This window comes from Perissodus microlepis, chromosome 17 (genome assembly GCF_051167445.1).
Source record: "Perissodus microlepis isolate ML-2025 ecotype Zambia chromosome 17, ASM5116744v1, whole genome shotgun sequence".
NCBI lineage: Eukaryota > Metazoa > Chordata > Actinopteri > Cichliformes > Cichlidae > Perissodus > Perissodus microlepis.
The window spans coordinates 26364451-26508629 of NC_140477.1; the positions used below are offsets into that span (position 1 = coordinate 26364451).

At 40.2% G+C, this 144179-nt stretch overlaps 6 protein-coding genes across 7 annotated transcripts; 3 read left to right on the top strand and 3 right to left on the bottom strand.

Annotated features, from left to right (window-relative positions):
• Positions 1-6805: 6805 nt before the first annotated feature.
• Positions 6806-32238, top strand: slc22a23b (solute carrier family 22 member 23b). The gene is made up of 10 exons (XM_084909576.1): positions 6806-8191; positions 9802-9905; positions 11608-11762; positions 24142-24328; positions 24549-24676; positions 25977-26079; positions 26289-26515; positions 27428-27460; positions 27632-27755; positions 28970-32238. The coding sequence occupies exons 1-10, from the start codon at positions 7763-7765 to the stop codon at positions 29388-29390; spliced, it is 1911 nt and encodes a 636-aa protein (XP_084765702.1). The 5' UTR covers positions 6806-7762; the 3' UTR covers positions 29391-32238.
• psmg4 (proteasome (prosome, macropain) assembly chaperone 4) lies at positions 32110-35309 on the bottom strand. Its single transcript, XM_084909578.1, has 3 exons — positions 34503-35309; positions 33905-33980; positions 32110-32440 (listed from the first exon to the last, which is right to left on the bottom strand). The coding sequence occupies exons 1-3, from the start codon at positions 34668-34670 to the stop codon at positions 32319-32321; spliced, it is 366 nt and encodes a 121-aa protein (XP_084765704.1). The 5' UTR covers positions 34671-35309; the 3' UTR covers positions 32110-32318.
• Positions 35310-35410: 101 nt separating this feature from the next.
• On the bottom strand, positions 35411-39987 carry bphl (biphenyl hydrolase like). Its single transcript, XM_084909577.1, has 7 exons — positions 39598-39987; positions 38080-38183; positions 37736-37902; positions 36162-36315; positions 35909-36040; positions 35665-35788; positions 35411-35578 (listed from the first exon to the last, which is right to left on the bottom strand). Exons 1-7 carry the CDS (start codon positions 39660-39662, stop codon positions 35488-35490), a joined length of 837 nt encoding a protein of 278 aa, XP_084765703.1. The 5' UTR covers positions 39663-39987; the 3' UTR covers positions 35411-35487.
• A 3876-nt stretch (positions 39988-43863) lies between these two features.
• LOC146369761 (dual specificity protein phosphatase 22-B-like) lies at positions 43864-53125 on the top strand. 2 transcript variants are annotated; one of them, XM_084910956.1, is made up of 7 exons: positions 43864-44096; positions 44246-44279; positions 46012-46094; positions 48436-48485; positions 48782-48856; positions 49317-49488; positions 52210-53125. In XM_084910956.1, the coding sequence occupies exons 1-7, from the start codon at positions 44076-44078 to the stop codon at positions 52351-52353; spliced, it is 579 nt and encodes a 192-aa protein (XP_084767082.1). In that variant the 5' UTR covers positions 43864-44075; the 3' UTR covers positions 52354-53125. The 2 variants fall into 2 exon arrangements, with proteins under 2 accessions (XP_084767082.1, XP_084767081.1); XM_084910955.1 differs by having other exon boundaries at positions 43864-46094.
• A 1611-nt stretch (positions 53126-54736) lies between these two features.
• On the top strand, positions 54737-63279 carry LOC146369762 (interferon regulatory factor 4-like). The gene is made up of 9 exons (XM_084909448.1): positions 54737-55352; positions 55526-55765; positions 56315-56501; positions 56852-56928; positions 57841-57979; positions 58063-58164; positions 59151-59525; positions 60216-60322; positions 61396-63279. The coding sequence occupies exons 2-9, from the start codon at positions 55568-55570 to the stop codon at positions 61555-61557; spliced, it is 1347 nt and encodes a 448-aa protein (XP_084765574.1). The 5' UTR covers positions 54737-55352; positions 55526-55567; the 3' UTR covers positions 61558-63279.
• Positions 63280-68461: 5182 nt separating this feature from the next.
• Positions 68462-115555, bottom strand: exoc2 (exocyst complex component 2). Its single transcript, XM_084909447.1, has 28 exons — positions 115476-115555; positions 104516-104673; positions 102533-102709; positions 101472-101589; positions 99252-99365; positions 97677-97801; positions 91800-91880; positions 90676-90821; positions 88748-88829; positions 88547-88649; positions 86792-86910; positions 82588-82701; positions 82154-82278; positions 80966-81034; positions 80707-80864; positions 80464-80585; positions 78892-78953; positions 78583-78663; positions 76736-76795; positions 75378-75439; positions 75222-75291; positions 73545-73661; positions 71857-71998; positions 70312-70367; positions 70076-70198; positions 69798-69859; positions 69372-69431; positions 68462-69267 (listed from the first exon to the last, which is right to left on the bottom strand). Exons 2-28 carry the CDS (start codon positions 104631-104633, stop codon positions 69174-69176), a joined length of 2760 nt encoding a protein of 919 aa, XP_084765573.1. The 5' UTR covers positions 104634-104673; positions 115476-115555; the 3' UTR covers positions 68462-69173.
• Between the last annotated feature and the right edge of the window lie 28624 nt (positions 115556-144179).

Consider the following 144179-nt stretch of genomic DNA (forward strand, 5'->3'; position numbering starts at 1 on the left):
GCCTCCAGACACATATGTGAGCATTTATTCTGAGGACACTGTTTTAATTGACTTTATTTCCTGTGATCATCAGAACATAACAATCGTAAAGCTACATCCATTTTTGTATGCAGTCTGTATATCTGTTTAGTTTACACTTGATTGGTGACAGAAGGATAACAGCTAGAGTGAAAGGGAAGGTTTACAAGGTGTTAGTGAGACCTGCTATGATGGTCTCTACTGACAAAAAGACAGGAGGCTGAGCTCAATGGTTTGGACTTGTACAGAGAAGACCACAGAGACTATTCATGGATGCAATGAAGGAGGACATGCAGAGGGTTGGTGTGAAAGAAGAGGATGCTAGGGGTAGGGTGAAATGGAGGGAGATGGTCCAGTGAGCCAACCCGTAAGGACAGCAGCCAAGAGAAGGTGACGATTTTAGTTTTACTCTTATTGCATTATTTCAAATGCAACTACTTGGTTTTAAATGCAGTGCAGAGCTTATATAAACTGGCTTTATCAGATCAGTGATTGCTTTTTTTTTTTTTTTAGATAACTCAAAAGAAGAGGGTATTTCAAGTAACAAAAATTAACTGAGTAAAGCTTGACTCATCCTTGAGCCGTTGCAGCTTTTCAGATTAATATTAATATATTCAACGCCCTGTAACACCTTCGGGAAAGCTCTGGGAAGCACCCAGTGGAGGACATACTCCACACCCAGGACCACACCCATGTATGGTTGGTTTCAAGGGTTTTACAGACACAACCATCTCTGCTTGGTGTGCCAACACAGCATGTACAAACAGCTCATACCTTCTGACTGACACCCTCTAACAGGAGAATGTTAATTGTTTTTGTTTTGCTTTTTTTTTTTACTGTCTGAGGGGCTGTCTCATCTTGTCCCATCTTCAGTGTTCCATGTCCTCATCTGTGTATGTGAGTGAGTGTGCATCCCTGTGTGTGCCAAGGGAAAGTTTTCAGTCAACACGATAAAGGATTAAAAGTGGCGATGAGCAATGTTGATAATTGTCAGAGTTCAGGGTGTGTCTGCTGGCTGACTATTGTTCTCAGCTCTCCGAGTTATTACTAGAAATGATGAACATGAAGAAAATTGTCTTTGTGACTAGATTTCATTTTCTAGTTAGAACCTGCATCACACTGAAATAGTGTTATAAAAGTACACAAGTACAATGTTTGGAGCAACGATTAGGATATGCAATTAGGAAATCAGTGTTAATCTGATCTGAATTTCGTTTGATCTGCATTTCATAAATCAGTGCTTTCCATGGTAGTTTAAAGTGCAGATTAAAAGTAAGACGTATGAAGTTTGATTACGTTTAAATTAACTGACACCAAATGTTGTTGCAGTTCACACGCTTGATGTCAAGTATGTGTCAAGCTGCGCTGTCGATATAAGACTTCACAGAATAAACAAAGACCAAAGTGCAGAGCTGATCATGGACTCAAAAACGGGCGTGGCCCTGCAACACCCCCTCTGCTTTGCACCCTGCAGGCTAGAGGCATGTCATGTGACATGTTAAAGCCTGCACTTGTGCAAGTTGGTGCAAAGTGGACTTATACAAAAGTGAAAGCAATAATTTCCATAAATAAAAAATACATTTAAAAAATGAGAAAAGAAACTACCAAATGTTGACCCCCCCCAAAAAAAATCATCCTAATGAATAACTCAGTATTTGTGTGGTCAAACGTGCTGTGAGGAGAAACTAAGTTCAACTAAATGAGCTGAAAATGGAAGTAATGGTTTGGCATTTTGAATAAACTCTCCCATGAGAAAGAAAGTTTTCTTAGGATTCTATGCATTCATGTGAGACGGTAAGTGCATGCTATGACGGAGTAGCTTGTAGAACCACTTTTCTCAACAATAACTTGAAACAACTTGAAATAAGTGGTTCCTGTCTCTCATTTCACTGTGGATGATATTTTCCTGCTTTTTTTTCTGTTGCTACAGTTCATTTAAGTTTGGCATTCGTTTGTGCTCAACTCTCTTAAAGTCTTGCCACAGCAACAATTAGGCTGAGGTCTGGAATGTGCCTGGATCAATGTGCCACCTTTATTCTTTTCTATTTCAGCCATTCTGTTGAAGATTTGTTGATGTGCTTGGGATCATTGTCCCGTCACCGACCTTTTGGCAAAGCTTTAGCTGTCAGATATATGTCTCACATTTATCTTTAGAGTACTTTGGTATACAGAAGAGTTCATGGTCAACTCAGTGACTGCAAGGTGCCCAGGTCCTGTGCCTGCAAAACAAGTACAAATCATTATAGAGGTGACTACAAATGGAATCTATATACCGAATCACATGTTTCAAACACAGTGTTTGATACTTGCTGGGAAACTTTGTTGCATGTCAGGTCACCTTGTTCTTACCGAAGCTTTCTGCAAAAATACTTCTAAAAATAGTTTTGCTGGAACCAAGTCCAAAAGTGAAAATCTGCTTTTGTAATAGGAAAGTAGTGACAGATGGGTTTGAGACCTAAGCAGACTTGTTTTTGCAGCTCTCAGAAACTCACTTCATTTTGAGAACATTTTCACACCCAGGCTGTAAAAATCCTAAATGCCTAGTCTAGTTCATGCCAAGTAAAGCCAAAAGAAGAGCCACGCAAGCCTCACAGCAACAAACACATACAATAGAGAGACATTAGTGAGCAGCTGAATTGAAATGTCTTTAGCGCATGGCTAATTTATGTGTTTTTGCTCGTTTGGATTTGCTTTGTGTGCAGACTCTGTTTGCACACACTTTGAATTTTCTGATACCAGTGCTGGTGCAGAGTTATGGGTGGAGCTGGATATGTGGCAACCACACACACAGACACACACATGGGCGTGCACACACACCACATACACACACAAACTGACACTCAAAGAGAAGAATTAGGTTTTATTCTTAAGGCTTTGGCAGCCATAAATTTTTAATGAAGGGCATTGAATCGATGTTAAAAAGAGACTTGGAAGCAAGGAAGTGAAAGAAAGCTCTCATGTTCTTCTGTTTGCACCTCTGCAGATGTGTGTGAATAAAATGGAGAATATATAAGGAAGGAAAAGATAAAAACACAACTGACTGAGGCAGTTTGCATCAACCTGTTGTTCAGGTTGATGCAAGGTTGCAGGTTGATGTATAAACATTCAGATTGCACATAAACAGTCAAATCTAAGCTGGTATAAACCTGCAGCTTTGAATATTATTATGTAGTACATTGTGTAGCTTGCTGTCTACCTTAAGGAAGGACAGAGCAGGAGAACAGTCTGCTGCAGCTCAGTCATCCTGTGACAGTGGTGTACCTGTGCAGCAGGCTGACATGGATATGCCTCCTGGGGGTGGTGCATGGAGACAGGGCTGGGGAAGAGAGAGATGAATGAGAGGGAGGAGCCAGTGATGAATGCCACCTGACACCTGAGCCAGTCTGGGTCACTGGTTTCTAGGGACTTATGAAAGGCAGCACAGACCTGACTGGAACTTGTGAGTTGAGTCATTAGCTCCAGACTTTACCTCATAAACATGCGGCTGTGATAGACTGTTGGACTTTTTAACAACAAACATAAGCAGTCACGCCAGTTGCCAAGCTTCATTAATTAATGAAGAATGGGTTCAAGAAATACTTAAACATCAGTGTAAACATCATTTTGCTTTCTTCACTTCTCTCACAAGCAGAACGGGATGAGACACTGCAGCCACCCTTATTTAAAATGACCAATTAGCCTTAATTTAAAGTATTTTTCTGCAACTTGGTCTATTAAAATTACCTCTAGGTGGCACTAAGCATCACACAACTCAGCAATTACATAACATATAACCTACTGAACAGCCTGCATTCATGTGTGACGTGAGGGAGCATGAAAAGTACTCTCTGAAGTTTCCTGAGTCTCACGGTCAATGTGTGAGAACCGCCAGCTCAAATACGCTCCGATTCAGCTCCTCCGCAAAATCCAAACAGTTAACCTTTTCTCCCACCTCAGCAAGCTGATGTTAGGTGGGAAGCCTCACAAAGCAAGCTGTGGTTGATTCACAATAAGTTTTATATCTTTTTGCATTTCTATTTTGAGGCAACCTACAGTTTTGCTGGAGTCAGTGGGCCATTAGCGTTTCCCTGTGTTTTACTTTAAGTGATCACGATTGTGCTGATTGCATCTTTCTTACCTGTGCAAAGAGTCAGCCTAATGAGATGACTGACAGATTATGACTAACTGTCTGTTAATGCTGGTTTTGATGGGAAAATCACAAACAGGTTTTCTGTTAACTAGCTATGAAAGTGTTGCTGGTATTGTTTTCGCCTTGTGAGTCTTTCTGTATCTCTCCTTGTGTTTGGGAAATGTCCTTTGGCAGGACTACAACAGAGGGAGTTTTGAGCACTTTGGCAGGCATTTAAATGTCGCCTTGGATTGTTATGAAAATGTGCAGGTGTGGTCCAATCCCCGGGTTGGCACCTGAAGAAGAGGGCACACCAGTGCCACATCCTTTTAACCTTTTCGAATCTAAATCATCATTAGTGACCCTAACCCTGACTTTACTTGATGTCTGTCACTTAAAATGATGACTGACTACCATGAACTTAGGGTCAGGGTCATCATGACATTGGCTTAGATCTCACAGTTTTACATTTATTAATGGATTTGTAGCTTTTCATTGGAAGTATTGTCATCTAGGGTGAGAAGATGTAATATTTACCTAACACAGTGTAGCTAGAAATGTTTTCACTCTGTGGTTGTGTCTGTCCACGTGTCCGTTTCATTATGGCAAAAAGTGGCGCTGGAGAATGAAAACCACTGCAGCAGGAACAATCACAAAGGTGACTCTGACTGCTTTGGCAGGTGTGTCTGTCTGTAGTGGAGAGATTTTATAACAATCCAAGTTCCATGCAATAAAACTGTGCAAGCCTGCTATTAACATAAAATGAAGATTAGATTTGAAGAAGTCTGTGGTCCTAGAACTAAAAGCTGGTAATCCCACCACATTGTGCTTTATCAGCTGCTAAAAATACCAAAATGATCTTGGTTACAGTCTGCTTAATCACCCGACTGCTGAGACTGTTTTGATACTTGATAAATTTAAGAATTACTTTAGAAATCACCAGATTTACTGCACTTGTACCATTCCTATGCCTCTGTTAGATCAATATCTCTTATCATTTAACTCTGAAATTGTTTATGGTGAATGATTCCTATGGAGTAGATGTGCCCACAGGCTGAACAATAGGAAATCATTAAATGCTTATTTTGGATATATTAATAATAATGTGTAAAATCTCTCTATTTTCATCTCTCTGTCTCAACAGTTTTTTGTCTGCACCACTTCAGAGTTGGAGAGTGTTTTGCTGGGGACCATCTCGATGAGCGGGTCTCATTTAATGGAGTGAAGTGACTGCTGCCTGCGCCACTCTGTGTGTATTTGGCGAGAGGGATACAGACAAACTTTCTCTCTGTTCATGAGAACACTCTCTAACAGTTATGTTCTCATGACTTACTCTAAGTTTAAATGTCTCAATAAAGCACCGTCTATCCATTGATTTTCTTCTGCTTATCCAGTTCAGGGCTGCAGGGTTGATGGAGCCTATCTCAGCTGCCACAGGGCAAGAGGCGGTGTACATCCTGGGCAGACAACCATTTACACTCACATTTACACCTTTGAGTAAAGCTGGAGTACCTGGAGAGAACCCACACAGATGTGAGGAGAACATGCAGACTCCTTTAGTTTTTACTGACTTTTTAAAAAAATCTCTTTTTTCTTTATTCTCTTCTTTAATGTAACAAATGTGTCACAATGTGACTTCAGTCACTCACTCGGGTGGTTTGGATCAGCACTCCTTGAGAAAACTGCAAGCCGCACGTTTTACACAGGCACAGTTACATACCAGCGAGTCTATCACAGAAACCTGGCAATTCCCTGTGCACCGCACATCTGCCAGCTGTAGCTGTGACAAAATAACAAAGGTTATCCTCTATAGATGGGGTTCTGCATTACTTTAAATGAAATGACCATAAGTTCAACTCACTAAGCCACACGGTGTAGTTTTGCAAAATCAAACTCAATAATTATTGTTGTTGTTGTTTTTGGATGTACTGATGGGGTTGCATTCTAATAAGGGCAGAGCACAAGTCAGCTCTGGTATGTGCTACAACATGGGTGTGGTTGGAACACACACACACACACACACACGACAAAACAGCCTCCTGGGTTCTTTTTAAGCCTCTTCCTTCTCCTCAGCGTGGAGCCGTAACAAAGTGCTCTGGGGATAAAGAAGGAGGTGAGAAATGAGTTGGGGCTGAGCACAAGTTGTCACCTCTTTGTCACCTCAGTGAGCCGCAGCCTGAACACCAGCTTCATGTCACTCAAAATCATTCAGGAGTACACTGCTCACAGCTTCACGCAAGTCACACTAGTTTTCACACATTACACTTTTTTCCCAGTCCTGAGACAAAATCTGTCACTTGCTGGAATCTCAAGGTCACTCACAACATGTGCGACAGACGCTGGCACATCACCATATCAGCAGCCACATCTGAAGACCAAAGAGCCTTGGCCCTCATTTATGTCCCAACGTGCACCATTCTGAAGAAATACGGGCTATTTTTTTATTTCCCTTTCTTGGATTTTTGCCGATTGCCTGATCTAGAGCTGATATAACCGACCTGCGATCGTCTAACGCCCCCTCGCGTCTGAGGTGCAGCACATCACTCCTCCAATCCCCTGCCATCTTCTTCTATTGTCTCCCCAAACCAGTAAGTAACGTTGCCTATTTATATGACGGTTATGAAAAAGATTGTATGACGCAAAACTGCCTGAGTGGGCTGTTCGGTGGACACTTCGGCACAAATCGACTAAAAAAACACAAGACACAAACTTGAGCCCTCTACTTGATCCCTTCACCGTGAATCATGTGGAATCAGCGGAAAACATGATGAGTGCGTAATCCTGACACGCTTTCTCCTCAGTGCAGAGGGCACAGGCAGCACAAAGGGGATCATTGTTGCCTGCAGATGCCCGTCAGTGGTGCAGTCGCTCTTTGAAGGCTCTCCAATCGCAGCGCATAGCGCGACGAAGGAGGGCGGGGTTTGTCTTCCGTCCCCCGTTACTGCTCCAAGCCCCTCTCTGGCACAGCGTCCCATTGACTAGACTGTGACAAACCGAGCAGTGCTTCACTGCGTCTCTGAACTCAGCGCTCTCAAAAGTGGACTCGTGATGTCTGCGAGGACGCGCATTCTGGGCTCGAGGAGATAAATGACGCGCACCTGCAGAGGGTCGCGTTTTGGACAGGTATGAGACCTGTGGCACTCGCGGATGAGGAACCGGCAGATCTTGCGAAGATCTGAATGCACCTCAGTATCACACTTCCATTCAACCACCGGGCCTGGCGCATGGATGGATCCGGCTGCACTCATGGAATACAAAGCCCGTGAGCATGCCCGTCCGAGCCCACCGCTCTCCGGGAGCCTCTCCACAGCGTCATCCTCCTCCTGACACAACCGCTCCACTCGGACACCCACCGGTCACTTCAAGTCCCGTCGCCATGAGGACGACTGCTCGGTGATTCGGTGCATCTGCGCGCCCGCACGGACCGGAGACCTCCCCCCCCCCCCTCTCTCTCTCTCTTTCTCTGTCTGTGTGTGTTTTGGGGTTTGTGCTTTTGTTGGCCGTACACCGGATTTATCTGTGCGGCGAGCTTCCTTTGTGTCAAAGGGCTTAACGCAGAGTGCGCGGAGGGCGACAGAGCGGGGGCTTCGCTTCGCCTGCTGTTGCGCACAGCTGCTCTCTTTGTGCCGGGTCGTAATGGCAGCGGGACGGCCGGAGGCGCAGGACCACACGCCTGAGAACGGCTTCACCCCGGTGGAGCGCCCGGCGCCCCGGCTGCTGCCGCACATCGACGGCTCCGTTCTGCCGTCTCTCGGGGGCTTCGGGAAACACCAGAAGCAGCTCGTGGTCCTGACCTGGATACCGGCGTTGTTCATCGGCTTTAGCCAGTTTTCGGATTACTTCCTCCTGGCGCAGCCCAATGGCACTTGCGTGCAGCCACTGGCAAACGAAAGCGACTGGACCGCGGCGACCCCGCCGGTCACCGTCACCAGCATCGCGCCCTCGTTGAAGCCCACAGGCAACGGCACCGGGCACGGATACGGCGACGGCGTCGGAATGCTGTGCGCTTGTAAGGAGTGGAGGCTGGAGCTGCAGACGGGACTTAGTCAGAATGTGGTTACCAAGGTAACGAGTGAGCGCCATAGACCCATAGTGTTATTCAGGGGTGGGTAGGTGGGGGGGATTGCCGTCATCATCACTACTGCCAGCCTCAGACAGTTGATTGACACGTTACCCACTGACCCGCGTACTGTTTATTTATTTATTTATTTATTGTGCTTTGGAGTGAGCTGGTGCTGCCTGGTACATCAGTTCAAAGAGAATAATGAGACTCTTTTTACATCTTACACTTAAGCGCCTGAATTCCAGAGTGTATGAGTGGAGTGTGCAGAGAGAGAAAGAGAAGAGAGAAAATAGGAGCCGGGAGAGCCTAACACATACACAAACTACAGGACAGAGCCGAAAAAGAGTTAATGACATGAAGTTGTGTATAAACAGATGGCGAGTCAAAAGAGGCCAATGAAGGAGAAGCGCTCAGTGCATCATGGGAGGTTTTCGCACATACATTAAGACTAGTATTCCTACCCAGAGCTCTGCTGGTGCTAGTGTCAACTGGTTTATGGCAATAAACTAATACTGAAGCCATATCTTGTGTCACAATAGCTGAAAACTTTGGTTGACTCATTTATATCGCACAGCGCACAGATAATACATTAATGATCACATTAGCATACTATTCTACAGGTAGTGGGAGGAGGCAGTATTCAAGCACAATAAACACAGAAGCATAATGAGACTCTGTTTGACATATTTGCCCCGGGGTCCTCAAGCAGGATAATTCTGACATGTGCTTATGTTCAAACCTTAGTTTATTTATTTTTTCTTGGAATCCAATTACAGAGACAGAATTCAGAAAAACACCCCCACCAAACTGAATCCTTGTGACAAGAAGAGGCTGAACATTAATAAGCAACAATGCTGATCGTTGCTTCTGCATTTGTGCATTAATGACACCTGCTTTCTCAGATAAAAGCGGTGCTAAAAGCCCAGACTTAATAAACTCACAGTGGCTGTGTTGTCCAGCCATCATAGAGCATAACCTCTAACTGTCTCTTTCTACTCACTCTTCGTGGTGCAGTTGGATGCTCAGCAGGGAGATGTGTACATTTTTTGTTAAACACCAACACTGGATTCACACACAGCTCAGTCACTCCACTGGGCTCTCTTGCAGATGCTGTCGAGGCTATGCACAAGTATGGTGCACACGTAGTGCTTCTGCATGTGTCCTTGGCTAAACTTCAGATGCTGAGTGCTGCAGTGGTGTGTGCACTGACCCACTGGCTTAGAGGAAAGAGTGGGAAACTATTGATTGTTGTTATAACAGACATACAGCTGCTTTCCCACATGCACTGTGTCTGCTCTCTCTCTGTCTCTCAGAAACACACATAAATATAGATGTGGGATGAACGCTTGAATATTTCAGAAGTGTTCGTAGCATGTCTGCAGATGCGTCCGACTTCATGAATTATCAACACAGTGAGTCAGAGAGTGAGAAGAGTTTGACAGGATTCTGATGAGAGAAGCCCACGTTTCTTTTTTGGCTTCTGTGCAGCGTTCATATTAGAAGTGTCTCAGCTCCTCCTGATGTCTTATTCCCTTTTAACATGTTGGGAGTGCCTTACTCTGAAAACAATATCTGACTGATGTTTCTCTCATTCTTTTTGTTTCTGTTCCAGTGGAACCTAGTGTGTGACTCGGCCTGGAAGGTTCACATTGCCAAGTTCTCTTTGCTTGTGGGCTCCATATTTGGATACCTAGTGATGGGTGTCATGGCTGACTGGTACGCTGCCTCCTTCTTTGTCTGTTTTGTTAGACTGTAAGGATAATTCCAGGTGTCACAACTAAGATCTGCATTTGGTGGTAACAGTATGGTAACAGTGTCCTCAGCACTGCTTGGAATCAGAAAAACATGGTCAGGCAGGCTGAAAAAAATTCCCAAAGAAAAGCCAAACATATCTAGAAGAAGGAAAAAAAAGTGTAAGCAACGATTAACCAAATTTGCCCATTCTTTTAAAACCTTGTTTCTTTCCCTTTAACACGCTGCAGTATGTCTTTGTGCTGCATTATTGTTTCAATAAACTCAAAGAATATACACTCATCGGTCACTCATTAGGCACACTGTTTAACCGTTAGCTGAAATATCTAATCAAACAATCACATGGCAGGAACTTTAGACATGGACTAGATGACCTGCTGAAGTTCAAATTGAGAAAGAAAAGTGATTTAAGTGACTTTGAATGTTGGCTATTGGTAGCAGATGGGTTTATCTTGTCAGAACTGCTCATCTGCTGGGCTTTTCCCACACAGCTTGTAGAGTTTAAAGAAAATGGTCAGTTACCTGGGTGCAAATATCTTCCTAATGTCAGAGGTCAGAAGTGAATGCCCAGAGTGCTTAGAGCTATTATTAGGCAACTGTAACTCAAATCACCACTCGTTCCAACCAAGGCATGCAGAGGAGCATCTCTGAACAACACGTTGAACCTTGAGGCAGATGGACTGTACGGGCAGAAGACCATGCTGAATACTGCTGCTGTCAGCAAATGACAGGAAAATGAGGCTACAGTTTGCATGGATTTCCCAAAATTAAACAATAGAACATGGAAACATGAGCCTCTGTTTCTGCTGCTACATTCAAATCTTGTCAGAATTTCCCATAAGCAACATGAAAGCAAAGATCCATCCTGCATGTAATGGCTCAGGTTGGTGGTGGTGTAAGGGTCCAACCTGGAACTAGCGAGGTGACAAAAAAAAGGCCAGTGAATGTATTATCGAAGGACGGACCAGTTGATTGGGTGAAGATCAGCATCAGCTGTTGACTGTCGTGTGACATCAATCTTTAGCTGGCTAGATATTTAAAAATGTCTAAAATTGTGTGAGGAGGATTTTAAAGCCATTCAAAAATCAATAACAGCAAAATCAAACTAAAGAGACAAACAGTGGAATTGGCATTAACCAGATTGTAAAAGTGGTTTATCCAGAGTTATCGAGAATAAGAAAAAAGAAATGTCTGACAGCTTCTCTAGGAGTGGTAGGAAGCTTAAAGAACAGTATCGCAGAGCCTTAATGGTTAAACATCGAACTATCTGCAAAGCTAAATGATACAATATCTTTTGTAACTGAGCAAAATGCCACTGTCACCAAGTTAATTACGGTCACTTTTGCCGTCTGCAAGCCGCCCGAGTGGCATCGTGGGAAAATAAGCACCTGCATTGTGTTAGGGATCAGCAACTATGCACAACAATGTAAAGAAAACAATGTAAAGAAACACGCGGGCCATGAGGCCTCAGTTGGGACCTGACCCAGTGACCTCCTAACCCTCCCCCGCCCCTCCAGACCAGGACGTGCTTAGAGTCTGAAGGAAACGATGAATGCAATGTTCTCTTTCTCCGGACTTTACATGAAAAGTTTCTTTCTCAGTTTGACTGGGTTTTTAAGCTCTTTGCTACGTCTTTATCTCCCTGTCTTTCTCTCTTGTTTCTAAGGTTTGGTCGACACCCAGTGTTGATCCTTTCGGTGCTTTTCATGCTGGTGTTTGGTCTGAGTGTTGCCTTCTCTGTAAATGTCACCATGTTCAGCACCTTGCGCTTCTTTGAGGGTTTCTGCTTGGCGGGCCTTGCTCTCTCCCTCTACGTGCTCAGTAAGTACAAGCGTTCACCTTCTCATGCCTGTTTGCTTGGTCTTTTTCTTCTCTCCTTTTTCTGTTCTGTTCTCTTTCCTGGTGTATCCTTTGCTGTGTTTGGCAATGGCAGTAATGCTATTATGAAAGCCTAGAATAATCTGCTAAAGCCGAAATGAATTTGATCATAACTCAGCAACAGTTAAATGTATCGACTGATATCTTGGGTGGAAGTTTAAATACTCCAGCATAATTGATCATTTCTAAACACTCCACCTTGACCTCTTTGGAAAACATCACACAGTCAAGGGAATCATATAACTCAACTTTGATGCTTAGAAAAACTAACTGCACTTAAACTCGGCTACTTAGCTCTCTGAGGTGTAAGTCATCATAGGTAGTAACACTAACCCTGGCCCTGAATCTCTATTAGGAGCTTCCATTAGTGGATCTGGTGGCTGAATCTGAAGTATGATATGCTTTTATTGTTAAAGTTAGCTGCTACAGCACACCATGATACTCTGTTGCTCAATGTTAAAGTGGAATATGTTTTACAGTAAGGTTGTTTTTTCACTCCAAACATATTCTCCTTGTGTCACGTTCTGCAGAAGAGTCAGAGGTTTTTAAAACCGACACCAGATACTTTCAATTTGACCCCTTTGCATTCTTCACCGCTTCGCTCACTCTTTCTCATTGCTCTGTTGGCCCCCTCTTTCTCAGGCCACAGTGAGATTAGTCATACATTATGAAGATAAGGCTTTGGGGTGGGTTTTGTCCCTCTCTGCAGGGGTCCTGGATAAATCTCATCTGAACTGCTTTTGAAAACAAACAAGCAAAATAGATTCCCCTGAGCTGTCTGCCAAGAGCCTTGTGAGGAATCAGATTTAATCTGTGATGGATATGAGAATATTTGTTTTTATGGCTTTTAAATCCAAGACACTGGGAGTCGTGAGGGAGACATGGAAATGGGAAAACTGCACTCATTGGGATTCCCTATTGTGCTTCTTCTTATTTGCATGAATATACTGTTCCAATGGAAGATGATCATATTGTAAACATGACCAAAGTTTTAAATAGCGAGATCAGTCCCTATGCTATTAATCCCTGTAAAACAACAGCTCGGGCTTCAGGCTGCTCTAAAAATGCTGTTTTCGGGTAGTTTTTTGTAGTCTTGTCTCTGCTGTGAGCACAGAAGCCCCTCACGATCAGGAAACAAAGTCTTAAAGGGAGGTGAAGGGAGCTAAAAGATGAACTGTGTGGCTGCATGAAGGCCCAGTATAAGATGAATTAGGGTTGTTTTGAACTATGAATTATGAGTGAATCAACAAGTCCAAGAATAAAAATGTGTAAATGGAAATGAACATAATAGGTTTCGCTTTAATATTACTGATAACCACTTGGAGTTTGGGTCGTTACAAAGAATATGATATAATAGAAAATGTATGAAAGGCCACAGAATATGATCTCCTCACTCCTTCAGTACTGTACTCGACTGTTAGTTTGAGGTGTTTGTGGTGATGTGCTGTGCACTGTGGCCAAATCTCCAATGTGGTCTTGTTTGTCCAAAGGACGTTGTTTCACAAGTTTTGTGGTTTGTTCATCTGCAGCTTTACAAACCTAAGCTATGCTGCCAAGTTCTTGTTACAGAGAAGAGGAAACATCTGTGTGGTCACAGAAAATAGGCAGGTGTACAGACCTTCACACAAACCCTTGCACTAACAGTCTGATGACTAAATGTACGTCACTGGGACCCAAGCAGACCCTAGTGGACTCGCAGCCGTGGAAAGTATGATCCCCGCTTTAATACTTGTATTTCCTATGGAAGCAGTAAGGATGTGCTTAGCTTTTTCTCGGGGCGTCATGTTCGTGGGCTGTCAAATTTTTAAAAATGTCATTAAAAAAAAAGACGTTGTTTCCCACCTTGTTCCTAAAAAGTCAGAAGCCTGTTTTTGTTTCATTATCATTTTTGCACTTTTTTCTCACATACTTGCCATTGTGAATGTCACACAGCATACATTTGATCCTCTGTTTCTATACTTGGCTAATGAATTGCTTCACCCCTTTTGCTGCTGTTTTCACAGTCTGCTTACTAAAGAAAAATGTCTGTAGCGTGGGGCAGTTTCTCTGTGTTTCACTTGTTTGTGTGTTCCAAGCTAACAATGATGGGATAAGTAACTGTGTGTGTGGGATTATTTTTGTGTGTGTGTGTGTGAGACAACAGATTGTCTATATGCACTTTGAAGTGCAACAAAAAAGGTGTTTGTGTGAGGTGTGGATGCATGCAGTAGGAGGAACAGTCGGCTCCCCGCCACAGATTGGTGCTCTTTGAAGTGAACTCAGACTATGACAGTGAAAATAGATGCTGGCATCCCATTAACAGTAAAGACTACATACTGTACTTACACCTGACAACAGAACAGTGGAACACAGTTTGCAGTTGTTTTCATTGCAAGCTAAAAACACACACATACAGGTGGAACTGTTAATAGAAAATTTCTTCATACTCTACTGGTATCACCTTCTGTTGTTTGCCAAGAGAGGTAGAGTAGGACAGAAATAGTGAAGTCAGTCAACGAGATATTGTTTTGTTCGTTTGCCTGTAATCGCTACCTTGGATTTAATTTTAAGTGGTCGTTTCCTTTTGTTTCATCATCGAAGCACCCGGTATTCCCCAGGCAGCTTAATGATGCCGTGACTGTGCTATCTTCTCTGAGATCTAGGAAAGACGTCCTGCAGGGCAAGAGAAACACAGCAAGCCAGGCGATCGGACAAGCTGGGAATCTTTCTAAGTTTGCATCTTATCTTATGTGGAAAGCAGTCAAAGCAAACCGATTATCCAAACTGTCTCCACACAGCTTTCAGGCTGAGCTCCTGCTTTTTTAACAACTTTTATTGCATAGGATGCTTTAGAAAATGGTTTACTCTCAGTCAACTGCTGACAATTAGAGGCTCAATAAACACGTCCATTTTCCAAGTTTGCAAATCATTTCATTTCGTTTCGTTTGAACTTTTCAAAAGGCTAGTTTAACTCGCTCACTTAAACAGTCATCAGTTATCACTGCAGACGGAAACTATAACAGCCATTTCTGTGGAGTACCCTGATACTCCCACAGTCCAAAGATATGCATGTTATTCTAACTGGTGATTCTACACTGCCCTTAGCTGTGAATGTGAGTAATTGTGTCTATGTTCACTGCTCACTGATAGGCTGGGGGCAGGTGAAACTAAATTAAGGTCATGTGATTGAACTAACCAGTCAAGAACGCTCCTTTTCTATCATAACCCCCCCTATGGCTGGCTATTCTGTAATGTTCAGTATTATTATCCAGCTGCACTGCGCCATAACAGGGGAACCGTGTGCATAAAGGGGCCAGATGTTTACAGCCGTCATTGATGTAAACATTCTCAAATTAAAGCTCAGAGGCAATATTTTAATCCCAAAGTCATGTTACATTTCAAACCCAATGAGCTGTAGTAGGGAAGCAAAATAATAGAGTGTCTCAGTGTTCTGAACGTGCTGTTAAAAACAGATGCTGAGGAACAACAGAGGCACATAATTGCAGTGTCTGTTGGACTGCTGAGTTGGAAATAGCATGCAGCAGGAAGGAGAAATGCAAAAATAAGCATGTAGCACGTGTGCTCTGTATTATAGATGATTTTGTCCATGCTGTGGATGCACTGCTCTGTCTGCATTATCGTGTCTAAAAACACTCTTCTCTGCCTGCCTCATCCTCCACCTCCTTTCACCCTCTGCTACTGTGAATGCAGCGCTGACTTCCAGTTTCTAAATCCAGCAGCTCTCCAGCCCTTTCCCTTTCCCCCCTCTTTGCTTACCTCAACTTCCCCCATTCACACCATCCTCTTCCTCCTCCCTCTCTCCCTCACCCTTTCACCCCATCATCCTTATTACTACCAGCGCTCACACAATCGCGCGCTCATTTTCTGGAGGCTCATTTAAAATCTCTCATCTTTTAGTTATCTCTCTGTAGCACACAGCACATAATAAAATCCACTGAGCTGCCGTGAAGCTTGCCTAATATAAATGTGTTCACGTGCACGTTGTAATGTGTTGTAGTGCGTTTTTGGTTGTTTTACAATTTCTGCACGGGCTTATTAGTTTGTAATATGGCACCTTCCTCTGAGTTGTCCTCTGGGAACTGCAGGGGATAGCGTTTCCTTTTCCTCGTGCTTTTTTCCTTCTTATTCTGTCTGTTTCAGAAGAGAACGCTGAGCCAGGTCATGAAAACATGGCTGACGATTATGCACGCTTTGGACAAAGTATTTAAAATAGACCTCTGTTCCACATTTTTTTAAACTTTTGAGTTGTGGGCCATGGATTTTATTTAGGAGATGGTTATATTTACATTAGCTGCTATACTTCCAATGAGAAACAGTCTTTTTAAAACCAACAAAATCTAATGAAGCATGTCAACTCACTGCCAGAGAGGCATTCAGTCAGACGCCAGGCACTTTGTTACCTTTGCGTTTTGCACTTTGCTTTTCCTTTTTTCTTACAACTTTTTTTTACTCGCTGCTTTACACGCTGAGAACAACACTGACGCCATAACTTGATGTGTCTGCTTTTGTGTAACGAGCCACACCAACACCCTGGCATTAACTGACCTGCTGGGAATGAGAGCCTGCAAACCATTTATGCAGTTACTGATTTGTAAGCCACCCAAAACTGAGAAACTGGGTGTTTGAATCCAAGACCTGGTGGACTTGGTTCCAACTCATGCTTACATACAATAAGTCTCTAATAGTTATAATAACCAGCCTACTGGAGTGGGATCCTTCCTCCAGTTTTGCGTAACATCATGATGTATTTCTATTTGAAATTTGGATTTTCTGGTTAGCAGGTTAACCCACCAAGCATCCAACATCCACAGATGTTAAATTTTGGACTTACAATTCAGGCATTATTATCTTTTTGCTCAAACACTGAAAACAATCCTGGAGACATAGTCTTCTTGAAAAAGTGTACAAAAATATGCTTTTTTCCAGCAGTAATTATTGACAAAATTCACTGGTTCATAGACCCCATGTGAACATGCCATGTAGTTTATAGTTCTCATATAGCCCTGAATATATCCAAATATAGAGCACCTTCAGTGCACGTAGGGAGATTTTATATTTTTGTCAAATACAAAACGCACGGTGCCTCATGGTGTGTTGTATTTATATGTACTTTTTTGATATCTCGTATAGCCCAATGGTACTTCAGTACAGTACTAAAAAAAGTATTTTCACCTTGTTTTCAGACTACATTTCCTTGTGTGGGTTTTAGCTCAGTATCAAAGTGCAAATTTTAGCCACAGCTGGCAGGTTTTTTTCAACAAAAGCTTGGCACACTCTGTGTGAACACACTGCACCATTTAACAGCTAAAGAGCCACATAGTTCCCCAAGGACTCTTTGGACACAGACACAGTTTTAAAATGTATCTACTGGATGTGTAAATAAGCAAATGTTCACTAACAAGCTTACGAGAGTTTTATTTAGTTTAGTTTTATTTCTCATCATTGATTAGCTCTTCGTGTTCTTCCTTTTAACACCTGCTTTATTTCCTGATTAAGTTTGCCCGATGACTCCATTTCACCTTTAATAGATGTAAGTTCTGATTAAACAGCCGTTGTATATCTTGTTTCACATACTGTTCCTTCCTGCATTGCAATTAAGCTTGGAGAAATACATTTTTGTTCAGTAGTACCAATGATGACTGATAGTCAGCTCTATTTATAACTTGTTTACCCTCCCCAAAGTGTCCAAATGTCTATGGCACATTCAAGTAAAAATAAGGACTCCAGACTTGATTCAGACTCGACACGAAAGAGTTTCTCTTGTACTGACGAACCTCCGACTTGACTTGAATGTTCTGGTTTGCAGCATACTGCGGCAGAAAAGTGGATTTTATGCTGCAGGAGTCATTTGAAAAGTTTATACAGACACATTTGGTAAGTTTCTTTTTCTCCATAAACTGGGTCAACATGTGAATCAAACATATGAATCCCAGCAGATTCGCTGGAGCAACTGTAGAAAGCTGCAGAATTTTTAGTACCATTACTGAATCCTAGAGGGGGATTGGTATTCGCTTCTCAAAAGATTTTCAGTGAATGTAATTTGCATGGGCCCAGAAGAATTAGGCTGCAGTTGCATTAGAGTAGTGGAACAAGGTTAATGCCTTTGCCTTTTCCTCTCTGTCTCTGCCCCTTGATTTCCTTGTAGGAAATGACAAAGACAAGCACTATACGGTGTATGCAGGTGTGTGCAGTTTTGAGCTCATGGTGAGGACTTCTGCTGACTCAGATGCTGTGCCCTTGTCAAGCTGTCTATGAAGTCACCCCCTTAGGCTGAAACAGATTTGTGTCATGACTGATTAATATTGTGTAGTCTATAAAATGCCACAAAAATGCCTAGCGGGGTTTCAGGAGCCCCATATGGTGTCTACATAGTGCTTGTTTGGTCTGTCCAAATTCCAATTGGTATTTTATTTTAAGTTAAATCCTCACATGCTAACAGCATGACTGTTTTCTGTTTTCTTTTTATTGTTGTAGGGTCTTTACCTTACAGTATAAAGGGCCTTGAGGCAACTGCTATGATTTGGTGCCATATAAACAAAACTGAATTGAAATTCAGGTGGAGGATTGATGGTATGAGCCTCAGCTCCACCAGTCTCGTGTTGAAGTGTCCTTGCACAAGATACTGAACCCTACATTTCCCCCAAAACATTCATTATTGTGAGAGAGACTGTATGTATTAGTTAAAAAGAAATAGAAAGTGCTGAATGAATGTGTGTGTGAATAGGTGAACAGTGTTATAAAAGTACCAGTCCATTAAAAAAAAAAACAGCATATAAAGCAGAGTCACAAATCCTCACACTGGAGAGTAAAAGCTACTTTCAGCTACTTCTATTCACAAAGGGTTAAAACAGTGGGTAGCTCTGCATGTTTGACTCGGCGAATTCCTTACTGCAGATGTCCTTCCTGACGCAACCCAAAGGGATTTGTGCTTCCTCCCAGGATCGAACTAGGGCTCGTGACGACAGAGACACCAGCAACCATAGTCAGTTGTCTTGTAGGGGCCAGAGCAGGCGACGTTAAGGGAAATTTAAAACTGCTGGCTAAGGGTAAACATAAATTCAATAAATTCTAACATTATATTTCACATCGGTAGTAATGACACCGGGTTACGTCAGTTGGAGGTCACTAAAACCAATATTGAATTGTGTGTTACTTTGCCAAAACAATGTTGGACTCTGTAGTTTACTGTAGTCGGTCCCCTCCCCAATTGGACAGGAGTGACATGTTTAGCTGTATGTTCTCCTTTAATTGCTGGCTGTCTGAGTGGTGTCCATAAAATGATGTGGGCTTTATAAATAATTGGGATGCTTTCTGGAGGAAACCTGGTCAGTTTAGGAGAGACGGCATCCATCCCACTTTGGATGGAGCAGTTCTCATTTCTAGAAATTTGGCCAAATTTATTAAAACACCCAAAACGTGACTATCCAGAGTTGGCACCAGGAAGCAGAATTGCAGTCTTACACGCCTTTCCTCTTGCTTCTCGCCTCCTGTTACCCCCCCCCAAAACCCCATCCCCACAGAGTCCCCACTGTGTCAGCTCCCAAACAGACAAAAAATAAACTAAAAACTAAGTGTGAATTAATAATTGATCAACAAATCAATTTACTCAGCCTGTTAGAAACCTGGTTGCAACAGGATGATTATGTTAGTTTAAATTAATCAACAGGCCGAGCAGGTTGGGGGGTTTGTCCAACCTTCTTTTTATCTAACAAATTCTTGAAGTAGTTCTAAAACAGCTAATTAATCATCTGCAGAGGAATAGACTATTTGAAGAGTTTCAGTCAGGTTTCAGAGCTCATCACAGCACAGAAACAGCTTTAGTGAAAGTTACAAATGATCTCCTTATGGCCTCTGACAGTGGACTCATCTCTGTGGTTGTTCTGCTAGACCTCAGTGCAGCGTTCGCTACTGTTGACCATAATATTCTATTAGAGTGATTAGAGCATGCTGTAGACATTAAAGGTACTGCATCACAGTGGGTTAAATCATATCTATCTAATAGACTCCAATTTGTTAATGTAAACTGAGAGTCCTCTTCACACACCAAGGTTAATTATGGAGTTCCACAGGGTTCAGTGCTAAGACCAATTCTGTTTACATTATATATGCTTCCCTTAGGCAGTATCATCAGAAGGCATAGCATGCATTTTCACTGCATGGTCGTCTCATGTCAATTTGTAATGTTTGTTGCGATTCTTAGTGTTCAATTACAACCTAACAAATCCCATCTCTCTTGGTTCTATTTCATGCTTAGCACTAATTAGCATCTTAGCTTGCGAGCTTGTGAGCTTAGAGCTTAGCTTGAGCTTAGCTTGTGAGCGAGCTAGCATACTAACAGTGGCATTTAACTTATAGCAACTCTGTAAGTTAAACAATTAAGAACAGTTAATGAAAGCTTGTTATAATAGTTTTGGGTGTTTGTTTGTTTTTTGGCTCCAGTATAGCTTTTTGTTTCAGGAACACGACACTCCCTTTTTCCAAAATTTCAACAATATCTTTTCCCATCACCAGCTGAGCTATAAATCTTCGTCATAATCGCAAACACAGACTGTGGTTCTCACTCTGAGCTCATGCTGTTAGGAAGCTAATTGTCTCTCCATGCTGTTCTCATGCCGGAGGCAAGGTTAGCCAGGGAGCAGCAGACAACATAAAAGTGTGTGTATGTGTGTGTGTGTGGTAGTACTATAGCTTCTCCCAAAGTCAAAAACCAACAGACTTAAAAACTCCTTTGTCCCACACGCCATCAGACTGTTTAACTCCTCACTGGAGGGGAGAGGGAGGAGAAACAGGGGGACAAGGGAGGGCGGGAACAACTGAGTTGTAGGGGCTTTTCTACACTGTGCAATATTTGCAATATTTGTTTTTTGTTTTGTCTTTTTTCTTATATTTGACTGTGCAATAATCACTGTGCAATATACTCACTCAAATGAGCAATCCTATTTATCCATATTGTATATTCTGTATATATATATATGTGTATATGTGTATATATGGTGTATTTATGCTTATATCCTTACTCTCATTCCCCTTAATGTATCTGTAACATGCAACTTCTTACGGTGCTTTGCTACTGGAAACTGAATTTCCCGGAGGAACCCACCCGAGGGATTAATAAAGTTTCATCTAATCTAATCTAATCTAACCATTCATCATTGAAAATTAGTTTGACCATTCCATCAGCTTCTTTTCATTCAGACCCTTTTTCTTTCTGTATGACTGTTCACTTTTAGATGCAAAGTATGAGAAGCTGTGGGGGGATTAAAAAAAACTGTGGTGGTGCTGGGGGTGGAGGTGCTTTTATGGAGGGTGTGAGAGCTACTTCAACCACACTGATGAGCTAGAGGGAATTGGGGGGGGTTGCACACAGGAGGGAGGGTGGCAGTGGGCAGTGAGATAATCAGCACAAGGAGAGCCATTCTCCCACTCAGCTGGAACAAAAGGTCCTTGCCAGCATGCCTGTTTGTGTGTGCGTATTGATATCCCAGTAGAGTCAGCAGGATCAGGCTCCTCCCCAGAGAGTTGGGTAGCTTTTTTTTTTTTTTTTGTGAGGTTACTTTAGGGATACATTGCCTTTGCCAAAGTACAGTTGATTTTCTCTTTTCGATTGTGATTCAGTCTTATTGACTGTGAACAGAGGTAATATTGAGTGACTGCAGCTCAAACTGACTACATGTGCATACTAGCTGAGTAAAAATGCAATGATAATTTTATGTTTCCAGATGATAAAGTTTGGTGTTTAGTGTTGTCTGTAAGTAAAGCAAATTAAGGTTTAACAAACAAAACTTTTTAACCTTACAAAAGCAAATTTTTGTATTTCGACAGACCTGTAGAATACAAAATGCAAAGGGTTTGATTTGACAGAAGAAGATGCAAAGAATAAGATAAGATGGAGTCAGATGAGCTGTTTGTTTGTGCTTAGCTAAAGACAAAATTAATATTATAGTAGGTAGCATGTCTAGAACAGTGGCATACCCCTAGAATCATGTCTAGGGGTATGCTTCTCGCTTCAGGTGCAAAAGGTCCTGGGTTCGAATCTTGGACGGGCCTCCATTTGTGTTGCGTCCCCCCTGACCAATTAACTTTGAATTGGCCAATAGGTGGAGGTTTGACACCTGAAAGACAGGAGCAACAGAAAAACAGAGCAATGTACTTTGGCATGTAACAACTCTTTACCATGTTCTCAGATCACTCCAATGTAAATTAATGAAGGAATCAGTCCAGTTTTTACTGCCAAATAATTTCACATGGATGGTCCTTTTATAGCCAAGCATTTTGCATGATTGCTTAAAGCCAGTTTTTTAAACATGATTTTTTTAAAAGAAATCTAGTAATTAGGTGTATCATGGAAAATGTATATTGTAAATAAAAATCACAATGAAATTAAAGTGAAAATGTGGTAAAAACACACTGGACCTGAACTGTAATACCATCACTGCCGTTCCAATTGTGAATGATCGCACTGCGTCTCACGTCCTCGGGAAGTCTGGACTCCCGGATGAACTTTCCAGGTACAAACTAGCATGTAAACAAGTAAAAACTTGCATACTTGGATATTAAAAAACAGTCAAGGAGAAGAAGAAGCTAATACATATTAGACACATTTAGCACTGATGGCTTGACATGGGTTAAGGCAAATGCTTAAAGCTGAAGTTGCATTCACTGTTGTTTTGGGTAATGAGTTATCGTACAGTATACATATCCTGCTGAAACAAAGCTTGTTTATTTAAAGTCAGCGACTTGTATTTTTAGCTGCATCATCCTTGTCATTTGGTCTTGTTTCCTATGAAGTGCACAGAGCTTAACTGAAGCTTAATAATGGCCACCTGTTGCTGCCTTATACAGGGTTGAGTTTTCTAGGATAAACAATGCTATATTGCTCAGCAGGGTGGATATAAAAAGCAGAGTTGGGTGATTTTCTCAGTCTGTTTGTCACCATTAGCGACCTCTTTCACATTAGACTCAGTCGTTCGATCTGCTGTTGAGTAAATTATTGATTTGTGCAGTTTTAATTGTACAGACTGACCGAGATCTGGGAACAGCGTGTGGTTACTAAACACACAGGACAAGAAACCGATATGAAAATAAAGCCGATCAGCAGAAGTGTAACTAAGCATCCATCATATTCACATCCTGGGTCAACTCTGGCTTGTGGTTTGACTTCTCAGTTTCCTTTTTGTGATTTGAGATAAAGTTATTATTTATTTATTTTTACATTGGAAACATTTGGATTTGATAATTTACATTTAATGCTATATTTTTAGACCGCTATGTTAAAAAATAGTGAAAAGCTTTATACTGCTCCCATCACTGGGCCAGAGACAGACTCACACTGTCTTTTTGGCTAGAAAAAGTAGAAGCAGACGGCCAGGTTAAGGATTATGGGTCAGTGCAGTTTCCTTCATCTGTTTTGGTCCTTGTGTGGGAAGATTTTTGACTCAGGTCTAGGGAAGAAAAACAGTTCAAGGGAATTTCAGTAATACCTTTAACCTCTAGCTGAATCATTTTCCTTTCATTCTTTTATCTGAAAATCTTAGTCATCTTTCCATCCCGCCTCCTTCTTCCTCATTGTGTTTTTCTCTGTATTTCCTCCTCTCGCTCACTCTCTCTCTCTCTCTCTCTCTCTCTCACTCTCTCTCTCTCACACACCAGTCTTTATTATCATTCCTCTGGTGATTCCACTGATGAATGGAGGGACTTTTGGAGGGTTAGGTAATTTGTATTCAGTCCCTACTCTACTTTCTTTACTCTGTCAACCCCCCAGCCCAGCTTTCTCTCTCTGCCTCACAATAACAAGTGACAGTACAGGTTAGTGAGTATAGTGAGTATCCCCCCCTTCCTCCCTTCTCATCCACCAACAATGGTCACCTTCAAAAGGCCCTTGCCATATGGGCCAGGCCATCTGGACTGTGACATGTTACAGGCAGTAAGGGAAAGGATAGGAGCCCAGTCACGTGGGAAGGACTTAAAGGACGGTTCCAGCGAAAAGCTCACCGAGCAGCTGAACTCACTCACATGCTTCCACATGCAGTCCATCCTAACTTAATGAAGAGGCCTGGTGTTAAACTAGTGCGCTCTCAGGGGAAGGATCAGCAATAAGTGTTCAATAATTCATGACAGGAAATTCAGTGCCTACCTCACCATTAAACAAACACATGCTCTTTCAGGCCATTAAGACAGCTGCAAGTTTATAATGGTAATCACATCCAAACACACAGAGCGCATACATAATTTACTCGCCTCTCGTGGTGCACTGACACCACAGGAAGCCATGTTTTCTGTAAGATGAAGTCTTTTTGTTCTCGTGCTTGTCTTTTTATTTTAGGGATCGAGCTGTGTTTGCCAGGTTGGCGTTTCTCCATGACTATGGTGGCCAGTTTTCTTATGGTGGGCGGGCAGCTATTGATGCCAGGGGTGGCCGCTCTGTGTCGCCATTGGCCAAACCGGGATGACTGGCAGGTCCTGCAGATCGTTATAATCAGTCCTTTCGTTCTGATGCTGCCGTACGTCTGGTGAGTTCCGCCCTCTGAAGAAAATCCACAGCTCTGAGCCAGGCGATGGCTTGTACAGTACACACGGCACCACACAAGCTCGCTCTGATTTTACAAACAATAGTCTCTTTCTCCTCTTGTTTTCTTCTGCCCTCACTTGTTTCTTTCTTGCGTTTACAAATCTTCTGCTCATCCTTTGTCTGCTTCTCCTCGCCATCCCCCTCTTTCACTCCCTCTACAGGATTTTTCCCGAATCCCTGCGCTGGTTGCTGGCCACCCAGCATTACCGGCGGTCCAAAGCCATGATGCTGCGGATCGCCAGGAAGAACCAAGTTGACATGACAACTGAGCCAAGCGGAGTTCTTACAGGTGAGGATGAATTCAAGAGGGAGCGAGAAGATGAAAGATCCCACAACCACTGGGCCACGAATTCTATTCTTTCTGTTGGTTTCCTTCGATTCTCTTCACTTTGCAATATATTTAAATTGTCTGCAGTATGTTACATTACAGCTGCTGCTCGGTGTGATGTAATGAGCAAGCAACGAATACAAAGACACTGACATGCATATAAAACTGCTCAGACCATTGATATGATGAAATGCAAACGCAATAAGGTAAAGATCCACAGTCCTTTAGGTTGTTAATGGTTTTTTATTATAATATACACAAAGTCTGACTTCCAAATAGTGCTGAGAGCATGTGCACTGTCAGTTAACAACAACATTGTTATCCTGTAAATCTCAGTTGAGTACGAAGCACCTGGGGTCTCATTTAAAAAGAATGTGTAGGATCCATACTATACCTGAGCAGAGAAGCTGAGATGGTGTGGACAAAAAATAACAATAATAATTATAGAGCATTCCTATGCTCACCAGCTCAGAAGCTTCCCTTTATAAATCACGGTCAGTATAGAAATGTGTGCACTTCAATCAGTCTTCTACCCTGCCCTCAAAAAGCTGTTTTGCTGTGGTGAACTTAGCCCACTTTATAATAACTTGTGATGATATTTAGTGTAATGGATGATGAAAAATATGATGTTGAGTTGGAGAAATATTTGATTCTGCTCATCTCAGTGCTGCCGTGGCTTACTGGCATTTCAATATTTATGATAAAGTAGATCCATAAGTACTACATTATAGGAAATCATACTTAATGTATGAGGTGAAGTATAATGTATTGGTTTTTACATCATGCCTTTAATTTAGCACCTCACAATGTGCATTGCTAATTTCTGTCTGTCTCCAAAATGTTCATAAGCGTGAGTCGGACTCTCTGTACCAGTGTGCACGTCAAGATTGCCTTTGAAAACTCCCAACTTGTGCGTGGGAAGTTGCACAGGCCTTTTTCAGACTTCATTTTCGGCGTGCGCCATGTTTATAAATGAGATCCCTGGCTATTAATTGTCTTGCGACAGATTTAACGTGTCTCACCTTTCTCTGCTACGATACTTCTTGTTCCCCCGAGTTGGTGTTTGATTCATTGTCGCTGCTTCTCCCAGTAGCCAAGCAGTCAGAGGGATGATGAGAGTGGGCACAGTGATGTCCTACATCTATCTAAAGCCCCCCCAAAGCTCTTTAGCTTCTCCGTGCGAGAGATCCCTTATGGCCGGGTGCTCATTACCACCTGAAAAGGAAAGGTCTCAAGGTGTGCGTTTCATGTTTCCTACCAGAGCTGGAGCAGGAGCTGCACAAGAAACCCCAGAGGAGCTGCATTGTCAAGATGATGAGCACCAGGAACCTGTGGAAAAACATTGTGGTGCTGTGTGTCAACTCGTAAGTGTGTTGCGTTTGTGTTCCCGGCTTGTACAGTTCCTTTGCTAATAACAGCCAACATCCGTTGTGTTGAGAGCATGAATTACACATGAGCTGGTCTCCAGAGAATGAAGACATACTCAAACCTCACGTGCCCTGTGGCGGACGCATGTTTTAGGTGGCACCTCATTGGCCACTCTCTTATTCTGTGGTTTTGTCTTGATGTACAGTCTGACAGGTTATGGAATTCACCACTGCTTCGCTCGCAGTATGATGGACCCCGAGGCTCAGCCCACGGCTTTGTGCCATGCTGACTATTACACCATGGCGGGCATCGCCGTGGCAACCTGTCTAGCACTATGCCCTGCGGTCGGGCTGATGGGTCGGCGTGGAGGGCTGCTCACATTCATGATCATAACAGCCCTGGCATCACTGCTGCAGCTGGGTTTGCTTAACTGTAAGTAATAAAAAAATGCACAAGTAGACCATTTAAATCAACTTTATTTATATAGCTCCAAACCACAATCACCTTTGTTACACAATCACATTTTGTTACATAGATGCACTGTAATGCATCTACGGCCATGTTTTTTGGTGGGAGACCACTACCATCATGACAGAAGGGTTTTATCACAGGATAAAAGTGATTACTCAGAATTTTTCTATAGCTACTAAAGTTACTGTAAAGTTTGACTCAAACAAAACTTTGGTGTAAAGGCCTAAAATACTAACAACTTTGTACAGACACCATGACTGTAATGTTATACTATCCTGTTGCCTTCAAAGTAAAACTATATTTCAAATAAGTAGCAAGCTATTAGCTAGGCATGCTAACTTTAGCCTCTCTTCTCAAAACTAATAGAAACATTGTTAATCCAGTCTTTACACTTTTCACCTCTTGTTTTTACTGGTGAAAATACCATGAATATATCCTTGAAACTCTTTGGATGGCCTCTTTGGATCGGCTTTAATCTTGAAATTAGTTGTGCCCTCCTCCTGTTGTTTATCTGACAGTTTGACGACTTTGAAGCTTGTCAGACATGCTGTGCGTGCAGTTAGCTTGAGAACTGTAACTGAAAAGGTTTAGCCATGCTAGCCAGACTTTTGCTGAAATTCTCAAACACATCGGTTTCCTTCCCTTAGTCATTAAAACAGTACCAACTGCAGCTCAACCTTGATTCTAATAGGAGCTTCCCCTCATTCTTCCTCTTTGACCTACATCTGCAGCATATAGTCATTATTTCAGGCTTCAGTGGTAAACTGTTCTCCTGAAGGCTTTTATTCTGCTTGTTTTGAGTCAGTGCTGTGCTGCTCTTCGTGCTTACTAATGACATCTCTCTTTCCTCCAATGCTCACTAATGGAATCCAGTGATTGGGAAGTACAGCCTTCGCCATGACACAGGTACATTTGCAGTTACGAGATTTATCATCTAAAACAATTAAAATGATAAACCTTTCCCCTGGTTTGAGGATAACTTAGCGATACACAGTAAACAATGTCATTTATGTCCCTGGAATCATGTTACATTTGTTGTTGCTGATTTTTATTGCTTGTTTCCTCTCTTTTGAACAGTTTTGCGAGACACTCTTAACAGGAAATTCTCTGTGGCCTTCTCCATAATTGGGATGTTCTCTTCTCATGCTGTCAGCACACTCAGCATTTTCTTTTGTGCTGAAATCACTCCTACTGTCATCAGGTGAGCCTGCATAGTCATAAACACAACACACATCTTATGAAAGAAAACAGTCTTATTACTTAAAAAAAAATATTGTCTATTATGACAGTGTCTGCACACAGCTTTTGTTCTCAAATTGCATATTTGCTCCCTCTTGTGGTGTGTTTATGACTGACAAGTGTTTGGAAAGAAAAATGTGTGCCACATTATTGATTACAATGGCTCCACAGAAAACTGGTGAAAACGTGGCTTTATGGAAAAAGGGCTGTAAGAGGTTATGAAGGAGGTTCAGATCAACAGATCTGACCAGATGCTGAGTGAAGACCGTTGTCAGCTTAAGAAAGTGATAAAAGTGGCTGGATAAAGCATGCCATTTTTAATACTCTTAAGTGGGATGTATCCTGCCCACTTTCAGCTCTGTACTCCTAATACATTAGCACCGTATGATTCACCAGTCAGAAAATCCACAAATATCCTACATTAGGCTTTGGTGCAACCTCTTCATCTGAAAAAAAAAAAAGCCATTTGAGCTCATTTCCCTTTCACTCCAGCCTCCAATTGTTCTGATTGGCTTTCCCTTACAAACAGAAGGTCCAAACAGCAGGTGGGTGGGGCTTCTATGCTCACAACTAGAGCTGTTTTTATGACATGAACAGGTGATGTGTTCTACTTTCACAAATATAATACAGAGACAAAAATAGGAAAAAAAGGGGTATGTATGTAGGCTGATCTCCTTATTTGCATTGTGGTGACTGTGGCTCGAGTAGTAGACTGGGTCATCTACCAATTAGAAAGTCGTGGATCAATCTGTGACTCCTTACATCAGGGTTGGGGGACTCCAGGCCTGAAGGGCTGGTGTCCTGCAGGTTTTAGATATCACACTGGGTCAGCACACTTGAATCAAATGATTAGTTCATTACCAGGCCTTTGGAGACCTTCAAGACATGTCAAGGAAGTAATTTAGGTAATTTAGGAGGTTAGAAAGCCTTTAGGTATAGTTTAAAAAAGTGCTGCACGAGACAAGCTAAGTGAGGCCTGTAGTAGAAAGCTACTTTATAAGAAGCAGTCCATTTAACATTATTTCACCATGTTTATATCTCAAAAAATAAGAAGTCAACTTTTAATGATGTCCCAATCCTGTTGTATGAAGAATGCTTATAGAATGCTGCTGTTTTTAGTGTAAGGTGCGTCAGAACACCTTGGAAATAAATCAGCTCTGACCTCTCTTTCTGCAGGGGTGGAGGACTGGGCTTGGTCCTGGCTAGCGCTGGCTTTGGCATGCTCACTGCACCCATCATGGAGCTCCACAACCAGAAGGGCTACTTCCTGCATCATGTGATCTTTGCCTGCTGCACCCTGCTGTGCATCATCTGCCTCCTGCTGCTGCCTGAGCCACGGGGACAGCCACTGCCGGAGAGCCTGGCTGATGGAGAGACCTTTACCCGTCAGATCCTGCTCCATCCGGGAGAGCAGCACCTCCTTCTCGCCAAGAGTGATAGGGACTACTCCCGTGTTCACGACACACCATTACATCTCTCAGCCACTGGGGGCGCTACAGTGGCAGCAGCCACCGCTCTGGCAGCGGTACCTGCCTCATATGCCCTTGCAACTGGTGGGGAGGTGATCGGGAATCATGCCATAGCCAATGGAGTGTGAGCAGCTTTGCAAGTTGTCTTCTGTGCTAATAACTGCTCCAAGCACTAACCTGAGCAAGTGATGACTGAACTTCCTGTACTTTAAGGGAAACTAATTGTTCATATGAACTCTTTTTATGTTGAGGATTCAGATGATGATGATAGTAAATTTGTGTCATTTGTAGTGACTATGATTCCTTCAGGAGTTGCCAAAAATATATTGTATTGAAGCCAGTGTATGTCAGATAATATGAGCGTCTTCAGTGGTGTTGGTGAGTTTCTTGAGCCACCTTCTGCTCGAGGGTACAAGCAGACACAAGTGGAGAGACAAAGTACAGCAGAATAACTTTCAATAACGTGTGCTCTGTGAGTTTACTGTCTGTAGTTTTGACTCGTTGAAACTGGATTTCACTACATCTTAGATCTCTTTGTAGGTAGGTTATTTTGCACTAAATGTCAGAGACACAATCAAGTGTTTGTGATTTGCAGCCAACACATTGGAGATCCAGGGATTGGCTAAAGCCACTATCTTTTTGCATGAAAAGGGCACAAATGTTTTTTGTTTTAATTTTGTTTCGTTCTGTAGCATTGGTTAATACAACCCGTGACTCACTGTGCAATTCCCCAGCATTTATCAAGTAATTCTCAATTGACAGTGTAATTTTCAGTACCTTACAATACTTACCAACAGGTACAGTAAAACTATGGGGCAACAGTTAGCAGTTTTAAAGGAAAAAACTGAACAGGCTGTGGGGTGGTTAGCACTGTTGCCTCACAGCAAGAAGTATCTAGGCTCAAATCCAGTCTGGGACCTTTCTGACTGGAATTTTCATGCTCTCTTTGGGAACTCTTCCCACAACCTAAAGACATACACACATAGGGTTAGGTTAATCAGCGAATTTAAATCGGCTCTAGGTGTGAATGGTTGGTGGCTGTAGAGAAGGTTGGTGGTTGGCTGCTCCAGTCTGCATGCCGAAGTATCCTTGGGCAAGATACTGAACCCCAAGTTGCTCCTAACATGGAAAAATGTTTGGTAGAAAGCACTTAGATCTAGAGAAAAAGTCCCTGTGTGAATATGAAAGAGTGATGTTCTCAGTTAGAGAAGCCCTATTTTAGAACCAGTCTATTTACCATTTACTTTGTGTTAGTCCTGTGATAAACTGGTGACCTGTCAAGGGTGTGCCCTGCATCTTGCCCTATGACAGCTGGGACAGGCCCCTCTGTAACCTCTTTGTATCCACTTACAGAGTGGATACAAAGATGGATGAATTACACTGTAGTTATTTTTAGGTATTTGTTGTGTCAGAAGTGGAGGCCAACATACTGTATCTCATAGCCTATACCCACAATAATACTGCATTATCAAAAAATAAGTGGATGTTAGGCTACTCTTTAATATACCTCATACCCAGTGTAATACTAGGTATTACACGCTTGGCCTTTAGTCTAAAACACCCCCAATTGTCATTTCATAAAGATAAAATTTCGACCTTACTGCTAAAACACTTGAAAGGTACTCAAAGATTAAAATGCTCAACGTACAATTAGTTTCTCATTTCCTTTATACTCCCTTAATCTACTGTAACAACATTTTACAGAACCAGTAAGTATTTGCAGGCAACATTGGAGCTATTGCCCGGTTTGCAAGAGACTACCAAGGTGCCAGGAACTGCACCTATAAAAGAAAGAACTCATATCGACCCCTCCTTTAATGATGCCCATTCCCGAACCAGTTCCAAGGACTTACACACAAACACACAAAAAATCCACTTTGAATTCACTAAATAATACATGGCAAATGTTGGGAAACCGGACAATAAGTTGCGGGCTGTATTGTGAACTGCTACAAGTACTTCCTCATTTGTGGTCTCTTTATATGAAGTCCAATGTGGCACTTTATCCTCAGCTGAGAGGTCTACTACTTTACTACGTTACTACTGCTGATGCTGGCGTATGATGGTTGTTGGAAGACAAACAGCCGGAGACCTTTCTCGCAGACCATATGTGTAGCCTACAGAGACTTTGTGCATAATGTTAAACAAATCTGAGAGCTGAACGGACATGAGCGTGACCTGCTAGTGCACTACTGTATGTCTTATGATGCACCTCAGCAATTTAAATGGCTTTATCGCTCTGTTCTGTTAACAAAACAGAGAAGATACGATGTAATGAAAGAAAAAAAAACTGTATTTATTTTTTGTCATGCTGCCAAGGGAAAGTTTTGTTGCTTGAAATACCTCCTTAATTAGCAAACATTTCCAAACTCACTCCTCGTTCTCTGTACTGTGCTAATACTGTAATCCTGTTCCTAGAGTGTGTAACTTTAGACAGAAAGCACAATATTTTACAGTTTTTTGAGATGTGTGAAGATTAGAATAGAGCAGCATAGTCTGCATAGACCTGGTTTAGTTGTGATTGGTGTACATTATACACTTTATTATATAGGTATCCCTTAGGACTGCATAAAAATCTAAGGTATGTATACATGTGCCATTCATTTATAAAATATGGAACATAACCTTACTTTTATAGACTGTGAAACACACTGAATAGACAAACCATCCCATGAAGCATTTTTGTGCAGATACACCAGAACCCGAGCATCCTCCATTTTTATAGTCATATTTAGCACACAGCACATATTTTAGACATTCAGTATGGTTTGGTAGTTTGTATGTTTTCAACAGTAAAAAAAATACTCTAAGAAAACCGAAGGAAAAAAAAAACTCAACCACTAATGCTGTTTTCTAAGTGTTATTTTTTTAATATGGATTTGTAAAAAAACAAACAGACAAAGCCACAGGCCTATAGTACATGTTTTGATAATAAACTACTTAATTTATTGTCAATAAAAAAAACACTTGATGTGACCGTTTGTCCTGATTATTGCATTTGAGTATGACTCCAGTACTACACTGCTGCCCTCCTCCTACAAAAGGGTCACATGTGCTCAAAAATGCTCAGGGTGCAGCTCCAGCTCCTTTTTGATCCTGTTCTCCACCAAGAGACTGAGGCTGGAATCTGTCATTGGAAGACTGTAACTGACAAATACTTGTTTTTTGGTCTTCTTTGCTGAAATATGGAGAGACACAACATTAGTTAACTTTGTGTTCACACAAAACACAAAATGGTAAAAATAAATTAAGGTCAGCAGTGGCCCAACTCTAATGTCTATAAAGACTTATAAACTTAGCACATAGCTGCAAAGACCACAAGGACTTAATCATCAGTTGCAGACAATCCTGTTATTGTTCTCTGAGGTCTGGTTACAGTTTGCCTGAACAACATGTGTATCCCGAACTTCTGGTCAGTTAGATATGAAACTATAACACGCCTATAAGGACTGTCCCACTGTCACAAGGACTCCCTGGCAGACAATTTGAGCTCTTTATGCACATATTTTATAGTTCTGCATTCCTGCAGACTTTACAAGCATGCCTCAGCCAGTCAATTCCCTAATTTCATTGGCTGTGGGTGAGAAAAAAAAAATCCCATGTTTCCTGTTTAGTTGTCAAGGCAACATTATGTGGTAAAGACACCATAGATGAGTAGTCATCTCTGTAGACTTTGCATTAGGCATGTGTACAAACAAAGTTGTTGTATTGTATAATAGAGTCTCCACAGACAAATCTACCCAGTCATGAGCTGGCAGGTAAAAAGAAGTCCACATTTAGCCTCACAATTGCCCTCTGCATCACCCTGCACATTTCCAGGAATAGACACTACAACATTAGTTAGCATACCAAGTTCTCGTTGTGTAGGTACACTGCTAATGAGTCAACACTCAGTTGACACTGAGTCAACAGTCAACCAGCAGTCCTTTGTTCACACTGGTAGTTACATTAACCAGTCACCTCAAAACTGAAATAGGTTAGTTGCCTCCTACTCACTTCACATTGTCAATGTTTCACCTGTTGCAAGCTGCTGAGTTTCAGTGATATTACGTAGTGTCTTCCAGTGTGGATGTCATTTTACAGTGGACACTGAGATTAGCGAAGTGTTTTCACAAAACAAAGATAAATGGCTATTCTTTGCTGTTGTGTTTTGAACCAAGTTAAATGTAGTGTTTTATTTAACACTCCGCAGCATATCAGAGGTGTGAAACACTTCTCCAAGCCAGCTGTAATTAAGTTTGACGATAGAATTTGTGGAGATTTGAGACTTGCCTTGCTTCTGTAACTAAATGCAATATCACTTTTGATTTCAAATCTATCGTTTCACAGTTACGCTAGTTATTGTACTAACACACACTCTGAATACTCCATACACAGATACGCTACTTTGAAGCATCACTCTACTCAAGTTTCAATTCTCCCTGTTGACCCTCAGGAAGGAAGGTCAAGTAGACACCAAAAACACATGCAAGAAAAAGGCGTGCTAGTGACTCTGGGTTCAAAATTACATCAATGGTACAATTCTAAAATATAATAGAAATCCACAATTAAGAAGCACATGCAACTTAAATGAGCATTTTAAGACTTTGCTGTAGCCATCTCCTACATACAACACATATTGCAAACTAGTGTTAAACATTACCTAATCTTTGTGCCAAAGAATTTGGTGCTGTGTTGGATGGGTCCCCCATAACTAATGTAGATAATGGCATTGAATCCTGCAGACAAAAGCATATAAGCTGTTAGCTTCCCTTTCCAAATCAACATGTAAGTGACTTAATACCTGTTTATAGGCCTAGGCAATTTTTTTTACAACTCAGGGAAATAGAGAAACACTTCTAATCTTCAGAAGACTTGCTTTCTCACTCTGAGACACACACACACACACAGATATATATATATATATATATATATATATCTGTGTGTGTGTGTGTGCGAAAACACCGCCAAATTAATTTAAGAAAAATATTAATTTTTTATACATACATTTAGGAAAAAGCCCAGCAAAATAAGATTTTTTTTAAAATTATGCTGTTTTACAATATTCATATTTTATTAATTTTAACGTATATATATTCTTTATGAAAAACTTTGAAAATCCTCCTAAAAAAAACTGAACACCTGCGCTTTTAAATTCCAAGTTTCTTATTCTTCACCCGACGAATATACCCAATATTCTTTATTTCTGGAAAACAGCTTACCAGTACTTGGTGAATGAAGGTGTGCTGTGCGGTACTTACATATTTGCTGCTCATAGACACTGCTAAGTTGGACAGAACCGGAGCCGAACCGACCCAAAGGAAAAACCCGCCGCTGAGCTTCATGACGTGAAAGTGTACCACCTGCTCCAGAATCTTTTCAGAGAAATTGTGAACGGAAATTCCCTCAAATATCGCACCGTTCTGCATTTTGCCAATTTTGTTTCACTCTTTATTGGATGAACATCTAAAGGCCGCGTTAGCTTAACTATAAACAGCATGGAATACTTCCTGGTTTAGCAAAAAAGGCAGGCCAAAGCAATCGATCATCGATGCTCTAGAGTGAGAATCCAGCACAACTGATCTTGGTGCCGCACTAGATCCCTATTACACATTCAGTGTGAATTAAGACACATATATTAGCTTTTAATGACACTTTCTTACAGTGGCACCCTCTATGAAATAGCAGAGACTTTATAAGAGTTTTATTGGTAAATATTTTATTCTTGTGGCCAAAACGTTTTCTTGTACCGGACTGTAAAAATCTTTATTTTGCTGTGAGCTTAAGCATTTTAACACTGGGGCCTCTGGGATTTTACCACTGAAGTTTTGCTTCAGCCCTTGAAGGTGACGCTTTGAGCTTTCCTTGTCAAATAAATGTACAATATTTAGAGATGGTAATAATGTTTCTCCTCTTCAAATAAAGCCTTTGACCTGCTGAGCCCTTGACACATTTTTAGTAAACTTTGCTTCAGAGCATCCTGTTAAAGACAGTTGTCACAGGTCTGTAGCTGGATGGAACCCAGATTTTGTTACAAATGGAATTTATTTACATTAAATTGTAACTTTAATTAGTGTAAAAAGCTGTTTCGCATATTTCTATATTTTTATTAAATCTAACATTCCAAATGAAGATTGCATCATATAAAGTAATCAAAATAACATTACAATTCACATTCTACATTTTATTTTTAAAGTAAGTAACACCAACTCTTTTTCTCCACAGTCGAATAATGAAGCCGTGGTTTCACTCTTCTAGAAAGTCTTCCACCAGTGTGTTGAATTCATCAGCATACCTCAGGTGGAGGTTGTGTTTCCCCTCTGGCATTAAATGCAATCTAGATTTGGGGATGAAAATCTTGATTTAGCTTGTACCTAAAAGTGAAATTCATCAATTTGTGGTAATATTATTGTGCGTTCTCACCGTGAACCTTTGATGTGTTTGAGGAGGTACTCAGGGTGGAGAATTGGCACCATGGGGTCTTTCTCTCCATGGATGATGAGGGTTGGACAGCTGATCAGGGGCAGAAGTTCCATGCAGATGCTTCCTAACCAGAGAGCAAAAAGGAAACATTCAGATTATCTGCTGTTATGCATTAGTAAGAGACAAAATTAACAAGTGTCTTTTCAGATTGTCTAGTGTGCCTGCAACAGCACAGAGCCATCACCTTCTGATCTGTGGACAAACTGTGCGATTCCATCCACCCAGGCCTCCCACAGTTTAGCAAAGACTTGCACCCCATACACCTCCTCCATGGGTTGCCTCATCCTCGCACTCCATTTGGAGACATCACGCACCTCTGAGTGTTCCCACAACATAACCGTTCACACACAAACACACAACGCGCACATATTCAAGTGAAAGCCAATTTGTAACTCGAATAACTTGCCACTTGTCCAAGGCAATAAAGCGTGACGCACCATTGTAAAGCTTGAGGTCCTGCTGGGAAACAAAAGCATTGGCTCCCCACACGACCATCTTGTTGATCAGATCGGGGTTCCTTGCGGCTGCAACCAGAGCCGTGATTCCCCCGTCACTCCACCCAAGCAGGGAGAACTTGCCGAATCCCAGTGTCTGCCAAAGAAATGATTAAAAAAAAAAAAAGTAGGTTGTGTCAAAGCAGTAACACAACTTGCTGTTGTAAAAAATGCAAAAACTTTCTTTAACTGCAAGACCAGACAGTTGTACATTTATCTGTGTATGAATTGTGATATATAAATCATGAAATGCAGTAAATAATGCAGAAGACAATTAGTCTTCATGCTTCTGAATGTACAGATGTTGTGAGAAACCTATTTGACAGAATCCTTCCTGCGTGATTCACAGTTCTAAGACATTTTGAACAGTGAAGCATGCAAATGGTTGGTGGTGGGGGGTGGGGGTGGCCTTTCAATTTTCTGTTTTGAATCATCACTCAAATTTGAATAACAGGTGGGCGGGGCCAGAATAATGTGCCTGTGAAGATTACTTGTATGCATCTAGTATTTACAATCTTTTTCGCAACTTTGGCTGTGTGTAACATGAGTATCCACTATTGGAACATATAGTATACCATAACAAGATCAAAGAGAAAAATCAAAGAGAATATTAAAATATTATTAAAGCTTACCAACATACAACAGCTGTGTTGGATTCTGCAGTCTTCTAATTTCATATACTGTACATGTAGCTCATAGGTTGCCAGTGATTTCGAAATGTATATTTGCATAAGAGTTATGATGATGGTCAAAAAGCAATTTGATTGGCATACAAAATATTGCAGTAAATAAGTACTGAAAGAAGGGGGATTTGTTTGTAGCCTCATACCGGAAACTATAAAACCCCAGACAGGGGCTTTTTGTCATGTTCATTACTGAAGGGTAAAAGAAGGATATAGCTTCATAAACCAGGAATTTTAATATTGGTGTATGAAAATAACATGTCTTAGTATTAGAATCGAACCGTGGATTAGACATTATTTAAGTCAGGGTTGCCTAAATTTTGATCAGAACACAAAGCAGAGAATAGAGGAGGCATAGACACTAACTGTATATAATAATTTATTAATTGTGCTTTAAACACTTTCTCCTATAAAACTGTGCAAAAAAGAAAAGAAAAGAAAAGAAAGAACAAAAAGAACAAAAAGAAAAGGTCCAGGTAATTTTTTTAAGGTAATTTCCTGCCAATACATTATCTGTTTTGTTATGGGAGTTTCCATAAATGGTAAAACTAGATCTGTGGCTAAAAAAAAAAATTAGGATTAGTATTGCTTTCTAATATTTATCCAGATATTAGACTGTAGTAAAATCTAGCAGGTTTTGGATTGCAGAATTTAACTTATTTTCCATTTTGAATGAATTCTAGACCTTTATCATTTTACGACACGCTGAACTGAGCATGAAGTTTATCAGTCCCCATATGTTCCTTTCTTTCACATGACCCCAGAGAAGGGGCTTCTCTGGAACCTGCAAAGGTCAGATTGGTAATCATTTTCACCCTGAGTTTATCAGCAAACCTTCATAAGATCAACTGCATCCTTCGCATCCCTCTCAAAAAAGTCAGGGGGGAAGTCTCTGTCTGGGGGACGGGATTGTCCATACCCACGGGGATCCCAGCCAACTACAGTGAAGCGTTCTTTGGCCAGAGACTTAAGCTGAGGACCAAAATCTGTCTTTGTGCTTCCTGTGGTAGAAAATATAGCAGTTTTTTTTTAGATGCTTAAAGGACTCAATCAAACTGTACTGAACGATATGCTATTGTTACAACAGAGATATTTTGAGTATAGAAAAAGATTTTGATGTCTTCCCATATAGCCAAACTTTTTTTCTACATTAAAAGGAGGCGTGTGCTTGTACTTACCCAGAGCGCCAGGAAGCAACAGCACAGGATGTTTTCCTCTGCCTGTCTGCTCGTAGTACAGATCTGCTCCATTAACAGGCTTCTTGCCTGAGGCCACTGAAGAGCTGCAGGGAAACACACGAGGAGACGGTAGTAGTCAAAATGAGCCGTGGATAGCAGAATAAGGTGGGATAGTTACTTTGAATGTTACAACCAAAGATAACAAAGCCGTCCTTTGTTAGGACAATTACAGCAATCACATTGTCCACCTTTTATGGGAATAGAAGAATCTTGGGTTTTGTGGGCCCTTAAAAGCAGGTTTGAAAAGTGCAACCATTGTTCAGCTTAACCCTCATTGACAGCATCTGTTCCTGTAGATTTAGAATGCTGATGTATGGCACGGTCTTATTCTTGGTCTCTGTTACTATTAAAGCTATTTTGCTGGGATGAACTATAAATGTAAAGGTTCTGCCTACATTACTGCTGAACACATTTCAAAGCTGTGAGAATCAAAGGCTCCGAGTAAAGTGCGCCAACAACGGTACTTGAATAAAACAAAAGGTGTACATGAACTCATATGAGTTTTGATTATAAGCAGTTCAGAAGCAGCAATTATTCATTTACTGAATAAAACTAACCTACTGGCAAATTACATGATGTTCAGAGATAACAGTGTTTGCAAGAGCTCATAGTTGCTGGTGGTTATTTACCATCACGTGATGGCAGTCATATATTTATATACGCGACTGTGATATTTCTCCATCCTTTAAAACAAACAAACAAAACAAAACAAAACAAAACAAAAACAAACAAAAAAAGCCGCAGTAATCTTTTTAAAAGTAATGTTTTGCAGTCTAACACATCTATAGTATCACGATTTACTCCTGCAAAAGCCTCGAGGCAAATACTTTATGCATTAAATGACGATGAGATCATTTTAAATATTATCCGTCTACAAGCAAGGTGTTTAGCTTTAATTTGAAAGACAGTCACGGAAGGGTAAAGGATGAAAAAGGACATTATTGTTATTATTTGCTATTAAACAAAAACATCCCTAACAGTTATTCACCAGATAGACAATATAATATAATATAATATAATATAATATAATATAATATAATAATTTAACCCCCTTTTCTGCATTTAAAATATTTGCAAAGTATAATTTACGACATTAAAACGTGTTAGAATATTATATTTATGTAATATTTGTGACAGATAAAGGACACAGTGTGGCCACGATGAAGACGAATACAGACATTAAACTCGCATTAAATATAAATGGCTGTTACATCAGTTTTTATAGGTATATATAACATCGATACTGTCGTAATATCACAGTCGGTTCATAAACACTATGTTGTAGTGAGTGGGCATACTACACCATCTAGTGGACTGGAATCAAACAAACCTCGAGGCAAAAACTACGACTGCAAGAAAACCCAACGCATTTCCTGCGTGGTCTCTGCAGCTCTGTGCAGTTTGTCTTTGAAGATCATTTCACAGTGCACACAGTATGAAGACAGTAAGAACTGTTACCAGTACGGCCGGATCGCTGTCATGACTCTCTGAAAGCCACGTCTCCCGAGTAAAAACAGCGCCATGTATGATCGGTGCGCACACTCAGCACGTCCTCAGTCAGTCCGCAGGTTTGATTTGGCTGGTTAACAATTCTACAGTCTCTCTCCGAAGTGGACCAAAGTCCTGCGTGTTTGTTTTTAAAGGAAGTGCTGGGATCAGTGTGGCACTTTCAACGTCGCCGTTTATCCAGTGAAATATTTTCAGGCGAAAGTACGAAGGCGAATCCAAAATCACAAGCTGATCTGAAAACTGTACTTTTCCGTCGTCACTCTGACATGTCAGGCTCACTGGAGTGAAGTAGGTGACCCACCAGTCTGAGCGCAGGCTGCAGGTCTTAAATAATGGCAGAGCAGATTTTTAACAGGCTTCTGTTAACATGACCTCTCATGGATCAGCATGTTATTAATCTGAATAGAAATCAGCTGAGCATGTCTGCTTTGATACTGGCTTTGCTGTGTGTTTAGAAGTGGGGTGAAGCCATACACTGTATTTAAAAGATGGACTTCTCCAGTTGTTTGGTGACGCTTTATTGTGAAATTTCAAGCCGATCACTTTAGTCATCACCACGTTGTTGTTTTGAGAATGGACATGACAAACAAGAGATTTATGTGACTGTGAACTGAGGACATATGCATGAGAGCCCAGGGCTGTTTTTATCCAGACTTCTCTTTGAAACCAGAGGAGTTGCCCCCTGCTGGCCATTATAAAGAATGCGGAATACATTGGCTTTACTTTTCAGATCTGGAATCTGCTTCTTCTTTCTTTTTTTTAGAGCTAACAAGTGGAGTGAAGTAAATACAAACTATGGTTTTCAGTGATATTGACAGCACACGCAGTCATTGTGAAATATACTCGTTCATGAAAAGGAGGTCATTAAGTGAATGTTTCCAAGATGTCTGGGTTATTGTCCCATGAAGACCAAGTGTGTGACTGAGTGTCTCACATGTTTTCAATTCAATGTCAGGATTGAAGCTTTGCAAATTGTAAAGAAAAGAAAAGACATGAACAAGAAGCGCAGAAAAGAGAAACTATGACGCTCCACCCAAAAGAGATGTCAGGGACTTTGGCTTAGATCCGCTCGATATTGTCGTTAGTCCCGCCCATGGTGCAGGTTAACTGAACGATGTCTTTCTGCAGTGTTCATTTGACTGCTTTTACAACCAAGAAACTCAACATGTCTACAAGAGCTTTTCCACATCCTGTTAACGCCAATGTACAGCAATTAGCTGCAGTTAAACCGGGTTGCAGCAGGGGGTACTCATGAGATATTCCTAAATACAAAGATGCAAATAGAGGTGTATGGCTATAATCTGTTTTTGGTTCTCAAAAATACAGAATTGATCAGTTGTACAAACTGGCCCTATGTGGCCTGTCTTGGGTGTACCCTGCCTCTTGTCCTAGCTGGTATAGGCTCCAGCCCTCCTCGCGACCCTGAATCGATAAGCGGAAGAGAATGAAAATAAAACACTTGTTTCTGGACTTCTGAAGTCAGTTTTGTCCGTAAAATGCTGGTATTGTGTTGTATATACATGCTGATTGGTTAAGGTTTTACAACGAGAAAGAACTCCTCTGATGATAACAGTTTAAAAACGTAGCCGAACCGCAACAGAAACCTCCACATGTGTATTAGAAGCAGCTGTGTGAAGTGATTTGAAGCTGCTGCTACAATCCAATCAAGATGGTGGATGCTGTAAAGTGCCTTATAGTGCTGTAATAGTCCTAATACTTACAGAAGGGTGTTTTCCTATAACTGAAACCTATAAAAAATGGAACTGTATCAAATATTGTCTCAACGCCTGAAACATGCTGAATTTAAATTTCCAGAAGAAAAATGTTTACTCCACCACATTGACATTTTTGGGTTTGAGCTTCTTTGGGCCCAATTCCTTCTGGACTACTGCGTAAACACCCCTATGATATTAAAAGAATGAGTGGGAATTATGAGTTATAGCATAATCATAGACATTTTTGATGCCAGAAGAATCGCAGTGGACAGATACAGATGTCTAACTTCAGTCCCTAAAAGATTCAGCTCCAAAGGTTTCAGCCCTATTTTGTACAGTTTGTCTTCATAAGCAGTTATAGATTTCAAGAGGCTTTTCTTTAAAAAGACTCCCCCCTTTAAGCCCGACAAAATATACACTCAGAATTCATATAGGGTTTTCCTTTTCTGTTTTATAGGAAGCGTTCTTTCCTTTTTCATCCTTTGCCTTTTAATGGACTTTATTTGAGGAAGGTGACACACTTAAAAATTACCATAAAGCATCAACATTACACTACATATGGAAATATTCCAGATTTTATATGTGATATGACAAAAAAACCTCTTTTACTTGATTACAGAACTTACTGTGTGTTGGATCAGTAAGACCTCAGAATGGTTAATCCCTGTGAGACATCTGAAATGTTACAGCCCTTTGAAACCACTCCTTTCACGGGAAGCTTTGTTGCATATCAATTTCCTTCTTGCTCTCTCCCCCCTCATTTCCTGCCATCTTTCTACTGTTGTTTATGTAACGAAAGGCCTACATTAATCCTTGAGCGAGCTTGAGTATTTCACGCAATTTCATGGGTGTGTAATCAGATATCTGTCAAATGTCAACCTCAAGGTAAAGGCAGGGGATGGACTGATGGGGAAATATGAATATGTGTACGAGACCCCTTATCTGATGTTGGCTTGAATGAATGAAGCAACATCTTTGACCCTCTGGAGAGGAAAACTTTGCACCAAAGTTATTGGAATTCATCCTTAAGAGACGCTGAATATTTTGTGATTTCTCAGATATTTCCACTACCATAAACTTCATGGTAGCTGTAGAGGACAAGTCCCAAATTCACCAAAATGAGTAGGCTTCAACCTCTGGTGATTGTACACGTCTGTATAGGATTTTAGAGAAACTCGTGGAATAATTGTGGCAATATTAAACTGAAGTGGTGTGCCAGCACAACAACACAGCCAACCACAGAGAGACAGACTTGCATGTGGCTACAAAGACCTGTGGCTAAAGACACAAAGGTCTTGTGGTTTCGGCTTCTCAAATGTGATGATTTTCTCAGTTATTTCGCCATAAATGAGATAGTTTGAGGTTTTAGACTGTTTCACACACAACAACGTGTTTCCCCACTATTAAGAGGCAATTTAATAAGCAAACTAATAATTAAGTAAATTTAAAAAGTAAGTATTAAGTTGGAGCCCAAAAACGGCTTTCGATAAAGTGATGGCTTGATGTGCAAACCTTCCTCAAACCCGAAAGACTCCTCTTCTTCTTGTTAAAAAGACAGTTTTATTGTGAAACCCAATCTCCCACCCCCTCCACCCACACACACACAGACGCGCACTCTCTCAGCTCTGATCAAGGTGTATTTTTAATGTATCATCATGGTTTCTAATGTGTGAGCTGTTTTGTTTATCAATGGTTTTGAGTTTTCGGTGCCGATGAGCTGTTCCACCTAGTTCTCTGAGGCAGGCAGCAGGCAGATTTTTGTAAACGCCTCCACTCTCCCCTGCCTGTCTCTGTGCCACACACACACACGCACGCACGCACACACACACACACTGAACCACACAGAGGAACACAAGACAAAGCTGGGCTAAAAATACCTCGATCGGCTCAGAGCAATGCACTGAAGATGTAGCCAGATTTACTGGAAATGAAAAGAGCGAGTTAGAATTAAGAGGATGTCCACTGAGAAGCACAAAATTAGACATAAATGGGGGAATTCTGAAATCGAAGACGAAATTAGGTTTAAAAGCACTACTCTGTTATTAGAAAATATTAGAACGGGTATTTGAAAAGTACGACTTGTTTTTAGGAAACAGAAAATTGTGGGGATTTTTTTTGCCACACTGGTTTGCAACTCTTGGGCACAAACGTGTAACACTGGCTTGAGGTTGTCACAGATATTAGTAGAAATAGAGACTGAATTTGATCTGAATGGATAAACACAGAGAAAGAATCCTGATTGCAATCTTGGTTTTAAGACAGCTGCCCTCTCATTTACAGCAGGAACACACAGATAATTGATTTTGAGCTTGATTCAAAGGTGCTCTTAGCAGGGTGCTGACAGCTCAGCAGATAGTGATAGCTGGGCCATCGGATCTGTTCTGGCCTTCAACCATCTTTGTCTGGTTGCTATGTGCCTATCCATGGTCCCATGACCAACGCCTGGTCTAAATATAAACATGTGCTAAGGTCACATTCTGAGGAAAATGTGCTCTCAATGAAGTGGCACTCTGGGAGACGGACGAGCTGAGGTCTTCATGACAGTTTGAGTTAAACTAAAAAGTTGTCAGGGTTCCTTTGAACCGAGTAGCAGTTAGTGACTAGAGACGGTTAAGTTGCTGCTTTAAGCGTCTCCCTAAAGGAATCACTTTCCAGTTATGACTTCAAATTCCTCTTAAATTCAGTGTGCTTATCTACACACCTTTGGCGGAGATGGGTAACGGAATAAACAAGGTACAGTATCAACAACGATATCTAGGAAATCAAACCTTCAGAGCCTGCCATGATATTTTTCTAAAAAAGAAAAAAACAACAACCCCAAGATCTTGTTTTTTCTTTAACTTCTGCATTTTCCATTTTACACAATTTCGAACTGTTTTTAGGTCCTGCCTGATCTTTATCTTGGAAATATCAAAGGTAGGCTGCGGTGCCTTTTGTCATGTGTGTAAAAAAATTGATTTATTTTCCGGATAATGTAGTAGTAGTTTGTTTCAGTTCCTCATACGGAGGGGCATGTGGTGAGATGCTACACTGAGCTCAGTTTCTATAGAGTCGAGAGGTCACAGTGTAAAGCTGAGCTATTGAAATATTGCATTTTAACAAAAAAAAAAAAGTGTGTTTTTTACCCTCTGAGTAGGTATAAATCTGCCAGCAGCTGGGGGAAACATTACTTTGAGCGCTGATGTGAATATTTGAGCGGTGGTGTGGGAGGGGATGCCCCATGGCGCGGGGGTGTCCCTTGGTGTGAACTACATTCCACACGTTTCCATAAAGCACCAAATGCAATTGTTGGGCTGCTTTTTTTAATCTTTGCACACGTTAAGAATCATGACTACACAGGAAACGTCTTAAAATGCAGACAGCTCTTTTTTAGAAATAAAGTATGTTCAAGGAATTGCTGTCAAATAGGAAATGTGACACCTTTTTATTCTTAAGCAGGCCTTTGATCTTCATTCATCTACATGACTTAGCACATATAAAGCGAGCTGGAGCTTTTGGCTGCGAAAGTTCCATCAATGCCACTTTTGGATATTTACAGGCGTTACTGCTGTTCTACTCTTACTATTCTGAGCTAGTCTGTACTCTGCTTAGCTTCGCTAGTCTGCTAAACTAAGCTGTTAGTTTCTTCAATGTTCATCACATCTTCTATGTTTTTGCTTAATCCCACATCTTTAGTCCCAATCTCATCAGCATCAACACTACTAAAGGCTTGATCTCTGAATTCATAACAACCTGACTTTATAAAAGAAGTAAAGGTAGCCATGATGAAAACACTTAAATTTAGCACTTCAGAAATCAGAAGAGACCAGATTTGGAAACATTTCTCTCCTTGAGAACTAATATTTAACAATGGAGAAAAAAAAGAAAAACTTCATCTTTCACGAAGGAAGCTGACGGATTTGAATGGGAGGATGCAGGTTTTAGGCCAGCACCTAGAAACCTTGAGTGGTACTGAACCTGTAAGCCCTAAGCAAAAAAGCATCTCTCGTCACTTCACTGTTATATCAGCAGCCTGACACTCAACTAAACTATTTATCTCATGACACACTGCAGCACTTGTTGCATAACAGTGAAGCTGCGGTCATCCAGTGATTTAGGGTTGTATTTCCTCTGCAAGTGTTCTGTGCACTGATGCCACTCACACAGTTTTCTTACTGTATGATGAAATTGGTTGGTTGTGTCCTACAGTTAATAAGAGTTCCAATGACAAAACATTTAATTACTGAATGAATTTAGCTTTAATGAGGTTTCAGTGCAAACTCATCTTGCTCTTGTATAGGTGGCCCCAATCAGCATCCTGCAAACTTGCAAAGCATATGAGAAAAAATGCTCAAGGCACATCTGTCCAAGGTAGAAAACATTTGGCTTCCTTTCAAAGAACAAAATTTGATTAGAACAATTACTGTTTCTTGCTTTTGGGCCAAGCTGTTGGACTGTTTTAGAAACACTGGTTTTCCGGTTTTTCTTTCAGTTCAAAACCAGAGCAAAACTTTGAAATCTTAAGGCCACATTTGCTTGGAAGTCACTTCAGGAGGGGGGGTTGTTGTTGGGCAGAAGATGCTTTATTTAGTTTGGAGCTCACACGGTGTGATTGGTGATTGGATGCAGGGTGTATCGTGTATTTCTCGATTTTCTTTGCGTTCCACAGATGCTCGAGACGGGGAGCTGCTGGCTCAGCACAACATCACCCACATCCTGTCCATCCATGATACAGCTGCGCCCGTTCTGGAGGTGAGGCCTTTTTTAATGTCTTGCATCAGATTGCACGACCCCCTGACCTCAACATTAACCCAACCATAAAGTACATAAGCTCCTCTGAGCACGACTGTGGTTGCTGTGTCCCCCTGCTGATTAATACTCATTCTGAAACTGTGAGATATTGTTGTCAGCCCAGAGCCTCTTTCCCACCTTAATATGTTTACAGAGCTGCTTCAAATATAGTTATTACCTTAACAAGTTTATGAAAAAACAGGACAAGTTTTAAATAAATGCTTTGAAATGATACACTGCATACAGACACAGTTAATAGCAATAAATTGTTCCATTTCTAATCTTCTGAGGTCACCTTGTGTTTTTAAAGGCAGAATGATCATCAGATCATTCATTATCAGCATCAGATCTTTATCAAAGGCTATTGAAAGAGACCACTTCAATTAGTGTGAAAGTCACATGTGTCTTCTTTCTTCTTTTTTTAAATTCAGTCATAAGACCTGGAATTCACCAGTTCTCACCAGAGAAGCAATTTTCTAATTGACTGTGGGTCCTCGATATTGTGTGGGATTCTAGTATATATATGAAAATCTGAATGCTGTTTTCAGTTGATGCAGCTGTGAGGCAGATGCAAGCCAAGGTTAGTGGATGTTGCACAGTATTGTTCACACGAGATGCTTTTAGCTCAGCAGCTTGAGGTCCAGAAAGTCTTGAAAGTGGAACTTTGCAAAAAAAAGTTTCTGGCTTTTCAGTGCTGCATTTAGATGTGGCAATTTGTGTATGAAACAGCAGGAAAGGTGTTTGTGTGTGTGTTAGTGAATGTGAGGAGCTGATAGATTGATAAAATATGTCTGAAGATGTAAGTTTTACTGAACAAATAGTTTTATTTTGAGGTTTTTCTGAGGTATCTTTCTGTAAATACACAATACCTTGAGTCAGAGTTTATGAAATGATGCACACTTTTGATGTGTACAAGCCTGTAATTATTTACAGATTGAATGATTTGACTTTAAGTCTGCTGATCTCATCTGAGCCCATTAAATACATTACGTCCTCCCGTCGGCTTCGTACTGGGACTCGTCTCTTGAAAATCTTGAATCCGCTTGCCATCTTCAGTGTCCGCTTTCACAACTTTCATCTTTTCTTGTTGAAAGCGAACATGAAAAGCGCTCAGCGATTTCTCTACACTTTCTCCATCCATGTTAGCATGTTTCATTGAACAGTGAAGAGAAACAGCAACTTGTATTACAGTATCACTACTCAAACTGGTCAACCACCAAAACTTTTACAAGGTTTTGGGCCTGTAGTGAAGTCTGGCCCTACGGACTCATTCTGAACTGCGATGACAGTTATTCAGTTGCTTTTTTAAAACATACAAAATCATGTGTGATGCAACTTTTTGAGTTTTGAGGCAAAAATGATGACTCAGGTCTGTTTTAGACCAAGTGGCCAGATGGGATGGGTTATTTGCATACCTAACAGTCAAACCGCGGACTGATTGATTTCTTGGAAGACAGCGTGATGGTTCCTGAGAGAGGAAGGTAGAATTTGCAACGATGATGTGGTCTGCACATTTACATCTGGCCAAGTCTCTAAATGTGCCATTTACTGTATATGAACCTAATTATCATACTGCAAAATAAAAGGTCATCTTTTGGAACTAATTCCAAGCCCCAAATATTCCTTTTGCAAGTAAAGTAAATAAATGTCTGCATTTATCCACAATTTTCATATATTTTGATTTAGAGCGTAGTCATGATTTTACAAACAGTACCACTGAGTCAAGGCCATGATGAGCTATAAGAGTGATAGTGTGAAGATATGAGGACTTCTCGGTAACCGTTTGCATAATCTGACTCTCTCTATCAGAAATAATAATTTAGCCTTCATGAACCTTAGGCAAGTCTTTAATATGGGCGCTTTCATTGGTATTTATAAATGTGTCTGTATTTGTCGGGGCTCTGTGCGTGCAATCTCACCTGTCTGGAGCACTTCCAGGACTCGGTCTGTCCCAGAGGGCTCAGGGGTTTTTGCAGTGGTGCAGTCATACCAGGACGAGGTGGTTTCTGTCCACTGCATGTACCATCAGCTGCCAGGTGCACAACACAGTACACACACACACACAAGCACAGAGACAAACACAAGCAAACATCGTTATGTCGTGACCTACCACATGGGCAGGGCCAGAAGGGCAAGGTTTCAGGGGCTGTCCCATAGGAAGTGAGAAACAAGAAGTGAGTTTAGTTCCAGTTTTCAAACAAATGACCCCTGCTCAATAGTTGAGCACTCGCCTTTTCCTATCATGTTAACTTTTGCCACTAAAGTATTCACTTCTTTAATGAAGCTGCTCCCTCTCCCACAGGGCATCACATACCTTTGTATATCTGCAGCTGACCATTCCAAGCAAAACCTGTGAGTACTTGAATAAATGTTGAATATATATAAAACATGCATATATGTATGAGCTCTTTGCCCCATTTCTATAAATAAAAGAAATGAATTACAGCTTGCAAAATAGAAAATTTATCCAAATGTATCCTTTTTTAAAAAGGTTGGTTTAAATAATTAAACACATGATCTCTTTACCGACTACAAACTAAATTGTACAGCTATGGTAAATAATAATAAATAATAATAATACAGTTTTAAGGTTAAAGGCATGATCCTCACTATGTTGTATATCTTGTGAATGTGATTCATTTCACCAGGATTCAGTACTTCAGAGACAGCATCATGTTCATCCATGAATCCCGACTGAAAGGAGAAGGCTGCCTCGTGCACTGGTGAGTGGAACGCCTCAGTCCTGTTTTACATGTCATCTGAAATGATACTTGATTAAATTAAAAAACATTCAGTTACGATATATGGTAGACTAGATTACGTATTTTGACATAGAGATGTTGTAAAAAGTTTCAACATTAAGATCTAAAAGATTTTTATTCATAATCATGAGAATTTGCTCCGGGTTTGATCGCAGACCGGAGGTCCTCATATTTTATCGACCCCGTTCTCATTTTCAACCACATCACTAGCACCAAAAAGAAGCTGTCTGCCAAAAATTTTGGTTAAAGCTTTCATTGCACATTTCATTACCTTTCATCTTTTCTCATATCAAACATGCAAAATCAGGCATTTAACCACAGCTTTGGGACAGAAGGGGTTTCACTTCTTTGTACACTAAAGCAGAGAATCTGAATATGAGGTGATTATCTTGCTCTGAGCTGTGAAGGCCTGTGTTCTCAGCATGGCAGGAGTGTCCCGCAGCGTGACTCTGGTGGTGGCCTACATCATGACGGTGACGGGTCATGGATGGGTAGAGTCCCTGGCAGCGGTTCGGTCAGTCAGGCCGTGTGCGGGGCCCAACCTGGGCTTCCTGCGGCAGCTGGAGGAGTTTGAAAACACAGAACTAACAGAAGTGAGTCATCATAATTAATTTCACTTTTGATTATTCATTTAAAAAAAATCAGTTATGTTGGGACAGCTGAAAACGGTTATGTGGATTAAAAGATGCAATACATTTGGACAGATGAGTGTGTGGGTTTAATTTGTGAGTTCAGGTACAGCCTGGTCTCAATATACCGCTCATCAAAGCATTCTTTGTCTAAAAGCTGGAGGCTATGACATGAGAAATTGCAAAAAAACTAAACAAAACAAAACAAAAACCTGACGTTTTCATACAACAGTGTGAACTACTCCCTTCAAAAGCCAACCCAGTCTGGTTTATATGGGTGTTAGTAAAGCTCCTAAATGAGGACCTGTGTGAGAAGTACATATCTGAGAAACAGATGCTTCACATGTACTTTTCCTTATGCTCTTACTTGGACCATTTAACCCTCTCTTCCTGTTAGAGCTGGTACCGTTTTGTGACGAGAGCAGTGCATGCCGCTGTTTGAAGACTACTCATCCTATTCAGCTGCTGGACGATTACTCTGCTGCTGTCCTGCATGGAATGACCTTCATATCACATGACATGGGCCAAAAGCATTTCCCACATGGACAGTTATTGGAAAAGGAGCAGTTGTAGTATTCAGTCCAAAAACAAATATAGAACAGCTGCAGAACTGTATTATAAAATGATATCTGTGTATAAGGATGTCAGATGTGTTCGGATAAGTTTTAAAAGTGCTCAATCTAAACTTCTTCAGCTTGACAAGGATCCAGGCCACATGTGCCTAAAACTCCAGCTTACAGTGGGGGAAACAATGAAATACCTGACCCCCTGCTGGTTTAGTTTATTCGCTTACAAAGAAACGAACAGTCTCTAATTTTTGGACCGAGACAGAACATCAACACATTTATTTTTTTTTTTAAAAAAAGGTAGAAATTGATTTACACATCACTGAGTGAAATAAGTGTCAAATAATTACTTCCCCTGCTGTATGTGCACTGTGAGCAGTCTTAAAAAAAGTCTAAATCAGGTGTGTAATAAATATCATGTAGCATTTTTGAACATTTAGGAGGCTGCTCATCACATGCTTGTTTTCTGCTTTTTTCAGTAACCCTGTTTAAGTCAAGATGCTATGAGCTGTGGGCAAAGTCAGCAAAAATGCAGACTTATTGAAAGTGTGCATAAAGGGCACAGAACGTCTGCCGAAAAGCTCTCATAAACTTGTCAGTGGGACTGGGCCCTGCTACCACTACGACTGATACCTCAGCTCTGTTTTTGGTTATGCTTCGCCTTTTTCAGTTAAGTTTCACAACAGCCTAAATCAAATTAGCATGCATTCCGTAAACTGCACTGCATTTTGGTGCAGTTATGTTGCTCATTTCACTTTAAAGTCTTTTAATTTTTTTTGTGAAGTACCTCAAATAGCACTAAAATGTGCCGTACATGAAGTTGTATTTAAACATAAACAGTGGACACTTTGAGCTCCGATTCAGGGCGATTAAAACAAATTCTTTGAAAACTATAGTTATTTTTGTACTCATCACACCATTTTCAGAGACTCAAAAGTACCTGGACAATTAGCAAAGTAGCAGATTTCAGTGGATGTGAGGTCTTTAAGAGCTTCCAAATGAACAATCTGCTCAAACCACTTGTTACAATCAAGAACAATAAGAACAGATTAGACATCTGAAAAACTTAGAAACGTAGAAAAAAATTATTTGGAGAGATGAAACCAGGAGAAGAAAAAGAACAGTTCATGATCCAGAACATACCACATCACATATGGCTGCCAGTTTAAACGGTGGTTAATATCGATGTGACTGTTGATAGAGTTCACTTCACAGTGCAAATGGGTAACGAGCACGCTTTTCAGTTATTAAATACAAAACTGAAGGCAAAGACCTACAAATAACCAGCAGCAGAAGGTGTGGCAGTAGAGACCTAACAGAGCATCTCCAGGGAGATGTCATATCCGTGTGCTCTACACTTCAGGCAGACATGAGCTGCAAAGGCTTTTCATAAAGGTATTTAAAAAAAATCCTTATACTTTAAATTATATTAGTATCAAATTATATTTGAGTCTCTGAAAAAAGGGAGGACTGGGTATAAAATGCTTTGTAATTCATAAACAGTTAATGTAAAAGCCTTAAATAAAGTCTGCACTTTAATCACATCACACACACAAAAAAACAATAAAAGGCAACGGTGGTAATGAATACTTAGGAATGAATAGTGCTGCTATTACAAACACAACTGAAGATGCTCCGCCTCTATGATGAGTTCCCTCAAATGATTAAAATATATTATATATAAAATACATACAAAACAGTGCATTAGTCATGAATAATAATAGTAATTAGCCTGATACTTCATCAGTTCACTAATGCAGGTGTACAAAAGTACATACAGTCTCAAATATTACACAAATAACAGAAAAGGATGAGTCATGACTTATTTTTTATGATTATAATTATTGCATTTTTAATTAGAAATATCGTTTGTATTTAATGTCTGTGGATTTTTATTACTTTTGGCTTCATTCATGCAGGCATGTACTCTTGAATCCAAATTTATAACATAACGCAGCGTTTCATCTGTAAGCTGTGCAGTGATGCGTGTAAGGCAATCAGCAGCCTGTAAGCTGATTTTATACAGCAGTGAGGTGTTGTTTTAAGTAACTGTCCGATGTAAAACGTGTCCAGTGCCTGTCTTAAACAGAGACATTGTCTTTGACTCTGCTCCCCGCAGTATCGAGCTTGGTGGAAGGAGCTGTACGGGAAGAGCACGTTCAGTGATGATGAGGAGATCGAGGCCCTTTTAAACCGGAAATCCAGCACCAGCGATGCCATAACAACCAGCATCACTCCTGCGCTGGCCACGAGCAGCAAATAAAGAAACTCATTTCTGCATCTTCAGTCATTTCTCACCTGAACTTAAGAAGCAGAGGACAGCGGGCTTCTGATTGGCCCTTTAATCCCACAGAGACCGGGTGCACATTTTAAAATCATTTTGCCCCCGACCTCGCACTGCGTCAGGAACACCTGTCTCACAAAAAGTTCAGTGTCAGGATGATAAGTTCAGTCTCGTGTGCGTGGAGTGGCTAAGCAGACATGTGATGGGGGGATTTTATGTCACCGTCTTCAGTTCCCTTCGTCATGTCATGTCCTTGCCTCTAACTGTCAAAACAACATGCAAGGGCAGTCAAGCATGACACCAAGGAAATATATGTACATACAGTCCACAGTGTGAACACATACTCCTCCTGTACACCCCCCCACCCCGCCGTCCCCTGTCAGTTATGTTATGCTGTGTCTTGTACTTGAAAAATGACTATTACTTTCTGAGACCGTGTGAGAGCTAAAGAACGCTTTATTTTATATTTTACAGTAAAAAAAAATATCAGATGTGCTGTTTTTAACTATTGTGCTGTTCTGCCTAAATGTAAACTTTTCATTTGATGTTATTTGTGCAGTTTAATATGTGCACAGTCTGTGGAAATGCAGTTATATATGTAGAGTTTTTATGTTAACGTTTTCATGTTAGTTTGCATTTCGTATTTTGTTTAATTATGCATGAATTGAGATGACATTTAACTCATCAAGTGAAAATATTTAGATTGTAATAATGCAACAAAGGAATGTATTAATCTTCTTTTTTTTTTTTGTTATTTCAAGCCTTTTAGAAACAAAACGAGGGACTAAAATCCATCTTTGACCTGGTTTCTGGATAAAAGCAGTATTCAGATCCAGGTAAAGGTCATAAATGACTTAAGTAGAAGTTTATCGCACATATTGTGGAGAACAGTATCTCTGCTGACGATGAAATTCTGACATTATTATGACCCCACAGTAATTGAATTAGTTTTGACTTGTTCATATAGTGGTCTACATTGTAGCAGTCAGCTCAAAGGTCACCAGATAACTGGTGGTGAGAAAATTCTGCGTCACAGGTCTTTGCCCTTTAAAATATTGCACAATTCTACCTCTTCAGGCCTCTTTCAGTTATTTAAATGACACCAGCTGAAAAGTGGAAACCACTCCTCAGAGGAACTCAGAACTACAATAACCAAGGGGCCCAGACCTTTTAGTGGGGTCCACGAGCTAGAACGTGTTCGTAAATCCTCCCCAAGTGGCTTAACATATAACAGTGCATGGTCACTTTTATATGCTCATTTTTGAATTATTTAAAATCTCAACATGAGAAGTTGTTCAGCTACAGCTGTCGGCTGAATATTGTTGGTTTAAAAGTGCCATATGTGAAATGTAGAGCAGCACTGAGATTACGTGTGATGAAGTGCATCATACATCCACATGTGCATTTTTCACACAGTTGTCATTTTAAAGATGAACACTACAGAGAAAAAAAAAACACGACTGATTTCTGTAACCTGGCAACCGGTTACAGATTAGGATCAACTATGGTATAACGCTGATGGGAAGCATTTGCATAATGAGTTCCTTTCAGTTCTCGTGCTGATAAGTAGGTAAAGCTTCAAATAAGTACTTGTACCTATCTAATATTACTTCATAATTCTACTTTCAAAGTTTTATATTTCTACTTCACGACATTAGAACAAAATTGTACTTACTTTTCTGAATTTGAGAGAGAGATTAAGAGTAGGAGAGCATTAAAGACATCAATAGGAGATGAGCTTAAGCTCTACAATGTACATTATAATGTCGCTTCATGCATCAGTACTGATGGTAAATTCATATATTAATAATAGGCGTGTACAGGTATCAGACTGATATCGGTATCCTGGTTAACGGCCATTGTCAGAGGCTGACATTTATCTGTTCCATCACATACATGTCCCAAGAGTTAAATGTTCAAAACATACAAAAATAAAATCTATTCATAAATATTTAATATGTTCATAAGAATAATTAAAAAACATATAAAAAGTTAAAAATATCCACAAATTTTAAGGATAACTACAGGTTATCAGCCCAGAATGTCACAGTTTGTGTATTCCTGCTTAATGCTGACAGCATAAGACTGACAGGAACCAGTCTGCTGCATAATGACTAATGACTCTCTAGGCACGTTTCTCTCTCATATTTCATATAAAATACAAACTGAGTACCTTAAACAGTTGTAGGTTACGCAACACATCAGTATTTGTACTTATCCCAGCAAAACTGAAAGCAAATAAGGGGGGAAAAGTTGTTAGTTTGTAGCTAACACACTTTTAGATCTGTCTTATACTCACATCACTGCTTTCACTTAAGTAATGAAAGCACTGATGGATATTTATTGCAGCACTGCAAAACTGCCACTGGAGCCAGACTCACTCTGAAAATCATACTGAGGGGAAACGAGTGGGAACTTTTCAAAACCATGTTTTCTCGGACTCCTGGACCGCATTGCTTTTGCAGAATTGATCCTCTGTCGAATTCTCCTAACAGGCCTCCTAAAGCTCTGACACGGCAAATGATAATCTTATGTGGTATTGTGTTCCTGTCTGGGGCGTTATGTCAGCTGTTCTGAATAATCTTCCAGTGGGAAAACTGCTGCCGATGTTTTTCTGCGTCGCTTCTACCTCTGGACCACTCTAGAGTACTTTTCGTAAAGCTTTATAATTTCAAAGAATTGTTTTCGTCTCCGTCCTATCATTTTCCACGTGTGCGGGTGTGTGACACTTCGGGTTGACGCCGGCAGGGTTTCCCCAGTGTATTACTGTAGATCGGCCGCTGTGTGCGCACTGATAAGCTTCGCAGGAGGGAAGCAGGCGGGCCTAGCAGAAGCAGCAGGTGCACCCTCCTCAGCATCCCGGCTCCGCCCTCCCTCTGCTCACCATAGGCTGGGTGGATTTAAGCGGGCCCGCCGGAATGATGAGGACTTTCTGACCCTGACTGATATCAAAACTCGACGGCTTTCAAGTTTCACAGGTAAGACGGCTTCGATCAGCCTGCGAAGCGCACAGTGAAGTTAGTCTGCGTGGGAGCGCAGTGGGTTAACCTTTAGTAGTTTTACTTAACTTAATCATTCTTTACTAAACCTACACAAGTCTACTTTCAAAACACACACAAACACGAGAGCGTGTGATATTACTACGTTACAGGAGCAGACAGTGGAGTTGTCCCGTGCGTCTTTTTGGTCAGAGATGAACCCCGACGTGGATTACGGAGGCTCCGGGAGCAGCGGCAACGGCAAGCTGCGCCAGTGGCTCATCGAGCAGGTGGACTGCGGGAAATATCCCGGTCTGGTTTGGGAGAACGACGAGAAGACCATCTTCAGGATACCGTGGAAACACGCCGGGAAACAGGACTACAACCGGGATGAGGATGCCGCGCTTTTTAAGGTAAGAGACCCGCATCCTCCGGGGTCCGCCAGCCACAAGCGAGCTGCGACTTTCAGAATAAAACAACAGCAATATGTGTTAAAGTATTACAAACTTTAGAGCTGTTAAACTCTCTTATAGCCTTTTAATGATGTGTGTAAAAATAATTAACTCGATTAGGCGTCTTAGTAGCGTTTGAATATTCTCTGATGCATTATATAAAAAAGGGTTTTGCTGTCTTTCATGAAATTCGCTCCATACATTAGGATGCGATTATTTCCATATAAGAATATTTTAACCATGCTGTAAAAAAAAAGTCACACATTACTGGGAGAGCGACGCAAAACAACTTCTTTAAAATGACTGTGTGCTCCAAAGAAGCCACTTAACGAAAATAAACGAAAGTTTTATTTTATAATTATTGTTGAAGGGTTAGTAACTAGTTATCAGCACCGGGAGGATGTCCTTCTACAGGCCGTGCAGTCGCAGTTAGGAGAGACCAGGCTGTGTGATTCTCTCGCTAAACTTGAGGGAGGTATTCTAAACATTTCCCCGCGGACCTGTCTGCAGGCCTGGGCGCTGTTCAAAGGCAAGTTTCGGGAGGGCATCGACAAACCCGACCCGCCGACATGGAAGACACGCCTGCGCTGCGCCCTCAACAAGAGCAATGACTTTGAGGAACTGGTGGACAGGAGCCAGCTGGACATCTCGGACCCCTACAAAGTTTACCGCATCATCCCCGAGGGCGCCAAGAAAAGTCAGTCCCCCTTCGAGCAAACCGTTAAAAAAAAGTTTACTGCAGCATGAATTAAGCTGGTAGTAATACTGAAAGCTGATTGGGCTACAGCGGCAATAACCAAACTGGATAAAGGGTTTTACTGATGTGTTTTATTGTAGTTATTATTATTAGATGATCACAATCTGATAATTAGTTGTGTATCAGACAAAAAGTGGAAATTCTCTGACTCCTCAAACTGTCAAAGCACCAGCTAAAGTCATGCTGAAGTACTTGCATCGATGTGGACTTTTCTAAATGTACTGACAGAAAATGTGTTCAGACATTTTCTAGAGCGCTTTTCTAATAAAAATGTTCTTTCCCGCATGCAGGACCCAGACAGGAGGACAGTCCTCTGAGCCCAGGGAGCTTTCAGATGCATCCCTCCTACCCCTCTGTGCCGACTCAGGTGATTTTCCTGCACATAGAAACAAGTGGGGCGGGACTAAAGTAAGACAGAGAGAATGAGGGAGGTTGAAGACACAGACAGTGTCATATTGTGCATGCATGGATGACCTTACAAACACAAGTGAAGGGTAATGATGTGCATCCCCAACTATGACTTGTGCTGACTTCAGGGGCTGATAGAAACTCTGGACTTTTTGGGTCCTTTTTAGATTTCTTGGCAGCAACTGATTAAAAAAGGCACACAATTTATGGCAAAATATGTTTTTGCCACACTGTAAATGCTAATTCTCATTTACTAAATTAAATGTTGATGCATTTAACTTTATCTATCCTAGTTTATGTAAAGTTATCTGTACTTCCTGCCTGGGTAATGAAGAGTATAGTTATGCTCTGCTTTACTTAATAATTTACATTTGTTTTCATAAAGTATGGAACACGTCTACAAAGGCTGCAGATGCTTAGTTTTAAATCCGTACTTTAGTAATGTGATGTCTATTTCTTAGATCTCAGTTTCTCGGACATGGTGTAGTTTCAGATGTTACTCACCATAATTGATTTTTTTGCACTGATTAATCTCTGTGACCTACCCTTTTAAAGTACTACACACTCAAAATGAACAAATCAGCTTTCTCCTCTCAAGTTGATTTAAGTTATTTTTGTGAGTCAGCGAGTTGGCGTTATCGTTTCATGCAAAAACAAATCAGAGTTTATGGTGCAGGGATTTTACCACTAGCTTAAGCAAAAATCTATGGATGAAGAAAGAATTCTGCAATGATCATATAAAACAAGTTGCAAAAAAGTCCTTATAAGCCTACTAAAAGAGTAATGTATTACAAAAGGACCATGCAAAGACTGTTTGTTGGTATCTTATGATCAAAGATGTGCACTCAGCTAACTGCTTTCCTCTCTATAGATGCCACAGTACATGGCGAGTCCAGAATGCAGCTGGAGAGATTACTGTCAGGAGCAGGCCTCTCTGCCCGAGCTGCCCTTCACTCAGTGTCCCTGTCCGCCCCGCACCCTGCCGTGGCAGGGCTCATCCATGGAAAATGGTACACGGCTTATTATTTAGCGTGCAAAATAAAAGCATTGTTATCAGTTTTAGCATTGCCTACATAGTTTGTTCTGTGTGCAGGATACCAGCTAAGAGCCTCAATTTACTCATACGGTCCAGCTGAGAGTCAGCCCTCGCCTTTCACACTGGACGCCAGCATCAGATCAGCAGAGGCACTTTCAGGTACACGAATACTTTCAGTTCACTTTTTCCCCTCACGCTATAAAATCAGGAACTCTCACCAGAATCCTCTGCTGAGAATTAAACTTTAGGTCCTATTTTTTAAAAAAAAGCAAAAATCCATCTACATAGAACAAGCAGCAAATGCATATTTACATAAGCTCAAAACAGCTGAAAATGACACGGTATGACACAGATTGTAGCATTTAAAGGTACAATTAGGTTGAAACTGCGTAATGCTGTGCAGAAGTCAGAAAACTACTAATTTCACCTGAGACTTTGTTCCTTGGCTTTATTCAGTGCAGTTTAATTTCAGTTCTTGCATTTAGTGTATGGATCTGTATCATGCTGCAGGCTGCCATTTTATTAACTGTACTCTGACTGCCCATAACAAACAGCAGACAGAAAATCAGCACCAAATTTAATAATAAAGTTAAATATCTAGCAACTACAGAGCCGCTATCAGTGGAATTTCATGAGGTGGCTATAATCTAAAATGTATTTATTTTTAGGTAAAGCTGGTAGCTTGATTCAACAGACATGCGGCTAATTTTGAATATTTACTCTGCCCCCTAGAGGCTGGAAAAAAAGGAACGCAACTTTAATCAAAGCTGACGACCGAGCGTGTTCAAACTAGCTTCATTTTTTGGTCTAGTTTTAGTGACATGTGAAGGAATTTTGCATCTGATGCAAATCGTTCTTGCTTGTGTGTGTTTATTTTGATCATATAAACAATACACAGAAAACCATTTCCAAAAAAAATGCAGATTACTGTCAGATTCAGCAAAACGCTCCTATAGAAGTACAAGACATAGCAGCATGTAGAACGCTGAAATAATAATATACAGCAGCACCCTGTGACTTTGGGCTGTGGTGAACATTGAAAACCTTACGTGCTTCATTTTTTGAAAAAATAAAACAAAGACAGTCCATAAAAGAGTTTTAAAAAAAAGAAATTTCAGCTAACTTCTACCTGTGTCCTCCTCTAGACTTCCGTCTGCACGTATCCGTATATTTCCGGGACTCTCTGGTGAGAGAGGTGACCACTTCCAGCCCGGATGGCTGCCATATCACTCCTTGCAACCCAGATAAGCACTACCTGACGCCTGGAGGTCATGAGTTGGTGCCCCTGCCTGTTGACAGCCTATCATCCCAGAGGAGGCCAGACGAGTGTCCTCCGAGTCCACCAGCCAGCCTCGAGAGGGGAGTGTTGCTGTGGATGCGAGCAGATGGGCTCTATGCCCGGAGGCTGTGCCAGAGCAGGGTGTACTGGCAGGGAGGCCCGTCGCCATACGGAGACAAACCCAACAAGCTGGAGAGAGACGTCACCTGTAAACTGCTCCACACGCAGGACTACCTCACAGGTGAGAGGACACAAACTCAAATCAGCTCAGGATCTTTGATCAACAATCACTTGTGCTCGAAAGACTAAAAAGTTCTCACTTTTTTGGGTTAGTATGTTACTATTCTTTTAAATAAAGGCCTATCTATGGTGCCATGCCTAATTCGCCAAGTCCCTGACCTGTATCTTAATCATCAGCACGGTGTACTGGACAGAGCTTGGTTGATATGTTTTAATCTGATTGATTCACTTAAGAACTCATACCAGCTGGCACCTTGCTGTACATAGATAGACTAACACCAACTGGTCTAAAATTTGGATTTCAGTCAAGAACTATCCACCTCAACTCAAAACTAAATCCACTAAATGTAATTAGCAGTAGAACAAACTGAGACTCATTACTCAGCTGATTTTCTGGAAGTCACTTCATGACATACTGTGCCAGCCAAGAATAATTTCTTAAAGAAGTATTTTATGATAAGCCGAGAGTCACATGAAGTCTACACAGCCACATCATCCCGCCCACATGCTAAGCAGCTCCAGCTGTGACAGCTAATTGTATTTGCATACATGGTGTGACCAGGACTTTCCATTCGAATCACTCTAAATGTCACACCACTTCAAGTGAAATTCACTTGAAATCATCAATTCTGATGTGTTTTAGGTGTCAGAGCTGTTACTGATGCATTTTTGTCCTTTTGCCTACTTGCAGAGATTCAGAGCTATGGGCTAAGGCCGCCGTCCCGCTTCCAGGTCCTCCTGTGTTTCGGAGATGAGTGTCTGGACCCACAGAGACAAAGAAGGACCCTCACTGTGCAGGTGACTGCCGCCCCCGAGTTTAACCACTGATTATGATCCAGAGATCTTTCATTTTTTTCTCATTTTGTTTATGAGGATCAGTGAAGCCTAATATTTACTGGGAAGCTGACAATAAGTTCGAACTGGTGTTCTTAAAATCAAAACTAAGATTTGAAAGGTTCAAAGTAGAGTGCTGAAACTTTAAAGTATGGACTGAAAAGTGAAAAATAGGATTTGAAAGTTTAAACCTAAGATTTGAAAGTCTGTAGGACCTTGTTCATAGTCATATCGTTGACAGTGTTTCATAACAAAATTTGGTTTCTAAATAAGTCGCACTGAGATTCAGGGCCAGCCTGGTTCCACTGTCACCCTCCCGAGACTCAGATTTCTATATAAAGTGAAAATGGATGAGCCAAGTGAAGGTTCATGCCTTTTAGCTACAGATTTTTGACACACTATCAAACTAACCACGTAGCTGAGCTTCAACCAAACTAGGAATGGTTTGCCCTTCTCTAGTTTGACTTCTCAAAATGGTTTCATAAAACAAAGCTGGAAAAGCTGAAATAGCGAATCAACCTTTCTGGATCTCTGTCAACAGTCAAACGCCCATAAATAATAAACTATCAAAAACCAAACAGCTTGGGAGTGTGTCACAGAACTGCAACAGAAGGCTTCAATATATCCCAAACTCTAACACCCTAAATCAGGGGTGTCCAACTCTAGGCCTCAAGGGCTGGTGTCCTGCAGGTTTTAGATATCACCCTAGGTCAACACACCTGAATCAAATGATTAGTTCATTACCAGGCCTCTGGAGACCTTCAAGACATATTGAGGAGGCCATTGAGCCATTTATATCATCTGTGTTGGATCAAACCTGCAGAACACCGGCCCTTGAGGCCTGGAGTTCCCCACCCCTGCCCTAAATGAAAAATGAAAGGGTGTATTGATTTTTTTCTTTTTTTTAATTGAGTTTGACAAAAATACCAACTACTTTTTCACTTTTTTTTGTAAAAATAAATAAATAAATAGTGCTGTGTAAAATAGTGCTATGTTGAATGGATTTTGCTGACCTCCTTGGCTCTCATGTGTTGCAGGTGGAGCCTCTGTTCACCAGGCAGCTCCTGTACTATGCCCAGCAGCCGGGCAGCCACTACTACCGCAGCTATGAGCACCCAGGAGTCACAGAGCACATAAACGCCTCCGAAGACTACCAGAGGGCCATCACACATCACCACAGCAGCAGCCTGCAGGAGTGAACTTTGCGGGTTTAAGTGACTGTTGGAAATGTCACGATGACATTTTACACGACAGGCGAGAAAACTCTGAAATGAGGACAAAGTGGACAGTGGTATACAAAAAATGATGGACATTAAGTCAGCAACCATCTGCCCTGTATGGTTTTTGTATCTGTGTGTGCATGTATGTGTGTGTATGTGTGTGTGTGTGTGTGTGTGTGTGTGTGTGTGTATGTCTTAAGTCAAAAATGCAGTGTTATTTTTTCCCTTTTTGTATTCTTTTGGGCATAATGAGTATTTTGATGCTTACTCGTAGACAGTATTAAAAATGAAGGTGTTAAAGTATTAAAGATGATTGTGATGTCATCCACCGGTTTCTAAAGTTACATTTTGAAGCCTCGCGATGAACATTTTCATTATCGCTAGTTTGGTTTGCTAACAACTTGTCACTTATAAGCTGTTAGCCAATGAGCATACCATTTTAAACCTAGTGATCAAGATTTCTAAAAAAAAATGTCATGTTTTTTATTCAATGTGAACCAAAATAAGTGACTAGGACCATAAACACATCAGGAAAGTGTTTCCAGAGGTCAAGACAGAAAGCAATTTTCCCAAAGACTTTGATATAATAGGAAGTCTTTTTGCAGTCGCAAGTATTGCCACCTGGTGCCTTTCAGATAGAATGCAAGTTTACTGCGCATTAGCTTCATTTTTTCGGACCCAGAGGTCGTATTTTTGTACTGTCTATGTGCTTACTATGCAAATGAAACTGACAGCTGAGGTGATTGTATCATAGAAAACTGTGAGCGAAAGTTTTGTGCCTTAAAAAAAAATTAGCAAATGAACCTAACCACTTTCTATGCCAATAGTTATATTAGATCTCTAGCATTCACAAACCACTCCAATCCAGACAACAACTAGTAGCTGGTTAGCTAAGATTAGCCTAGCTTGGCTTAGTTATAGACTAGGAAAAAAATAAGAGAAACAGAGTCTGTTTGAAAATTACCAAATGTACCTTCTGTTACTTTCTAATGAAAACCAGTAAACATGTTATTTAGCGCAGAAACTGCACCTATGTTCAGAGAAGAGCACAACAATTGTAAATCACCTGTAAAATTAACCACACCAATGAGGTGTCTATTTGGAGATTGTGCACATGTGCTATTTTGTCACATTTAGTAAATCTGGCCCATAACCTTCAAATAATTAAACTCAAGAATCTAATTTTATATCTGGACAAAACTATGGAAGAATTTTCAGACTTTGTGCTAAGGTAATATAAGCTAATAACCAAAACCATAGCTAGCCCCTGCTAGCTAAGGAGCTACTGGCTCCAGTTTGATGTTGTTGTTTTTGTATTCAACTGTCTGTTATCATACTTCTTCATTTGACTGTCTGCAAGAAAGTGAAGCAAAAGAGCTTTTGTATTTTTTAGTTAATTTTTAAAAACATTTTTCCTTGTAAATACATTTCTGTTAGGAGACACTATCACCATCATTTAGTAAATTATGAATGGAGTCTTGTGCCTGGCTGTGTTTATGTGTGTGTGAGAGAGAGAGAGAGCAACTCAGGGAGCTGATTTTAGATAAGCTTTTTTAACTCAATTTTATATCAAATAGTGATGTTAAATGTGACTGTTATATAGCGGATCTGAGAAAGGGTTAAAGTGAACATTTGTTGTTGTTCTTTTAAAAGTGTCATTTCCTTCAAAAATAAATAAATAAATGACTAAAAACGTAACAAGTGACAAGATCTCTTCATAACTGTGTGAGCTCTATGGTAACATCAGCACTACGCGTGAGCGTCTGAACAGGAAATGTGGTTCAGATGCAGGATGTGACTGGTTAATCAAACACTTGGTTATCACAAACAATATGATGACATCAAGAGGGGCGGAGAGAGAGGAAGAGGTTGGTTTTCCGTGCAGCGCTCGAGAGAGCCTTCCTGGTTTCTGCTCATAGATTAGAGTCTGTTTCCACTTTCATGGAAAACAACCATAAAACCCCACAACAACATTTCTGTAACTGCCACAAAATATTTTTTGAAGAAGAGCAAGGAAGAAAGGAAGATGTCATCAGTTTGCGGTTAAAAACAACTCAGAAAGCTTACTTTGAAAACAAATGCCTTTTCAGCAGGAAGGGCAGGGTGGGTAATTACACGGCTTTGGACTCAATCTTTTTGATTGCATCTTTTGTTTTCTCCTAAAATCCAAAGATATTATAGTTCAGTTTAATTGATGCAATTTTAACTGATTTCAATATTTTTTAAAAATGTATCAGCAAAAGATGCATCAGTTAATTGCAAAGTCACTGTTGGTTATCTTTCAAATCATTGTGGAGGAATTTTGTGAAACTCTTCTTTACTACACATCATCGGGATTTGCGGGCATTTGTTTATGCCCAGGTCCCGTCACAGCATTTCAGTCAGGTGGTGGTCTGGCCTTTAAGCCATTGCGACGCCTTGATTTTCTTTTTCAGCTATTCTGTTGTAGATTAACTGGTGCACTTGAGATCATTGTCCTGTTGCACAATCAACTTTGTCCAAACTCTAGCGGTCAAACATATCTCTGTTTCAGCAAGACCATATATGCAACAACTTACATGTATTCTGCACAGCATTTGTTGCAAAAACAGTCCAGACTGCTAAAGTTCCCATCACATTTTACACACCATCCTAACATAGAATCGATGGAGGTTGTAATCAGTGAAAGGTTTTGTGACGGGCTAAAATATCACATCACATTATATATAAAATTATGTACAGTACATAGGCCAACATCATGATGTCAATCACAATAGCTACAGCATCTTATTACCTGGAACAAAAACAAATGAAAAAGTAGGACACGTCTAAATGCCATGCTTTTCCAGTCTTGTTCCAGTGTTTTTCTGCTTCTTACTAATCTTGGCCACTTCTATAAAATGTTTTCTTCTTTTGAGCTCAGCTGTAAAACATCTGTCTTAAAAACAGGTACAATCGAGGGGACAACTTTTCTGTGATGTGTCAAATTTCTCCATCCTTTTATTTACCCACTCACAGCAAAGAAAACTGCAGATCAAAAATGTTTTTGTTGTTTTTTAAAGCAGGTCTTGTCATATTGTCTCCAGAATGGAACAGAATACTGGTGAATAGAAATAAAAAAGAAAGAGAAAAAACTCCCCTTTCTCACCTCTGTTACTGTAAACAGAGAGCTGGTGGAGAGCGGATAAGGCTTTGGGGTTTTGAACTTATTTTGTGAATGAATCCGTGGGAGGCAGAGTGCTAAGTTTAGAACGCAGAGAATCAAAACAACTCTTGCCTGCTCTCTATGGCTTTCCCCTACTTGTAGATGGGAAACCAAGTCAGAGAAAAAGTCTGAGGTCGATGAACGTAGACAGAAATGCACAGGTGTGGTTTGTACATTCAAAAGCTGAAATTTAATGGGTCATCTCCTGCTAGAAAACACAACAGCAGATCTCGACAGTGTCCTCAGTTAACCCTTTATGTCTCGTCAAACTTTCTCATGTGAGCTGTGGGCGTGTCTGCCCGGGCGACTAGACCTACCACAACTGCTCGCTTAGGTCCCTACACCCACACAGAACCACACTTTCTGTTGTCGCTCTCTTCCTCTGGGATCTGTGTCTTCTGCTCGCTGCCCCAAGTAACGGCCCACTCCGTCCCCACCCTGCATACGCCCTGTGTTCATGCTCCTCCCTGACAGCTAGATGCTGACATGCCAGACAGAATGAGTGAACTGGTGAGCTGCAGCTCCAGAGATGAATAGCTAAACCCGCTACTGAGCCATGGTGCAAACAAACCAACTGTCTGCAAGTGTGCCTTCGTTAGAATTTCCACTACTGAGCGTGACATTTGGATCTGCAGATAAGTTTAACGACTATAGTTGAACAGTCACCATACATCACGTTTGGACCAAAAATATCAGTCACACCCTTACAATCTCATCTCCAAGCCAACAATTGCTCAGCAAGCTGCTTTTTGCAATCAAGTCCTCCCTTGCAGTGCTTTTAGTTGTTTTACATTGTAGCTGAGAGTATCAATACCGACTGATTCAGAAATACTTGTCTTACAGAAGCATAGTTGTCACAATTTTGTTTCTATACCCAACCACAGTGGATCGAAATGACAAAACCAAGATGTGATTAATGTGTAAACTTTCAGCTTTTACTCAGGGGGTTTTAACAAAAAATATTGCATGAACTCTTGAGGTTAAAATCGAGGTTAAGTCCCTTCATTCTCACAGACCTACAATTAAGTGGAAAGATTTTACACCTTCCAATGCTTGATGTTATCTTTGAAGAACTTCAGTAGAGGTTTATTCTGAATAGAGAACTGTCTATAGAGACACTTTGCAGTAGCCTTCAGAATTGCCTCAATGCTTTGTGCCATTGCATGTTATCTTGCTAGAAGAAGACATGGACATGTTAAGCAGCGACACTCAGGCAGACTGTAGCATTTAAGCAATGCTCAGGTAGTATTGAGGGGCTCAGTGTGCACCAAGAAACCGCTGATACAAAATAGAGTAGATCCAAGTTTGATGTTATATAGGACAAATTCTGTGAATGTTGCAGAAGTAATTGAGATGATTTTCTGATCTTCAGTTATCTAATTTTGGTAAACTTCTGCAAACTGTAGCCTTAGTTTCCTGTTGTTAGCCCACAGGTGTGGCATTCAGTTGTCTTCACTGCTATAGCCCATCTGCTTTAAGGTTTAATGTGTTGTACATTCAGAGATGTGCTTCTTCATTTACTCCTTGGTTGTAATGAGCTCTGACATTGACATTTTCTCTTTTTTAACCATTCCCTCTAAACCCTAGAGATGTTTGAGTGGGAAAATCCTGCACAGCAGATATGGAGATATTGCAGATGTCTGACAACTAACCATGTGATAACTTGCAGACCACTTTTGGACAATCACGGAGACACTGTTGGGTCAAATTAATAAGGTCCCAGTCACAAACGCTTAGAGACTGGTCTTTGATCATTTGGCAACAACCAGTTGGGGTGGTGAGGCAGAGTATTCATTGACTGGTTAGTTGCTAGAGATTGATGGCAGTCTGCAAACTCCCATTTGTTTTCTCTAACAACCCACCTGTTGCAAAGGAAAATGGGTATTTCCTAATCAGTTCATAAAAGACCCCTTGTGATTAGTTAAGTAGCTAGCATATTGCTGCAGCTGTCTTTTAAAATGATGGACTTGTGACAAACCCTGCCCAGCTGCTCTCTGAGCTGTAGTTAAACTGTGAAAAGTGCAACAAAAACAATAAATAGAGACTGCTTGCCTTCAAAATAAAAGCTGTGCCTTTTTAATTGTGTTGGCAGCAGTGCTGGGGCACAACTTTGAAGGCAAGCAAACTGCCACTCAACTAGTAGTTAGCAAATGTTTGCAGACCAACTACAGGCAATCTGCTAGCAATAGCAAACGCTAGGGGTTTTTTAGTGGCGCAGCTTCTTTGCAACCACTTTCACCCAGCAACGTCCAGGAACCACTGCAAACCAGTTGGGGAATACAAACTTATCCTTAGCATCCAGTAGTTGTATCACATCCAATACGGCCGACAAGGCATGGCATTGGTTAAGAAACCTTAAAACATTATATAGTGGCCAGTAAGGGTATTTTACTTTACCTCCTACAAACACAGAACAAAGATTAAATAAAGAAAGAATAATGTTCCTTAGACTATTCTATTTTTAGAAAGAAAAAAAAAAAAAGACAAAGTTTACAACAGCTTTTATGAAGTCAGTTGTAAAACATGCCTGCATGCTTGGTCACCTTTTAAAGGAACATTTACATGTGAGTTTAGCCTTTTTTGCCACACTTGCTAGTGTCCATGCATCTGTAGAGGTGTAGCTTGCATTTCTGTTCTCATTTTGTCATTACTTAAAACACTAATAAAGACATTGTTGAAAAAAGGAACTGGTCAGTCTGGTCAGACGAATTAAAGACATGAAAGCTCTTGTACGTTTTCATTTAAACTTTGCATGAATTTCATGATTTTAGTCCTTGCATAAGGTAAGCACGATGTATGTAGATATGTATTTCACCAGTTGTTAAAGTTGTTTCCTTTTATACAATGAGTGACATCATTCTGACAATTCAAAATAAATGTTTTATAACTGATTGTCTGTTGTGTCAGACCTAAGTCGCTGTGTACGCAGCTCAACAGTATTTGGTTGCTGTTTATGACAAAACCGAATATACGGCTTAAACGTGAGGTTCTTGTGCTTGTGAAGAAAGGTTTGCAAAATTGCATCAAGACTTGTGGAAAAATGTTGGACAGATGAGACCAAAGTGGTGGTGTTGGGCCATAATGCACAACACCATGTTTAGTGAAAACCAAACACCTCATACCAACTGTCAAATCCGAGTGGTGCAGGGGTGTTGATTTGGATTTGTTTTGCTTTGCAGCCACAGGACCCAGGTACCTTGCAGAAACTGAGTCAACCAAGAACACAAAAAGTATTCTAAATGACTGAAAAAGGAAAGAATCACGGTGTTACAATGAAACACAAAAGTCCAGACCTCAACCTTACTGTAATGCTTTCACCTTAAGAGTGCTGTGCGTAAACAGATATCAATAAACTGAAGCAATGTTAGGAAGAAGAGTGCAGCAAATTTCCTCCACAATGATATGAGACACTGATAAAGCTACACAGAAAATATCAAGTTTTTGCTTCTCAAGGTGGTTCTACAACCCACTGATCCCACTAGCTTGTACGAATCTATGTATATGGTGCCACATGCAGGTTCTGTGTTTATACATAGTTAAATAAAGCTGTTTAGTACACCCTCTTTAAAACACATGTTAAATCAAGCATTCGTGTATCACTGGGTTTTCGGCAGGTTAATACAAAAGAATTTACTGCAGTCTTAAAGAAGCATTTTTGTATTAATGTCTCATGAGGTGAGAAAAAAAATGAGTTGATGGTAAATTCCAATGATGGTGCTTTATTAGAAGAAAAGCATCAATATAACTGACTCACAATTACATCAGTGTGGTTTCCACAGATGAAGCTTACTGACAAACATGCTGGATTTCAATGAAATGTGATGGGACAATAAGGCTGCGTGAAAAGGATTAAAGCAGTACAATGCTTTCAAAAAAACAAACCATCAACCATGTCTAAAAATCCTGACAGGATCAGGATCTGATCCAGTTCCATGTAGCTCACAGACTGAGATTTTGCAGCCCTAGCTGAAGGCTTATGTTTAGTTAACTTACTGAGCAATACAGATGGCACAGTACATGAAAACCATCTTTCTGTCATCATTTAAAAAAATCTTGTTACTTTGGCACACATTTCATTCAGAGTCTGCAGCTCCACATCCCACTGACAGACTGTTCCTGAACTTTCTAGAAACAAGCACATTAGCCACTCACTCACTACTTGTCAGTACGTGAGTGGCCGTACATAATTAGCATACCCAACGTAACAGGGACTGTCCTGCACAGTAACAATGAAATCGACTCATTTAGTGTCTTCGAGATTAGATGAATACACACTTGTGTTTAATCGAGTAAAGCAGAAATTGAAAGTGATGAGTAAACAAAAAAGTGATAACTGAAGAGATACAGGCAAAGTTCATTAGCTAATAGATAAGACACAGACTCCTGTTTTGGGTGGTGGAGTGGATGAGATTTATCTCTTGATGGGCTGGACAGAGGAGGCCTGGAAGCAGGTGAGCTGGAGCTGCATGCTGCTCTTAAACTTGTTCAGCAGCTCTTCCAGTAACCTGCAGATAATATTAAAATTAAAAGATTAATCTCAAAGACACAAAGGAAATGCCAAAAGGTCACAGTCCCTCCAATTAGTAACATATACCGGAATCAGACTCACTTCTTATCGGCGCCGCTGTGTAACTGAGGCAGAGACTCCAAAGCCAGTTTGAAGCTGGCGCTGAAAATGAGAAGCTTAGTTAAAAATGTCACATAAAGGAACCCATTTATTAACGATAGAGAACTAGAAAACACAGTTCAAGATGGGTCTGTGTGTGTATGCGGGCACACTAACCTGCCATACATGAACATACACGCGCACCCAAACACACACACAGAGGCGCACATCACAGTGCATGCACACAACAGAACCAGATTACTTTCACTTCCTTTCCAAAACCCTCCAACTAACATAAATAGGGATTGTAGTGAGGGATGTGTGACTGCTAAGATTTATGTCCGTGACATCCACAGCCATAAATCACAGGGCACATATGTGGGACTTCCTGTCTCTGCCACTGTGTGGATCTGTATTTGTCGCACTTACTTGCTGTCGGCGTTTAGGTATGTGGCTATAGCATCTCTCAGAGCACACAGTTCAAGTCGAGCCTGTATGGGGGTTTACAGAAAAAGGGCAACAACGGAGATGTAATCATGTAATCATCATCAACTGACACCAGATGGTACCTTGAACTGAAATATGGCTTTATCAAAAATGACAGGTAATTCCCCCCAAGTGCGGTGGTCGACTTATGAGTCAGGGTCCTACTATGAGTGAGAAACTGCTCTGCGACTGCGGGTATGTGCGTGTGAGTGTGTACCTACCTGTAGGGCTCCGTTTTTGCTGAAGGAGGACACACACTGCATAAGACGGCACATTTCATCCGCAACGGACTCAACGATTCTAGACAAAACCCGAGGAACCAGATCCTTCGAGACTGTGAACACCTGACACAGAAAGAAAGAAAAAAAAACGTCATGATGGGGAATGAGGTGGCAAAAGCACCTAGTAGAAGCAGTGTCTGACAAATGAGTGATGAGTTTTAATGGCATTCAAGCACCTCGGCATGAACTGCAATAATATTGACCAGAGCCTCCTTCAGGTAGTTCCTTACACCTGTGAAAGAAGAAGGCACAAAGTGAACAAACAAAGATCCAGATAAAAAGCAAAACATCAGACATGTAACAATTAGCCATGAAAGGAAAGTGGATCTGTTTTGTTTATTTCCAGCTTCTTATATCTTATATGTATATTTTATCTTAACTATACATCTTATACTTGGCCACAGTTTCCTCAGTTTAACCCCACTTTTAGCTTTCTCCCCCTCAATTTAAGCCAGCTTTCTTCAGATTGGTTGCCCCTCATAAACAAAAGGTTTAACCAGCAGGTGGGTGGGGCTTCACAGCCACATCTGTGTGCTTGGGATATCTGTTCTCACTGACATCATATAGAGCGACAGTAAAAAAAAGAAAATGTGAGAGAGCATGTTCAGCAGTGTGAGCCTGAGCATTTGTACATACTGTTGACCTTGTGATTTGAAACTCTGGCCATGTTTAGATGAACATCTGCAATTCTAACACTATATCTCTGGCAGAAGAGACTATTGAAAACTCATCTTTCTCTCTTTATTTGAAAATTCAGGGCAGAGTCGTTTTCACCAGAACCTGTAGCAGCTCAACAAGACTGCAAAACCATGTTTCTCTAAGATCACAGCCCCATCCACAGCAGAGCCAAGTGGCTGTTTGATTAACAGTCCATCTGGATTTCTGATAGAAATGTGCCAACAGGATTCATTATTAGCCAAGCTAACACTGTGCCAGTGCAACGTTTTCCATTATTTAATTTCCCTTGTCTGTGAGGAGGATAAGGGGCAGATGAGTTAGTGTGCTGTGTGGAAGCTTCAAAATATAACATTACGTTGACGGTGAAACAGTCAAAGGCAAAAACAGAAAGAAAGTACTGAAACCGGATTCTTAATGCTTTGCAGCACCCCACACACAAACTTGAATCCCACACAAAAAAATGCACCAAGTGAAAGTATCATATCCTAGAACTGTGGTTTTCTGTCCAAAATGTTCCTCTTTCACATGTAGTCCAAACACACAAACTCACAGGCGACAAACCAGATCAACGCTCACAACTTTTCATCAAGATTAAGCGCCGTACTATGAACTGCTGCCCACCTGAGACGACTCGCGCAGCTCTCACACAGTCTGACATGTTGCTTCACATCCTGTACTAAGGTAGACCACGCATTCACAGTCAAGTTTCACCTGGGTTTGGGGTGCACTGTGTGAGCGAAAAAAGTCAAGCTACAACTCAAGCGTACACACATATCGCTGCACACCCACAGCTAGACACAAAGGCCATGAGCGCCTTGGGAAGACTGATTAAATGATGTTAGTGGTGTTTACAGTAAGTCATCAAAGAGCCGTACTTTACACATGACACATGTGAACCACAGCTAGAAAGATTAGACATGAGAGACTCTGAGCTGTCATCCCACAGCCCTGCTAGGGGCTTAAATATGATTCTACCAGGGTCAGTTAGTGGTTGCTGACGGTGATTTCCTGCTCTGTTTTATCAGCGCAGGGTAACTGGGTACCTGTAGGTGTTTGGCAGTCTCTCCAATCAAAATAGCCAGCATAGATGCCGGGCTCCAGGGAGCCTGCGATCGGATCAGCTCGTCTCTCAATGTAGGCTTCAAAGAGTTTCCGGTCCAGCCCCCGTACTGCGTCCACGCTTACCTGGCAGGTCAAGAACACACGATGTTACTGCAATGATTAGATACTAGGTAACAGATTCTCTATCCCCAATCCACACATCATTAGACATGCACAACACGATAAGAAGAGATCCATATTATAATACACTATTTACTCAGCGTTCTTTGCAATGACGCACTACTTGTTTGGATTTTAATACAGCATTTTTATCTTAGTTGTACAGATTAGCTGAATCTTTGCTGTGTTAGCTTATTTACATGCCTGTAATTTTAGCTTCAGAGCTGCGAGCAGAGAAACCTGATTCCATCTCTGTGAGCAGGTTCTAACATTAACACTAAAACGTTGATAACGTGAAGATGTCAGTGTCTCCTGTTGCCTTTTACTTTAAGTTACGATGACAATCTTGCCAAGGTTGTCTTGTGAGCCGTATGCATCAGTTTAACAGTGGTCTGAATGCATACAGACGCCTAAAAGATGAAACTACTCCTCAAGGATTCATGCTCACCTTCTCCGATCCAGACTGCTCATAGGTGCTCAGAATTGTGGCTACTCTTCACTGGAGTTGTTGCTCACTCGTTACAAATACAACAAGGCTTTTGCTCAAAGTTTTCTCTGTCTCTGTGGCGGATATGTTTTATTGAAGCAGTGAGGAACACCGATGTAAAAGCATCTCAAGAGCTTCATCAATATTTAACTACCATAGCCAGTGATGTTGCCTATCTCATGGCTTTACTTTTGAAAACATTAAAAAGTCACACAACAAAAGAAACACTTTAAAACCTGCTGTAACAGGATGCATGATTCTCCTTTACATCAACACATAACAGTGAAGTTTCTGATTTCCATGCCTATTGTTTTAAACTGCAGGCAGTGGCGTTAAAGGCTTTATTATGGAGTGTGGAAGCTGTGAGTAATCTTACTTTGCAGTCCATGTTGAAATCCTGTATCCTTCATAAACTGCATGAATACATTTAGATTGTGCATATATCAGTGACTTCTCAAGTTTACATGAATTCATTGAGAGTTTATTGCATTTCTGACTATTTACAGTATGATTGCATGAGGCGGCAGCTGTGTGGCAGATGTGTTGTGTGGGAATTCTTATTTTTCAGATTTGCTTTTGCAGCTATTTTAACGTTTGAAGATTACAATCTAGACAAACTGTCACCCATACGTATCTAAATATAAATGACACATGAGAATCGGTTTAAAAATGATATTTCAAAGAAAATGGCTGTAAACAGTTTTTACTGGAAAACCAACAGAATGCTTCTTTGCTTTGTGATTCAGTCATTAGTCATTGTGTGCAGCTGGATGAGTGTGTACGTGTGAAAGAAAAAAAAACTAGGGTGACAGTGAACTGAGCTTCCAAGACCACGACCTTTATTTTTTCTGTTGTATTTTTCTTTTAAAGAAGAGTCATCTCTCTGCTTAGAAGAGACCAGGGGACAGCTTTGTTGTTAATGACACCGCAACGCATTTCTCGCCAACAACACTGAGCACTCCTTCCTTCGTGTGAAGTCTTTTTTTCAAAGCACAGTTGCAGATTAGAAGTGTTGATACTGACCCGTGTGATCTTCTCTGTCCCCGTGAAGCTATGTTTCTCAAAGTGATGGGCCAGGTTCAGGAATGTGTGTCTCTCGAGGTACTGGCAGTTACTCAGGATGATCAGTAGACGCTGCTCCTATACACACGCGCACATACACACACACACACACACACACACACTTGAATGCTTTGACTGCCACAACACAACATTGTCACAGCTTAGGTTCAACTTACAGACTGTAGACCTGAATTTGGATTCTGGATGTTTGGATGTAAAAGTGTGTGCAGAAGTGCCTCAAGCCTGTTTCTATTGGCCAGCAGAGGGCGACTCCTCTAGTTGCAAAAAGCAGCCCCAATGAATAGACATCTCTTGGAAAACAGTCCTCACCTTTCTCGCTCTTTGACCTCAGCAAACACTCTCTGATGAGTTTCGGGTCTCAGTTGCTAGTTTCGAGTCTTACTGAATACAACACGACGTTAATTTTTATAAATTATGGTGTGCTCAAGGACCAGTGAGCAGGGTACACTTTAGGCTGGGACACTAGCATTTGAGCATCATGACATTCACTCCATTCTCCTGATATAAAGTTTAAAACGCTAAACCAGCAACAACTGACTCAAGGGGACATCATTAACCAATGACAGCTGCAATCCACATCATTTATGTTCAAAAGATACACAGCACAGTGTATGTGGCGTTCTTACCACCATGATGCTCAGGCTGAGCTCTGTAGCCTGTGGTTAAACTTCCTAACCTGAAACCTATGACAAACCTTTAATCCTCGTACAATTCTGGAGAGGTTCTTACAACCACAATGTGCTTTGCTTTCCAAAATATGTCCTTGGTTTAAAGTTGTGGTTTCAGTGAAGCTTAGAGCACTCTTTTTCTCACAATGTCTTTGTGAATATTGTCCAGTGCCTGTGTTTGATGTCTGGCAGAATGGTTGCCTGGCCTCCTAACTGCAAAACAAATCTACCTTAGTGTAGGAACCTGAAACTACTTTTAACAAGCTCTCACTCATTAAAATGCCCGTGCTTTTAATATTCACCCTTACAAACACACAATAAAGCATGCCAATTAAACGTGTGCACAGAGACACTGTCAGAATGACATTCTGATGCCTACAACATCACTGGCAGGAGTTTGCTGTCCAAAATTAAGCAAACCAACCATGCTCCAAAAGCTTAGTGGCCTAAAGTAAACTGATGTCTTTGTGTTAATAGCAGTGAGGCACTGTCCAAGTTTGCATGTGCTGGTTGCTAGATTGCCAACTCACAAAAACACCCGTTTGTATCATGACTGACACCAGTCTTAACTCTGGTCATCTGCTCTCAGTCAAGTCTGGCAGCATATTCAGGCTGGGGAAACCCCTTCTGCACCTTGCTCCATTTCCCCTTACCAGAAGCACTCTACGCCCTGCTCTTCTTCCTCCTCCTCGTCCTCCCCTGCGCTTAACCCCCTTTGCTAACATCTCAAACAAGTTACAGGAAATAAGGACGTCTTTACTTCTTGTCCACAACCAGGAAACAGACTGATAACATTTTGTGGTTCGAATGAGTGACACATGTTTGTCTAGTTGTGTAAAGGAGGGAGCCCACGCTCTGGTGTGACGCTGGCAGTTGCCACATGTGCGTTTTCGAGTGTTTAAACCTCATACGATTTAAAGAATGTAATAAAGAAAAACACTGTGCTTACAGATGTTGGAGTAAAGCCCTCTTGAATGCCAGTAAACCGATCAGGAGAGGACAGGTCCACTGAAATGTTGCTGTACACATGGGAGAGATTTTAAAATGTTGTTCAAGTGAAGCACAGAAATCACAGAGATGAGAAAAAAATCATCCAAATACTTACTGAGATGTGTTAATGTCTCCATCTGTCTTAGTACTCAGCTGCTCCAAACTGTTTACAAAGACCTATGGAGACGCATTTATCAGACATGTGAAAAGACAATTTTAGGTGCATCACTAATATCTTACTCTGTGATCAAAACAGGTTAGTACAGACTTAGATCTAAGGTACACTGAAACACAGTAAAGTGGACAGTGTGTGCATGTCAACATGTAGGGTTATCTTCACCTCACAGTAAATAAAAGACCAAATAAAATCTTAGCAGCTGCTCTATGACTGAACAGATGTAAGACAAATATAGAACACATAGATTTTCAGGTCTATATATGACTTTGGTGATCAGTGCACAGGGTCTCAGGGCAAGAGGCAGGGTAGACCCTGGACAGATCACCAATCTGTCGCAGGGCTAACACAGACAATCATTTGCACACCATGTTCACACCTATGGGCAAATTAAAATCACCAATTAACCTAACCCCACTAAGTGGACATCTCTGGACCATCTGTGGCACCTGAAGAAAAACTCACACAGACACAGGAAGAACATGCAAACTCCACACAGAAAATGAACTGCAGTTCCTCAATGGCCAGTTGAGTCTCCTGTGCTAAAATGCCCAACTTAGAGCATTAAAAGGATATTCTCTTCCTTCTAAACAAGGAGCTGATTTATTTTTTATATTCTATTCATGTGAAGTGCTCAAGTGTTAAATGTTCAAAGTTAGAGATGTGGCTGCTTTGACTGACAGGAGAGCCAAGACAGTGAGGTGTAGCTTACAGCTGCCTGCTAGGACCCACCTCAACTAATCCAAGTACAGTAGGCCTCAGTCAAACAGGCCCAGAGACTGGTTAGCAACGCCCCTGGCAACCTCTGACTACTAGAGGAAAATGATGTCTTTCCTGACCGTTTGGTGGAGGCTCCTGGTAGTCGCAAAGCGAGAGCTGCCAGGAAGCCTTCTGTGACTGGTAGCTGCCAGATGGTTGCGTTTTTGCTGTTGCTACGTTTAAAGCATTTTAAAGGAATTGTCTAAAAATATATACCTGCCTTATGATACAGATCATCAAAGGTAAGTTTTAGTAAGTTCATTTATAGAATTTTATTGTTTTTATTTAGCACTAATTATATGTATCTCTTTATTTGCCAACAATGCTTGCTAGGAGTAGCTGACTACCCCCGACTCTCATCCAGATTTGGCCACTTCTGTATTCGATAAACAACATAAACACATGAAGGCTGAGGCTTCAAAATGTGGAAATCAAAACCAGTGGCAGACATCATGGTGGCTACTTCCATCCTATGCAAACAGTCTTTGTTCATAACGAAATCCTATGCATGTTCTTCAAAATAAGTGCACACGTCTTACCTTCATGATCCTCACACTGAGCTCTGCAGCCTGGTCCTGGACCTGCTCCAACTGCAACACCTGTGGAAAAGAACGTAACGGTAACAATGCTTTCTTGACGTGACCAAAGCTGTTTATTCTAAAATTCATAAAGGATTTCTTTGTGTTGAACCCTAGATAGTTATTTCATAGTTTCTGTTAACAGCAGGGTTTATACTATACTACTTCGCGAAGTGCTGAATTAAAACCATCCAAGTTTTGATATCATTTCTGTTTGCAACAGAAGTACCGTGGCTTCAAATAAAAGATCATCACATAAAGCAACTCTACAGAGTGAAATTTCATTCCTATAAGTTTACTGCACTGTGCGACATGCACAAGGGCAGGACAAGAAGAGTGATGAATGTAGCACCCACTGAACCGAGGCCAGGACGCACAGCAGTTATTCCTCCACTACTTGTTCTTCTGCTACAACAAACTAACTACATTTTCTTCTTTATTTAATTTTTTCTTTTTGTTTTGTTTTCTACATCAATCTATTTACATCCTTTTTCTTCACAATTCCAACAGGGATCTTAATTTTAAACCTATCTCATTGTGCAACAAAGACTGCTGTTTTCAAAACATGACTAAAGATGATATCAGCATCATTTTTTAACATGTGGCTAAGCTTGATTTATATTCACCAAAATTTAAATTTTCTTTTTTTATACAAACCCACTTCTATAAAAGTTTGGATGCTGTGTAAAATGTAAATAAATGCAATGACTTGCAAATCTCATAAATCTAAATTTTTCACAAAAAGACAGCAAAAACATATCAGATGTTTAACCTGAGACGTTCTACTACTTTATGAAAAAAAATTAGTTAGTTTGAATGTAATGGCAGCAACATGCCTCAAAAAAAGTTAGGATGGAGAAACGAAAAAATTGAAAAGTTAGTGGTACTTAAAGGAGCTGGAGGAACATTTTGCAACTAATTAGGTTAGCTGGTAAAAATAATAAATGTCTTAGAGAGGCAAAGTTTCACCAATCTGCAAAAACAACTCCAACTACAGAATAGTGTTTGTTACTGTAAAATTATGAAGACTGAATATCTTATCATCTACGCTGCGTGTTATCATTTACAAAAACCAAAAAACACAGAGCGATCTCTGTGTACAAGGGGCAAGTCTGAAAATCAGTATTGGACTCTCATGCTCTTTGGTTTCAGAGGTGGCGCTGCAGTAAAAGCAGGCATGATTCTGTAATGAAAATAACTGCATGGGCTCAGGCACACTTTTAGAAAACAGTTTACAATATCATCGACCAAAAAGAAGAAGCCTGTGTGAAACACTGCCATCATCTCTGGGACAAAGCTCAGGTCAGACTAATGAAAATTTGAAATTATTTTAGTAGAACACTGATGCTGCGTACTCTCAGCTAAAGAGGAGATGAACCAGTCATATTTAAAAGGTATCCACCTCTGATAGTATGGGTGTGCGTTAAGAGTCAGTGGAACTGACACATTGCACATCTGGAAAGGCACAACAGATTTTATACACAGGTTTTATGCTCTTATCCAGAAGTCTTTTTCTTTCTGTAAGACATGCTGCTGCCATCGAACTCAACATCACCTCAGCGATGCTAAAGTTTGTGATAATGCCAGGAACAGCAGGATTCCCCTTCATTCATTCATTCAGAGGGACAATTACTGCAATTGAAAGGAGGCATGCCAGCCCCATAACAGCCTGTGTCTAACAGATGACAAGTAATTGTCATGTGTCAGTGTCAGCTATTTAAGTTCATTTAATGGATGAAGAAACTCATTACTATTGATTATCATGTGAAAACTTCTGTAGCTCTGATGTTTGCAGGGTATGAACGAACATTTGTTTCTCCGGGTTTGATTTCCAGGGGCTCTTTGAGTGACTGCAGCATCTGGACCATACACTGCTCAAACCGTGAAGGCTGCAAAAACATTAAAAACAGAGATTACAAACATGGGCTACATTAGATAACATCACACTTCAACACAGATTAGTTAAAACAGACCCACAAGTACTCAGTGGACTAAACAAATGCAATGAATCGCTGCCAGCTAGAAAGTATTCATAGATATTAAACTTTCTGTGAGACATCAAGCATTGATTTCTATGAAGACACAGAGTGCTGCTTGATAAATTAACCCATCCTTACCAGGCTGGTGATTCCCTCATTATCTACCAACCAGTCTTCCTTTTCAGCAAGCCTGTTGACATCTACGGGTATAAAAAGCACAAATCGAAAGGGCCATCACTTGAAACTGTGCTACAGTTTTTTGAACTCAGAGCCGTTTACATGTGGATTGTGAAGACTTTCATAAGGGGTCGTAAGTAATGGAAATATGAACAGATTTAAAGGTTTCTGAGGGAAAACCGCATGATATAAAATCAAACCCTTTCTTCCCAGACCACAATTTGGTGTGTGCGTGTGGTGTGTTTGTGTGTGTGTGAGAATGTGCGTGTGAGTGGGGGGAGTTAAGAAAAAAAAACAGTCACTCTTCTCAAAATGACCATACCTAACCACAAGTGAAACACAGCCTGTCTGGTTTTAGTCTCATAACACTTTCTCCATTACTAACCTGGAAGTTGAATTAGCTAAAAGTGACACTTGAGGACACTGACCACTAAGCGCTTACCATTATACAAATTCACATGGTTTTATAAAAATCTGTCGTGTTCTGCAGGTTTTGAGTTCATGTCCTTTCGCATTCTTGTCTAGCAGGGGATTACACAAGTAACGGATGCTAATCAAAGTGTGATTTCAGAATGACACAGCTTTTTATTTCTCATGTGGAGATTAATAACGTGTCTATGGTGACAACTTTTTTATTCTACTGGTAAAGATTCCCAATGCTGTTTTGCTTAGACCAACAAATACATTATTTGCAAGGGTAAGCAGGGCCTGGCATATTTTGCCCCATGTATCTGGTACAAGCAGGCATACTTTCCAGTAAACGTCTTCTTAACACACTCGGTCAACACATTTAAAAGCCTTTCAATGTACAATAATAAATTAGGTACAAATACATACATGAATAAATACTATACATATCTTTATTTTAAAAACCCAGAAAAACAAGGTAAAATGTAGACACTAGAAATAAAGATTTTAAGGATGTTATGAGCCCCTCCAGAGTGAGTGTTTCATGTTTCACTGTACATCAGCACACTAGCAGATGCCAAGCTTCTCCTCAAATATCATACCGATCTTGTTAAACTTTGACAAAACCTTGGTTTCTTGCATGTTAGCTTCTCTAGGTTCCGCAAAGAAAAGAAGCAGTTTTCCTCTCAGTCTAGGACTAGAGTGATTTACAGGCATCTATCTGGCTGTAATCTAAAGCAACTGGATGTCGTTTACCTACCTACCTCCAGGTTTATTACTGGTGCTAATTTTAGTTCTCAATACTTCATATAATATGAAACTGTTAGATGTTTTTTGCTGCCTGAAAATTGTGATATTTTGGATAACTGGATGAGAAGGCTCTCATTAGGAAGCCATTGTACATTATCTATATACTAGATGGGTGTTCTGGACAATAATGGGCTCAGTCCAATGATTGGCTCTGTCACATGAAGATTGCATTGACACAGCAAAAGCTGCTTTTAGTTTTTATGATCCTGCCACACTGAACATTGAAAACAAAATAAACTGTTTGGTAACTTGGAGTCAATTAAAATGAAGATCTTGATGAAAATATGTTTTGTTCATTACTGAGAGCTCTCTCACCTTCTGTTGTGTGCACCAGAGTCACCATGAGACAGTGAACTCTCAAATCCAGCAGAAGATCCTGGATCACCTGCAGCAAATCATTTGGGATCTCCATAGCAGACAGAGCCTCATGACAACCCCTGGATGAGAAACGCCAGAGAACAGAGGTCTGTTATTAAAGGCAAGGTAAGCATGCGGCTCCCAAATGCCTCCATTTAACCAAACATGTAAGCAAATTAATTGCAGCCAAAGTGTGAGGACCTGACAGTGTGTATGATTTGTGTAAGCCATGATCCAGCCAACTCTGTCTTGCTCTCCCAGCCTCCATAAAGACTCAGCTCCCCTTGCGGCAAGGTGGCGGGTAAGAGAGCACCCCGAATGAGCTTCACGAGCCGACTGGTCAGCTCTTCAATCATTTTCTATAAAACAGACAACATACAGTATGTACTGCAGAATTTGTCTTTAAAAAACATTATCTCAAATTAACATTAGAGTAAACTGGAGTTAGAAATCCTCATACTTTAAAGTCATTCTGTCTCTGTCTGGCATTCTTCTTGGATTTTTCCACTTGCCCAGATTTCTCTCCAGTCTGTAGGGGAAGACACAAATACTTAGTCACCTCTGAGAAGTCCAGATTACTGACGAAAAATAGATTTTATGTTGCTTTCTGTGCCTGCGTTAGAGCAAACTATGATAATGCAAACGACATTCCTTCAATTTTTCTTGAGAATAATCAAATAATTTCTCTTAAATGGAAATCCTGAAAAACACAGATATGGAATGTAAACCTGCAGAGGATTTCGAAAAAACTGAGTTTCTAAGAAAAAGCTTTTATTAGCCTAGCCTAAAGTTTTCATGGGAAATATTCTTGTTCACGGAGACATTTGTGTATTACTAAGAACACCATTCGTTTTGGCCTATCAGTAGAAACTCATTAACCTGAGTTGACTCATGGAAAATCATTCCCCTTCTCTTAATCCCAAATTAAATACCTAACTCACCAAAGGAATTTCATGAGATAATCCTCAATGAATATGAGTGAAACAAAGCTGAACTATGGAGCTAAATTTATAGCAATTTATTTATTATACCAGTTTTTATTGTCATTTATTTCAATTGTTGTATTGATTATGTGACAAAACTAATGTCCCTTTCATTCTTTTGCAGATGTTGTCCATAATGTGGTGTTAGCACGCGTATCGATCTACTGGTTAAAGATTTTCGACAGGACACGGTCCCTTGATGGCACTCCTTTCCAAACAATTTCAACAAAAACACAATTTTATTTTTGCTTTCACTACACTTTAACCACACTTTTGAAGATTATAATTTGTGCGTTATAAAGCAGCTGGTTGTGTGATGTGTGAAATCAAAATGCAGCACGCCATGGAGAGGTTTGTGGTGCTGTGACTTTCCCAGTATTTACACAAAGCTTTTTACCACCATCTCAGCATTGCCCCTCTGACTTGAGATATTCTGACTCACTTCTAATCTTGACCCTCCAAATGACAATCACTGCCTTGAACCCCTATATTTACAAAAATAATGGAAATGACCACAAACAAATATTTACCCAAAGATTTACATTTTTGGGCCACAGCTCCACAGGGCCATGCTCATCTCTGGATTATCTTGTGTGGCAAAGTGACCACTGTTGCTATAAAAACATGCTATATGCAGGATTTCTGTCTACTTGGTGAGTATTCACCTCGCTAAAAAGACTTCCATTAACGTAGGAGATCCAAAGCTTCCAGAAATTGGGCAGCTGACCGATCACAACATCTGAAAGCTTCTCCACAAACTGCACCTGCTGCGGGGTCTCAAAGTGCCAATCTAGAAAAAAAGGACACACAGATGATATGATAGAGGATATTGGCATAATGACTGTGCAGTTCAAATATTCACATATCAGAATGGTTTAATTCCTGGCACATAAAGCTTAAGATCTTTGTTTTTTTTATTTGTGCCTTTACCGTACAGTGTGATGCAAGATTCCCCTAAACACTGTACACGACCAAAAGTGTTACACACACACACACACAAACAAACAAACGTACGTGTGTACAGAGTTTAGCGCAGGCAGGGAAGCCCCCCCTTAGAACTCAGTGTGTGGGCGAATCTGTGAAGTGTTGCACTACTCACTGCTGGATCGTGGCGTTCGGAGACTGCCCCCTCTCTTCAGAGACGCGGTGTGGCTGAGCCTTCCGAGGGCTGGTGGACGGGTATCCCCCTCTGGGTCCAGAGCTCCCGCACCCACTGAGAGACATAACGAAAGTGGGGAGGGATGAGAAATGAGCTTGAAGGGAAAAGAAACACATACTCCACATATTAAATAATCACATTTTCATAATTCCACATTCCTCAATAAGCTTAACGGGCTTTCACACCAAACAATCCCTCCCTACTTTCTTTATTTGTGTTCTGATCCATCTCAGTGGAGAGAATGTCCCCTTGTTTTCATGGTGGGGAAACAGAGCAGTGGTCTTTGCGAGTGCTGGGGTGAAGTGGGTTTACGCTGGCCACAATGTGCTCTGTCACATCTGATTCTTAAGAGCTCCTCTAGATGGCAACAGGGAGCTATGCAGCGGTAATGAATGAGAAAGTTCTGCAACCACACACTCCTATCTCTGCATGTGAGACAACGTTAGCAAATTGAATCTGTGAGATAACTTAATGATAACAGAACAAGGGGTGGCAAAAAGGAATGAAAGTGAAAGACTGCGGTGCTAAGAGGATCAAAATTGCTACAATGAAAATGAAACTTTAAGGACAGGTTCGTGCAACGCTGCACTACGCCCACACCAGTTTGTCTAAATCAATGGAGACTGATGAGCCACATTTCCAAAACATGTGTCTCTCACACACTCACATACACAGAAAAGCGTACTGGTGAGTCACAATGTTGAATGTAGTGTGTAAGCAAGAATTGAGAAATCCCCAAGCAGAGGAGAAAATTGTGGTTGAGGTGGCTGTGCACACAACACACCCATCCAGGCCAGAAAATGTAAGGAAATTCTCATTTGAGTCAGACTATCTGTAAACAGACGAGGCTTTCTTATATCGCAAATACACACAGACAGACACACGCACACGCACACACACCATATGGTGCAATGCAGGCTCTGTCTCTGTGAAATTTTCCTGTCTTTTTACAGGGATGAGAGCTGCTGTTGACCCAGGTGGCCGCCGAATCCTCAGAATGGACAAGCACTTGCATTCTGAGGACTGCATGTGTTTTGCTGTTCTGTACGTTCAAAGGATTTACTATGCTGCTGCACTGCTTCTTGGTCAAATTTACAGGGGGAAACTATAGAAGCCTCTGTGTATGCGTGTTGAATAAACTGAGACAATGTGTGTCATCTATACACACTTCCTCATCGGGTCTGGGGCTTCTCTGCAGGCTGGATGGGTTCCTCTTCCAGAGGGGTCACTGACCTTGACCACACGCACACATACCTGCTTTCTGTCTAAGAGGACACAAACCTTATTCCCACGCTACAGAATACAAAAGCTTCACCACTCTTCTCTTGAAAAACACCCCAGTGTTTCACCCAGATTTTATGTGCGCACAGACAACAGGACATCTTGTCAGGAAAAGTAAAGATGGGACTTACAATAAAATCACTATTATTAATAATCTGTGACTTAAAGTTTTGAAATTCCAGGCTTTATGTACATGATGTCAATCATCACAAAATTTCTGAATACAAGTAAAAAAGTTCCCTAATGAATCAATCAGTCAATACGACCACGCAAACACCTGTCAGACGTTAACCAGTATTATCACGGCATTGCTCTTACAGCAGCATTTCTGCAGCATAAAATCCCAAACACACCGTCAAAGTGTCTGAACAGTGAATTCCCACTAACTACTCACTGAAAACCTATTTTTCCAGAGGGAAAAAAACTCCCGTTAATTGTGTTGACATTGGCAGAAGAAGTGCCGCTCGAGAAATAAAAATACTGCAGCTTCTAATTGGATCGGGCAGAGTCAGATTGCAACACTGGGGCATGATGGGAGTGTTTAGACATACGGAAGCAACTTGCTATGCTCCCTCACAAAAAAACTTCAGCTTTCAGGCCTTTGTTTCTAACAAAGATGGATGGTTTTATTTCACATTTAAGGCATTTTATAGGGTAATTAATGGAATCGTGACTACACCAGAACGACCTCTGGCCTTATATTGCTGGCTAGGAACAACAGTTCAAAGAGAAAATGACACCAGTTACTGCAAATATGCCTGATGCTTACAGCGGAATAATCTCTGCCACGTGTGATGCTGACAATAGCATAAAAGCTAGTGAATGCATCTATATGAAGGGAAGAGGAGGCCACCAGAAGAGTGGGTAGCTGTGAGGTACCATTGAGGGGGGGGGGGGGGGGGTCCTATACAGAAGGAAGGGTAAGGGTGGGAAGGAAGGAGAGGAAGAGTGAAGCTGGGGGAATGCAGTGGATGTGGTTTTTATAATGATGGCTGCTGAAGCATTGCCTGGGTGGAGGCACAGGTTTCACACTTGGGCCAGAAGTGAGCAGAGAAGACCAGAGATGCTGAATATCTGCCAGAGGTGTATGTGAGGGGAAGAGGCGCGCTGTGTGACAACAGAGAAGACAGGAGACAGCTGTAACAAAGAACAAGAGCAGGGAGAAAAACAGGAAAGATTGGGTGTACCTTTCAGCATGTCTGTGTGAACACTGTGCTCACCAGAAGAATGACAGCATGGGTAATTTGTTTAAACACAACGGAGTGCTTTTTCACAGTAGTGGTGCTCTTGGCTTTCCACTTGTTTGGACCGTGTGCTTTGCTGGCACCCTAACCAAGCCTCAATATATCCCCTTGTAAGGTGTTAGGCATTCAGCAGCCACAGTCTGAATTGCAGGTGATACTGTGACCAAATGAACCCCCACCTTATCAAAGGTTGTTACACTGGGTGTCAGTGGGATTACCTGTAAAAGCTGAGGTAAAGACCTTTTTTCTGGAATTTCAAAATCTTCAATATAAATCTGTTCCCCAAAAAATACAAACCCTAACTGATCGCACATAAGTGCTGCATGTCATTTCACTGATTCCATTCGCAGTGGACTAGGAACAAGCAGACATGCAAGTCTTTTCTAGGCAACGTAAAAACGGATTTAAAGAATGCAGGTTGGACAAAAAGTTGGGTTTGCAGGAGGCTCTCAACCAACTCTCAACAGAACTGTGCACATCTATGAGAAGACTGCACAGTTAAATGTGGGTCATTTTGGTCACATACTGACTGTAACTACTGTCCTCTCAGAGGCAGACGGTAATCTTAAATGATGTTACCTCAAGAACAGACATCACTCTCAAAGTTCGGGTCCAAAAATGCAGTTCCTGGAATCACCACTTGAGGCTGGTTCAATAAGCAAGCCATCTTACAGACCTCAATATTAAAAGGCCCAACTTCACTAACATCACTAAGAAGCTTGTTTACAGCCTGGTTTTTAAAAAATGACACTGACACACTGACAACTGATGTGATGCTTTGAGGTATGAGGACTTTATCAATAAGTTACCATCCATGTCCATGCCAGCATGTGTGTTTCTGTGCTCTTTTTTCTTTTTTGCAAACTAGCAATTTTCTGCACAGTTGGGTTGGATGAGATTTCAGACTCCCTCTCCACCACATGTTGCTCTGCAGTGGAATGTAAGTGTGAAGTAAAAGGGGCCATCCCTGACATAATCATCAAGATGAAATTTAAATGTGGAGAAGTGGGGAACGAACCAATCCCCAGATCCATCAAGCCTGAGCCCCGGAAACCACTGTTACTTTTAGCATTAGACATGTTTATGTTCCAGCTGTGCTATGTGAAGCAGCCACCCACCCCACAATGCATTTGTGCGGGTGCCTCAGTGTGAGTGTGCATGCATGTGTCTAAGAAGGGCTGGCGAATCACTGGTCTTCCTGAGTGGACGGTTTCAGATCCACATTTTTCTGCTGGCTGATTTAACAGAGGAACAGCTTAATTGGGGTTAATTGTTCCAATCCATCTGTGAAGCTGTGTGTGTGAGTGAGAAAGGGGGTTTGTGTGTGTGCAGTTTCAAGCGCTGAAACCTAAATCCAAAGCCAGTGCTCCATCACTTTCATCTTATTCATACATTCATGAAAAAATAAACACACAGGCCTCAAGCAAGCAGCACAGGCTGGGGTGAAGGAGGCCGGCGAAGGAGCAGGGAATGTAGGCAGAGCTCTGGAACGACTGAGACACCGCTCTCTTCCCTCAGCTCACGACATCCACCAGCTGCCTGATTGGAAATACTAAATAGGGGCTTTTCACTACATGTGCAAAACGAGTCAACTCAGACAAATGTGCATTTTTAGTCACCTCTCTGGCCACTGATGAACTCATCTCTGCAGTTCTGCATCAGCTGCAGGATCCACTTGTGCTGAGCGTAGATGCACTGCCATGCTGGATCTCCTGGAGCGTGTAGGTCAGACAGGTACCTACGAAAGCGTGGGACAGGGAGATGGAAGATGAGATGGGACAAAAAGATCAACAAAATTAAAATCCACACTTAAATGGGTGACAAATCAAAGGTCAGACAATAACGAGTGGCCAAAAACAATAAAAGCTCTGGCTGAAGTCGGGGCAGGACAGCCCACTAATGTCAGCCTAAAATCCCCATTAGGTTTTACTGCACTTTGTCTTTTTGCATAAAGCGTAGAGGACGGCTAATTCAAATCACAATTCTTTAAAAAAAAAAATTCCACCACAAACTCCTCACCAAGCAGGAAGAAAGGGAAAGTTGCATTTAAATGAAAAGCTGTTTGAAGCACTAAGCATAAGATATGACTGTCACATTATCCGTTTTTTACTTCTCGACTATCAGAATAAAAAAAAATTCACAATGACATCATGACATTTATAAAAAATATTTTTTTATGATATGCAATTCTGATTTTCCTGGATGGTGGATGCTCATATTAAACACGGTCCAAGTGTCAAGATAATGACACTCAGTAATCCCTCAGAGACAAAAGCTCAGTCCTCTGCTCTAAATGCTTCATTTCTTGATTCTATATGACATCAATAAGAGTAGAGGTCTGGCTGTCAACACAAAGCCCCGCCCACCTAATGTACAAACCTTCTCTTGACATGGGGCACCGCATCAGAAGCAAAAACAAGCTTGTTTCAAAGACAGGATGAACTGAGAGGCTTGGCAAAGGCTCAGTATAAGATAACTGAGGAACATTTTGAACTCTGAATCATGCAGAGCAACTCTGGTAGAGTCCAGAAATGAAAATGAGATGAGCATAAGCGCATATATGTATATGTATATGTAAAAAAAAAACCAAAAAGACTACAATTTTATTCTGAGAGACTGACCTTGCGAGCACCAACATGTGTTCTTATCATCCTCTATTAAAACAAAGGGGGGTTTGAATAGCTAGGCTCTTTTAAGTTAAGACATCAGATGATTCACCCCCAAAGCTGTGGCCTGACCCCCTCTGCTGTCACTCTAAAAACCAGCCGTTCATTTGTTTCTCATTAGAGGGTATCTTTCAAAAGTTTGAGGAACAAGAACAAAACAAGCGCACACACTTACACACACACACACACACACACACACACACACACACACACACACACACACACACACACAGCTTCCACCATCCACGTGAAGAGTAAACAGGAGCTGAGTGGGCGTTCAGAGCTGTGCCTAATGTACCAGGATGAAAGATGTTGCCATTTGCCATGTGGTTGAGAGCTGGTCTCTGTGATCCTGACAGGTTGGTCTTCACAATAATAAATAGGCAGAGACCACAAGTATGAATGGACAGATGGATGAAGTGGAAAAAAAGAAGGAAAAGAAAGACAGGGGGAGAGAAAAATAGAAGCAGAAATAAGAGAGCCAGACAACAGAAATATGATTGGTGAACTGAGGAAAGTGAGAGGGGAAAAAAAAGAAAGAGGGTGGGGGGAGGAGGTTGAAGTTCTGGTAAACGATGACACAAGCAGACATCAAAGAAACCAAAGGGAGTGGAGGGACTTGTCATGACTTTCTGCTGGATGCTGACAGCGTAGACGTGTAAAGAAAAATATCCAAACTTGAACAGGGTCATAGAATTGTAAAGAGACCTGATGTATCTTTTTTGGTCGTGAAGCGTAGACGGAGTTTGCAGCAGTTTCTCCAACAAGAGACTCCGTAGAGCTCCAATCCTCGTCTCAACCTCAGCGTACACTGCAGAAAAGTAGAGTCAAAACATTGGTAATCACCATAACAATCAGTTTAGAAAAAGCCATGATCTTCATGCAATTGTTGAAGTTAAAGCAGTTTACCTTTTTGGAAAACAGGGACCTCAGTATTGCCAAAGAGAGACTTTGCTTTCTCATAGTCATTGATCACCACATCGTAATCTCCCTGGAAAGAAAAAATAATTCATTTCATAATGTACAGTTTTTTAACTCATCAATCATGAGACACACTTTGCATTTAAGCCACTCTAGCTCCACCCTCTGGTTGACAATCATTTAAGCTGCGTGTTAAAGCCTGTGGAGAGTTTATAAATCAGATTCGGACACCTATACACCCCAATAATAATAATAATAATAATAATAATAATAATAATAATAATAATAATAATAATAATAAACATTTGTAAAGATCAAAACTGCTTTAATTAAAACCTTTGCTTATACAAAAAAAATGGAAATCAGGAAGTAGAGGAAAAAAAATTGTGTACTTTGTGCCATTATGTGGCTTCAACTGTTAAGAAGAGCCATTGTTTTGCTCTACATATTTATATGCTTATGTGCTGCCTACTACAGACATTTCCACAGAAACTCAACTCAAACTCAAACTTTTCGGGAGAACCAAATCAGGACAATGTCCCAAACTGTCCTTTCTTTCATTTAGAAAACAGCAGGGCGCACTGTCCCACACTTACTAGTGAAAATGAAGCACCGTTTCTACTCTAACTAATCATTCAAAGCTCTTTATTCTACAAGCAGCATTTACTCACACATTATTACAGCACTTTATGCTATTCCCTGCTTTATTCTTGTCACATCCACACCAAATCCAATCCAAATCCAGGCACAGGAAGAACATGGAAACTCCACAGAGTGTGAGTGCTGTGAGGTGACAATTCTAACCACTGCATCACTGTGCCAAGTACTCTGTTTGTTTTAGAAATAGGAACTGCCTGATTAGAGGCTAAGGGAGAAAAATCTTCAGCCCACTGGCTTCCTGTGACTTCTCCTGATATTCACCTTCTCTATCTCCAGATGTGCTGACAGCTGGCAGCTTTAAGATCATTTAATGTATGATTCAACTACAGCCTGACGAATCCTCATAGTGCCTATGATGTAACCCATGTGAGTGCACTGTGTCATTGGCAGCATTCACGCCTGTGCTTGTGTACATTTCCTCACATATATTCTGATAGTTTCAGCAATCTCCCTCCAGGAATATCCTAACATTTGTAAGCCCCCACATTTTTTTAATATTGAGTTTTTTAAGTTGAGATGGTGATTGTGCTTCTCTCACTGATATATGAAAAAAAATGCAGATGGAAATGCACAGGAAGAATTGATGTTGGTGAACAGGCTAATCCCAATAGCTGTGCACTGCCTGGACCCAACGTGTAGTTACATTTCTAGAGAGGTGCACGTTAGGTTACGCTGTAGGGTTTTAGAGGAGTTTGTGGTGATGATGTTGCTATGGCATACATTAAGTCAGGCGCTTGTGTTTCCACATCCAGCTCAGCTGATAAGGGCTGCATCTGAGGAAATAGCTTAAGTGAAGTGAAATGAGGTAGCGCATCTCATGGGGGGCATTAGTTTTTATTTTTCCACCAACTAAACAATAATAAGTCACAAGACTGTTACGTTTTGATAGCTACATTAACTGAAACAGGATTAAATGAATGGTATAACAAATAACCAGTCCTAAACATTGGCCAAAGTTTTCAGGTGCAGACTATAAAACAGATTTTCATCTAATCCATAACTCAACAAAAAACAAAAGTTGGTGCTGAGGGCAGACAAACTGAGTAAAGGTGGGTTATCACCCAGAGGATGGTTCACGTCCTGTTTAGAGCTGTGTATTTTTTGCACTTGTTTTGCTGTTTCACATTGTCCACACAGGCTTTTTACCTTTTCTTTCTCACTAGTTAGGTTTAAGAACTAAAGAGTACTTGGTTTAGGAAATGATTGCGGTTTAGGTTAAAATGTGCCCATTAACACCTGAAAACAGGGTTAAGTACCTTCTGAATATTCCGTTCAATGTTGAGTGGCAGGTTGAAGAGAAACTTGAAACGCTGCAGGACGTTGAGTGCATTGCGTGTGGAGTCAGCTTTGTCTTTCCGGCCCAAGACCTCCTGGAAGAGAGTATCGGCAGTATTGCTCGCTCCTACAAGAAAGACAAAGTGAGAAAGAGTGAGAGAGAGTGAAGGAGGCTGGAGAAAATGAGAAACTAGGATCCTATATAAATAAATGCTGATACCACATTTCCCTCTTATTGCTGGTCTCTGGTTTTCTTCCCGCTCTGGATGTTATTTGACACAGAGAGAGGAGCAGGAGCAGAGACTGAGCTGCTAAGGAGAACGTGACGGCTATCTCTTAGTGCTTGGTGGGACCTTTGCACAGCTGACTTACTTCGTGGGTGGCCTTGGATGTGCCGTCAAATAGAAAAAAAAAACTCGATTTCTTCTAATCAAAACAAAACTCCACCCACAAAACAAAACCCCTGAAGGAAAAACAGCACGAGACCAAACAGGGGAACATCTAACATTTTTCCCTCACCAATCTTAGCTGTGACATTTCACAAGACTATTTCGTGATAGCCTGACTGGCGCCTATGGTAGTTTGAATCTCTTGGTTTTTGGGGGTGAACGATAGACTGGACCCACTGGGCCATGGGCCCTCAAGTCTGGGATGAAAGCTATGTCCGGCTACGAGGTTTATTTATACTAGAAAAGGGGAAAGGACCAGCTTCTTGACCCTCCATTAAAGCAGTCCCATTATCATGTGTGATATGAAATGGCGGACACACGTGCACGCACACGCAGGATCTGCACGCTAAAAACAGAGCAATCTGCAACGGTGAAACAATGTAGACGTGTTTGGTCTGACGGCACAGTGCATCAGAATCTGCGGTGGTGGGTGATCTACAGCACTGCACTGGCTCGTCGCATACTCATTCTCTTTTTGATTTGTATTTTAATGTAGGCTATTCCTGGGCAGCATTACCAAAGCCCGGTGTCACTGAGATGCTGTCAAATTCTGGAACTTTTATTGTATTATTAAGATTTCTAAATTAAAACACCCCCTCAAAAAGCATCACAGCGCCCTTGTGGAGTTTTCGTCTGCACACTGATTGAATACTTACTGTTGAGGATGTTTTCTAGCCGCTGAGTCATTGATCCCTCCACTTTCTCTGTGCCATCAGATTCCAGCTTCTGGTGGATAGCTGCAATAAATAAATAAATAAATCACTGTTAGCTTATTTCACAAAATTTAAAAATCATAACTTAAAGCATAGAGGGGTGAGAAATGTAAGACTGGCTTTACGTTCCCAACGCTGCAGAGTAACCAATCCCCGGGAACATTTTCAATTTCAGGAACCAAAGGTAAAACAAATAAACATGCCCTACCCCCGTGGTAGATGGCAGATAACTGCCTTGGTTCTCCACCCACAGATGCTGTTACTGAAGCCACACACCCCCATGGTTGTTCCCACGCAACAAGGACCTGACCTTGTCCCAGCGAACGACTGTATTGGATCAATTCACCTAACCAAAGCCATCAACAACAAAGTGTGGTGGTCTTGGGACATTTGGAGCCCTTTGACCTGGAGGTAATGTGAATCTTAAAATGTTTCCAATTTTGGGAAGAGCAGAGCTTGAGGTCTGTATACCAAAAATGACTGTACTGGGAGCGTGGTGGGGAGCAGGAACTCTCTGATGGTTTGTATCAATCACTTAGCAAGAAGAGCTTTACACGGGAGAGGGATTTTTTTTTTTTTAAAGGAACGTGGGGAGAAAAGGAGAAAAAAAAATAGGGAGAGAAGGCAGTGGGGCTACCCCAGTATATAAATAAAGAAGTGGGCAGCTGGGTGGTGAGAGCTGCAGTGTGGGTTTATTGACAGAGTAGAAGAGAGTTGGAGAGGGTTTAGAAGACTTTCTAATACACACTTATGAAGCAACTCAAATATGTGACAAGCAGACACCTAAAGAATGAAGACAAGATAGAAACGGATGGCAAAAAAGGACAGTACACCTCTCCTTCTCTTCGTTTCTCTGTCCTCCCTCTGTTGTTCTGATGCTGGCTGTTAGCAGAGCTTGACAGCAGAGGGAGCGGGAGGCAAAGTGAAGGGGGAGCATTCTGAAAATAAATATATGGGTCCGTTCTGACAGACAGAAGCCTCAAGGCAGAGACCGAGGTATTCCTAAAAACACCCAGTTCAAACATGCCATTGCCTAATCAGTATGGACGTCACTGGCCTCTTGCTCTTGAGCAGCAGAAAATGAGGCCAGATGCCGGTTTGGTCAAAAGCTCAGAGACGTGGGAGTGTATACGGGAGATGGCTGAATTAATAGGACTAAACACAAAAGAAGACACACGCATACACTCAAGGTCTGCTTCATGTCTCCACACTCCTCCTTGCCCTATTGCCAGTTTGCGTGTCCTCTGCATGTGTCGCACACTGAAGATCTCATGACGTCACAGCTAACCTAAACATTAGGTCAGGGTCCGGATAACACACGAGCCAGGACCTGAGGAAGAGCTGCAGCTCCTGCTTAACTTCCTGGAACCATCGAGGCAAAAAAAAGAATAAGAATAAAAATACAGTGTCCCTGGTTTCTAAAGTCGGAGATGTTTTGACTCCAGCAGGGGATGGGGACTCGGGGAATAGGCCCTGGGAATCGTGCATTTTTGGAACACGGTAGCTATTCCGCTTCCTGCGTCAATGGGAGACTTCCTTTTCACACAACAATGAAAAACCACAAATTTCAACATTTTAGTGGCAACAACCCCAGAGTCCCTGACGGACTGTCAGTCAGTCAATCAGCCAGTTTGTCTGCGTCCCAGAAGCACGCAGACAAACTGGCTGACTCTGTGTGTCTGGCTGATGGCTTGGTCACATTTGTCACCGAGGCTCCATGACCAAATGTTCACTACAGCCAAACCCCATCCATGTGTTTCACCGGTGTGTGCTGGTTCACAAGCAGTGGGTTTCTTTTGTTGTTTGTTTTTTTTAAACTGCTAAACAATTCCTTAAACAAAATACTTTGTAATCCACAGAAATTTGGTGCTATAGAAAAAAACCCAAAAAACAAACAAACATGTACAAGTGAACAGGGTTTCTTCAGCAGCATAAAAATAACACCAACACAAAACACTACCTTAACTATAAAACAGAGCTCATACATGTCAAGGAATTTGAAACATACAAATTTACAAGGGTTTAGAGCTGCTTAAAAATGTACATTTGCAGCATTCCAACTCAAGTGGCCTCCAACATCAGAGCTGAGTATATCTGGCAGTAAGCTTGATCACCTAGTAAAAGCAATTAGACTGTTAGCTTATGTGACAGGAATTCATACAATTTCTGGTCATTTCTGACCCTCTGACAAGAAACAGAAAATCTTTATTCCTCATTAAGTGAGGAAGATATTTACCTTTGAAGCTGGTAAAGCCTTTTTCAGAGGCACTGAAATTTTCCCTTTACAGAACGTAAGATTTCTACCTTTGCACTTCTTGGTAACTAGCACACTTGACAAAGTTAAGCATGACTTTGTGTCTGATACCCTATTAACCTAATTCTACGTCTACACAGGGCTGGTGTTCAAAGGCCTTTGTTTCAAAAGTGCAAACATGAATCTGTTTTTTTAAACAGCATCTGACTGACACTTTATTTGGTTGTGACTTCACAAATTAGTATTACCAAATGGAAATTAAAAACATGTTTAATCTATTTATATACATTTTATTTACATTAGATTTCTCTCGGCGCTCGGTCTTGTTATGTGTTGGTGAGCTTTTTTTTAGCTCCTTTGTGCAGTGAACATGCACTCTTGCAATATGCTAGTGCAGCACGGTGGTGCAGTGTGCAGCACAGCTGCTTCATAACAAAAAGGTTCTGGAGTTGAACCTGCTGCTTGTCTGATTAGTCTGCAGAGGTGTGAAGGAGGACGTTTATCCAAAGTAAAGTTTAAAGAAACATTTTGTTTTCAACAAGCTAACAGGACTACTTTTCAGCTTTCACTTATCGTCATCACTGTTTAGATGTTCTTCTCAGCTCGTTTTCTGCTGGGTAACCTTGTTTCTTGATTTGCCAAAGTCTAAATTAGATAAGGTGATATGAGATTTTATTTTGCCATTTGTGCTGGAGAAGCTTAGCTGTACTGGAGAGCAATTAAGAGGCAATTATTTTGGACAAGAAGAAGAGAGGGAGAGGCAGAAAGTCCACAGATGTTCAAGTCAGAATCCTGCTGTTTGTTCTAAACATTTTCTAGCTGCCTCATTTCTTTTCCTGCATTTGGCTCCTCTCCGTTGTTTCCACCTTGTCGGCAGCGGTACACTTACATTGAAGAAAAAAAAAAAGAGCTCCAGACGTCGCCTATTAAAAGTCATCAATAAAAATCTCACATGCAAGCAGAACTGAAAATAAACATGACAGGAGACGAGAATGTTGTAATGGTGACGAAGAGGCTTGGAAGCATTCAGCAACTTCTAATGCAGCACATTCTGAACCACGAGAACACATAAGTGCCCTGTTAAGTTTTTCTATTCACTGTTAATTTTTTTCTAATTCTAATGGACACTTTTCAGATGAGGTTCATTTGGACCAATTCAGAACTGCAGAGAGCTGCCAAACATCGAAGAGAGACAAAGAAAGGATTCACAGTTGCTCTGACAGCTGTGTTAACGAGGTCTGGCAGTATAGCTGGCAGGCTCAAAAGCAGCATGCTGGCTGGTATGTCGGTTTGGCTGACCATACATAATGTACAAAATAGCTCCACTTGAGCCATCCGTTTTGGGCCTCCACTTCATTTTTTATGACTGAAAGCCAAATTTTGGCATAAAAAGGATGCTGCAGGCCTGCAATGAGTCATAGTGAGCAGACAAGATTCAGGAAGTTGAAAAATGAATTTTTAGTCATAATTCCTCTTCAAACATGAGAAAGTTTCTGTTCTTAGTTCACTAAAAATGTCTTTTGAAAATCAGTGGTAACACAGCTTGAACATAAAGAAACATCTCTAGCAAAGCTTGAAAAATCTACTCAGATGTTGAATTTCTTTAATATAAAAAGGTTCTTTAGTCAACTGGAAGAAAGTTAATATGACAAAAACCAAAAACTGCTAGTTTACACATTAGGAAGATCAATAACACCATTAGTAGTAATTTGAAGACACATTTCATGCCATCTGATTATGTAACACTATATATACTACATTCACAGACACATACTCCCGTAGTGAAATACCTGTGACCTTCTGTTAGCTTAGAAATGCTCCACTACATTCAGTAATTAGTTTCTTGGTGTGTCTGCATGCAATGAAATGGTTAGCCATGTTGCGTACCGTCGGGTGAGCTGAAATATTGAGCTGTCTTCAGTTCTCTGGAGCTGAAGACAGCCCCGTGCTAATCCCGGGGTGCCCAAAGGTCACCACCAAGTCAAATTTAAGACTTATTAAAAGCACTTTTTAAATTGAACTTGTGACATTTTTGGGGGAGTCATAGAAATATCAAAGAACAGAAATATCATTGGCTGGCACACAGAGCAATTTCCTTACTCAGCATTTCAAAACTTTAACCAACAAAAGTAAATGTTAATCTCAAGACATTTGTCATTAAGAGTGATGCTTCTCATTTCTACAGATTAGCAAGCAGGTGGCAAACAAGTTCAGAGGCCTATTGATACCCACTAAACCAAATCATGACGGATTTTAGTATTTTGGGGGTTAATTTTCTGGCTACAATCATTTAATTGGCTAATCTATCCTGTCAGCCAACTGTTAACTCTGTTTATAAGTAAAAAGCCAGAAAGAGTTAGTCAACCTATGAAGTACGAGCTTAACAACACAGTCCTACTGGGAAATCTAAATGTGTTTTGATGCACCACCCAGGAGCACCACCCGTAATGTCATACAATGACAATAAAGAGATTCTTCTATTTCTGTTTTAGAAAGGTATAATGTGCTGGAAATTCATGTGGTAATGTGACTATACTACAAGCATTTAAGATTTTAAAGGTCCATTTAGGACATCTGAAGAATGTTTAGGGGAACTTAGTCATCCTGAATTCTCTGTTGGCTCCACGCAAATTAATTTTCTATACAGTTGACACAAAGTCTTTGGTAGGTGCTGCCTTATATCCATCTCAGAAAATTCACACAAGCCAGAAAGCATCACAATAGTATGTGCTTGTGAGTCACAGGTCACATGAGTCCATCCATGGAGCACTGCTTCCCTTCAACCCCTGGAAACTGTACATTTCCCATTGGTGCAGTTGGCACACAGTAGGCACGCTCAGTCTGAACGTGAGAATGACTGCGCATTGTTGCCATTGGTCATATTGGGTCTGTTATCGGCACTATCAGTCCTAATACTCTGGCGTGCATTGTGTTGGGCTGCTCCGTTTATTTAGATTCAGCCGCTAACAATGAAAACACTGCCTCTCTTCCAACCGCGGCACAAACATACGGAAAGCAATAATAATAATGATGGAGGCAGAAAAGTGTACATATAAATAGTAAGGGGAAGTAACTGAGCAGCTAAGGCGGGAGCAAAGGGTAAACAGACAAAAGTATGAATGATGAAGTGAACAATCGATTTGAGGTACCTGGCAGAGCGACAGCCGTCGGTCTCTGCTACCTTGAAATCTTTTTTGCATGCAGAGGTCAGTGAGTGTGTGCATGTGTGTGTGTTTACGTCGACTTTTCAGAGTGAAGCGAGAGACTGTGTGTGACAGGTGAGAGCTGATCTCATTTTGATGGAGGTGAATTAACTGTGTTGTGGTTGGCCAGTGCAACTTCAGTGCCAAGTAGAGGGCTTTCACACGGCATCCAAATGAGCCTCTTTAATCAACTGCTGCTAAACCGCATGTGGGGAAAAAAAAAAATCCAAAGACACACTCTTCCAAAAATCAAGAGCCATTTTCTAAGAGGAGAGTGAAGAGTGATGATTTGTAATGTAGTGTATTAATCAGACATCATTTGGGGCACTTCCACAGCACACAAAAATGTGTTAATTCCCTCACCTGACAGAGCGTCCTGAGCCTCAAAGAATGTACTGAGGCCTCCTTTCACATAGGCCAGACTCCCCTCGTTCTTCTTAGTAGCCTGCTTCTTCAGATTACTGGCTGCAATCTTCAACTGATCGAAGCTGTGAAAACAACAAAATGACACTGTCAGTATATCAAAGCTACAACTAATGATTACTTTCCATTTTTTTAAATAAAGACATAAACTATGAAGGTTTTGTGCAACCAACAGTCCAAAACAAACAGTCATATTTTTGAAACTTTGTGCGTGTGTTTCTGTATGCGCAGAGACACACGCACATCTGGGGGCACTTTGAGTGCGTGTGTCTGTGTGTCAGTCTCCTCGGTGAGGTTTCCTCCGCAGGAAGAAACAGTCACCCAGTGAGGTCCAAACAGAGGCCCCTGCTAATGCTGAATCCCGGGGTCTGGGTTACTGGAAGGCTAAGCAGGGGGAGAGGAAGCCAGGAGAGTCCAAAATAACTCTCCTCTTCTCTGCCCTGACAGCCTTTTGGGTCAGCAGGCTGCCTTGTCTACATGTAGAAACTTAGTGAAGAAAATTAAACCTCATTTTAATGGCACAAAACAAAATCATTCATTACTGGCTACTACCTATTTATGTAAATTACTCTGTGGTGATCTCATCTGTTAAATTAAAAACAAACAACCCACCCCACTTTTGCATCTTCTTAGGTAATTTTCTCTATGATAATTATGTTGTTACTGTCACACAATTAGAACGTAACAGGTTATGATCAGTAAGAGAAAAGACAGATATGCAATTTTGTGGTAAACAGTACATTAAACTTATTTAACAAAACTGACTATATAGTAAATAGTCAATGACTTCAGATTCAGCCCATGTGTACATTTTTCAGTTTATTCATTGCCATCCTAGATTGCACTATATGGTGACAGATTATGATCATTATCATCTGACTATCAGATATTTTATTACTGCACTGATTTATACAGGAATATTTGAATTGTTTCAGCTAATTGTCAAACATGATGGGGTCTGGGACTAGCCTGCAGACAACCTAAATCCAGCCTGAACTACTACTTAACTCAATTCCAACATAATAATCAGATTGTTACACTGGAATGTTATATTTTTCCTTGTAACCTGCAACCATATTTTAAATTAGCTGTTAACATACTAGTGTTAGTAATGTGTGGCCCTCTGATTATTTTATCCAAGTCAGTAGTTAGTAAAGTCATAAGATCATAGCAGCACTAATCACACCTATTGGCAAGGAGTAATATTGGAAGAGTTCAGTCAAAGAGGCACAACAAACCAGCAGCAGTTGCTGAAAATGATATACGAGCCTTGAGTTTGCTCCTATACCAGGATTAGTGTGAGTTTTACTGATGCACCTTATGTATTACGCCGTAAGCTCCTGTTTTGTGTCTAATTAATTGAGTTAAAGAAAATATGAGCTTAAATTTTTGGTGGACCTCTGTGAAAGGTAGAGATATTTTACTGCTTGTTTTTCTATTTTCCTTTCCTCCTTCCTATCGTTAGTTATGAGGGATGGTAGCTTAACATGAGTGACAAAGTAGGAGCTTGTGTACCTGGAGCCAGCATGGTTTTCTATGAGGTACCAGGTCGCAGAGAAGTTCTCACTGGTGAAGTCTGCGCTCATTCCTGGAAATGTCAGCTCCAAATCTTTAGGTGAGATTTTGCCTCTGAAAGAAGACCGAGAGAAAAAAGATGAAGATAAAACTCGACAGTTAAATAAAACAAAAGAACAGAGTAAAAACTGTGGTGGAATTAAAATAAAGAAAATACCCGTATAAATGTTTTTATAGTAAACTGTGTGTGAGCAGACCTTCGTAAAACAATTGAAGTCATTTTTAAATGTGACGTGTGGGAGATCAAGTTCTCCAGCAGGGGGCAGTATCCGGCGGGGATGTACTGTGGCTGGGAGAGCTTGGCGTGGGAAGTGCAGTGTGTGACGCCTGGTTCCCCCTGGAGGACCCAGTACTCATTAAGGAAGCTTGATCTTTACTAATGACCTGTGGCCTACACAAACTAAACCCTTCCCCACCACCAGCACCACCACCACCCACTCTGCAGTCACACATATGTACAAAACCCACATAAACAGTGCAGCATTTAAGTAACAGAAACACAAAATCCATGTAAAAGAACACACTCGGTGACGTACTCGCACGCAGGCGTGCACACACACATACACACACTCCACGTTGCTCTCATTATGCACCTATTTATATCTAATATGCATGCTTCTTTTGCATGTCTTATAATTTGTTCCTATTCTCTGCTGTAGTTGGTGTTTTGTCATGTTTGCTGTCCTTATATGCACCTCTTTTATTAGTTCAGCTGGAGCCTTCTTCCTGTAAATCTGGGTTTTTCCCTTCGCACCATCCATTGCTCATTGGGGGCCTGTATGATGGCTTGGGAAATTTTATCTCTCATAAACAGCGGTGAACGGGCATGACATCTACTTAAAACTGAATTACTTCCTAGCCCGCTTGATTCCACTCGGAGCATGGATTGCAGCAGCTCTGGCTTCAACTCCTATGCTCAGCTCCGTGCTCATCCTGTAATGATAAAATTTACTTCTGCTATTAATGCTAATATTTAAGTATGCAGGAATCTGACCACATGCAGATGCCGACACCATTTTCTTTTATTTTGTCTTTGTAACTTCTCCATCTTTTGTGGCAAGCAAACACTAAACAAGCAGTTTTTCAGCTCCTCATCAAGTTGCCTTTGAACATTTAGCTAGGGCCAACTTTGTTAGTAAACCTTGAAATATCACCACTGACAACAGTAAATGTTATATTTGACAATATGTTGACAAGATGCTCAGTCAACAAAGCTGGTGAACCCCTAATTTACTGGTCTTTAATGCTCCACAGGTAGCTTTTTATAAGCTTGGATATTAACAGGTATTACCCAAGCATTGTACCCGTGGTAGGAAATACAGCACACATAACAAACAGTTAATATTCAGTGAGTGTAACCATTTAATGCTCAATCTGTCTGAAGTTGTTCAAACACTTGGAAGTTTTAACTAGTACAAGCATTACGTTATGAACAGCTGGTGCAAACAGCCCAGCTGAGTAACCTTCCAGGGACGTCACTACACAAAAATGTACACAAACACACAGACCAGACAGACAACAGGGTGATGCTTTATGATGAACAAAAACCATCTCTACCTTCTGAGTGCCTTTGTGTAACAAATTAAGAGCAACTGCTGGGACACAGATAGCGATAGCGTGTTTGTATATTATAATCAAAGAGAATCTTATATGCTTCACATAGTGCCTGCTTAATGCATCCCTAGGAGCAAGTGAATGCTACAGCCTGTTTATGGGGGTCTTGCTCCTGACCATGAGCGGTCACTTGCCCCCGGCCCCTAAACCAAACAAACACTAAGGTAGAAATGCCAGAACATGACAACGCAAACTATACATTACAACTTGTGTATTCCCTGCCAGGCACGTGGGAGGCAGCAGCATGTTCGCTGCTCTCAGGCGCTCTACAAATGTGTGGGTTTGCTGCCTTAGCTTTTATCTCTTTATCGTCATCCTGTCTGCTTTATACACAATTATTGTGTTTCCACTGCCTGTGTGAGCGGTTAGAGGCTGTTCAGCCATTGCTGTGCTGGCATAATATTTCAAACGCTGGCATATGGGGAGAGTTTGTTTCTGTTTAGGGATGTAAACCATGACTCAATGGCTGGAGCACTTGTGTTTATGGCGGTGGGATTGTGCCGAGCCATTTTTCTGCATGTGTATTTGTACGCTCTTGGTTCATACTTGTCTATGTCGATGCCCAGGGGGTTGCTGGGGCGCAGTGACAGTGGAGAGATTCCTTTGTTGCGGTCTGTCCTGAAGGTTAATTCATCCACCCATACTGCAGACTGATCTAGGATACCTGTGGACAGGACAGGCGAGACGCTGTGACCGAGATATCCTCCATAATACAGATGTACTCACACACACACGCACACACACACAGACAGTGACTCAAACATGCAAATGCACGACAAATATGCATTTATTTTTCAGTTGTAAATTATTTTAACTTAAATTTAGTGCAAATTCTGACCACTGTACTCTGAAGATACAGTACCTGACCTAATTAATTACACAGTACACTTGGAGGCTCTTGTCAAGGAATTTATAGTGACTCAAAACTTTACAACTTCACTAAAAACATGCAACATATACATGGCACAAAGCATGTGTTGAAAACACACATTCTTTTGGGGTATGAAAAACTGACGAACATGGACGGCCTTAGTTAAATGCTAATGCCAACTTTACAGCCAAAAGAATAAACACAGTCTGCTCATTTGAGCAACATCGCTGATGTGTGGTCGACTTCAGCCAATCACACGTGCCTGTGCCTTTTCATCAGTTTCTGGTCAGAATGTTTCAAGTCAAATAAACAATGTGAGTTCATCTAAAAAACATCACTGATGTGTGGCTGGCTTTAGAGAATCACACATGCCCAGTTAGTCCTATTCTTTTTCTTAAAAATCATTAATTGTTTTGTCAAAATTATTATTATGTTTTTTTCAGTTATTTCAGCTATTTTTTAATGTCCTCTCCCTCAGGTCACTCATTTTTCTCCATGTAAGGTTGTTTTTTGATTTACTCAAATGCTTTAGCGTGCCATTTGTGGCTAAATAACCCAAATGTTGAATATCTTATGACATTTTATATACAAAAAGAGAAACACAATGAATAAAGAGAATTTAATGCTAAACTAATGTAAATAATCATTAGCTGTAGCCCTTGTTTAAACGTGCATCAGCTCTTTTTGTCCAGGCTAGCACATAACAAATGCCATGAGGGTGATATCTCAATCTTACCAATCCTCTCTGGCCTTATTAGTTTAAAGGAGACCGTAGAGGTGCCGAGACCTCCGGACTTGGTGGTGACGATGATCTCTCCCTTGTCGTCTTTGGCAGGTCCCACGCGGCACACTATTTTGCTGGCCGACATCCACTCGGCTGTCAGCAGGCAGTTGTGACCGCAGATGGACAGGCCTGAGATGGAAGGGAGAGGGAAAAGGTGGAAGGAGTGAAAGATACAGACATGCAGTGACAGTGCAAACAAACAAACTGCAGCACACGCAGACACACAATCTAAAACAAGAGGAGCTCACTTTAGGCAGCTCTGACGTCTATCAGCGAGTTTAGTCACCCGGGGTCAAAGTTCAAGTTGGGGTTGCGATGGGTGTGGGTGGCCTTGATCTTCCTTCCTCTCACTCAGCTCCTTTAAGCTAATGAGTGCCACTTCAGTGCTAAGTGGCTTATTACTTTCACAATGTGCACTATGCCCCTGCATCTGTCATCCTTTTTTAAAACCCCTAACTAATACTATTTAGGCACTAGAAGGAATACACAAGGATTAGTTTGATATTTCCAGCTGAGGGGATTCAGAAAGCTTCACGTGTGTATAATCAAATGTTACAAAAGCCCACAAGAGCCGATCAACAAATAGCCCATAAAACCGTGAATAATATGCCCATTAGAGCCCCATTTCCTGCCTCTGTTCTCTACTGGCCACTTTGTTTGAATACATAAGCACTCACACACATTTGTGCATATCTAATTGTATAATTCCAGGCCCTGGGGCATTCATGGTTAGAAATAGACCTCTATCACCGGCCAGTTCACGGCTTGCCAAGTGTGTGAGTCTTCTGGACTGCCCCTCTCCTTTCCTCACCTCCAGTAAAATCACAGAAGTAGGATATCAGTGTGATGACAACAAGATGGTGGTAGCCCACCTGTATAGCTGTAGAATTATGTTTTTTGTTTAATGAAAAATAACGTGAAAACTAATTTTCACATTAGTGTATGCTAGATTTGTAAAATGATCGCAGTAAAATGTTTTTTGAGTGTAATCAGTCACACAAAAAGCAAAACAAAAGTCAAAGTTTATCTGGCGAATTTGGACTTTTTTAATGGGGCATTTTCTATATGTGCGTTTGTGTGAAAAAAGTAAAGGTCATTCTAAATGTATAAAGAATTTACAGTACAAGAAACTGTGATTACAACTGCAACAAAAATGAAAGTAGGTATTATATTTTAAGGACTTTATGAATGGTGTTGGTCTACTTTTGGAAAGACTTCTATTTTTCCATATTTTTCAATGCTTTCAATATTTGTCAGAAATTAACAATTGAGTGTTGCTCACATGTGTTAAAAATTTGATACAATATTGATTGCATATTTGGGGATTAAATGAGTAAAGTTTAAACAGCTCTGTGCTCAACTTATGAAACTGTTGTGAACTGGTCATGAATTTCTTATTCCAGAGCAGAAAAAAACAGGTATAGTTCCTGTTTTACATAATAAATAATGAAAGACAAACTCTACAGCAGCTGTTTAAAAATAGGGATTGGGGCTACATCAATAAAAGAAGCGAATGCAAGTGACAATTACAAAATATTCAAGCCAGCAACTTTCTCTCAGTGAACCACATAGTAATACAAATAGTAAATAAACATATGAAAATAAGTCATCATTCATTATTTATAGTTTTATTCTCACTCCTGTTAATTAATTAGTTAATGTGTTGATATCTTGTGTAGACAGTTCTGTGTACAGATCTAAAAATGTTGATAAACTGTATATTTCTGTATTATATTCATTTGTAGAAATACACATGTGCACATTTGAAAAAAACAAAAGAAATATGGATAATTCGCATGCAAAACAGGACCAAGTTAAATATGGATGTCACTCTCCATAAAAATATCAATACTGTGTAACAGACATTTATGTTACACAGTACAGTACAGACAGGGCCGCCTGTGTGGTTAGCTATGTGGTTAGAAAACGGATTACCGATGAGGTCGGCTGGGCCCGTGCCCAGGTTCTCTCCACGGATCGTGACTTTGGTCCAGGCTGCACCTTCTTTGGGCGATATGCCCGTGACGAGCGGGGGCTGCCGGGCACGAGACATGGTGACCTGAGGTGAACAGGTAATCTGGGTCAATCAGCACCTGGACATGGCAAAAGAAAGCGAGGCATATACAACAGAATGAGGTCAGTAACACGGAACGCTGCACACTGACAGAGCAATCTGTGTAAAAATCAATGAAGCAGCCTACAGACCGAACATTAAACAGAGGTTTGGACAATCCGTTAATTAGTTCAAACGAAAACAGTGTTAAAGTAAAAACATGTGATTTTTTTTGCCTGATTTTCTACTGTTAGCCTGACACCTTTCTGTTTTTTTTTAACCACTGTTTATTCATCATAAAAACCATGTAAAGCTTGTCAGCTTGTAATGTACAGTAAAAGCAATCTGCTATCATTTTGACATATTTAAAGCATAACATATTGATTTAAACTGACTGAAAATATTTACCATTTATAATACTAAATAATTACTGCCCCACGACTGGGCAAAGTATTGTCAAACGACTGCAGTGTACAAGCATTCCCAGCATGAATCTGAAGATCAGGGGAAGAAAAACATCTTTGTATATCAACATAGAACCATAGCAAGTGAATGTAAAAACATTATCCTAATAACAAAAAATGTAAGCTTTTTTTTTTTTTTTTTTTATGAAATTCCCCAAACATTTCTTACTAAATTTCCAGGCAGCCCAATATTATGTTATTTAGTACTGACTAGAGTTGGCAAAATATGAGTAACATTTTGGCTGGCAGCTAGGGTTCATTTTCCACCCTGAACTTCTCCAAACAATGTATGCATTGCAGCAGTTATCTCTCAGATAATAGGAAAAATAGAGACGCTAGCCAAGAATGAAGGAGCAGACAGAGAGCAGGGAGGAAAGGAAGAATGTAAACCTCACAGAACAGGATAAATAAACCTGGCCTCCCCAATCATTCCACATAAGCCCACACAATGCTGAACAGATTATGGCACCAAAGAAGGAGCACCCATGCAAATCAGTTCATGTTGGGCCTGAGTAAAGGAAGACAAGGAAAGGTTCCAAATGAAGGAAAAAAAAATATGAAAGGATGTATTTCAGCAGCACAGATGTTTGCTAATAAATTACTGCCAGGTCTCAAAAAGGCTGACCAGTCAAGACTCTCTGAAACAGCTTGAGAAAGGCTTCCGCCCTTTTGCTCGGCAGCCAAAACACGTTCTCCACAAACAATTCAGGAGTTCACATGGACTGGACCTTCAGTGTGTTCATGCTGGTAACCCTTTGCACAGTTATATGGCCAATAATTAGTTGTAGGTGTACAAGTTAGACTTCCAAGAATGAACAGAGGCTCTTAAAGTCAAGGAAATAAAAATCGACAGAGCACAACATTTGATTACTCTGCTTGTTATAAAGACTACAACAAAAAAGTGAAACTTTCAACACCTGCAGCAGGCTCTGCATATGACACAAGGTTTCCAACAGAAAAGTTGTTAGCCCTGAAACACCAAGGGGCAATGGGCTGGGATTCGCTAGGATTTAATACTGCACTCAAATAATTTAACTCTAACTATGACTATAACGCTAACTATTAGTGGTTAGACACAAGATGATGATTTCCCACTTCCAGCATTTACTTTATTCTGTTAGCCTACATAAAATAACATCTGCCTGTTTTTTAATCCCATTTCTAATTTCTTTAAAGTTTTAAAGCTGTTTTTTTATTCACCTCAGTTTATCAAGAATAGCAAGATAATAAGATAAGTTAAATTTAACGCTTGTAGTTTTGTTCTAAATAAAAATAAAAACATGAATAAATATTCACACATAATCCTGGCAGGGGGCCAAAAAAGGCAGAAACCCTACATCAGGACCCATAAACTACATTTATGGGTGCAGCTTGTGCTTATCTTAATTTAATTTAACTGTTCTTTTTGTATGCTTTTGTACAGGTTACAGACTCTCACAAACTTTTTTTCACTTGTATTTAAAGTTCTCATTAATATGGAAAATCTAAAACTAAATCTAAAGTGTGCAAACTTCTTTATTCAAATCTGAAAATCTAAAACCATCCTAAAATAATAATAATATGCTATTGATATGTATGCTGAAGATACCTAATCAAGTTGCTGTCTTTTAAAAGATTACATAATAAAATTCAACTAAATTAATTTTATTATTCATTTAGTTGAATTTAATTCAACTAAAGACATATTTATCAATTATCATTAGTTATATCTACATTCACAATTGCTTTTGATTTGACATGGTGAGTGCAAATAAACCTTTCTTTCAACATGTGCTTCATGTGTGTACTGATGATAGCCAGTGTCAGTAATTATTATTAAATATTGTTAATAAATGTATAATTGATGAGGTTTAGTAAAGTAATGACCGTTTTGCAACATCCAAGCACTTTTTCAAACTCAATAACTTAGAGTAAAAATCTGACATGGTGACAGTCCTACATTGAACAGCAAAATATTCTGTGCCAACTCAGGAAAATGCCCATGTAGCATTAAAAACTTGTGAAACTTCCTGGAATAATAATAATAATAATAATAATCAATAACCTAAATTAATGTCTATACATATTCTGTAGCAGCAATTACGGTTGAGACGCATCAGTGCAGTACTAATCACATGCAACTCACAACTCAACAGTTGCTGAATATTGGACATGTAGCACTAGGGTTTAAGGAAACTATATTTAAAAAATGGCTCATGAAAAAGCAAAAATACAGGAGCACAAAGCAACCTCATCTCACCCCACTGACACACACACACACACACACACACACACACACACACTACAGCCCCTGTCCCCAATTACCCTGACATCGAACAGTTAACATAAAACCTCCAGCGGGATTTACCTCATGTTGTTGCTGCTGCCCTGTGCTTGTCAGAGGAAATGGAGGGGCTATGGGTGTGACATGCAGAAGATAAGAGGTTAACAGGTCTAAAACAAGAGCTTGGTATATCCTTCATCAATCCCACATGTTTAGAGTGGGAGCAGCAAGGGTGCAGAGGACAGAGCTCTTTATTTTCTATAATTCTAATTCTGCATTCAGGAGTGTTTCTATCCTTTCCCCACTAATTTTGGAAATACACGTGCACAAACACACAGATAGCCTGGCCCCACACACACACAAACACACACACACACCTACACACACTCTGGGCAGAATGACAGCTCAGCTAGGTTGCGTGCGAGGGGCCCGAGCTGGTGTTGTGTGGTCTCTGCGTATGCAAGTGTGTGGAAGGATCTGCAAAGAGGTCCAGGCAGCTCGTGTGTGTGTGTGTGTGTGTATGTGTGTGTGTGTGTGTGTGTGTGCGTGCATGTGTGTGTGTGGTCTGGGTGTGTGGTCTCTGGCGCGGGCCTGGGGAGAGCCTGCTGACGGCTTGGATGAGAAAAGAGCCGCTGTGTTTACTTTACTCTGGGGGCTGTGCATGGACACGGGAACACTGCCCAGACCCCTCTCTATAGCAGCAGCGTGCACGCACACACATGCGATGCACAGAGTCACACAGAAACTACGGAGACCTCTGCACAAGTCTCATGTCATGCACCACTACAAATAAACTGAAAACAAGGTAATAGAAACTATAACTTCATACGGGCAGAGGCTTCACTGTGAATGGATTTTCCTTAAAGTAGCATGAAAAGAAAAACAAAATCTTAATCTCCAACTGGAAACTTATGAGGCAGGCAACATTTTCTGCAAGACTTGCAGAGGTATCAGCCTCTAGGGGGCATTAAGATCCTTAAGATGATACCCCACTTAATTCTAACAAGTGAGGCCAACAAACAATGATGATACATTAACAGATTTAGCCTCTTTCGTCCTGCTCGAGTCTCCTCCAACCATGACCTCCTCCCCGCCTTCAATACCACCAACTCCAACCCTTCTCTCTCTAGTACTTAAAAGGCAGGTTTGTTTTCCTTGGAGGCTCACTAACAAACAGCAGGGTTGGCTCTAATCTGTATGGAAGCTTCAAGGTTTAGGATCTTTTTGCAGAACCACTAACAAGTGACCACCCTTCCTTGGCTCAGCGCTGGAAAATGCAGACACAAATGAAAGACTTTCCATTAAATCTCTAAAATAGTTTTGTCAGATAAAACCATTTCGTTGTAACATTTCTTGATCCAACAAAAACAACAACAAAAACCCCCAGAAAAGATATACATTTTAGAATCCCAATGGAATGTCTTGCATATAAATTGAGCATTTGATGTTTATATTTTTTATTGAGTGCACGTTCTGATCTGATGCATTAATTCAACAGGCTACCAGCAAGTATGTTACTATTTCCAGTATTTTTCAAACAGGATTAAATCGGGTTTTATTATGTATTATGATCAAATGTATAACAGTTAAAGAATTATATAAAAGAATATTGTTGCAGAATGTTTCTGGTTTTAACATAATTACAGTTAAAAGCATAAACAGCCCAACTCATGTTGACTACACTTTACTGTTACTTCAAATAAGGTACTAGGAAAAGAGAATCCATTAAAATGGATTCATAAACCGTCATCTGATGTCACTAGAACCTTAGAACTGATGTGTAGCTGTAATGAGCTCAAAATGTAAAGAATCAGTCTGACAGACTCTAAAAACAGAAGAATTTCTCAACTGACATAGTTTCACTGTACTTCAGTTTTTTGTTAAGTGCTCCATTGTCTGTTTTTATTGTGTTCAATTAAAAATAAAAAAAATGACCAACTATAAATCAGCTTAGCCTGTAAATGATGTGTATTTGTCTATATATATATATATATATATATATATATATATATATATATATATATATATACAAATAAACAATACAGGTAAAAAACAGGAAGTTGTTTTAAGGCAAATATAAAACAGAAAACAGACATTGGCTAATTCCAGCTCTTCAAAAGTGAGGATTTGTAGCTTTTCTGTGATATTTGGATTTTACACTGGTGGTACTGGTTTACACAAACAAAGGAATGTAAAACCATCGAATTCACGTCTGAATGACTGGTATGAACATTTTTACAAATGACTGCAAAATTCTGGGCTAATATAGTTATTAAAAATAATTTGGAGGGGATATCCGGTGCCGGTACCCAAAAAAATTATTTGAAGATATGCCAATATCACTAAACGAGGCCGATATATCAGTCCATCCCAGACATTTTCATTATTTTATTATTATGAATTGAAATACAACCACTAGATAAAGGAAACCGAATAATAGCTGAATATGATGAGTTTTTAATTTAAATGATTAGCTCCATATCAGACCCCAAACATTTCTCCCCAATTTTTTTGTCTTTGGTGAAAAGGGAATCAATATACTCCCAATAGTCTTCCAGGAAATGCCCCCCCAAAATCTTAGGCTTTAGACATAACTGCTATTGATATATGGTGACCATCTATGGTATCTGACCAGGCATATGAACACATGTCATGACTACAGCGTTTATACCGCAGATAATTAGCTACTGAGTATTTAAAGGTGATCCACATATGGCAGTGATTGGTGTGTGAATGTGTGTGTCAAAGGAAGAGTGTGATAGGTTTAGTGGGCACAAAGGGACCCATTTAGACAGCTCATCACACTCAAAGCCCCCCCATCATTAGAAAATCTAACAGGCTGTTCTAGTGGCTCGGTACCTCTTGCAGACACACATTCACCATTTCACGCTGTGCTCTCTAACGTAACCCAAACACCAGATTCCATCAAAGATCCCCCCCACTCCCCTGAATGCACAGAGCCGGCCAAACATCACCCAGCTTGAGATGACTGGCCTGATCACACAGCCTGGGTGGAGTCTGAAAAAAACCTCCTCGGTGTTTGCTCACACCCAGGCTACTGCATACCTCTAAGGTGTAGATGGGGCCATGCAGCTCAAAGCCAGAAAGGGACCAAATGCTAACAAATGCTGGAACTACTGACCAGTCATTTTGACAATGAGTCAGCTCTTCTACTGCGAGCAGCCAGTCTCAGCCCTCACGGAGACTTTTCCGTGACAGAGAAGGAGAGCAAATGATCAGATGTGTGCTTCTGGTTCACTGGCCAAGCATCATGATGTCTGCCTACAGGGTCTGTTATCTTTAGGGCTATCTGTTTATTTGTTTGTCAGTCTCAAGTGTTTTACTAAGTTATGCCTAATGAAGCGGAGTCCCCAATTTCCCATATAAAAATCCTGTACTAATAAACACAAACATGAAGTATAGGCCTGCAAATGCAAGACAATGTTTTCAGAGGATTAACAGGCTGGAGACAGGCGGCTCTGCCCAATGACAAGGCGAAACTGAGCAGTTTGAACCTTCATAAGCCAGGTTATAACACTGCTGCCCCAGCTTTTTCACATTTAAAAACAACACATCGCCAGCGTGAGAAACATCCACTCATATACTACCAGGAGTTATACAAAGACCGCTGCTTACACTAAAACACTTTGGTGGGCTTGTAATTAATTATTAAGGTTTACAGCATCAAGTCATTTACTATGTCTAATGCTTCACAAAGCTGCCAATATTGTGTTGAATTTACACTCGGTCTGTCTAGCACAGGGATACAGTCAAACTCATTTTTACCTCGAGGACAACAGACTGCCCCACACATTTTGATCTTAAATGGGCTAGATGAGTGAAACTACCCTTTTTGTCAGTGTACAGATGTCTAACTGAACATTTAATCCCTGAGATAGGTTAACATAAGATAAAGAATTGCAATTTCAACAGCACACCTCAGTTTTTCCTACATGAAAATGTGTAAAATTACAGTAAAAGTGTATTTATAAAGAATACTTTTTAAACTGAAATCTCTGTACACAGTGAAAATCATGACCTTTTTTGCCATTTACTTGTTTATTATTTGACTACTTTGGTGTACTATGAATGGCTGTGGGGAAGTCATTATCAGCAGGAAAAGCCGTAAAAATGATACAAATATAGTTAAAAGTCCACAAATTTACCCCCTCCATCATATTTCCCAAAGCCGTCCAGCGGGTGGGACTCGAGTCTTTGCCGGATTCTTCCCCCCAGGTCTTATGTTTGACATCCCTGGTCTAGCATATGAATATTGATATACGTCTATCACTATTTCCCTATGCTCAAGTTTTAAACCTATATTTTGTCTTATAAACAACCCAAATATTTATTTTAGTACCACAGAACAACGCTGAACAATTACTTGATTTCAAAGCCAAAATCATGATTAAAAACAAAATCCACTTAAGCAATTTTCAAAGAGTGCAATTTAGGGTATTTTTCCCAAAATAGTAGCATTTCGTTTAATGTAATAAATAAAATAAGTCTAATGTTTTGTCCCAAAAATGCAATATTTACTCTTTAAAACCAATTTCCTGTTTTTGAGTCATCATTCTTGTATTTGAATTTAAGGGGAAATGATGTTGTGATGATAATCCATGTTTAAATTAATATATATTTCTCTATTATATTGTGAATACTGACGGAAGACTTAATTTTATAAAATCATGCAGCTAATCTAATACTACTACTACTAATGATAATAATAATAAGTTATATTTTTCGCCAAATCATAACTCACATTAAACGTTTTACCCCATTTGTCAGAATAGCTGGGGAGTGTATTGTCAAAAAACAAAACAAACAAACAAAACAACCCCCAAACTGACCAATTATACAGGGTAGCTAACATTTATTTTACTTTACTTTTACTACACTTGGTGACTGCTGGTACTAGTTAAAAAAAAAAAAAGTAAAATAAACCTCATAAAATAAACAAATCAACGAAGCAGCAATATAGTAAGCAATCTTGAGGTGAATGACGGCAGCGAGTCTGAATGACGTGATTCCAGTGTTTCATCTGTGATCTGTGTTGGTGTACATGTCAGACAACTGGCATGATTTTAGGTCATTTAAATGTTCATACATTGTTGAGTGTTTGGGGTTTTTTTTATGATACAATTGTAACCTGTAAACAGGTTTCAGTTCACTTCTCCAATAAGAGAGCCTTTGGGATTTTATCTGCCTTCTAGAGAATAATGTTACTCACCTCTGTTGTAGTCTCATATGATGTTTAAGAAGAGTTTATATCATTTCAGTCTAAAATACATTAAAATCTCAAAAAAATCAGCATAGAGCTAATATATATTAAAGTCCAAATAAAAAGTTGCAGGCAACAAAATTGATTACCAAGCTAACAAATAATCATTGACCTATTCATTTTGTATTAAAATATGTAAAAAAAAATTATTAAAAAAAAAAAAAAAAAGAGTTGACAGAACTTATGTCATGTTTGTTTTCACGGGGCCACAGCCCCATTGCCTGTCTAGATCTGACAAGGTCACAGAAACCCCAGAGTGAAGACCAGTGGCCCAGCACGCTCTGTGTGTAGGCTGGGTAATGCCAGGTGGGGCAGAAAGCAGAAAGGGGTAAGCAAAAAGTGCCGCTACAAACAAAGTCTAGCCCAGCCCCCATCACTTGATTCACCCCGAGGTCTACGGAGCAGCGTCACTCAGGAAATTCTAAAGAGAAAAAGAAAAAACGCAGCCCACCACATTCCACCAAAACAAACAACAGGGCCACCCAAATTTTTCAATTAGAGCCCCAGGAGGGGACAGGAAATGGATCAGTGTAGCCACCCCCCACCTTCCCCTGTCACCAATGCTGACTCTGGACTAAAGAAAGAGAAGTGATACACAGAGCTCTGTAGGCTCTAACTGTAGAATTGCTACCGTGGACCTCAACTCGAATGATCGACATCTTATTTCTATGACACGGCACCAGCCTGCTGTTGACTTGTCAATCAAATTGCTCTCATTCACTCTGTCATACAATCAATCAGTTAAACTAACACACATGGTAAAGAACTGCTTCCCTGGGATAGAGCTATTTAAAGAAAGTATGTGTAACAACATTAGAAAAAAGCACACAAGAAAAAGGATTACAGAGGCTTAAACTGTGTTCTGTCTGAAAACACTAAACTTAATGAGCGTTTACATAATATCTGGGAGGTCTTTATGTATATTAAGTTGTATCTCACTGTTTACATATACTAGGAGTGATTGTATGTGCAGCCACAGCTTGAAATGTTGAAATGCACTTTCTTGATCTCTGACTAACACAGACTGGTTAGAATATTTAGAAAACAAAAAGAAGCAATGCTCATCATTGAGGCAGCATTATGCTAAGGATTCTTGAGGTGAATGACAAAAGTGATTCTGAACAACGTGATTTTTCACTTTGTAACTTTGTAGTGCAACTGAAGTGTGACAGACGAGCAGCATCAGGAATAAACACTAAACATATCGTAGGTCAGTTACATCCTGCACTGATTTATACCCGAGTGTTGAGAATTTTCAGCACTACAGCCTTGTAGTAAAACAATGCGTTTTCCTGTTAAGGGTCAAATTGTTGCAATTGCTTAGCTGTTGAAATTCAAGATGTGCTTTCATAATACAACCACTTAAATCAGTTCATCTTACAATCCACTCAGTGAGAATTAGTGTGTTTGTGGTCTATTTCAGGAAACAAACAAAAATTCACTGATTTCACCCTCTCAAATATAAAAGCTGTAATGGGTACACAAATCAATAGTAAATAATCATTAACTGGACAGAAAATATTCATAAAAGCCTCACAGGTGCACTGACCTAAATCAGAACTAACAGTAGCTTCAACCACAAGAAGTGATCATCTTTCATGCGCCACATTACAATGTAATTATACCTCATAATCATCCAAGATAAGTGTGCCATTCATGCAGGGGTAATGAGGTAATATGATTCTCACATGAACTGAATGAGCATTCTGAGAGAACATAACAATCATACCAAATTAATTCTCAAAAACAAGTCAAGTTACCTAATTTGAAATATACTAATGTTTAGTCTTATCAGTTTGTTTTCCAGTCAGTGCCTTTCTCTGTCACATGAGGTAACTGAGTGTGATCACTTTATTTCTTTTTTCTTATTTTCACTCTCCAAGTCTTTTCTTTTTTGTTCTCCAAGTGCCACTAAGGTGTTTTAAGTGTAATTTCATCACACTAGCAATCACTTCTTACTACTTCAAAGGCAATTAGGAGTAATCATACCACCTGCCAATGAGTCACTACTGCAGATTTTATGTATTTATTTATAAAACAAAAACCCAAGAGATTAGTTGCAAGGTGGGGTCGACGTAAGAAAGAAGGCGGTTTCTGAATGAAATCTTCATAAAGCATTTCTATATTTGCAGAGAATAGCACCCGTTGAATATAGCGCAGTGGATTACAGCATCTGGTAAATGAAGTGCCAATTTAATGCTTTGAGCATCACATAGGTTTTCATTTTAATAATACATCTGCTTTATGAACAACCCCAATGTTATTCAGCACTAATCGAAAAGTAAACAAAACAAAGGAGGGGTCACAGCTAAGCAAGACAAGAAGATGATTTTTTATAGCTATTAACGTAGTATCACCTTCCCGAATTTACCAGAAGTCAATGATTACTAGTAAGAAGTTTCATCACTACGTGTATTGCTACATACACAACGCAACACCAAATTTACTTTAATAAGACAGAAATTTTAACGGAGTTTGGCACAGCTAATCGTAATGTCGCTAACACTGTAGAATGACACAAATAGGCCATTTCCCAGTTATTTTCTTTCGTCGGACACGTTAAAGCCAACTGCTGCAATGATTAAATAGCTCTTTCGTTTTGTTACAGAAAAGAATACAAGCTTTGCTGATAAATTTGACAGCTGCAGTTAGCTTATGCTAGCGTTTGCCATTAACCGGATTTGTTATGCTAGAATAATGTTGGAGTTAGAGGCTGTCATTCTCGTTCGTCATGACCATAAAAAGGGCTTAGATTTCAAAAGGACATGGCATAATTATAGCGAGCTATTTGGGGTAGAAAAAGTAGAAGATATAAAGGGAAATATTTAACTTACAGTCGCTTGCCTTCTGCGGTGTTTCCTGTGTCATTTAACTATTTCCGGTCTTCCGTTTTTCATGCAGCCTTCAAAATAAAACGAATCACTTTGTAAATGCACATTTATATTTTTGACTATAAATGTGTTTAACTCAGCGATCTCCATAACTTCAAACAGGCTTCTGTAACATAGTAAGTTTAATGTTTTGTTTTATATACTTCAGGCCTTTTAAATCTTAAAATTAAATGAATAAATAAATAAAGTTCTTTGGTACTAGTTATTTTGAATTTCTGTACAGCACTTTGGTCAACGTTGCTGTTGTAATTAAATGTGCTATATAAATGAAATCGATAAACGAACCGATAAACGATAAATGTAAGAAAACAGCGTGATCATACAGATTTATTAAAATCTTTATAAAAGCCACTTTAGTCTCTCAGCAGATATCCTAATTACCTGTGAAAACTTAAGGCAGTTATATTACATGCACGCACACACACATACACACACACATACACAAAATTTTGCTGACCAAGGTTTTAATGTAATCATGTATCCAGGGTGGATCTAAGTCTCTATGCAGCAATAAAACCAGCCTGCTCTTCTGAAGTGTTGGTTGTCCATTGTGTGAGAATTTTGAAGCCCATTGGGAGCTTTGCTCCTTTCCTCATCTCTCTTTTCACGGTGCATCATTGAGGTATTTCCACTTGTTCTGGGAAAGGCGCAGCATCATTAGAAATGCAACAGAGACCACCCAGGCACACACTAGAACACTGATGGCATTACATTTATCTCACCAAATTGTGCAGGGCAGAAAGAATTTCTGTGATAAGGCAAGGCCCAATCCCCAGGGAAAGCATATTGTCCAATTAGACTGACTAATCTGATAATTGAGGGATCAAACTGTGACTGGGGAGTTTGCACAGATGCTGATGTAACACAGAGGCTGTTTGTCTACATAAACATCTACTTAAAGCAATGATGGTGGAAGATTTTGATCTCAGTCTCAGTGGTACAGTCTTTGCCAATGAATGACTACATTGGCAGTATATCACACATATCACCCGGTGAATACAGAAATAAGTGGCAGTATATATCACATATTTTATTGTGTTATTGAACAGATATTATATATGTTTTGTAATATAAATGTTGTGCATTTGTACATATTAATTAATATGTATATTAATATACTCACAATTTTGCACCAAATGTTTAGTTGAAGGAATATTTCACAATCTTGGGGAATAAACTTTTGCTTCTCAGTGATAAAATGAGAAGACCACTGTCCTGTCTGTCTGTTAAAGATGAAGGTCATGCCAGCATGTGGTGGTGTGTGCCCAGCATAACAACTGGAAAGAGCGGGGAAACAGCTAGTCTGGCTCAGATGTCAGACTAGGTGTTTCCCATCTGGGAATATATCAGTCGTATTGATCTTCTCATCTATATCCCAAAGTGCCAAAGAAATATACTCTCCATTCAAAATGATTTATTTAGTGAGGAACATGCGATTGCATGTTGCGTTTTTAAATAGTGCAGGCTTTCTGAGCAGGTGTGCTCCTGAGGGAGACGATTGGTGCCCTCATCCTTGCTTTGACCCCCTAACCTTCTGTAATCTACATCTCGCAATGGCACATGCTGCGCTGGCACCATTGCTCATCCCCGAACCCTATTGTTCATTGTTTGTCTTCTCCAGTTTTTTCCCATGGGCCCCTGGCCAGTGAGAGGAAAAGGTCACTGTAAATATTGCACTGAAATCCTCCCGCCCTCCCATAGAGCTCCTGAAGATGGAACAGACGGCCAGTGGGTGAGCACTTCCTTCCTGCGCAGGGCATTTAAACTGTATGACATCAAACAAGTGTGAATCCCTCAATGTCAAAGATTACTGCAGAGATCATATGCTTGGTGCTGACATTACAATAACCTGTGCTACTATACTGTAGATACTATACTATGGTATAGTATCTACAGTACATGCAATTCCATTTGCTTACTAAAAAAAACAACTGAACAAACAAAAAAGTCTTCTATCTGTCCCAAAGCTACTTTTTAGTCTGCTTCATAGCATTAAATACCAATAGTATGTTTTTAATGACCATATATGATTCCAACCCATGCCCGTATTACGGATCTCAAACTAAACACAAAATATGTATTCCAAAGGAAATTAAGTGAGGTTTTGGAACCCCTGACCCATGTGTTGCTAATCACTAGCCTGTAGCACCGCTGTTAATATAAGACAGGGGATTTTAAATAAACCTCTGATTTCTGGGTTTGTTTGGCTTCTGAGTGGTGCTCTATCTCCCCCCCTTTTTCTGAAGGAGTCCAGTTCCCTGGGCTCACATTTTGGTCTCCGGAAATCCAGGCCTGTGCCAGGCTTAGCTTGGAAAAGCATCCAGATGAACACAATACAAAAATGAGATTTGAGGGGAACAGAGAGCCTTTCAGTCTGAGTGCTGACACACTGCTCAACACTGTCAATGACTGCACAGCTAATGATTTCTGTTCCATCACCTTAAACGGGTCATCACTAGTGGGCACTCTACTTTTGGCCCTATTAATGTTATGAATGTTATTATGTTATTAAAGACATTTGTGATGAGTTCAGAAACGTTCACTGATAGGCTTGGGGTACATTTCCTCAGCAAGACCTTGTCACTATCCATGCAGGGCAATTGTTTCTTTGGAAATAAATTTCTGATGATTTTGTCATTAGCTACCAAATTAAATATGATTGCAGGATATGGCTATGGCTAAATACCATAAGAGGAAAGTCAGAGAATATTAGTTTTAGTAATTTGGAACCAAGACATAAAGACTACGGGGGAATTTGGCCGAAAACGATGGGTGTGAGAAGGTATAAAGGGGCATTTTCCCAAATATGCTTGGGCTTTTACCACCCAGGTTAACATAACATGTTCCTTGCCTTCTCATAACAACGCTCCTTCAACCCCCCCCCCTTCCCCCCAGGCCAGACAACAGGCTACTGTGTCTCTGGGGGCACAGCCCAGATCAGCTCTGAGAACTAGGGGGAGCCTACAAGAATAAAATTAAAAATCCTCATGGATGGTAAAAACAAACTAGAAACATTTACTTCACAAATAGTTTGTTGTGTAATACCACCTCTTTTGGTTGTTTTTTTTGTTTTTTGTTTTTTTACTGTTGTACACCAGCCCCTCGTATGAGCATCACAGCGCTGAGGGGAAACAGCTTTCATCCACGGGGGCAAGCTGAAGCCGTCGATGCATGCTGCACTGTGTGTTCTGTTTCTGATGAGATGTGACTGGCTGGAGTGCGTTCATAACTGTTTGTGTTTACGAACAGGTGGACTTGGTTACAGCTCGGGGTTATTTGTGTGCAGGATGGGCCAATGCCAATTGCAATCAAGAGGACATTCTAAAAAATCATACACTCAGCAGGCTGATGTCATGTGCTCAAGTTCTGCTTTCTGTTGTTGTAGGTCAGATGTTTTAATTTGAATATTTATACAGTTTAATGCTGCCATCTTTTTATCCTTCGGCGGGGTTTTATTGTAGCTATTAATTCAAATGTAAAATGATATCTTATTGAAAAGCATTTCTTTTTAAAGACTTAAATATTCTCACTCAACCTTGTTCAGTTTAAGCATCAACATGTGTTTTACTGTATCGTTTTAGATATTTTTAAACCTTCTTTTTGGGGGGGGGGGGAAAGACCTGCAAGTGTATTTCCTCTAGTACAAACCAGTGTAAATTAATAAGTGACCCAAATTTGAAATACTGACAGCATGAAAGATTTTTAAAAATGTTGTAAAACATAAAGAACTGAGCACGTCAATAATTCCAGAGAGTATTTGGAGCAGTATGGGACCTACTTCAAGATATTAAAGAAATTAGGCAATTAAAGGACGCATCATGGATTAAAAATACCGCAGGAGAAAACGCTGAGAATAAACTTAAATCTTATGCTCCCCTGTGTGAAAGGAAGAGGGGGTTTTAACTTGAATGAGCCCTCTAATGCCACACATGGGCTTTCTATCCCATGGATCCTTCTGTAAAGTCTTAACACCCTGAGGACGAACTGCATTGGCCTCAGTGAATATTAACTGGACTTATTGTGTAGCATGTTGGCTCACATAACTATGATTTCATAACATGTCTTCATTTCCGCTGCTAAATCAACGACAGTGAGCATCCAGGGCTTGGCGGGCTGCTTCATTGTGACCTCAAGATTTTTCCTCTATCTGTGCGTTTCATATATTTTATGCAGAAAAAAAAATGCAGCTGCAACTCAGTAGGGGGCGCCCAAGAATGTCATTTCAGAACTTGGCCTCATCACTGGGGAGCTCGTTCAGAAAGAAGTGAAGGTGGACAAATGCGAGAAAAGCTTTGTTGTGAGGTATAAGAACAGTGACTGCAGTGTTACCAGCCTGTCTGTATAAACAACACAACTGCCTTAGAATACAGTTAGAATAAATTTAGGTGTGAACAAAATGAAAACATTAAGTAAGCGTTGAATATTTAAAATAAAATGATAGCAAAAATGTTTTCTGTGTTATACATTCCTTCTGAATTCAATGATATATAGAAACTGTTTTTATTGGTACCTAAGCCATAATATAGCACAATTATATTAGTTTCATGAATAACCTCTTTCAGATGTTAAAGGTTAAACAGCTGTAAGAAGCTGTTCATTCAAATGATTCAGTAAAGCTATCTGAAAACTATCTGTTTAAATCAAGAAATATTTATGGAGCAAAATTTGACAATTCACAAATTGACCATTTTTAATATCAAAATAACTGGTTTAATTCTACTTTTAATAGTATTCAATATACAGCAATCTATAACAACATCAGTGTTTTCCTTTCAAAGATTCAGTTAAAGGAACAAAAAGCGATTTCAACTGGAAGGAAAAATAAAGTCTGTTCTCGAGATAGAGGTTGGTAGAATAAAAGGTAAAAAAAAGAAATGAGAAAAGAAATGATAATAATAAATCAGGCACAATGAAATGAAAATAACGTTAAAACAGATGTAAAAAGAAAATATAGTTAAAGAGTGGAATAATTACACAAAGCTAAGAGCCACCTTTGATGTAGTGTCAACAAAGTCTCAAACAGTCACTCATTACTGTAGGAATGTCGTTCTTAAACTGCTGTATGAGAACAACTGCTGTCCACTCGACATTAAATAATAATTCAGGGAGATTTGTTGCATGCAATGTAATGTCAATATATATTAAATGGGTAACACAGGTAGGTATAATGATATAAAGTTAACAAGTGCCCTCATTTTGTTTTCAGGATGAACAGTTTATAAATATGCATATGTACAGTTGAAGAAAAAAATAAAGAACGTTTAAAAAACAGTAAAATAAATGAATAAATTAACATGTGATCCAATCTTCAAACTTTACCTCATTTTAATCCGCAACAGGAAAAGATTTCTGACTTATTTGGTTGTATAAATGTATACATTTGAGAGTATATGCATATCTGTACACAAATTGTGTGTGTGTGTGTGTCTAGTTGAAGTAGAGTGGCTGTTTGTAGTGAAAACAGTGAGAAAGAAGACACAGAGGAAGCTAAACACAGGCTGCTCTTTGAAGTCTGCAGCAGGGTAACGCTATTGTGAACAGGTTGTTTAACCACCACAGATGCAAGTTATATGTTAGCACAGCACGTATCTGATAATCAGAGTTTGTAATAGGTTATATATGGTAAAAGACTGCATAAATAGATACTGGAGGTAATATTTCGTAGTGATAATGCGGTGGCTATAAATTGTACTATTATTGGATTGGAGGGACTGAGAGATTTCCTGTGTTAAGTGGATAAGGTGCTGTGGCATACAGGAAGGGAAATAGCATGTATGTAGTTCAGCGGGAGGTGGTGTTGGGGATATAATGAGAGCTATAGGATTGTGTATGTTGGAGAGTGCGGAGTGTGCAGCAGTGCAAATTGAGGTCAGTTTCAGCAGACTAGCCTTTTGGCTTTGATCCTTTGGCTGAACTGGATGAAAGACATCCTGCTTTCCTTCCCATGAAGAACAGGGAGGCGAGCAAGGGGGTAGTTGGAGGGTGGGCGTAGGGGACCTCAGTTTTCCACCTCAGTATGAGTTAATATAGTCCAAACTCGCCTCTATTATTACAATATCTTATTTTCATCTGTCTCGCCTCTCCTCTGCTAAACTCAGTCGCATTCTCGCCCACGCTGTTCTGTAAACCTCCTCATTTCCTGCTAGTATAAATCCTGATGAGGCTTTATCAATGCTTTGTCTCTCTATCTACTCTTCCCTGACTCCCTCTATTCTTTCTGTTCTTTCCCTTCACAGTGCATTCAAAATCTGAACTTTGATCCTCCCACAACCTGTCAGATACCGGACCCACAGCCTCGAGCAATCTGCTGTTTGCGTGTGTGTATTTGGCCTTCTGGATCCTTTTTTCACATGTGCAATGCAGTGTTAAAGCATCCATGTCAATCACTGCTTGCGTGATCAAAAAATAATTACTTAATGGGATTATGTTGTTTAGACTTGAATCACCAAGACACTAATGTGTCTTCATAATGAGAAAGTACTGATGGGAAAAGGTTTTAAGTGCCAGTTGCATTGTTCTAGGATTGCAGCCTTAGTTTATTTTTTTGTGTGTTTTTATTAGCTACATTAACACAATACTTACAATAGTAATTGCTCTGAAGCGAAGCAAGGAGCAAAAGCAGCCAGCTCGGAATCAGGTAAACTTCAGGTGAGCCAGTAGGGTGGGGTGGGGGGGTGGGGGGGGATGAATGGGTTAATGAAACACTGGACTTTAGACTAGTAGCTGAAGTGACTTAACTTATTTGTGGGATACTTCATGCATCCACTGTGGCCAGTAGAATGCATTGACAAATGAAACGTATGGATTGTAGGGTCTTTGTTACGGGATGTATACTATAGGGATAAGGCTGTCTAAATGAAAGCCAAGACAGAATATTGACTTTGTAGTGTGGCAGCAAGAGGAGGAAGACATGGCACAAAAACTGAGAAATAACACAGAGAGATGAAGTGGTTTATAAATACACTTTGGATGTGATGATTGTTAATAACAGATGATCGTGGCATCAAATCCAAATAATTAACTCAGACAACGAGCAACAAGTTTCAGTTTATTGCTGACTGTTTGTGTTTTTAAAACAATGAATTTTGTTGTAGAAATGCCGCCGCATTCCCAGATCTCAGAAAGTTAGATCAGTGTTGAAAATGTTTCCTTCTTTCTAAATCAATTTTTTTTGTAGTTTCAAAAATACATTATTTAGTCACATTTTTGCTAGCTTGCTGTTGTCTTCTTCACTGCCTCTCCTGGCTCCTTAGCTCTCAGTTAATAACTGGTGGCAGGATGCGGATTCAAACTTATGTGTACGTGCGACAAAGCAAGAATACTCCATAGAGTATTACTCCATAGCTGCTAGTGGTTAAATACCCATCAAGGAATTAGTTAGAATAAAATGAAGTACATCTTCAATTTTGTCCTGTGAGTTGAAATACTTCAAAGACATGAACAAAGAAAAATAAAAACAGACACATATGGAACATAAATGACAGGATGGAACTATGAGTTCAAATACAATAGAAGCTGAAAACAAAGAAGATTAATAGAGGAGCACTTTCCTGTGTTTGACACTGGACAAGCAGGCCCACAAATGCCCTGCATTTATTTGTTCTTGTCAGGGTGGAAGTAAATGTGGAAACAGTTAACTGGGAAGAGAAATTGGACACTTAAGTGAATTCATCACAGGTAGAGGGTAAATAAGGCATTCAAGGACCATGTGGGAGATATGCATGCTGGTGTTTGATTAAAGAAGTGGGAGGATGCAAATGACGTCTGTGAAGTAAATCGGAGCTACAAACAAATCTGGGAAGATTATCTGCCCTGATGTGACATTGTGGCAATAACTGAATAACTGAGCTGATCTGGCTTCCATTCAGCCTGAATCCTTTCACACTATGTGCGTGAACAAAGAGCGTCTGCACGTCAGTAAACAGGGCATCAGCAGCAGTGCCTTTGAGAGGAGGTTGCCCTCCTGAGATAACTTTGTAAATCCCACAACAGATGTTAGATTACCTGATGAAAACAAGAATACAAATCTGCAAAGTAATGATGATTCACAGGACAAAAGGGCACATGCACGCGAGGAATGCAATTTTGAAATGCTTTTAATCAAGATGCATGATTAACGCAGGCATTAACAATCAGATCAGGAAACAAAAGCAAATATTATCTATAGTCTTATTTACCAAGTTTTTAATTTAGAGCCCAACCTTAATTGATGGACAGGTTGAAACCTCACGCCCAAATGCTAATACGCCCTATATAGAAACTGTTGAATGAAATAAATTCTTCCTCCTTTTTTCTTTTTTCTTTTTAGCCTTAGAATAGGGACGGAATCACCGGCCCTGTTGCATAATAAGACAAGTCACAACAGCTGGGGATCTCTCTTGCTCTCTAAACTAATCTCCTCTGACAAGCTCTGCAGCCAGAAAAACACCTTGTTCAGTGAACTGATAAACAGGTTCTTCTAAGGATTAGCGCTCGGCTAAGTATGAAATTAACAGCAAGAAGGCTATTGTTAGCGGCTGCTTGTCTTGCATGCACGTTGTCAGTTATTAAGTCTTTTATTCAAGTAGAAGAAGAAATATGTCCAAAAACAAATGCTCCATTACACATTTAAGTCATGCATGGAAAGCTTTACTTAAAACTCCACCAATACCAAACATTTTTTAAAATAAATTATGCTTCGTTGTTAAGAGTAAAACCACTCCCTGTTCAGTTATGCTGCAAACACATCAGCAACAATAATGTTCTAGCTGATGAACAACAAAAAACATTTTACGGTATGTGCACTGTTTGGGCATCTACAGTATTTATACTTTACTTTACTTAATCGTAATCTGAGGAAGCCAATAAAATTCACTGAAAACAGCTTTTTCACACAAGTGACCAACGGAAAGGCTCACTTTGTAAGTACTGTTAATAAATGGTTGATTGATAGTTGCTTAAGCTGTTAACAAACAGCAGTTAAGTTTATTTTAATGTCGGTCCTGTGATGCAAATGTGGTGACAATACTGAGACTTGGTCTCCCTGTGAACCTGTCATATTTTAACATTGATCATTAGACTGTAACAAACAACTAGAGAAAGAAAAAGGAACAAAAATCAAAACAAAAACTAAACAGTGCATGATGTGGGACACAAACAGGTTCACAGTCTTGTCAGCCTGTTTGCCACCCCGCCTTCTAATTATATTATTAACATCAGTTAGAGCCGGAGATGGGCAGTAATAAAGAACGATTACTTTGTTGGTGTACTTCTGTAGATTTACAGAAAAGAGATTTACACAAATATCTGTACTTATCACTCCTTACATTTTCAAAAAACGCTTGTTGCTTCAGGTTTAATGCATTTGAGGGAAGTCTTAATTTCTCAAATTTCACTGTGTGCCAATTTGAGCTTAAATGGATGAAACAATAACACATAAAAGACACTGCTGTGGCCTCTCACTTACAAAGGGATGAAAGAGACAAAATAATATAATTTATATATCATTTATAGTGTTAATACTCAGGGGTTACATTAGCAGGTGTCTCAAATGCCCATAAATTGGGATTGAGGTACTTCAGCCTTTAGCTGGAGGCATAACTGAGGATTTATTACACTGCACTGAGGCAAATTTGTGGTTTCCATACTAGAATTGAAATCAGAATTTCAGGCAAACCAAATCAAATCACTTTCTATGCCTAACTGAGATCAATAATAATCACACTGATTACTATTTTCTGTCTTATTTCTGATAATTTCATCTTATGCAGTGAACTGTTTGTCTGTAGTATGGCAGTCATTTCCTTAGAAAAGTGTAAGTGTATGACTGCCAAGACTTCAGAGCACAATTAAAAAATTAAAGTTGCAAGCAGCGGTCATGTTTGCACATCAGGGTGTGCTGCAGTTGAAAATTTCTTCAATGAGACATCCTAAGGCCTGAATTCTAATTTGGCTATTGCATAAACTATTTCCTTATCACATCCTGTGCCCAGTAGGAGGCATAGAAGAACACACTGTCATGCTGTTATATATCACGGAGACTCAAGGAGGAACTTCTGAAAGTATGAAAGCATGAAAATGTTGAGGATACCAGGAAAAGTGCATCTTAAATTAAAAAATGCTGGGAACATGTTGGGTTTAGGGTATGACCCCAAGAGGCGTTTTTGCAGATCTTGGGACATTACATGGACATACCAAATTCCATCCATCCATCTGTCCGTCTGTCCATCCATCCATCCATCCATCTGTCCATCCATCCATTTTCTTCCTCTTATCCGAAGCCGGGTCGTGGGGGCGGCACCCTAAGGAGAGAATCCCAGACCTGTCTTTTCCCAACCAACACCTCCAGCTTGTATGGGGAAACACCAAGGCGTTCCCAGGCCAGCTGAGAGATATAATCTCTCCAGCGTGCCAGTTGCCATGTTTCTGACCCCAAACAATATGTACATTAATATCAAACCTCAGATAAATTCTAAATTTGAGGGGTTTTCGAGCAGAACCTCTAATAAGCAATCCATTCTTGTAAATAATGATAATAATAACAAAAGGAGCAGATATAATGGTGTGTGACATAAATTTCACAAGGTTACAAGGTTAGTATAAACTTCACTATTAGGTATAATGAGCTTTTTTTCCCCTTTAAAATCTTCAGTTGTTTCTCCCTTGTTGTATTTTATGCTAAACAGGGACATTTTACATACACATATTCAATATACTTATTAAAAGGAAGAATTACATGGTAATGCTAGGAAGTTACATTATAAGTTACATTAAATTACTGAGAACTGTAATGAGGACAAAAAAAAAAGTAATTCCAGGAACTCCCACTCCACATTTAATTACCTTCCACGCTCACACAGCGCACCTTTAGAGTTCCTTCAGGCAGCAGGAAATGGAGTGCAATGCTTTAATGTTGGTTAATATGTTTCATAAGTGCAACCATCAGAATATCATTATAGATTAGCAATTTTCACAGTATACATCCATCATGGGTTCACAGCCAGAAGATAATACCCTTGTTTTAACACATGCTCATTGGCACTCAAAATAGGGAGAGCACAAATACCCATGTCCTGCTGCAGAGAATTCCTTAGATTTGTATAATTTAGGCTATTCGTTTTACACAAGCCTACACACAGTGACGCAGAGCTTTGTTCTGTTCTTTCAACACCCAAAGGCTGGCCATCATTGTGTTACAGCAGCGCAGGAGGTGAGCAAACAGGGAGGTTTCTTAGGTGTTTAACATCTCATCCAACCTGTTTTAGCTCATAATGAGCTGACAGTTGGATTGTTATCAGGCAGTCAAACAAAGACAGGATTGAGGCATGCAGACACCTCAGTGGGCTGCTGATTGACCTGTGATCAGACTACCCTGCACATCATCAAAGAGCAAAGTAGAATAAAGTTTAATAAAGTCATAAATAGTGCCAGATAAGCATTATTGATAGGATTGAGTTAGCGATCTGGTATTCTTATCTCCAAAATTCTCCCTATTATACTGATATAATGACTTATAAACAGCTGAAATTAAAGCAACATCAATATTAAAAAAAGAAAGAAAACTTGTCACTTTACACGTTGTCATTTCACTGCAACATACAGTTCATTTTCCTATTTCTGTTGCCGTGGCAACAAAAGACAGCTTACTCTGTCTTCTGTACTGCTGTTCAGTGTTGTGTACAGTACAGAAAGTAGGAACAGCTTCATCATGTTGTTCCTCTTGAAGTAATGATGGGAATAAAAACGTATTTAAAAAAACATCAAAAAATTATTCTCTGTTCTGAATTACACGAGGATTGGTTCCAATGGTCACTGCGTTATCTGCTTTATTTGCTTTATTTACCATTTGCCATTACAGTTGGTGTATAAAATAAAGAAAATCACAAACTCAGCCTTTACAAAGATAGATAGATAGATAGATAGATAGATAGATAGATAGATAGATAGATAGATAGATAGATAGATAGATAGATAGATAGATAGATAGATAGATAGATAGATAGATAGATAGATAAAGGTGTTTACTATTTTTTTTATAATATTCAACCCAACCACCCCACCCTTTATAACATAAATTAACTGCAGTGCATATCATCTCTGGAAAGCTGAGCTCAATTTCTTTAGCTGCACCCAGGCCTGATTACCGTCACACCTGTTCTCAATCAGGAAATCACTTAAACAGGACCTGCCTGACAAAGTGAATGGACCAAAAGATCCTCAAAAGCCAGACATCATGCAGTGATCCAAGGAAATTCAGAAAAAAAATGAGAAACAAAGTAATTCTCATGAAAGAATAAAGTTATGTTGAAACCAAGCACACCATTGTTTTTCTTGTGACATAAGTTTGATGTGTCACATGGCCCTCTTCCTATTGAAAAAACAAAAGTTGTATCCAAGATGGCCGACTTCTAAATGGCCACCATGGTCACCACCCATCTGGAGGAGTTTGCCCCCTCACATATACTAATGTGCCACAAACAGGACTTTAATATCACCAACCATTCCCATTTTATTACGGTGTATCCATATAAATGGCCCACCCTTAGATGATCCCCAAGACTTTTTTCAGTCCTCTGTGGACTGACGAGACAAAAGCTGAACTTTCTGGAAGGTGTGGGTCCCATAACATCTTGTGTAAAAGTAACACATGAACATCATACCGACAGTAAAATATGTTGGTGATAGTGTGATGATCTGGGGCTGTTTTACTGCCTGTCTGGCCATCTCTTCATGGCTTCAAGATGCGGACTTGGGTTTTGTAGCAGGTCAATGATCCAAAACACACTAGCAAGTCTACCTCTAAGTCAATTATGAAAAATAAACTGAAGACTTTTGAGTAGCCTGGTCAAAGTCCTTACCTGAATCCAATTGAGATGCTGTGGCATGACCTTAAAAAGGTGGTTCATGCTTGAAAACGCTCCAATGTGGCTGAATTACAACAATTCTACAAAAATGAGTGGGCCAAAAGTTCCTCCACAGAGCCGTAAAAGACCCATTGCCAGTTATTGCAAATGTTTGACTAAAGTTGCTGCTGCTAAGGGTGGCCCAGCCAGTTTTTAGATTTAGGGGGAAATCACACATGGCCATGTAGGTTTGGATTTAAAAAAAATCTTTTTCCCCTTAATAATAAACACCTTTACTTAGAAACTGCATTTTGTGTTTATTTTTGTAATCTGTGTTCTTTGAGTAATATTTAAATTTGTTTGATGACCTGAAACATTTAAGTGTGACAAACATTTAAAAAATAGGAAAACAGGAAGGGCTCGCCCATCTTGGGGCGTCACTGACCCAAGCGCTCTGATGGTGACCTCCGATATTGGAGCACTCGGGGCAGTGACCCCCCCCCCCCAAAACTGGGTGAGTGGCTCCAGCAGATCCCAGAAATAGTATCCGAGTTCTCTGTCCAGAAGAATGCAATCCTAGGAACAGCAAAGATGCTGCACAGAACTCTGGTAGAGGACCTGAGCTGGAAGGATAAAGAAATTTGTGTGTGTATATAAATAAATATGATATTATAATACAAAAATAAATACTGCACAATAAGTACAATAAAGACAGTTTGTCTGTCTTTTGTAATTAATGCAATTTAAGAAGAATTCATGTAATTTTCTGTTGTTTCTGACCATTTTAGAATACTTACTTAATACTTAGTAAAAGGGATTAAAACTGGTTTAAAAACAGTTCCTTAAAGTGCAAGTGATTTTCCAGTTTTTACTGTTTTTATATGTGTTTTTATCATGTATGTGTCAGTGTGTTGTATATTATAACTGCTATAACTTCTGGCATTATTTGTGGGCGACCGTGGCTCAGGGGGTTGGGAAGCGCATCTGTAACCGGAAGGTTACAGATGCGACACAACGACCAGGACAGAGAGCCCGGTTTGATCCCCGGGCTCTCTGTCCTGGTCGTTGTGTCCTTGGGCAAGACACTTTACCCTACCGCCTACTGGTGTTGGCCAGAGGGGCTGATGGCACAATATGGCAGTCTGCCCCAGGGCAGCTGTGGCTACAACCGTAGCTTGCCTCCACCAGTGTGTGAATGAATAGTGGCATTGTAAAGCGCTTTGGGTGCCTTGAAAAGCGCTATATAAATCCAATCCATTATTATTATTGTGTCTTGGACAGCATCCGTGAAGATACAGACAGAAAGTGAGAAAGAGCAGCAGGAATAAAACAGTGGACATTGCAGTTATAGCATATGCCCTAATTATCTTTGGAAACGAACATGAGCACAGTCTAACATAAAACAAACATTATTTTTTTTGGTCCATTGCTGTGTTATACAATGAATCATCTCAAGCATGAGCTCCAGGCTTAACATTGCAAATAGCAATCATATAACGTAGTGTGAAACAACAAGATGCAGCTGACTTCTGTTTGGCTCAAGCCTTCGGGACCAACACCAGGACTGATGAGGTAATTCTGGCATCTGAGCCAGAATCCGAGTGAGAATTGCTGATTGTGTGAAACACACTAGCTGAAAGACCATTTCCCCCAGACGCAACTGTCATAAAAGAATTGACTCTGCATATATCTTATATAATTGTATCATCACAATTTAAACATCAAAGAGTGCAGGAGTTTCAAACAGTAACAAATGTGTGTGGAGATGGGGGACACCAGGAATGTAACGTTTCAGCCCTTTATACAAGCACCGTTCACTTATGGGAGTACCCTGGGTTATGCTCAGACCAGCAGATACAACAGGCACTTTTGCACTTGTTATCATTCTTGCACAGAGTATGTTGAAGCTCTAAGAGGGGACACTTGTTGTTGGATGAGAGCGTAAAGCAATTTGAGGATTCCACTTGTCCCTTTAGTGCAGAAAGGAAGAATTCACTATTTGTTATATCATTGCATTGATATAACAAATACTGAACTGAGATAATATTTCAAGTCAGTACTCAAGGCCCTCCTTCAGTAATGTAAATCTGTTAAAACACTAGTTTCTGTGCTTCCTCTGTCTCTTGGAGCAGCAGCAGCAGCAGCAGTGTGGGACTGCAGGCTGCAGTTAGTGTTTCACTGGAGAGGCTGTGTGGTCCTCCAGTCTTCTGCCATTAGTTTGTTTACAGAAGTTAAAGCTCTGAGCTGCTGAGTGCCCTGGGCCAGCATTCCAATACAGTGGCTCATACAAGCATGCACAGGCACACTCAGCAATGCTGTTGTCTCTTAATACAATACGTGCAAACCTGCAGCATTTAGCAGCACGCCCAAACTAGTAGTATTAGTATTAATTACAGTTTTGTGTTTTTAATTGGTTTTAATTTAATTTTTTCTAGTCAAACTATTGATTGCTTCCACTGTCAGTTTGTATTGTTTGAAAATGGTTACTTTTCATTTTTATTAGATTTGATGTTTATGAATATGAAAGTGTGATACGTGTGAAATGGGGAGTACTTTTTAAGGGCAAGCACTGGAAAAGTTTGGAAAAGGTCTAATAATACAAATAAAATTTGTGAAAGCATTTTTACTCTCAGCCATAAAAAAAATATCCCAGCATAAATAAAAATATATAGACCTTCTGATGAGAAATATCATGAATATTTCCCATTTCTAACATTTCACCTCATATTTTCCAATATTATTTAAGCTAACTGTCATTTCATTTTTCCTAAAGTCAGAGGCTTTTTTGGTTAGCTCTAATAGCCTTGATGCAAGCACTTCCCTTTAATTTCGTCTCCTGCAACTATCCACTGTTCTCCTTTGCGACACAGTTCCTCTTTAGCTGTTACATATGCATATCTCAGAAATCCCTTCTCCCAAACTTTCAATATGATCCAAGCACACATTATTATTTCATCAGCCTTCCATAGAAACATAACAGCGTTGTGTTAAACATGGCTGAAAAGTTGCGACCTGCTCTGTGTGGTCTTCTGATGGCAGGTGATAGCTGTTGCAAGTTGAAATGAGCCGTTACACGTGCATTTGAATCTACAGGTGAGATGTCTCTAGCTGATAGCCTACGTCTGACATTAATAGTGTGCTTGTGTGCATCATATACAAATGAGTAATCATGGCCAACTGTCATGTAAAAGTTCACCTGGGAATAGGTTAACAGTTAATGGGATGCACGGGTGATTGATGTCATGTTGGGGTAATTACCTGATGAAAGTGAAAGAACCTTAAAATTATTTCTGCCTGAGTAGAGACGACAAGCATGCAGGTATTACATAAAAAAGTCACTGTGTTTTTAAAGCAATCTTATATCGTATTGTGCCAGCCTGTTGAAAAAGAAGAAATCTAAATAGCTGGTACACTCGTAGAGTAACAAGGAAATAAAGAAACTGTAATTACTAAGGGTCAAAGGTTATTAAAAGAACACCGCCTGCATTAAAAAGTCTGTATCACCTGCTTCTGGCAATAATGGCTGTCATTTCACATGCTGATAAGAATGCCATTTGTATGTCTCAAGCTTTGTGTGAGGATCTGACAAGGTAAATCTATGAGCTACATATCAGAACAGGTGTACAAGTTGACTTGAGGTCTTAGTTTCTAATGGTTACACACCTGAGTTGGTAATGGACTCACTATATCTTATTCAAACAGTTCTGATTCTTGATACGGGGAGCTGTTCACACCTAGAAACAAGAAAAAACACAGGTCCGCAGCTTATCTGCCATTGTTCTCTCGAAATATCCTCAGATGTAAACTATTTTCCTCATTGTTGTAAAAAACTGGTGGAAACTTGAGTAATCTGACACTAAATCCTAAATAAAACAGACCTACTACTACTATCGGACTCTTTCAACACACATTTCTTTCGAGCTTTTCAAATTTTGTTCAGTTATTCGTGACATAGCATGAAAACGCGACCTTTGGAACGTCTCCTCACAAGTATTTCCCAGTTGCTGGAAACACTGCATTGATATTTTTAATCTCAATTCAACAACCATAAAGCTGTCATCTTGTTTAAGTTAATGTGAACACTTAGTCATTTGCACAAAGCACAAAATTGGACAGCATGCAGACACACCCTGTGCTAATGGCACTAAACACCGTTATACACGGGTATTGCCGAATTCCTGGCGGGGACCCAGGTTCTTAAATACAGAAGATGACCTCAGTTTACAGTCAGAACACTTGTGTAAGCTGCAGTCACGCTACCTAGTGTAAACACAAGGGGGAAAAATTCACTTAGAAACAAGCAACAAACACAAAGTTCCCGTACATGCAATTATATTCATGGTTTAGAAAAAGCTTTAATGAACACATGCTGACAATCAAGTAGAAGCACCTGGGAACTGTACGTATTTTTAATCATCCTTTATTTTTCAATTTGATTTTACAGTTGATGAATGGCTTAATATGTACAGATAATTTAAAGAACAGCATTGAAATAAGTTGAAATCCACTTTTATGTATTGTAGTTTAAGATTTGCTTAGACTATAATTAATGTCTTTATGAGAGAAAAATATTTATTTATAGGTATTGTTTTTAACCTCATTTTAAGTCTGAAAAAAAAATCTTGCAAAATTCTTGATTCTTGCATCTTAGACATTGGAAAAGTCTCTCAACACTCTTACATCATCCCTTTGGGAATATTTTCCCAGAAGTTTCAGTACAAATATAAAACATTTGTGCACTAAATGATGCAAATACAAATTATACTACATAATATAAAGATGAATAATAAACTAATTCATTAACCCTGAATTTTTAACAACAAAAAAGCTTTAGGGAGTAGTTATGGCTACACTTCCACAGTCCTACAAATTAATCGTCAACCAATTGGGTCACTGATGACAGGAAGATGTCTAAGAACTACGAAGGAGGGGCCACGTTAAGAAAAAAAAAATTATTGATCATTTTGAGAATAAATCAAAATTTCGAGAATAAAGTCTTAATTCTATTTTGAGGGAAAAGTCAAAATGTGGAGATTGTTTTAAGAAAAAAGTGACATGGCTGTTAAACCCTCTGAGTTAACCAAACCGTACTTCAGAATCGGTTTTAGTAATGAGGAAGGAAATGATTTGTCTTTCACCACATAAACTTTTAACACATGGTGCGGATCTGGTCAGAGGGAAGAACACACAAACTTGGAAGAGTGGGATCTGTACAAAATTAAATGTCTGGTAATGGACAGATTCAAGGTTATCGATGGTTATGCCATTGCGCAATAAAGAGGATGTATGTTGTATCACAAGGCAGCTGATGAAATTATTTCATAATAATAATAATGGATTGCATTTATATAGCGCTTTTCAAGGCACCCAAAGCGCTTTACAATGCCACTATTCATTCACTCTCACATTCACACACTGGTGGAGGCAACCTACAGTTGTAGCCACAGCTGCCCTGGGGCAGACTGCCATATCGCGCCATCGGCCCCTCTGGCCAACACCAGTAGGCAGGAGGGTAAAGTGTCTTTACCAGGATCTTCCGGTTACAGATGCGCTTCCAAACCCCTTGAGCCACGGTCGCCCTTCGGTAACTACACAATGCATTTTGTAGATAGAGGGTATAGGAAACATGGCAGTTTGACTTGAAACAAAAACGGTAATCTCCACATTTCGACTTTATTCTCGAAATTTCGACTTCATTCTCAGAATGATTAACAATATTATTTGGCCATAATACTCTGTCGTAAACAACACACCGATACTGTCAAATATAAATTACCTCAGGTAAATATAACATCTTCCTGGCATTAACTTTTGACAAATATAAGCTCTGAAACTATTTATGACAGATAAAAATCTCAGATTCCACATGTAAAGTGAATATTTTTGGAGTGCAAAAAGGCCAATTAAATAAGTCAGCTTGGTTTGTAAAAATGGTCTAACACCTCTTAATTTAATACAATTTTATTTATATAGCACCAATTCACATCAATAGTCACCTCGAGCCACTTTATATTGCAAGGTAAAATAAAACATCTTAATATTTGTAATTATACCATAAAATAAGTTGTGTTTATGTTGCTGATCTGAGGACAAAAGAAACTGTGATACTGACCGATCAGTGGATGGTAAGCCAGTGTATTTGTAATGCCACAATATGGATAACATTGCACAATCACAGATGTACAGTTTCTTACGTAATGTAAATGATTTATATAACTAAGTGGACAATATTGCATGTAACAGGCACCTCAGAAGTCCACCAGAAACCGGACTGTTTAACTGTCACGTTATCAAGCTGCCTTTGTTGCTAATGTCTCCTGAGAGTATCTGTGTCTGTACATAGTGTAACTGGCTTATGTCCCCAGGTGACTATCTGAGAACTAATCACTTCTATCCTCTGCCACTTTCTTTCATGACATAAAAAGGGATGTTATGTCCTTGGGTGTGTATCTAACAGTGTATTTTGACCTAGCAGCAACCTGGAAAATAAATGCCTTTGTGCCAAAAAGTTTCTTTAATGACAACAACAGGCTGGCTCCAAAAGTGAATGAATACCCAGAGTCCTACTTTATAGCAGGAATAAAGCCATTTGGGACCATATGAATGTGGAGTTTAATGATAAGCTTAAGCTCCACAGCCTTTATGTCTACAGTTAATTTTCGCCCTCATTAGGGACTTTTGCTATAGCTGATATGTTCACATTTAAGGCCTAAAGTTATACATAATAAAAAGCATGGTTATTTTGAGTGGCATTTGGCATTAATCATCATCTCACTTAATTCAAGACACTGAACTATCTCTGCTAACAATTGTCTTTATAGTGTTTTGGGGGAATTTTTAGGGCAACAGTTTTACAAATTATTTTTAAATTAAACTATTAGGCTGTGCAGGGTCTACACACATATATTCAGTTGATAAAATCTGCTAACTAAGGTACTTAGCATTAATTGATAACTTATAGTTAGAGTTGTGTAAAACAAATGACACGTTGCGCCTACATAAGTAATACAATAATGGAGGACAAGGGCAATTTATGCAACCAATTGCTGATAATTCTATAAAAACATTGCTGAAATGGATTTAAATATAGAACTTCAAAAATACTAAAATTGGATAGTTTCTATAGGATTTTTGAGGAGGACTTTATTAGGAGCTAAAGAACTGTGAAGAAGGCAAAAAACAACACAACATTATTAATATAAAAGTTCAAGAAGTTATTGGATTGACTGCTCACATGTCATATATACAATTCAACTGAATCTTTGTAAATTTGCTGAAGAATTTTAAGAATGTTAATACCCTGGTCTGCATCATCCTAAGCTTCCCGAATGCTGGCATTAATGTTTTATTTATGGAAGACACAGCATAACAGCAGAACATCTATAACGGAAGCAATAATTAAGCATGATTTACATCCACAGACCTCTTGCATGAAATCAAGACAACTCTTTTGGAATTTCAACCAACAGATGGTGGCTCTAAATAGGGCATTGCATAGTTAAAACTGAAACTGTGAGTGTGTGTTTTGGTCTCTAGCCGGGTAACCACAGGGCAGGTGAAGTAATGGATGTCAGTGTACCCACGCAGGATGGCGTGACTGGCAGAGCCAGCTGCTATAGAGGTGTCGAAAACCTCACTAGTCATTTTTACTCCGTCCCTGCCCTCCAGCTTTTTTGCCTCTTTGTTTTCCTCCCTGGCTCAATTTTCAGCAGGAGAGACAGCAGCAGAAAGACACTGCAAGTATATTACATGTCTGTTCTCATCACGAATGTTGCCATTTTTAGCACATTTGCCTTGCCTTTATTATACTACACAACCACTTTATTCTCTATACTCCACTCAGTGTTGGGGAGAAACGGAATACATGTACCGGCGTTACGTATTTAAAATACAAAATATGAGTAACTGCATTCTGTTACAGTTACCGTTTAAAAAGGTGGTATTCAGAATACAGTTACTTTGTTGAAATAAATGGATTACACGGCGGGCTTCTCCTGTTTCATATGTTAGGCTATGCCCTCTCTAATTCTGGTAATTCCACGCCGGTGGAAACCAAAACAAAATACGCATTAAGAGGCCCTAATGCCTGTGGCGGCCCATGTCACCCCTACTTGCATAATGACGTGAAGAAATATTTTAAAAATTATTATTTAAAAAATTATTTCATATGAAGGCAATAGGCAGAGTGTTACAGGCATCGCCCTAAAGAATGTAGCTTCGTGGGCAGTGTAGTCTGTACTGCAGGGAGAACGGACTGTCGTTATGTGTCTGTGAGGGAGGGAGCAAAAAAAAAAGCACAAGCTGTCACCGACCAGAAACGGGAGCTGGAAGCATGTAAATATAATAATAAGCACTGCAGCCAAAAAGAGTGCCTGACGAGCCCAGTTCTAAGTAAGCTATTAAGTAGTGGTGGGCGGATCGATCCAAATATCAATAGTATCGATCCCAAGTCGGGATCGGTATCGGATCGATACTAGCCTGGTTAGATCGATTCTTTACTTTGAGTTCTGCTTGTTTGCTATGCTGTGCTTTCTGGCGGCCTCCAGCGGAAGCCCTGATGGCCACCCATATGGCAAGCAGCGGCGGTGCAGCAGGAGTGGAAGTGAGCCAGGGCTCAGAGGCAGCTGGGCAGACGGCCGGCACGCAGGACCATGCAGCCTGCGTGCTGAAGCGGACAGCATGCCGTCCTCAGGCAGGACCCCTGCGCACCTCGCACACCCTCAACCTCCATCTCCAGCTTGGCAGGTCCTGCTGGCGTGCCAGCCTCTGTCTCACCCCGAGCCACGCGCTGTCCACCCTTACAGTGATCACCCGGTTGCTGTAACAGTAGCCTACATTCAACGGCTGCAGCCCTCCTGCTGCCAGCTGTACACATCAACACCAAAAACAACAACAGCACAAGCAGCGCACAGGTTTTAAGCCGGTGAGGCATGATTGTAGATGCACCTGCAGCAGCATTGCAGACCACGGCCCGCCACAATAATAAAGTATTTTTTATTTAATTATAAATAAATTATTTCTCCTAATTATGTCCTGGGTTTTAAGTAATTAATAATACAAAAGGAAAAATCACAAAAAACAGTTAAGGTCATGAAAATTAATTGCGATTTGGCAATTCAATGAGGCATCCACCTTATTTATTGAAAGGTATCGGTATTGGTATCGGCGATACTGGCCCGTATTTACTTGGTATCGGATCGATACCAAAATATGCAGTATCGCACACCACTACTATTAAGACTCGACTGTACACTGTGTTCCTGTTTTCGTAAGTTCTGTTTAAGCAGCCTTTCAATCAGGGGCAATTTTAGCCCATTTTTGGGGGTGCTTCAGCAAAAATGAATCAAAGCACCCCCAAAGATTTCTTACTTTTTTGACTTTTTTTTGACAATATTTGCTGTTTGTGTGACACACTACTAAAAATATAAAAAGCATACAGTACTTGGTTGAGACGTAACATTTTAACAACAAAAGTATAGATAACCCCCTCTCCCTCCCAAAATGGTTTGTTCCAGCTCTCCCCTGCTCTGGCTCTAGCGCCCTTTCTGCCAGAGCAATGGTGGCTGAGACGCAGCTGAGTGGAGGTGTAAGTGCCTGGCTTAAAACAGGACATATTAGTTGCATTTAACCTTCAGTTACTCTTTATATAGTTAGGTAGGAGTCAGACCATGTTTCTTTTTAGCTGAAAAACATTACACCAGGTAACCTGCAGTGTTGAAAACTTGTTTTCCGACAATGTTTGCTACCCTACAATCCGTCCTGCTCTGTAGTAAAATCAGCGACATTTCATTGTCCTGTTGCTCCCATTGAAATTTATACAGTCTATTTAAAATCTAAAACTTAAAATTGTCCTAGCCTGCTGTTGTTACCACTGTCCTGTTAGAAATGGATACTAACTAGCTAACTGACTGAATGCCCATTAACCTTATAACTCCTGTTGTGTGTGTGTGTGTGTGTGTACAGAGAGACAACCAGGTTTATAAGGGATATAAGGAAGTTTTTTCAAAAAAAGGAGCCACGTTCAGGTAAAAGTGTAAAATCAAATGATCCGTGAATCAGGAATAATGTTGGATCAGTGTTTCAATGTTTATATCTTTTATTAGATATACATGCGGTTTGGTTATTTGCCTTTTGGTTGAAAGTACACTGAGAGAGGACTTTTTCATTAGTGATCTTAATAGTATTTTTTTCATATTAATGTAATTTTTCATCTAATTGAATACATTAGATGTATTTGTGTATGATTGTCAGTCCAAAGAGGGAGAGAGGAAAGAGGGGAACGTGAGGAGAAAGGGCAAGGTCAGGAAGAACCAGGTAAGAAAACACACAGGGAGTACTAACAGGCAAAACAGAAACTGTTAAACTGACAAAGAGAAAAAACCTGATTTTACTCATACAATCTGGAAGTTGTGTCCTCTCTATATTAAAGCTGCTATACAGAATCTGCTAAACAAACTGGGTTGAAACATTTTTGACCCTCTTTAACAACATTCCAAAATAACATTATCATTGATTGGGGAGATTAAAATTAATGATATATTTTTATGTAGTTCAGCCACAACTCTTGTAAAACCTCAGCCAGTAATAGGTAGGCCAACTTTTGGACCATCCAGTTGTCTGTATGACTGCCGCAGTACGTGCGCCACATTTGCGCACTATCAGAAAGTGCCAAACAGCCCTAGTGGAGTGAGGAGCTGTAAAGAGAAGCAGAAGCTCTGTTTATATTCTAAAAATGTTTTAAGCTTGTTTCAAAAGATTCTGTACAGCAGCTTTAAATGTTTTCCAAAAGCACACATACACTTATCAGTGTTTCTCAAACTTTTTACAGTGTGTACCACCTGATAAAAATGTCAAGCTCTCCTAAGTACCACTATGAAAGCATGAAAGTCATAAATCTTACAACACAAAATTATTATTATTAAATTAGTAAAATTAGTATCTGCAGTAAAGATTTTTTCATACATTTTATACGTTCTACCACAGGCAAAGTTGCCTCCATTTTTATAGTTTTTTTTATTAATATTTTGTAATAATTTATTTGTAATAATTTATTCTGTTTTGGGAGTGTATTATATTGTATTATATTATACATACACATTAAAAGTAAATCTCTGTCCAAAAAATGCAGTCAGTTTACTTCTTACTCACTATGAGCATCATTCATTATTCTTCCGCAGTAATTAAGGTTAGGATATGTATTTTTTTTTATTCCAATTCATTCTTCTTTTGCAGCATTTAAATAACCTTTATCAGATTTGATGGTTTAGAGAACTCGGGACAACTGGAGACATGTAGGGATGCAGGGACTAACAGAGATAGGGAAGAAGTCTCATCGTGACGTGTAAAGTTTATCTTGCCTGGCTGGGCAGCTCTCTGGGTGCTCAGCACCCCCAAAGCTCTAATCCTAGAATCGCCCCTGCTTTCAACGCCTCTCTCTGTCTCTCACCAGTAAAGCTAGTTTTCAGCTACGAGCCCGACACAGAACCGACGTATTAGCCAGAGGTCCCTTTACTACGGTTCGGAGCCGCGGACCTGCTTTATATACGCGCGATTAGTTTTCTATACGATATCGCTGCAAAAAATGCAGCTTTACCTAATGTCCACCTACTGTTACTCATTTTATATTAAGATTTAAAAATCTAGTTGGTATTGGTATGGTGAGTAACCTTCAGTAAGAGTAATGAATCTTTTTTTTTTTTTTTTTTACAAACTACATTCATTCATTCGTTGTTGTAAAAAGCATGATAATATATTAAGTAATCCAAAGTATTCCGAATCCGTTACTCTCATTGAGTAACGTCACAGAATACGTTACAAAATACGTTTTGGGGCATGTATTCTGTAATCTGTAGTGGAATACATTTTAAAAGTAACCTTCCCAACACTGACTCCACTTATTAATATACTAATGCTATCATTTTTCCCCATCTCGTTTACTTTTTTTTCATTACTCCATCCAGTGCAATCAAAATCACTTAAAGATATCAACTTTTTGTGTAACAGAGGTGCTACAGTTTACACTGTCATAGTACTTCCTTTTAATTTTACTGGTATTTCTAAAATAAGTGACATTAAATAGTGACCGTCACATTAGCAAATGCTGAAAATGGAAATCCTTTTCTAAGAAATACATTTTCTGATAATATTCTTTTGCTTTTACTTTGGGACCATATTGAATATGGAGCTTAACGATAAAGCACAAGAATATTATCAGGAAATGTATTTATAAAAGGTGTGCAGTGTTAATTTTGTCTGTGTGTGTGAGTGTGTGTGCAACATGATAAAAATGGGTCCACTTACTGTAGCAGGAAATGCCTGTTTCATGTACTTTAGTAGGTGTTAATCAGTAAAGTGGATGTCAATGCATCCATGAAAGATGCAGCAATAGAGATGAAATGTATCTTTAAGATTAAGTATTACGATTTGCATGGTCTGATACATGACTACCATGTAATCTGCACTGGGAAAATGTGGTCAATGTGTCCAGTGCCCCACCAGTTTATGCCCCTGACTTACACTCATTACATTCAATTTAAATGCGTGTGAGTGTACGTGTACACACTCATATGGTCGTGGTTTTGGAAAAAACTCACAACAGCAGAAACTACCAAAAAATATGGCATATGTTTATAGGTCTAGTTGTATGTGAAATGTTTTTCCCAACTTTCAAGTGTGGAAAATTTACTCATACACTCTTAGTTTTTTTTGGGGTTTTTTTGGAGGAGGGGGGGGGGGGTTGAGTTCAGTAAAAAATATATTTCAGATAAAAATGAAGGCAAACTTCAAATAGGGTCTTTAGATTTATATTATTCAATTTAAACTCAAATCAAGCGATTTTACAACTGAGTTATTAAATGTCCAGCATATTTCATAATCTGATATCAAGTTGTATAAATAATATATGAATCTGACAATTAACCATTTGCTACACTTGTTGAGGAAATGTAGAAGGGTATATGTGCAGGAAATTAAAATAATTGCCATAAAAGTGCCATAAAATAAAAATCTTCAGGTAAAGCCTGGTAATTAAGTATTTCTATTTCACCTGAAAAAGAAATAGCTGAACACCACTGTGAGTGTTTTTCTGCTGTAAAATGTTAGTTTTTCCTTGAAAAGTTGAACTGAGCACCTCTTCTATCACTGATTAGGCTAATGACTCAGCACATTTACAGAATGTTTCTTATTTGGATGTTTTTATTCCTGACCTACACGTTTCTGTCCTCTTTGCTCTTTTGACCTCCATAGCTCTCTGCACACAAGGGCCCGGGGCCAAAGGCTGAACCCACTGAACCATGGAGTTAAACCAGTACTGGAGCAGCTTGTTTTCTTGTCTTGTGTTGTCTTTCTTCGTCTGTCAGTCTGAGCTTTTCACACTCCAGATGCCCTCAGACACGCCTAATATGTCGACAAAGTTAAACACCCTCATACAAGAGCACCTCTTATGGTTCACCTGCAGGACAGGGGAGTTGCAAACGTCTGGTCCAGGGTCCGTCAGCCAAGAAGGGAAACAGGGGGGTTGGCAGAGGGATCAGAACACCAAAACCAACCTCCACTTAACTGGAAAGTGCTTGAGTGACTGGCTAAACAAAGGCTTGAGGTAACACCCACGGCTCATATGAAGTGTATCTGCAGTCATTACTCAGGCCTATCTGTTGCTGCTAATACAAGAGGCCTGACCCTAGCTATTTGTGAATGTTATTGCATTATGTCACCGAATCTAGTCACGTAAGGTTTGTTAGCCCAGATAAACAGCCTTCGTATTTGATATCTCACTTTTCAACAGCCCCGAAAACACCTGAACATGTTCAGCGGAAGGAGAGAGACACAAATACATGCTAGTTCTGGGAATGCATGACAAGCTGCATGCCACTCAGAAACCTGCCTCTTATTGTGAGACGTAATAATGCCAAGCATATGCAGAAAGCTGATGTCTAGCACCTTTATTGTGTTCACTATACAGACGTATTCAGAGCAGATAGTCACTGAAGAACAGGCCTGCTGTAGATTAGGCTCTGTTACAGCGACCCTTGTGGCTAATCCTTGCACGCATGCCACCGGGAATGTTCCACTCCCAAGACACAGGCTTGGATTAAAGCTGGGAGTTATCAACATACGCAGCACACACACAAAGAGAGCGCCATTAACATAGAGAACGACATGAGCTGCTCTCCTTTGTGAAGGGGCAGATGAAGCAGCACCGCTGCCTCTGCATAAACAGAAGTCCTCGGTGAAGGAGCAGCGAGAGGAGAAACAGACAACAGCGGTGACAAGGAGTGATATTTGTTCTCAAACTCCAAACCAATTCCACACAGCAGAGCTACATTAAAATAACAAAGGCTGGAAACTTTGCCCTTTGTTGCTGTTGCCTTCATGTGTCCTCATGAAGTCAGGAAAACATCCTTTCATATTTAAAATATGATTCTCCCAGTTTCCCCACGGGGATCATTAAACTTTCATCCTTCTTTTAATGACTGAGAACATTTTTGTGCTCCAACAACAAAGGCGGATATTTGCAGTGTATATTTTAAATACGTATATTGGAAGCGTCTTGTTGATATTAAGTTGCAGCTTCTTTAACATGATCCAAAGTTTAAAAAAAAAGCTCTTCTTATTTTTATCCTCGTCTGTGTTCAAAAAATCAATAACATTTGAAGACTTGTTTATCAGTGTTTGAAAACCACTTCCCTTTGTTGGTTTGGTGTAGTTTTTAAAAATTTGCCCAGCTTCCGATTCCAACATGTAAATTCCTTTCGATCATCATAAAACACCAGTAACATGTAAAACTGTTTACTTCCATATGCACTAGCTTGCAGTCTTCTGTTCCCAAGCCTTTATTGGGATATTGCTACCGTCTCCTTCTACAGGTCATGACCTCCATGAGCTGTTGACAAGCAAAGGTGCCTTCTCTTTAAAAAAAGAGGCACAGCCACTAGTGTCCACAATGAATTGCTTATTTTCTCATTTCACTGCCAGATTGAGCTCTACCAGGCGTGTGGATTGCACATGCAAATTTGTTAAATGGTCAATAAAGATACATTAGCTATTATGCTAGCTACTGTAGTTTGGAGACATATGCAACTTGTTACATTTGAATAAACAAAATAATCAACAATGGTAAACACGTGTGTGGCTTTGTGTGCAATGTCTGTAATAATTTGCTACTAACTTGGTAGCTACTGTTCGGTGGATGCTCCCTTTCTCTTATATGGCCAAGATAGCAAACACTGTACCGTCCATCATTTTCACCGTACACATTGCAGCATTCTGCGTGCAGCCATGCTTTACAGTATAAGTACAGGGTTCATCAAAGAGAATCATCTGATTTCAAAAAGGCTATGTTTGTATTTTTTTTACATAAAAGCTTGCAGTAAATGTTAAAATACATATAAAGTCCTAAATATAAAACTTACAGTGTTCACAAGTGGTCAATGTGTCCTCCTTTGGATGCAAATGTATGAGCCAGCTGAGCAGTCTTAAATAATTATGCAGCAATGAGCCTTTCTTCAAAGCAGCGTGGATATTTGGTTGACACAGCCTTAATCGCAGTCAACCTGCCTTTATCCCACAGACAATGATAAAATAGTAGCTAATTAACTGTACCATGCAGTACATTACTAATTTATCAAGACTGTTCTTTTAACGTGTCACTCCTCGGCATCTGTCATGAAGATTAAATAAAAAAAGTGCAATTAGCAATGAAAAATGAGATTATTGTACATTAAGGTCAAGTTTGGTCAAGGTCAAGTTTATTTAGATAGCACATTTCCAACAGTCCGTGCTGCACAAAGTGATTAACAATGTAAAATCCCACTAACATAAATAAAAT

Excerpts from the sequence above, each read along its gene's own strand:
- LOC146369762 (XM_084909448.1), top strand. The coding sequence starts at position 55,568 with ATGAACCCCGACGTGGATTACGGAGGCTCCGGGAGCAGCGGCAACGGC. Across the intron at positions 56,502-56,851 it reads CCCCGAGGGCGCCAAGAAAA|GACCCAGACAGGAGGACAGT; the intron begins GTCAGTCCCCCT and ends TCCCGCATGCAG. Across the intron at positions 58,165-59,150 it reads ATCAGCAGAGGCACTTTCAG|ACTTCCGTCTGCACGTATCC; the intron begins GTACACGAATAC and ends GTCCTCCTCTAG.
- slc22a23b (XM_084909576.1), top strand. The coding sequence starts at position 7,763 with ATGGCAGCGGGACGGCCGGAGGCGCAGGACCACACGCCTGAGAACGGC. Across the intron at positions 8,192-9,801 it reads GTCAGAATGTGGTTACCAAG|TGGAACCTAGTGTGTGACTC; the intron begins GTAACGAGTGAG and ends TTTCTGTTCCAG. Across the intron at positions 9,906-11,607 it reads ATGGGTGTCATGGCTGACTG|GTTTGGTCGACACCCAGTGT; the intron begins GTACGCTGCCTC and ends CTTGTTTCTAAG.
- exoc2 (XM_084909447.1), bottom strand. The coding sequence starts at position 104,633 with ATGTCTCGTGCCCGGCAGCCCCCGCTCGTCACGGGCATATCGCCCAAA. Across the intron at positions 78,664-78,891 it reads ATGAGGGAATCACCAGCCTG|CCTTCACGGTTTGAGCAGTG; the intron begins GTAAGGATGGGT and ends ATGTTTTTGCAG. Across the intron at positions 69,432-69,797 it reads TACCTAAACGCCGACAGCAA|CGCCAGCTTCAAACTGGCTT; the intron begins GTAAGTGCGACA and ends TCTCATTTTCAG.
- bphl (XM_084909577.1), bottom strand. The coding sequence starts at position 39,662 with ATGGCGCTGTTTTTACTCGGGAGACGTGGCTTTCAGAGAGTCATGACA. Across the intron at positions 37,903-38,079 it reads GTTGCTTCCTGGCGCTCTGG|GAAGCACAAAGACAGATTTT; the intron begins GTAAGTACAAGC and ends TTTCTACCACAG. Across the intron at positions 35,789-35,908 it reads GTTTGTCCACAGATCAGAAG|GAAGCATCTGCATGGAACTT; the intron begins GTGATGGCTCTG and ends CTCTCTGGTTAG.
- psmg4 (XM_084909578.1), bottom strand. The coding sequence starts at position 34,670 with ATGCAGAACGGTGCGATATTTGAGGGAATTTCCGTTCACAATTTCTCT. Across the intron at positions 33,981-34,502 it reads TGTCTATGAGCAGCAAATAT|GATTCAATGCCATTATCTAC; the intron begins GTAAGTACCGCA and ends TTTTGTCTGCAG. Across the intron at positions 32,441-33,904 it reads TTCTTTGGCACAAAGATTAG|CAAAGAAGACCAAAAAACAA; the intron begins GTAATGTTTAAC and ends TCCATATTTCAG.
- LOC146369761 (XM_084910955.1), top strand. The coding sequence starts at position 45,921 with ATGCTTTATTTAGTTTGGAGCTCACACGGTGTGATTGGTGATTGGATG. Across the intron at positions 48,486-48,781 it reads GACCATTCCAAGCAAAACCT|GATTCAGTACTTCAGAGACA; the intron begins GTGAGTACTTGA and ends TCATTTCACCAG. Across the intron at positions 49,489-52,209 it reads AAAACACAGAACTAACAGAA|TATCGAGCTTGGTGGAAGGA; the intron begins GTGAGTCATCAT and ends TGCTCCCCGCAG.